The sequence below is a fragment of the Ranitomeya imitator genome, chromosome 2, assembly GCF_032444005.1.
Source record: "Ranitomeya imitator isolate aRanImi1 chromosome 2, aRanImi1.pri, whole genome shotgun sequence".
Lineage (NCBI taxonomy): Eukaryota > Metazoa > Chordata > Amphibia > Anura > Dendrobatidae > Ranitomeya > Ranitomeya imitator.
The window spans coordinates 100,624,969-100,769,147 of record NC_091283.1 but is presented as its reverse complement, the minus strand read 5'-3'; the positions used below and the strand labels follow the sequence as shown (position 1 = coordinate 100,769,147).

Sequence of the window (144,179 nt, the reverse complement as noted above, 5' to 3'; positions counted from 1 at the left end):
AGGAGACAGGCCAGTAGACCAGGAGACGTGGAGGGGGCCGTAGGAGGGCAACAACCCAGCAGCAGGACCGCTCTCTTCACCTCTGTGCAAGGAGGAACAGGAGGAGCACTGCCAGAGCCCTGCAAAATGACCTCCAGCAGGCCACAAATGTACTTGTCAAAATAAAACAGGGGAGAAGCCAGCGCTGCTTATGGTCAGAACGCAATACATAAAGTGCACATGCACATATTGATTTCTAACTATATTTCAAAATGAGACATTTAGCAAACAATTGATCAATTCTTTGAGCCACCCCGCCAAGGCATTCTCATAATGGGGCAGTCCTACTCTACGTTTTTTATATTTGCTGTGCCATTACGGCCTTCTAAATGTATTAAAAGCAAGACCACATTAAATGCAAACTATACCTGAAGCGTTTCTGAATCGCTCCCATGGCGCCAGAAAGGACAAGTGCAGATAAAGGTTGACCAGGTCTGGACATAGACATTTCAGGTCCAACCTCCACACTGCCTAACAAGCACCACAGATGAAGTGTGAGACAGGCTTAGACACAGGTGCACAATCAAACAGAGCCTAGGCAGAGAATGGCTGCTGTATGTGTGTACAGCAGCCTAGATAAATGTACATGTGTCTGCACGAATGGTTAGAAACCTACTCAATGAGGATGGTCTGAGTGCCCAACATCCACAGATGGGGGTTGTGCTCACAGTCCAACATTGTGCAGGACACTTGGCATTTGCCACAGAACACCAGGATTGGCAAATTCGCCACTGGCGCCCTGTGCTCTTCACAGATGAAAGCAGGTTCACACTGAGCACATGTGACAGACGTGACAGAGTCTGGAGATGCTGTGGAGAGCGATCTGCTGCCTGCAACATCCTTCAGCATGACCGGTTTGGCAGTGGGGCAGTAATGGTGTGGGGTGGCATTTCTTTGGAGGGCTGCACTTCCCTCCATGTGCTCACCAGAGGTAGCCTGACTACCATTAGGTACCGAGATGAGAACCTCAGACCCCTTGTGAGACCATAAGCTGGTGCGGTTGGCCCTGGGTTCCTCCTAATGCAGGACAATGCCAGACCTCATGTGGCTGGAGTGTGTCAGTAGTTCCTGCAAGATGAAGGCATTGAAGCTATGGACTGGCCCGCCCGTTCCCCAGACATGAATCCGATTGAGCACATCTGGGACATCATGTCTCGCTCCATCCACCAACGTCACGTTGCACCACAGACTGTCCAGGAGTTGCCTCATAAGGAGTATGCCCAGACGTTGTACAGTAGGGAGGTCTTACAGGCACGTGGAGGCCACACACAATACTGGGCATGTTTTCCTTGTCATGAGGCATTTCCACTGAAGCTGGAGCAGCCTGTAATTTGATTTTCCACTTTGATTTTGAGTATCATTCCAAATCCACACCTCCATGGGATATTCATTTTGAGTTACATTGATAATTGCCATGTTTTATTGTTCTGAACACATTCCACTATGCAATGAATACAAACTTGCAACTGGAATATTTCATTCAGAGATATCTAGGATGTGGTATTTTAGTGTTCCCTTTATTTTTTTGAGCAGTGTATTAAAATTAGTATTATGAAATTTTGAGAGTATCATATTTTGCTGCACTGGTCTACTGTGAGTATTGCTTTACTGCTATTTATGTTTGACATTTGAGACTAATTACTAGCCAGCAAACAAATTCAATTAAGACATGTGATTAAACTGTTTTGTAGGTTTCCATTTTTGCTACACATAGATGAACAGCTTCATTGTTTCAATGCTAACTTTGTAATATCCGTCATTCAACTGTTCTCTCATGTTTGGTTTGAGGCACCTTTTTAGACTTGTTTATGTATATGTTTTTAGGCTGAAATAATGAAGTATTGATTTTAACCCCTTTCTGACATATGACGTACTATCCCGTCGAGATGGGGTGGGCCCGTATGACCACTGACGGGATAGTACGTCATACGCGATTGGCCGCGCTCACGGGGGGAGCACGGCCGATCGCGGCCGGGTGTCAGCTGCCTATCGTAGCTGACATCCGGCACTATGTGCCAGGAGCGGTCACTGAACGCCCCCGACACATTAACCCCCGGCACACCACGATCAAACATGATCGCGGTGTGCCGGCGGTACAGGGAAGCATCGCACAGGGAGGGGGCTCCCTGCGGGCTTCCCTGAGACTCCCGCAGCAACGCGATGTGATCGCTTTGCTGAGAGGGTCTTTTACCTCTCCTCCCTGCAGCAGGCCCGGATCCAAAATGGCCGTGGCATCCAGGTCCTGCAGGGAGGGAGGTGGCTTACCAAGTGCCTGCTCAGAGCAGGCGCTTGGTAAGCCTGCAGTGCTGTAAGTCAGATTGCTGATCTGACAGAGTGCTGTGCAAACTCTCAGATCAGCGATCTGTGATGTCCCCCCCCCTTCCCCCCGGGACAAAGTAAAAAAGTAAAAAAAAAAAATTTCCACATGTGTAGAAAAAAAAAAATCCTAAATAAAGAAAAAAAAAATATTATTCCCATAAATACATTTCTTTATCTAAATATGAAAACAAAACAATAAAAGTACACATATTTAGTATCCCACTAGTTAACCCCTTCAGTAAACACCGTAAGAAAGAAAAAAAGAGGCAAAAAACAACGCTTTATTATCATACCGCCGAACAAAAAGTGGAATAACACGCGATCAAAAAGACAGATATAAATAACCATGGTATCGCTGAAAACGTCATCTTGTCCCGCAAAAACGAGCAACCATACAGCATCATCAGCAAAAAAATAAAAAAGTTATAGTCCTGAGAATAAAGCAAAGCAAAAGTAATTATTTTTTCTATAAAATAGTTTTTATCGTATAAAAGCGCCAAAACATAAAAAAATGATATAAATGAGATATCGCTGTAATCGTACTGACCTGAAGAATAAAACTGCTTTATCAATTTTACCAAACGCGGAACGGTATAAACTCCTCCCCCAAAAGAAATTCATGAATAGCTGGTTTTTGATCATTCTGCCTCACAAAAATCGTAATAAAAAGCAATCAAAAAATGTCACGTGCCCGAAAATGTTACCAATAAAAACGTTAACTCGTCCCGCAAAAAACAAGACCTCACTTGACTCTGTGGACTCAAATATGGAAAAATTATAGCTCTCAAAATGTGATAACGCAAAAAATATTTTTTGCAATAAAAAGCGTCTTTCAGTATGTGACGGCTGCCAATCATAAAAATCCACTAAAAAACCTGCTATAAAAGTAAATCAACCCCCCTTCATCACCCCCTTAGTTAGGGAAAAATTAAAAAAATGTATTTATTTCCATTTTCCCATTAGGGTTTTGGGTTAGGGCTAGGGTTAGGGCTAGGGTTAGGGTTGGGGCTAGGGTTAAGGCTACAGTTAGGGTTGGGGCTAAAGTTAGGGTTTGGATTACATTTACGGTTGGGATTAGGGTTAGGGGTGTGTCTGGGTCAGAGGTGTGGTTAGGGTTACCGTTGGGATTAGGATTAGGGGTGTGTTTGGATTAGGGTTTCAGGTAAAATTGGGGGGTTTCCACTATTTAGGCACATCAGGGGCTCTCCAAACGCGACATGGCGTCCGATCTCAATTCCAGCCAATTCTGCGTTGATAAAGTAAAACAGTGCTCCTTCCCTTCCGAGCTCTGCCGTGTGCCCAAACAGGGGTATACCCCAACATATGGGGTATCAGTGTACTCAGGACAAATGACAACAACTTTTGGGGTCCAATTTCTCCTGTTACCCTTAGGAAAATACAAAACTTGGGGCTAAAAAATAATTTTTGTGGGAAAAAAAAGAGATTTTTTTATTTTCACGGCTCTGCGTTATAAACTGTAGTGAAACACTTGGAGGTTCAAAGTTCTCACAACACATCTAGATAATTTCCTTGGGGGTCTAGTTTCCAATATGGGGTCACTTGTGGGGGGTTTCTACTGTTTAGGTACATCAGTGGCTCTGCAAATGCAACGTGATGCCTGCAGACCAATCCATCTAAGTCTGCATTCCAAACGGCGCTCCTTCCCTTCCGAGGTCTGCCATGCACCCAAACGGTTGTTCCTCCCCACATATGGGGTATCAGCGTACTCAGGACAAATTGGACAACAACATTTGGGGTCCAATTTCTCCTGTTACCCTTGGGAAAATACAACACTGTGGGCTAAAATATATTTTTGGGGGGAAAAATTTTTTTTTTATTTTCACGGCTCTGCGTTATAAACTTCTGTGAAGCACTTGGTGGGTAAAAGTGCTCACCACACCTCTAGATAAGTTCCTTAGGGGGTCTACTTTCCAAAAAGGTGTCAATTGTTGGGGGTTTCAATGTTTAGGCACATCAGTGGCTCTCCAAACGCAACATGGCGTCCCATCTCAATTCCTGTCAATTTTGCATTGAAAAGTCAAACGGCGCTCCTTCCCTTCCAAGCTCTCCCATGCGCCCAAACAGTGGTTAACCCCCACATATGGGGTATCAGCGTACTCAGGACAAATTGTACAACAACTTTTGGGTCCAATTTCTTCTCTTACCCTTGGGAAAATAAAAAATTGGGGGCAAAAAGATAATTTTTGTGAAAAAATATGATTTTTTATATTTACGGTTCTGCATTATAAACTTCTGTGAAGCACTTGGTGGGTCAAAGTGCTCACCACACCTCTAGATAAGTTCCTTAGGGGGTCTACTTTCCAAAATGGTGTCACTTGTGGGGGGTTTCAATGTTTAGGCACATCAGTGGCTCTCCAAACGCAACATGGCGTCCCATCTCAATTCCTGTCAATTTTGCATTGAATAGTCAAATGGCGCTCCTTTGCTTCCGAGCTCTGTCATGCGCCCAAATAGTGGTTTACCCCCACATATGGGGTATCAGCGTACTCAGGACAAATTGTTCAACAACTTTTGGGGTCTATTTTTTCCTGTTACCCTTGGTAAAATAAAACAAATTGGAGCTGAAATAAATTTTTTGTGAAAAAAAGATAAATGTTCACTTTTATTTAAACATTCCAATAATTCCTGTGAAACACCTGAAGGGTTAATAAACGTCTTGAATGTGGTTTTGAGCACCTTGAGGGGTGCAGTTTTTAGAATGGTGTCACACTTGGGTATTTTCTATCATATAGACCCCTCAAAATGACTTCAAATGAGATGTGGTCCCTAAAAAAAAAATGGTGTTGGAAAAATGAGAAATTGCTGGTCAACATTTAACCCTTATACCTCCCTAACAAAAATAAATTTTGGTTCCAAAATTGTGCTGATGTAAAGTAGACTTATGGGAAATGTTATTTATTAAGTATTTTGTGTGACATATCTCTGTGGTTTAATTGCATAAAAATTCATATTTGGAAAATTGCGAAATTTTCTAAATTTTCACCAAATTTCCGTTTTTTTCACAAATAAACGCAGATAATATCAAATAAATTTTACCACTATCATGAAGTACAATGTCACAATCACTGGGATCCGTTGAAGCGTTCCAGAGTTATAACCTCATAAAGGGACAGTGGTCAGAATTGTAAACATTTTCCTGGTCATTAACGTGTAAACCACCCTTGGGGGTGAAGGGATTAACAATATTATCGGTAAATCGCACGTCTTAATCTATGTACGACATTAATGTCATGTGATCTGTGTGGTTTCTACTATAATGGAGTGTAGCCCTCTCCAGAGGAGACAGAGGTTTGTTGAGAAGTATGTTTATCAAATAAAAATATACTGTAGTAATTTGCTTCTACTACAGTATTTTTTACCAAAATATAATCTGAATTATTGCAATATACAGTTAGGGCCAGAAATATTTGGATAGTGACACAATTTTCGCGAGTTGGGCTCTGCATGCCACCACATTGGATTTGAAATGAAACCTCTACAACAGAATTCAAGTGCAGATTGTAACGTTTAATTTGAAGGGTTGAACAAAAATATCTGATAGAAAATGTAGGAATTGTACACATTTCTTTACAAACACTCCACATTTTAGGAGGTCAAAAGTAATTGGACAAATAAACATAACCCAAACAAAATATTTTTATTTTCAATATTTTGTTGCAAATCCTTTGGAGGCAATCACTGCCTTAAGTCTGGAACCCATGGACATCACCAAACGCTGGGTTTCCTCCTTCTTAATGCTTTGCCAGGCCTTTACAGCCGCAGCCTTCAGGTCTTGCTTGTTTGTGGGTCTTTCCGTCTTAAGTCTGGATTTGAGCAAGTGAAATGCATGCTCAATTGGGTTTAGATCTGGAGATTGACTTGGCCATTGCAGAATGTTCCACTTTTTGGCACTCATGAACTCCTGGGTAGCTTTGGCTGTATGCTTGGGGTCATTGTCCATCTGTACTATGAAGCGCCGTCCAATCAACTTTGCAGCATTTGGCTGAATCTGGGCTGAAAGTATATCCCGGTACACTTCAGAATTCATCCGGCTACTCTTGTCTGCTCTTATGTCATCAATAAACACAAGTGACCCAGTGCCATTGAAAGCCATGCATGCCCATGCCATCACGTTGCCTCCACCATGTTTTACAGAGGATGTGGTGTGCCTTGGATCATGTGCCGTTCCCTTTCTTCTCCAAACTTTTTTCTTCCCATCATTCTGGTACAGGTTTATCTTTGTCTCATCTGTCCATAGAATACTTTTCCAGAACTGAGCTGGCTTCTTGAGGTGTTTTTCTGCAAATTTAACTCTGGCCTGTCTATTTTTGTTATTGATGAATGGTTTGCATCTAGATGTGAACCCTTTGTATTTACTGTCATGGAGTCTTCTCTTTACTGTTGACTTAGAGACAGATACACCTACTTCACTGAGAGTGTTCTGGACTTCAGTTGATGTTGTGAACGGGTTCTTCTTCACCAAATTAAGTATGCGGCGATCATCCACCACTGTTGTCATCCGTGGACGCCCAGGCCTTTTTGAGTTCCCAAGCTCACCAGTCAATTCCTTTTTTCTCAGAATGTACCCAACTGTTGATTTTGCTACTCCAAGCATGTCTGCTATCTCTCTGATGGATTTTTTCTTTTTTTTTCAGCCTCAGGATGTTCTGCTTCACCTCAATTGAGAGTTCCTTTGACCGCATGTTGTCTGCTCACAGCAACAGCTTCCAAATGCAAAACCACACACCTGGAATCCACCCCTGACCTTTTAACTACTTCATTGATTACAGGTTAACGAGGGAGACGCCTTCAGAGTTAATTGCAGCCCTTAGAGTCCATTGTCCAATTACTTTACAGAGCTATGATTCCTAAACCCTTTCTCCGATTTGGATGTGGAAACTATCATATTGCAGCTGGGAGTGTGCACTTTCAGCCCATATTATATATATATAATTGTATTTCTGAACATGTTTTTGTAAACAGCTAAAATAACAAAACTTGTGTCACTGTCCAAATATTTCTGGCCCTAACTGTAGTTGCGGGTGCTCAGTAATATTTTTTTTACTGACGTCTGTATAGTAATTGTAGTTTCAGAGTTCTAGTGGAAAAATTTTGTAGTACTTGTAATACTACAGTTTTTTTCTACTGGATAGTATTACGGTTAGCGTATTTTAGTTGTAGTTGCTAATTGTTTTTACTGTTGTCCGTTTAATAAGTTTATTTTCTACTAGCTGAAGAGCCCGACGTTGCCTGGGCATAGTAAATATCTGTGGTTAGATATAGCACCTCACTTCTCTTATTTTCTAATCACGCCTCTCATTTTCCCCATCACATCTCTCGTTTTCCCCCTCATGCCTCTTATTTTCCCCCTCACTTCTCTCATTCCCCCCTCACTCCTCTCATTCCCCCCTAACACTTGTCATTTCGACCTCACATCTGTCATTTTACGATCACTCCACTATTTTCCCTCACTCCTTGTCACGCTCACGCCCTGACTGGTGGGCGTGAGCTCGGGGGGTTAGTGGCCCCACTGTGCCACTAACCAGACTAGCCTGGAAGGGGCTTGACTATGACAGCTGCCTGGGTTTTCACTGGAGCCTCTGATGGTGAGGTCAGGCTTATGCAGCATGCAGCTGCCAGGTGCTACTCCAGGGTGGTGTCTGGCTGTGGCTGCTGATCCCACTTGGAGAACAGGAACACTAGGACAGGTGCGGGCATCAGGCAGGACTGGCAGAAGAGCACGGCTGAAAATCAGACAAGTAGGCTGGCACGGCTAAGACACAGGGCTGGCAGAGACACGGCAGAGAACACAAGGCTGGCAGGTACAGCAGAGAACACAGGGCTGGCAGGCACGGCAGAGAACACAGGGCTGGCAGGCACGGCAGAGAACACAGGGCTGGCAGGCACAGAAGAGGACACAGGGCTGGCAGGCATGGCAGAGGACACAGGGCTGGCAGGCACGGCAGAGGACACAGGGCTGGCAGGCACGGCAGAGGACACAGGGCTGGCAGGCACGGCAGAGGACACAGGGCTGGCAGGCATGGCAGAGGACACAGGGCTGGTTGGTGTGGTGTATGAAGGAACAGGTAGGGACCTGTTCACACTGGAGGTGCAGGTAAGGAAACAAGCAGAAAGGAAAGAAGTATGAAGGAACAGGTTGGGACCTGTTCACACAGGAAGAGAAGTGCAAGGCTGCAGATAGGAGCGGAAGAGCAGCAAGAGATAGCATAGCAACAAATGCAAAGCAGAGCAGAACTGCAAGGAATGCGGAGAAGAGCTGCTGCAAGAGATTTCTGCAGAAGCTAAGTAGAGCGGAGCCACAAAGAATGTGGAGAGGAGCTGCAGCAAGAGATTACGGCAGCAGCAGAAGCTAAGCAGTGCGAAGCCACAAGGAATGTGGAGAGGAGCTGCAAGAGCTTTCTGCAGCAGCAAAGCAGAGCAGAACTGCAAGGAATGCGGAGAGGAGCTGCAGCAAGAGATTACTGCAGCAGCAGAAGCTAAGCAGAGTAGGATGGAGCAGAACCGCAGGAGTGCGGAGCAGAGGTAAAGCCACAAAGGTACAGAGCAGGCAGAGCCGCAAGAGTGCGGAGCATAAGCAGACTGAGAACACAAGGAAAGACACAGCAGGGAAGGAAGCCACAGACAAGGAGACCGAGATAATACTAAGTTCAGACAAGGAACAAGAACAAAGACACAAGAACAAAGACACAGGGACCAGGATATTCTGCCTCCTGGAGGGCGGACAACAAGATCAAGGGAAGAACACAGCGAAAGACCACTAGAGAGGGAGTAACACAGAGCAAGGCCTGGCAAACTCAGAAGCTAAACACAAACTGAGCTAACACATTGCACAGGCCCAGTCCACTGGGTGCAGCTGCACTAAATACTGGAGGCCTCTTGGTAATTGATCAGGAACAGATTAGACAGGTGCACCTGATTCCTATAGGAACCAGAGAGTTCAGGCACCACCCCCCTATACACACAGCCAGGAAGCATGCAGAGGGCAGAGGCACAGAATATGGAGCTGGCAAGAAATAGAAACCGCATCATGACCTGGAGCAGTGGGTAAGATAGTGTGAGAGATGAGAGGACATGCCGTGATGCCAGCAGAGTTGTTACACTCCTCTCAATTTGCACTCGCACCTTTTCATTTTCACCTCACACCTCTCATTTTCCCCTCAGTATGTACATGTTTGTCAGCTCCCTCATATATAGTATACACCTGTATGTCATCTCCTGTATATAGTATATACCTGTATGTCATCTCCCCTGTATATAGTATATATTTGTATGTCATATCCCCTGTAAATAGTATATACCTGCTGTATGTCATCTCCTCCTGTATATTGTATATACCTATGTGTCATCTCCTCCTGTATATAGTATATACATGTATGTCATCTCTTCTGTATATAGTATATACCTGTATGTCATCTCCTCCTATATATAGTATATACCTGTAAGTCATCTCCTCCTGTATATAGTATATACCTGTGTGTCATCTCCCCTGTATATAGTATGTACCTGTATGTCATCTCCTGTATTAGACCTCGTTCACACGTTATTTGGTCAGTATTTTTACCTCAGTATTTGTAAGCTAAATTGGCAGCCTGATAAATCCCCAGCCAACAGGAATCCCTCCCCCCCCGGCAGTATATATATAAGCTCACACCTACACATAATAGACAGGTCATGTGACTGACAGCTGCCATATTTCCTATATGGTATGTGTCATCTCCTCCTGTATATAGTATATACATGTATGTCATCTCCTCCTGTATATAGTATATACATGTGATATCTCCTCCTGTATATAGTATATACCTGTAAGTCATCTCCTCCTATATATAGTATATACATGTATGCCATCTCCTCCTGTATATAGTATATATGTGTGTGTCATCTCCTCCTGTATATAGTATATACCTGTATGTCATCTCCTTCTATATATAGTATATAGCTGTGTCATCTCCTCCTGTATATAGTATATACATGTGTCATCTCCTCCTGTATATAGTATATACATGTGATATCTCCTCCTGTATATAGTATATACCTGTAAGTCATCTCCTATATACAGTATATACCTGTATGTCATCTCCTCCTATATATAGTATATAGCTGTGTCATCTCCTCCTGTATATAGTATATACATGTGTCATCTCCTCCTGTATATAGTATATACATGTGATATCTCCTCCTGTATATAGTATATACCTGTAAGTCATCTCCTCCTATATATACTATACACATGTATGTCATCTCCTCCTGTATATAGTATATATGTGTGTGTCATCTCCTCCTGTATATAGTATATACCTGTATGTCATCTCCTTCTATATATAGTATATACCTGTATGTCATCTCCTCCTGTATATAGTATATACCTGCAAGTCATCTCCTCCTGAATATAGTATATACCTGTGTGTGATCTCCCCTGTATATGGTATGTACCTGTATGTCTTCTCCTCCTGTATTAGACCTCGTTCACACGTTATTTGTTCAGTATTTTTACCTCAGTATTTGTAAGCTAAATGGGCAGCCTGATAAATCCCCAGCCAACAGGAAGCCCTCCCCCATGGCAGTATATATTAGCTCACACATACACATAATAGACAGGTCATGTGACTGACAGCTGCCATATTTCCATGTGACTGACAGCTGCCATATATGGTATATTTGTTGCTTTTGTAGTTTGTCTGCTTATTAATCAGATTTTTATTTTTGAAGGATAACACCAGACGTGTGTGTGTTTTAAGGCGAGTTTCGTGTGTCAAGTTGTGTGTGTTGAGTTGCGTGTGGCAACATGCATGTAGCGACTTTTGTGAGATGAGTTTTGTGTGGCGACATGCGTGTAGCAACTTTTTGTGCGTCGAGTTGCAAGTGACAGGTTAGTGTAGCAAGTTGTGTGCAGCAAGTTTTGCGCATGGTGAGTTTTATGTGTGGTGCGTTTTGAATATGTGCACGTTTTGTGTGAAGCAACTTTTGCATGTGTTGCAACTTTTGTGCATGTGGCAATTTTTCCACGTGTGCAAGTTTTGCATGTGGCGAGGTTTCCATGAGATGAGTTTTGCACATGTGCCTAGTTTTGCATGTGGCGAATTTTGCGCATGGCGAGTTTTGAGTGGCGACTTTTGTGTTTTGACTTTTATGTGGCGAGGTTGGTGTATGTGTGGTGAAATGTGTGCTGAGGGTGGTATATGTGTTCAAGCACGTGTTAGTGTGTGGCGCATTTTGTGTGTGTGTTCATATCCCCGTGTGTGGTGAGTATCCCATGTCGGGGCCCCACCTTAGCAACTGTATGGTATATACTCTTTGGCGCCATTGCTCTCATTCTTTAAGTCCCCCTTGTTCACATCTGGCAGCTGTCAATTTGCCTCCAACACTTTTCCTTTCCCTTTTCCCCATTATGTAGATATGGGCAAAATTGGTAAATTGGAAAGCGCGGGGTTAAAATTTTGCCTCACAACATAGCCTATGACGTTCTCAGGGTCCAAATGTGTGACTGTGCAAAATTTTGTGGCTGTAGCTGCGACGGTGCAGATGCTAATCCCGGACATATACACACGCGCACACACACACAACTTATGGACACACGCTACAACAAAAAATTGGAGTTGGATCCTACACAGGATTATTACAAGGAACTAAACAAGTTGGTATCTTGTCTGCCCGACGAATCCATAAGAGCCAATGACCTGATACCAGAAAGTCAAAGAACAGGGACATTCTACATGCTTCCCAAAATCCACAAATCTGGAAACCCAGGAAGACCAATTATTTCATGTGTGGGCACCGTTACTGAGCAGATATCTGGATGGGTAGAGGGTATTCTTAAACCCCTGGTAAAGGACACACCCAACTTCATTCAGGACACAACTGACCTACTGAATAAACTATTAGCAATAGGTCCTCTACCAGAAGGAACCATCCTGGCCTCCATGGATGTGGAATCTTTGTACTTCAATATTTCACACCAGGATGGATTACATGCCTGCAAATTCTTCCTGGAAAACACAGGGACTGATGCAAATTCTGTGGTGAAACTTACAAAAAATTCATCCTCGCCCACAATTACTTTGAGTTTGACAAGAAGATCTATCTACAGGAGACTGGCACAGGAATGGGAAGTAAAATGGCCCCACAGTATGCAAATCTTTTCATGGTTAAGCTTGAAAGCGACTTTTTGTCCTCATGTCCCATCAGGCCTCTGGCGTACTACCGCTACATTGATGACATTTTAATCATCTGGACGGAGTCTGAGCCCCAGCTGCAGACATTCAATGAACAGTTTAATCAATTTCATCCAACCATCAACTTGACACTCAACTACTCCTGCACTGAAATTAACTTTTTGGACACCATCATTAAGCTGCAGAACAATAAAATAGAGACATCCCTGTATCAGAAGCCAATCGACCGCCCAACATACCTTAAATGGGACAGTTTCCATCCAAAACAATCACAGGACAATAAAACAATCCTTATCTAAGAATTGGCCCAATATTTATGGACGTAACTGTTTATTACCCATGGTAATTCCGCTTCATGTCACCTGTCTTATCCATGGTTTTTCCCTTTTTTTTCTGTGCTATGTTGTGCATAAATATGTGATTCTTCAGAATTTGTTTTAGTCTTTGCCTGATGAAGAGACCTGTGTAGTCTTGAAAGCTTTGCAATTTGTTACCATCTTTTCAGTTAGCCATTAAAAGGTATCAACCACTGAGGACTCTCAATTCTAAATATTTTTCACACACACACAGTCAGCTGTTATGATGCGGTGGTTTAGGAGCAACATGGAACGAGCTCTGAAGGATGTGGTATCTATACTGACTGCAGTCCCTAAGCTCAACACAACACTAGAAGTAGCCGTGGGATGCTCCTAACTCTCCCTAGGCACCTCGTCACATCCTAAGAGCTAACTACCCCTAAAGAGAGAAGCAGGAAAACTATCTTGCCTCAGAGAAAATACCCAAACGATAGATTAGCCCCCCACAAATAATGACTGTGAGTGGAGAGGAAAAAGACATACACAGAATGAAACCAGGATGAGCACTGTGCGGTCAGTATAAAACCCTACAAAAATCCACGCAGAGTTTACAAAAAATCTCCACACCTGACTAAAGGTGTGGAGGGTAAATCTGCTTCCCAGAGCTTCCAGCAAGACAGAATTAATTCATACTGATAAGCTGGACAAACATAGAAAGCACAGAACGGATAAGTCCACAATCTGTGGACAGAAAAGAGCAAGCAAGAACTTAGCTTTGCTGAACTGGTCAGGATAACAGGGAAATCCAAAGAGATGTGAATCCAACCAGGAACCATTTACAAGTGGCACTGACTGAAGAAAGAGCCAGGCATAAATAGCCGAGCAGAAAAGACGATCAGTGGAAGCAGCTGCTGACAGCTAAATCCAAGGAGCAGCCATACCACTTGAAACCACAAGAGGGAGCCCAGAGCAGAACTCACAAAAGTGCCACTTACAACCACCGGAGGGAGCCCAAGAGCGGAATTCACAACAGTCAGCTTTATATATTAGATTTTACTTTTTAATTTTATCTTTTTCCTTCAAGATTCTTTTCATTTTTTTCTCTTTCTTCTATTCTAATAAATTAATATACATTTTTTTTACACCACACATACACACAAATTTGGTTATTTTATACACACACACACACACACGTGAAAAATAAAATGTCCCGCTCGGCCCAAAGACGGTATTCAGTTTTACTTGCTTCTGATGTTGCTAGTGAGGGAGAAGATTCGTCATTGTTTATTCTTCATTCTCCTGTTATCTCGCCAATGATAATGAACCCCATGCAGACGCCACAGGACAGCAAATGAGCCTGCTTCCTTCCATTAGTGACACCCTATGGACTTCACTTCCCAAAAATAAGCCTCAGATACCTGAACATAGTAACATAGTAACATAGTTAGTAAGGCCGAAAAAAGACATTTGTCCATCCAGTTCAGTCTATATTCCATCATAATAAATACCCAGATCTACGTCCTTCTACAGAACCTAATAATTGTATGATACAATATTGTTCTGCTCCAGGAAGACATCCAGGCCTCTCTTGAACCCCTCGACTGAGTTCGCCATCACCACCTCCTCAGGCAAGCAATTCCAGATTCTCACTGCCCTACCTGATTTTGCAGCCCAACCAAGAATCCAATTTGACGCTGCCGACCTCACAGAAATTGACCTTTTCAAACTTTTTCTGTTTGCAAACCTCATGGTAGCCCTGAAAATTTTACATGTCCAACTATTTTTTGCTTAAAACCTCATTTCCTTGTATGCTAATTGGACCTCTCTAGACACAGTAGAAATGATAACGTTTTGGGGCTGTGTCCTTCACATGAGGATAGTGTAGAAGCCAGAAGTTCGGCAATATTGGAGTGCTGATATTTTATATAACACTCTGGGGTACAATAAGAACATGGGGGGAATTGATCTCTCTGCTCAAGTCTTCCAGCCCTTCAGTGTCATGCGAAAAACCTAAGGTGTGGTACAAGAAGCTGGCCGTGCATGTTGTACAGATGACACTTAGCTTATATGCTATCATGATTTGCAGGTAATATGGGGACCTTCCGTTTAGGAGGTAGTGATCAAGGCCCTAATATTTGGAAATCAGGAAGTGGGAGTCCTTAGTTCCTCTGGAACTGAAGCTGCCAGTATAGTACCAAGACAACATTTCCCTGGTGAGGTCCCACAATCTGGAAAGAAAAGAAGGTTACAAAAAAGGTGCAAAGTGTGTTACCCTAAAAAAATCCCCATTCTGGAACACCTTGTTCAACAAACCTGGCCTGTATATAAAAGACCGTTTCAAAGTCTACTAGTATTACTAAATTTATTTCTGACGTACTGTAATTTATTGCATGACTGGATGTACTCTGTTGTGAATTCTGTGGCTGAGTTCACTTCTGTGGTCACAAGTGGTATTGCAGTCTCTGGGCTTCCTCCCTCAGGTGTTTTGGTGAGCTCGTTGGCTGCCTTGCTATTTAGCTCCACCTGAGTCTGTCTTCCTTGCTCCTTGTCAATGTTCCAGTGTTGGATCTGAGCTACTGCATCTTTCCTTGGGCCTGCTGCTCTGCTAGATAAGTGCTTCTAGTTTGTTTTCTGTTTTTTCTGTCCAGCTTGTTATTATCTTTTGCTGGAAGCTCTGAGAAGCAAAGGGGTGCACCGCCGTGCTGTTAGTTCGGCACGGTGGGTCTTTTTGCCCCTTTGCGTGGTTTTCGTTTTAGGGTTTTTTGTAGACTGCATAGTTCTCTTTGCTATCCTCGCTCTGTCTAGAATATCGGGCCTCACTTTGCTGAATCTATTTCATTCCTACGTTTGTCTTTTCATCTTGCTAACAGTCATTATATGTGGGGGCTGCCTATTCCTTTGGGGTATTTCTCTGAGGTAAGTCAGGCTTGTATTTCTATCTTCAGGCTAGTCAGCTCCTCAGGCAGTGCCGAGTTGCATAGGTAGTTGATAGGCGCAATCCACTGCTGCTTCCAGTTGTGTGAGGATAGATCAGGTACTGCAGTCTACAGAGATTCCACGTCTCAGAGCTCGTCCTATTGTTTTGGGTTATTGCCAGATCTCTGTATGTGCGCTGATTACTGCATGCTGTGTTGCCTGATTGCCAGCCATAACAGTACAAGGAGCCAATCAATGATTTCCAATAGAGGGAAAAAAGAAATCCTGACATCATTTTTTTTTTCTTAGCTCTGTCTTCAGTCTTTTTTTTCCCCTAGACATTAGAGTGCTTCAGGACACAGCTGTGGACATGGATATTCAGGCTCTGTGCTCCTCAATGGATAATCTCGTTGTAAATGTACAAAAGATTCAAGATACTATTGATCAGAAATCGATGCTAGAACCAAGAATTCCGATTCCTGATTTGTTTTTTGGTGACAGAACTAAGTTCCTGAGCTTCAGAAATAATTGTAAGCTATTTTTGGCCTTGAAACCTCATTCTTCTGGTAATCCTATTCAACAGGTTTTGATTATTATTTCTTTTTTGCGCGGCGACCCACAGGACTGGGCGTTTTCTCTTGCACCAGGAGATTCTGCATTGAGTAATGTTGATGCATTTTTCCAGGCGCTGGGATTGCTTTACGATGAGCCTAATTCAGTGGATCAGGCTGAGAAAAATCTGCTGGCTTTATGCCAGGGTCAGGATGATGTAGAAGTATATTGTCAGAAATTTAGGAAATGGTCAGTACTCACTCTGTGGAATGAATCTGCACTAGCGGCTTTGTTCAGAAAGGGTCTCTCTGAAGCTCTTAAGGATGTAATGGTGGGATTTCCTATGCCTGCTGGTTTGAATGAGTCTATGTCCTTGGCCATTCAGATCGGTCGTCGCTTGCGCGAGCGTAAATCTGTGCACCATCTGGCGGTATTGTCTGAGAGTAAGCCTGAGCCTATGCAGTGCGACAGGACTATGACTAAAGTAGAACGGCACGAACACAGACGTCTGAACAGACTGTGTTTCTATTGTGGTGATTCTACTCATGCTATTTCTAATTGTCCTAAACGCACTAGGCGGTTCGATAGCTCTGCCGTTATTGGTACTGTACAGTCCAAATTCCTTTTGTCCATTACCTTAATGTGCTCTTTGTCATCATATTCTGTCATGGCGTTTGTGGATTCAGGCGCTGCCCTGAATCTGATGGATTTGGATTATGCTAAACGTTGTGGATTTTTCTTGGAGCCTTTGCGGTGTCCTATTCCGTTGAGAGGAATTGATGCTACACCTCTGGCCAAGAATAAGCCTCAGTACTGGGCCCAGCTGACCATGTGCATGGCTCCTGCACATCAGGAAGTTATTCGCTTTTTGGTACTGCATAATTTGCATGATGTGGTCGTGTTGGGGTTGCCATGGCTACAAACCCATAATCCAGTATTGGATTGGAACTCTATGTCGGTAACCAGCTGGGGTTGTCAGGGAGTACATGGTGATGTTCCATTTTTGTCTATTTCGTCATCCATTCCTTCTGACATCCCAGAGTTCTTGTCGGACTTTCAGGATGTATTTGAAGAGTCCAAGTCTGATGCCCTTCCTCCGCATAGGAATTGTGATTGTGCTATCGATTTGATTCCTGGTAGTAAATTCCCTAAGGGCCGTTTATTTAATTTGTCCGTACCTGAACACACCGCTATGCGCAGTTATGTGAAGGAGTCCCTGGAGAAGGGACATATTCGCCCATCGTCGTCACCATTGGGAGCAGGGTTCTTTTTTGTAGCCAAGAAGGATGGTTCGCTAAGACCGTGTATTGATTACCGCCTTCTTAATAAGATCACTGTTAAGTTTCAGTATCCCTTGCCATTGATTTCTGACTTGTTTGCTCGGATTAAGGGGGCTAGTTGGTTTACTAAGATTGATCTTCGTGGTGCGTATAATCTGGTGAGAATCAGGCAGGGAGATGAATGGAAAACGGCATTTAATACGCCCGAGGGTCATTTTGAGTATCTGGTGATGCCGTTCGGACTTGCCAATGCTCCATCTGTTTTTCAGTCTTTTATGCATGACATTTTCCGTGAGTATCTGGATAAATTCTTGATTGTTTACTTGGATGACATTTTGATCTTCTCAGATGATTGGGAGTCTCATGTGAAGCAAGTCAGAATGGTTTTCCAGGTACTGCGTGCTAATTCCTTGTTCGTGAAGGGATCAAAGTGTCTCTTCGGTGTGCAGAAAGTTTCATTTTTGGGGTTCATCTTTTCCCCTTCTACTATCGAGATGGATCCGGTTAAGGTTCAGGCCATCCAGGATTGGACTCAGCCGACATCTCTAAAAAGTCTGCAGAAATTCCTGGGCTTTGCTAATTTTTATCGTCGCTTCATCTGTAATTTTTCTAGCATTGCCAGACCATTGACCGATTTGACCAAGAAGGGTGCTGATTTGGTTAATTGGTCTTCTGCTGCCGTGGAAGCTTTTCAGGAGTTGAAGCGTCGTTTTTGCTGTGCCCCTGTGTTGTGTCAACCTGATGTTTCTCTTCCGTTCCAGGTCGAGGTTGATGCTTCTGAGATTGGTGCAGGGGCGGTTTTGTCACAGAGAGGTTCTGGTTGCTCAGTGTTCAAACCATGTGCTTTCTTTTCCAGGAAATTTTCTGCTGCTGAGCGTAATTATGATGTGGGCAACCGAGAGTTGCTGGCCATGAAGTGGGCATTCGAGGAGTGGCGTCATTGGCTTGAGGGTGCTAAGCATCGCGTGGTGGTTTTGACTGATCATAAGAACCTTACTTATCTTGAGTCTGCCAAGCGCTTGAATCCTAGACAGGCCCGTTGGTCGTTATTTTTTGCTCGTTTTGATTTTGTGATTTCATACCTTCCGGGCTCTAAAAATGTGAAGGCGGATGCTCTGTCTAGGAGTTTTGTGCCCGACTCTCCGGGGTTATCTGAGCCGGCGAGTATCCTCAAGGAAGGAGTCATTGTGTCTGCCATCTCCCCTGATTTGCGGAGAGTGTTGCAGAAATTTCAGGCTAATAAACCTGATCGTTGTCCGGCCGAGAAACTGTTCGTCCCTGATAGGTGGACTAGTAAAGTTATCTCTGAACTTCATTGTTCGGTGCTGGCCGGTCATCCAGGAATCTTTGGTACCAGGGAGTTGGTTGCTAGATCCTTCTGGTGGCCATCTCTGTCACGGGATGTGCGTGCTTTTGTGCAGTCCTGTGGAATTTGTGCTAGGGCTAAGCCCTGCTGTTCACGTGCCAGTGGGTTGCTTTTGCCCTTGCCGGTCCCGAAGAGGCCTTGGACACATATTTCGATGGATTTCATTTCTGACCTTCCCGTTTCTCAAAAGATGTCTGTCATTTGGGTGGTCTGTGATCGCTTTTCTAAAATGGTCCATCTGGTGCCCTTGGTTAAATTGCCTTCCTCCTCTGATTTGGTGCCTTTGTTCTTCCAGCATGTGGTTCGTTTACATGGCATTCCTGAGAATATTGTTTCTGACAGAGGTTCCCAGTTTGTCTCGAGGTTCTGGCGAGCCTTTTGTGGTAGGATGGGCATTGACCTATCTTTTTCCTCGGCCTTCCATCCTCAGACTAATGGCCAGACCGAACGAACCAATCAGACCTTGGAAACATATCTGAGATGTTTTGTTTCCGCTGACCAGGATGATTGGGTGTCATTTTTGCCGTTGGCTGAGTTCGCCCTTAATAATCGGGCCAGCTCGGCTACCTTGGTCTCTCCATTTTTCTGCAATTCTGGGTTCCATCCTCGTTTCTCTTCAGGACAGGTTGAGTCTTCGGACTGTCCTGGTGTGGATTATGTGGTGGACAGGTTGCAGCAGATCTGGACTCAGGTAGTGGACAATTTGACCTTGTCCCAGGAGAAGGCTCAGCTTTTCGCTAATCGCAGACGCCGTGTGGGACCCCGACTTCGTGTTGGGGATCTGGTTTGGTTATCTTCTCGTCATATACCTATGAAGGTTTCCTCTCCTAAATTTAAACCTCGTTTTATTGGTCCGTATAGGATTTCTGAGATTCTCAATCCGGTGTCTTTTCGTCTGACCCTCCCAGACTCCTTTTCCATACATAATGTATTCCATAGGTCGTTGTTGAGGAGATACGTGGCACCTATGGTTCCATCTGTGGAGCCTCCTGCCCCTGTTTTGGTGGAGGGGGAATTGGAGTATATTGTGGAGAAGATTTTGGATTCTCGTGTCTCTAGACGGAAACTCCAGTATCTGGTCAAATGGAAGGGTTATGCTCAGGAAGATAATTCCTGGGTTTTTGCCTCTGATGTCCATGCCCCAGATCTTGTTCGTGCCTTTCATGTGGCTCATCCTGGTCGGCCTGGGGGTTCTGGTGAGGGTTCGGTGACCCCTCCTCAAGGGGGGGGTACTGTTGTGAATTCTGTGGCTGAGTTCACTTCTGTGGTCACAAGTGGTATTGCAGTCTCTGGGCTTCCTCCCTCAGGTGTTTTGGTGAGCTCGTTGGCTGCCTTGCTATTTAGCTCCACCTGAGTCTGTCTTCCTTGCTCCTTGTCAATGTTCCAGTGTTGGATCTGAGCTACTGCATCTTTCCTTGGGCCTGCTGCTCTGCTAGATAAGTGCTTCTAGTTTGTTTTCTGTTTTTTCTGTCCAGCTTGTTATTATCTTTTGCTGGAAGCTCTGAGAAGCAAAGGGGTGCACCGCCGTGCTGTTAGTTCGGCACGGTGGGTCTTTTTGCCCCTTTGCGTGGTTTTCGTTTTAGGGTTTTTTGTAGACTGCATAGTTCTCTTTGCTATCCTCGCTCTGTCTAGAATATCGGGCCTCACTTTGCTGAATCTATTTCATTCCTACGTTTGTCTTTTCATCTTGCTAACAGTCATTATATGTGGGGGCTGCCTATTCCTTTGGGGTATTTCTCTGAGGTAAGTCAGGCTTGTATTTCTATCTTCAGGCTAGTCAGCTCCTCAGGCAGTGCCGAGTTGCATAGGTAGTTGATAGGCGCAATCCACTGCTGCTTCCAGTTGTGTGAGGATAGATCAGGTACTGCAGTCTACAGAGATTCCACGTCTCAGAGCTCGTCCTATTGTTTTGGGTTATTGCCAGATCTCTGTATGTGCGCTGATTACTGCATGCTGTGTTGCCTGATTGCCAGCCATAACAGTACTCTACACAACTTACATATGCCAACCTGATATACTCTACACTACTTACGAATGCCACGACTTTATAAAATTTACATGCCAGGAAAACACAAGATCAATTCCAATATAGGACCACTTGTGGGGGTTTCTACTATTTTGTCACCTTGAGGGCTCTGCAAATGCATCATGGCGGCCGCAAACAATTTCATCAAAGTCTGTGCTTCAAAACATAATTTCTTCCATTTGGAGCTTGGAAGTGCGCCCATACAGTAGTTTTTCACCATATATGGGGAATCATTGTACTCAGGAGAAATTGCACAACAAATTTTGGGGTTCATTTTCTCCTGTTACCCATGCGAAAATGAAAAAAATGAGAGTTAAGCAACATTTTTGTGGGAAAAATAAATGTAAATTATATTATAGATATTTTTATGGTTCAACATTTTAAAATACTGTTTGCAAAATGGGATTACTTGTGGGGGGGTTTCTACTGTTTAGGCAGATCAGGGGCTCAGCAAATGCGACAAGCCGTTCGCTATCGATTCCAGCCAATTTTGCGTTCCAAAAATGGTGCTCCTTCCCTTCTGAGTCCCGCCGTGTGCCCAAACAGTAGTTTTTCAGCACACATGGTGTATTGGCATACTCAGGGGAAATTACCCAACAAATATTGGGGTCTCCTGTTACCCTTGTGAAAATAAAAAAAATTGGGTCCAAAACAATATTTCTGTGGGAAACACTAAATTACTTACCGGTAATGTGATTTTCCTGAGCTCATGACAGCACCACATGAGTTGGCCTGAGAGAGGGGATCTGCCCTTCAAGGACAGGAAATCTACAGAATAAAAGGGCAGCACTTCTTCACCACCTCAGTTGTTTACAGAGTATGAGAAGACACCACTTAATAGTTACAGTGTATACACCATTAAAAGATGTTTTTCAAACATCATGAAGGAAGCAAAGTGACCACCTTTTATCAGTGACGAGAGGGAATATAAGGGTGCTGTCATGGGCTCAGGCAAATCACATTACCGGTAAGTAATTTAGTGTTTTCCTATCACTCATGACAGCACCGCCTAAGAGATTTACAGAGAAACTTTCAACATAGGGCTGAACCATAGTCTATAGTACCCTTCTCCTAAAGGGAAGGTCAGCAGAAGATCAAGCCTATAGCATCTATAGAAGGTGTAAGGTGAAGAAGAGGATCGCAACTTTACATATTGCTTGATGGAGACATCCGCTTTCTTATGGTTCTTCCATGGATTCCCCAGATTAGCACAGAAAGAAGGGTGAAAGCCCGGAAGCTCCTGCAGATCCATTGCTGCCAAGATCTGAATCTGAGCATGCGCCACCCCAGCGGCCATTTTCCCGAAGGCCACCGCATCACAGCAGATTGAGATCTCAGCAACGAGATCTCGTTGCCGAGATCTCAATCTGAGCTTGCGCCACCCCCTGCAGTCATTTTCCCAGAGGCCACCGCTTTGCAGCAATGGATTTGCGGAGACCTCCGGGCTTTCACAAAATGTCGGCGGAGCCCCACCGCACCACAGAGCATCACCGCCCCACCTGTCACAAAATGCAGTGGGAGCCCCGCTGCACCACTGCCGAATCTGTCGCAAAATACAGGCGGAACCACCCGGAACCCCAGAGCACCACCACCGCACCAGCCTGGGATGGGATTTACCGGAAGCCACCACACCAGCCTGGACCACTGAACAATCCCTGAGACCACTCCTCCACCTGTGCCGATTCCCTCCCCCGGTAAGCTGGATTCGGACTGTAAGATGGACCCCCATTTGACACATTATTTCTTTTCCCCTATTTTCCTTCTGAAAATTTTGGGTGCCCCTTATGGTCCGGAGCGTCTTATAGTCCGAAAAATACGGTAACTATGTTATGTGACATAATTCTCTAGTTTAAGGGTAAAAGAATTAAAATGTAAAAATTGAGAAATTTTTGCAAAAATTCCAATATTTTCACAAATAAATGTAAAAAATGTATACTTAAATTCACCTCTATCATGAATTAGAAAATATCATGCAAAAATCTCAGAATTATCAGGGTCTGATGAAGCGTTCCAGAGTTATTGTCCCATAAAGCAACACTAGTCAGAACTGTAAAATTTGGCCCAGTCAGGAATAGTGAAATCAGGATCGGGGAAGCGGTTAATGTAGATGGGGAGACAGATGGATCCTTGTTTATGCTATGTTCATACACCCATCATTTAGGTGTGGTTCTTTACACTTTTCCATCCCATCTCTTAATGTGTGTTTTGCAAGCCAAAGCTTTCTGGAAGATGAAAAAGCTTTTTTTGCTTTTAGGTATCTGCAGGCCAGGGCACATCTACCAACAGATGTATCTTTCTTGACACCACCCAAGAGTAGAAGCATCAACATGTAGTCAGGATCAGATTATAAGGATACAGAACACTTTGGTAACTTAAAGAGAACCTGTCATCACGATACTGTATGTTAAAGTAAAGGCATGGGCCATAATTGCGCTGTTACAGAGATTTTATGCATGGAGCCAAACACTGCTATAATTGGGCCTTTAAAAGTTTGCTAAGGTACCAAGAAACCCCTCGTAGTATGTGTCCTACGTTAAATGTATTATTCTTACAGTATACTTGCATGTGCACATGATAACGTTTTGCTGTAAAAGTTGGTTGGACTAGGATTAGAACTGTTAGCCACTTGGTGGCATGAGACATAGGCCGGGGTCACACTAGACCGTAATACGGCCGAGTGCAATGCGATAAAAAATCGCATTGCACTCGGACCAATGTTACTATATGGGGCCGCTCCCACCAGCCGACTTTTTGTCGGCCGTTTTCCTCGGTCCGAGACAATCGTAGCATGCTGCGATTGTCTCGGGCCGAGGAAAACTCTCGGCTCACTCGCACCCATATAATCCTATGGGTGCGAGTGAGACAGCGCACACCACTCGGATATCATCCGAGTGATGTGCGCTATAAGCGGACCCCAGCAATGGAGGAGATGGAGAAATTAATTTCTCCGCCTCCTCCGCAGCTGTGCTCCAATCCTCCCTGTGCGAGAGAATCGGAGCACAGATGCATGACACTCGGCTCCTGCTCTGCTGCGAGGAGCCGAGTGTCATTAGCATATCGCATCCGATAATCTCGCATCGGATGCAATACGCTAGTGTGACCCTGGCCATACTCTTGTGCTACACATATTGTACAGTTTTGCATGTTGAACACTTGGAGTCAAGGGTAGTTGGGCACCTACAAAAGGTAGAAGAATATTGGCCATGAGGTGACTACCTCAAAAGTGGCATGTAGGTGTGGTGGTCGGTTATAGAGGGGTCCTTCAGGAGCCCTTTGTGACACAGTAGGATACTGATGAGTCAACTTTGATGTGCTGCTATAATTTCTGCATTGGACTCTGTGACAAACTAAGCTCTGCCATCTTACTTTCTTAACATTGCTACCCCACTGGATCAGCCACGGTTTAGAACCTAGTGTGTAACTTGGCTGAAACACTATTTTTTTTTTATTTTTATGGCTCTGTTAACTCTGCCTCCTTGGGGCTTACAACAGTCACACTTACTACTGATTCCTAACTCTGCCTTATCTCATCCTTTGATTCCTGTTTGGTGCTCCTAATACCATTCTGCCAACATGACTTCTGAGGTATCATCTGGACTCTCTGATGCACCAAGGTCAATAGTCTGTGTTACATAACAACTGGATTTCGTGAATCCACCTCAGCAGGTGAGACATAAAACATAGTAACATAGTAACATAGTTAGTAAGGCCGAAAAAAGACATTTGTCCATCCAGTTCAGCCTATATTCCATCATAATAAATCCCCAGATTTACGTCCTTCTACAGAACCTAATAATTGTATGATACAATATTGTTCTGCTCCAGGAAGACATCCAGGCCTCTCTTGAACCCCTCGACTGAGTTCGCCATCACCACCTCCTCAGGCAAGCAATTCCAGATTCTCACTGCCCTAACAGTAAAGAATCCTCTTCTGTGTTGGTGGAAAAACCTTTTCTCCTCCAGACGCAAAGAATGCCCCCTTGTGCCCGTCACCTTCCTTGGTATAAACAAATCCTCAGTGAGATATTTGTATTGTCCCCTTATATACTTATACATGGTTATTAGATCGCCCCTCAGTCGTCTTTTTTCTAGACTAAATAATCCTAATTTCGCTAATCTATCTAGGTATTGTAGTTCTCCTATCCCCTTTATTAATTTTGTTGCCCTCCTTTGTACTCTCTCTAGTTCCATTATATCCTTCCTGAGCACCGGTGCCCAAAACTGGACACAGTACTCCATGTGCGGTCTAACTAGGGATTTGCACAGAGGCAGTATAATGCTCTCATCATGTGTATCCAGACCTCTTTTAATGCACCCCATGATCCTGTTTGCCTTGGCAGCTGCTGCCTGGCACTGGCTGCTCCAGGTAAGTTTATCATTAACTAGGATCCCCAAGTCCTTCTCCCTGTCAGATTTACCCAGTGGTTTCCCATTCAGTGTGTAATGGTGATATTGATTCCTTCTTCTCATGTGTATAACCTTACATTTATCATTGTTAAACCTCATCTGCCACCTTTCAGCCCAAGTTTCCAACCTATCCAGATCCATCTGTAGCAGAATACTATCTTCTCTTGTATTAACTGCTTTACATAGTTTTGTATCATCTGCAAATATCAATATTTTACTGTGTAAACCTTCTACCAGATCATTAATGAATATGTTGAAGAGAACAGGTCCCAATACCGACCCCTGCGGTACCCCACTGGTCACAGCGACCCAGTTAGAGACTATACCATTTATAACCACCCTCTGCTTTCTATCACTAAGCCAGTTACTAACCCATTTACACACATTTTCCCCCAGGCCAAGCATTCTCATTTTGTGTACCAACTGTTATGAACAGGTAATTCAGAACCACAATGGACCTTGAAGTTCAGAGCACACAAGGTGACCTGACATTTACCAAAAACATAGGACAAGCTCTGAGACGTGGAAACTCTGCTGACCGCAATCCCTAATCCTAACACACCACACTAAAGGTAGCCGTGGATTGCGCCTAACGCTCCCTATGCAACTCGGCACAGCCTGAGAAACTAACTAGCCCTGAAGATAGAAAAATAAGCCTACCTTGCCTCAGAGAAATTCCCCAAAGGAAAAGGCAGCCCCCCACATATAATGACTGTGAGTAAAGATGAAATACAAACACAGAGATGAAATAGATTTAGCAAAGTGAGGCCCGACTTACTGAATAGACCGAGGATAGGAAAGATAGCTTTGCGGTCAACACAAAAACCTACAAACAACCACGCAGAGGGGCAAAAAGACCCTCCGCACCGACTAACGGTACGGAGGTGCTCCCTCTGCGTCTCAGAGCTTCCAGCAAGCAAGAAAAAACCAATATAGCAAGCTGGACAGAAAATATAGCAAACAAAAATAACACAAGCAGGACTTAGCTTATGCAGGATAGGGAGGCCACAGGAACGATCCAGGAGGAAGCAAGACCAATACTAGAACATTGACTGGAGGCCAGGATCAAAGCACCAGGTGGAGTTAAATAGAGCAGCACCTAACGACTTAACCTCATAACCTGAGGAAGGAAACTCAGAAGCCGCAGTACCACTCTCATCCACCAAAGGAAGCTTATAGACAGAACAAGCCGCAGTACCACTCACGACCACAGGAGGGAGCTTGGCCACAGAATTCACAACAGTACCCCCCCCTTGAGGAGGGGTCACCGAACCCTCACCAGAGCCCCCAGGCCGACCAGGATGAGCCACATGAATGGCACGAACCAGATCGGCAGCATGGACATCAGAGGCAAAGACCCAGGAATTATCTTCCTGACCATAACCTTTCCACTTAACCAGATACTGGAGTTTCCGTCTCGAAACACGAGAATCCAAAATCTTCTCCACAATATACTCCAATTCCCCTTCAACCAAAACCGGAGCAGGAGGATCAATAGATCGAACCACAGGTGCCACGTATCTCCGCAACAATGACCTATGGAACACGTTATGGATGGAAAACGAAGCCGGAAGAGTCAAACGAAAAGACACAGGATTAAGAACCTCAGAAATCCTATATGGACCAATGAAACGAGGCTTAAATTTAGGAGAGGAAACCTTCATAGGAATATAACGAGATGACAACCAAACCAAATCCCCAACACGAAGTCGGGGACCCACACAGCGCCTGCGGTTAGCGAAACGTTGAGCCTTCTCCTGGGACAAAGTCAAATTGTCCACTACATGAGTCCAAATCTGCTGCAACCTATCCACCACAGTATCCACACCAGGACAGTCCGAAGACTCAACCTGCCCTGAAGAGAAACGAGGATGGAAACCAGAATTGCAGAAAAACGGCGAAACCAAAGTAGCCGAGCTAGCCCGATTATTAAGGGCGAACTCAGCCAAAGGCAAAAAGGACACCCAATCATCCTGATCAGCAGAAACAAAACATCTCAGATATGTTTCCAAGGTCTGATTGGTTCGTTCAGTCTGGCCATTTGTCTGAGGATGGAAAGCCGAGGAAAAAGACAAATCAATGCCCATCCTAGCACAAAAGGCTCGCCAAAACCTCGAAACAAACTGGGAACCTCTGTCAGAAACGATGTTCTCTGGAATGCCATGTAAACGAACCACATGCTGAAAAAACAATGGCATCAAATCAGAGGAGGAAGGCAATTTAGACAAGGGCACCAAATGGACCATCTTAGAGAAGCGATCACAAACCACCCAAATGACCGACATTCTTTGAGAGACGGGGAGATCCGAAATAAAATCCATAGATATGTGTCCAAGGCCTCTTCGGGACCGGCAAGGGCAAAAGCAACCCACTGGCACGAGAACAGCAGGGCTTAGCCCAAGCACAAATCCCACAGGACTGCACAAAAGAACGCACATCCCGCGACAGAGACGGCCACCAAAAGGATCTAGCCACCAAATCTCTGGTACCAAAGATTCCAGGATGACCAGCCAACACCGAACAATGAACCTCAGAGATAACTTTATTCGTCCACCTATCAGGGACAAACAGTTTCTCCGCTGGGCAACGGTCAGGTCTATTAGCCTGAAATTTTTGCAGCACCCGCCGCAAGTCAGGGGAGATGGCAGACAAAATTACCCCCTCTTTGAGAATACCCGCCGGCTCAGACAAACCCGGAGAATCGGGCACAAAACTCCTAGACAGGGCATCCACCTTCACATTTTTATAGCCCGGAAGGTACGAAACCACAAAGTCAAAACGGGAGAAAAACAGCGACCAACGAGCCTGTCTAGGATTCAACCGTTTGGCAGACTCGAGATAAGTCAAGTTTTTGTGATCAGTCAAGACCACCACGCGATGCTTAGCTCCTTCAAGCCAATGACGCCACTCCTCGAATGCCCACTTCATGGCTAGCAACTCTCGATTGCCAACATCATAATTTCGCTCAGCAGGCGAAAATTTCCTGGAAAAGAAGGCGCATGGTTTCATCACCGAGCAATCAGAACTTCTCTGCGACAAAACAGCCCCTGCTCCAATTTCGGAAGCATCAACCTCGACCTGGAACGGAAGCGAAACATCTGGTTGGCACAACACAGGGGCAGAAGAAAAACGACGTTTCAACTCCTGAAAAGCTTCCACAGCAGCAGAAGACCAATTGACCACATCAGCACCCTTCTTGGTCAAATCAGTCAATGGTTTAGCAATGCTAGAAAAATTAGCGATGAAGCGACGATAAAAATTAGCAAAGCCCAGGAACTTCTGCAGACTCTTCAGAGATGTTGGCTGAGTCCAATCATAAATGGCCTGAACTTTAACAGGGTCCATCTCGATAGTAGAAGGAGAAAAAATGAACCCCAAAAATGAAATCTTCTGAACACCAAAGAGACACTTTGACCCCTTCACAAAAAAAGAATTAGCACGCAGGACCTGGAACACCATTCTGACCTGCTTCACATGAGACTCCCAATCATCCGAGAAGACCAAAATATCATCCAAGTATACAATCAGGAATTTATCCAGGTACTCTCGGAAGATGTCATGCATAAAGGACTGAAACACTGATGGAGCATTAGAAAGTCCGAATGGCATAACCAGGTACTCAAAATGGCCTTCGGGCGTATTAAATGCTGTTTTCCATTCATCGCCCCGTTTGATACGCACAAGATTATACGCACCACGAAGATCTATCTTGGTGAACCAACTAGCCCCCTTAATCCGAGCAAACAAATCAGACAGCAGCGGCAAGGGGTACTGAAATTTGACCGTAATTTTATTTAGAAGGCGGTAATCAATACAAGGTCTCAGCGAACCATCCTTCTTGGCCACAAAAAAGAAACCCGCTCCCAATGGCGACGATGACGGGCGAATATGACCCTTCTCCAAAGACTCCTTCACGTAACTCCGCATAGCGGCGTGCTCAGGTACAGATAAATTAAACAGTCGACCCTTAGGAAACTTACTACCAGGAATCAAATCGATAGCACAATCACAATCCCTATGCGGAGGTAGGGCATTGGACTTGGGCTCATCGAATACATCCCGGTAATCAGACAAGAACTCTGGGACCTCAGAAGGGGTGGATGATGAGATAGACAGAAATGGAACATCACCATGTACCCCCTGACAACCCCAGCTGGACACAGACATTGATTTCCAATCTAATACTGGGTTATGGACTTGTAGCCATGGCAACCCCAACACGACCACATCATGCAGATTATGCAACACCAGAAAGCGAATATCCTCCTGGTGCGCAGGAGCCATGCACATGGTCAGCTGGGTCCAATACTGAGGCTTATTCTTGGCCAAAGGCGTAGCATCAATTCCTCTCAATGGAATAGGACACTGCAAGGGCTCCAAGACAAACCCACAGCGCCTAGCATACTTCAAGTCCATCAAATTCAGGGCAGCGCCTGAATCCACAAATGCCATGACAGAATAGGAAGACAAAGAGCAGATCAAAGTAACGGACAAAAGAAATTTCGACTGTACCGTACCAATGGTGGCAGACCTAGCGAACCGCTTAGTGCGCTTAGGACAATCGGAGATAGCATGAGTGGAATCACCACAGTAGAAACCCAGCCCATTCTGATGTCTGTGTTCTTGCCTTTCAGCTCTGGTCAAAGTCCTATCGCACTGCATAGGCTCAGGTTTATGCTCAGATAATACCGCCAAATGGTGCACAGATTTACGCTCGCGCAAGCGTCGACCGATCTGAATGGCCAAAGACATAGACTCATTCAGACCAGCAGGCATAGGAAATCCCACCATGACATCCTTAAGGGCTTCAGAGAGACCCTTTCTGAAAATAGCTGCCAGCGCACATTCATTCCATTGAGTGAGCACGGACCACTTTCTAAACTTCTGACAATAAATCTCTATCTCATCCTGACCCTGACACAGAGCCAGCAAATTTTTCTCTGCCTGATCCACTGAATTAGGTTCGTCGTACAGCAATCCGAGCGCCAGAAAAAACGCATCAATATTACATAATGCAGGATCTCCTGGCGCAAGGGAAAATGCCCAGTCTTGAGGGTCGCCACGTAATAAAGAAATAATGATTTTAACTTGTTGAACTGGGTCACCAGAGGAGCGGGGTTTCAAAGCCAGAAACAGTTTACAATTATTTTTAAAATTCAAAAACTTAGCTCTATCTCCAGAAAATAACTCAGGAATAGGAATTTTAGGTTCTAACATAGGATTCTGAACCACTAAATCTTGAATGTTCTGTACTCTTATAGTGAGATTATCCAACAAAGAGGACAGACCCTGAATATCCATGTCCACACCTGTGTTCTGAACCACCCTGATGTAAAGGGGAAAAGAAAGACAGAACACAGTGCAAAGAAAAAAAAATGGTCTCAGAACTTCTCTTTTCCCTCTCTTGAGAAGCATTAGTACTTTGGGCCTCCAGTACTGTTATGAACAGGTAATTCAGAACCACAATGGACCTTGAAGTTCAGAGCACACAAGGGGACCTGACATTTACCAAAAACATAGGACAAGCTCTGAGACGTGGAAACTCTGCTGACCGCAATCCCTAATCCTAACACACCACACTAGAGGTAGCCGTGGATTGCGCCTAACGCTCCCTATGCAACTCGGCACAGCCTGAGAAACTAACTAGCCCTGAAGATAGAAAAATAAGCCTACCTTGCCTCAGAGAAATTCCCCAAAGGAAAAGGCAGCCCCCCACATATAATGACTGTGAGTAAAGATGAAATACAAACACAGAGATGAAATAGATTTAGCAAAGTGAGGCCCGACTTACTGAATAGACCGAGGATAGGAAAGATAGCTTTGCGGTCAACACAAAAACCTACAAACAACCACGCAGAGGGGCAAAAAGACCCTCCGCACCGACTAACGGTACGGAGGTGCTCCCTCTGCGTCTCAGAGCTTCCAGCAAGCAAGAAAAAAACAATATAGCAAGCTGGACAGAAAATATAGCAAACAAAAATAACACAAGCAGGACTTAGCTTATGCAGGATAGAGAGGCCACAGGAACGATCCAGGAGGAAGCTAGACCAATACTAGAACATTGACTGGAGGCCAGGATCAAAGCACCAGGTGGAGTTAACTAGAGCAGCACCTAACGACTTAACCTCATAACCTGAGGAAGGAAACTCAGAAGCCGCAGTACCACTCTCATCCACCAAAGGAAGCTTATAGACAGAACCAGCCGCAGTACCACTCACGACCACAGGAGGGAGCTTGGCCACAGAATTCACAACAACCAACCTCTTGTGCGGCACGGTATCAAACGCTTTGGAAAAATCGAGATATACCACGTCCAATGACTCACCGTTGTCCAGCCTATAGCTTACCTCTTCATAAAAACTGATTAGATTGGTTTGACTGGAGCGATTTCTCATAAACCCATGCTGATATGGAGTTAAACAGTTATTCTCATTGAGATAATCCAGAATAACATCCCTCAGAAACCCTTCAAATATTTTACCAACAATAGAGGTTAGACTTACTGGCCTATAATTTCCAGGTTCACTTTTAGAGCCCTTTTTGAATATTGGCACCACATTTGCTATGCGCCAGTCCTGCGGAACAGACCCTGTCGCTATAGAGTCACTAAAAATAAGAAATAATGGTTTATCTATTACATTACTTAGTTCTCTTAGTACTCGTGGGTGTATGCCATCCGGACCCGGAGATTTATCTATTTTGATCTTATTTAGCCGGTTTCGCACCTCTTCTTGGGTTAGATTGGTGACCCTTAATATAGGGTTTTCATTGTTTCTGGGGATTTCACCTAGCATTTCATTTTCCACCGTGAATACCGTGGAGAAGAAGGTGTTTAATATGTTAGCTTTTTCCTCGTCATCTACAACCATTCTTTCCTCACTATTTTTTAAGGGGCCTACATTTTCAGTTTTTATTCTTTTACTATTGATATAGTTGAAGAACAGTTTGGGATTAGTTTTACTCTCCTTAGCAATGTGCTTCTCTGTTTCCTTTTTGGCAGCTTTAATTAGTTTTTTAGATAAAGTATTTTTCTCCCTATAGTTTTTTAGAGCTTCAATGGTGCCATCCTGCTTTAGTAGTGCAAATGCTTTCTTTTTACTGTTAATTGCCTGTCTTACTTCTTTGTTTAGCCACATTGGGTTTTTCCTATTTCTAGTCCTTTTATTCCACACAAAAGATGCAAACTCGGCTTTGGGAAAATGGCCGCCGCGATCTCCATCTGCGCACGTGCGGCATCCCGCGGCCATTTTCCTGAAGCCCCGTGCAGCAGAGCACTCCATCTGCGCACGCACGGCCTCAGGAAGATGGCCGCCCCAACCGATGACATGGGTAATAGCGCAGATCGCACGCTTTTTCTTCACCTGCGCGCAGTGGATTCGGCACATGGACATGCGCACACCACTACGCCACCAACGGAAAGCTGGGGAAGAAACAGTGATGTCACCACGCCCACCTGACCTGACCAGCCTGATTGACAGGCGAAAACGGCGACTTTGGTAATGTATTTCGCAGCATAGGTGGGGAATCAGGGTACACTACATACACTATTGTAACGCACAGCGCAGGCCCTATTTAACAGTATTTTTATCTCAATCTGAAAAAACGGGGTGACAGGTTCCCTTTAATAATCACAATGAATGTGCCCAAATCTTTTTTTAAAAAAAGGGTAAAACCCATGATTAAGTAATATGTGAACAACACCGCAATAATCCGGCATATTATGTAAAGTACACCTAAAAAAAAAAAAAAAACAACTTCAGAGAGCCAACATGCACATGCCATGGGTAGCACAGGGGAACGCCTTATAGGCGCCAAGGCATGTTCTAAATCAGAACATTTTTTTCTGTAAACACAAAACTTTTATCAGAGGCCGGATAGCCGGCGGGATCTGACTCACATTTGCCTTTTATGAACTCAGAAAACACTAAGGAATAATCTGTAATTCCCCTAAACGGATGGATGCATCACGCTGCTGGGTGAGCTCACAAAATTCCCCTTTTCAGTATAAATAGAGTCAAATATTCTGTTCAATTCCCTCTGGATACCTGCACCTTTGTTCTGTGATTTTTTATTTTTTTTGCTTACTAGCAGATTAAATAATTATCTGTATTGGCATCATGATCAATTTACAGAACGCCAAGAATGTGTAGATTGTATAGAAAATTAAAATAATGTAAATGAAAAAGAAAATGAAAAATATCTCCAGATCAGCACTTACGAGTATATTCTGATGGAGACCTTCGCTCTGCTTGTGCCTACCAAATGGCATCTCCCATAACGACAAAACCCAATAATGCTGCAGACATACATGTACATATTACTAGTCTTGTACCCTCTTAGGGCAGGGCTGTGGAGTCGGAGTCGTGGAGCCAGAGTCCATTTTGGTGGAGTCAGTGTAATTTTGAGGAGTCGGAGGTTTGGCTTACCGAATTCACAGCCCTGGCAAGGCTGTGGAGTCGGAGTCGTGAAGTAGGAGCCCATTTTGGTGGAGTCGGAGTCGTTGTCATGGAAATTGAGGAGTCGGAGGTTTGGCTTACCGACTCCACAGCCCTGGTTTTCATAGGTGGTTGTTGTGCTTGAACCTTTCTCTGCTGGACTACTGGCCTTACATAAGAGGATACAAGAATGGCAAATTGTATGTAAAGAATGAGGGACCTCAAGGATTCTGCTTCGGAACCCATGAATTAAGCTTTGGTGACAATGAGCTTTTTTACGCTGTGTATTTTTGCTGCGCTTTTTTTTTCTCCGGCAGTGCAAACTGACCAGCGAGGCATGTTTCCAATCCGCAGCATGACAATATCTCATGAGCATACATTGAGTTTTCCCCATAAACTTTCATTAGGTGTGGAAATAAAGCAGTTAAAAAAAACTCACATCAAAAACGCATGTAATCCACGCCTAAGTATGTCAAATTTTTGTCAAAGCAAAAAGCCAGGAAGTATCAAGTATTTTAAGCATGACACACCAAACACAGACAAAAAAACACAGCGTCAAAAATGTGATAAAAACACGTTGAAAAAACGCAATGAAAAAACGCAAGTAATCTAATTTTAAAAAAATAGGAGAAGAAATGGGGCAGAAATTCTGCAACATCAAAAACCTCACCAAAAGCTCATCGTGGGAACATAGACTAAACGGTTTCAGAACCTGTTCGCTAGCTTAAAGTTTGAACATGGAAGTTCGCATATTTGTGGAGTAGAACATAATAGTCGAGGTGAACAATCTATACATTGTACAAGTAGCCAAGTATATTAATTATTGAGAACCGCAATTGATATACTGTTTAATTTTGTATTTATTTTTGGTCACATGATTCAAAAAATTGGGATAGATTAAATAAAGCCCGTCAGCACGATTTAGCAATGTAAAATATAAACATGGATGTAATGACCCTGTACTACAGATTACATCCATACCTTTGGTGAAGAAATCCTTGTTATGTTTCTTCTTTAATCACCATTTGAAATTTTCTGCTAATTAGACAACATGTATCATTGGAGGCAGCAGCAAAACATATGAGCCACAGTGTGCACTGATAAGTATAAGACCATTTTCTCTGCTTGACTCCGCAGCGTGTGATCCATAATTAAAAGACAACTGTACATGTACAGAGAGATACAGAGCCTTGAAAAAGTAGTCACATCCCTTGAACTTTTAAACATTTTTTCATGTTACACCCACAATCGTGTATTTTAGTGGGATTTTATGTGACATATCAACATGAAGTAGCAATCATTTGTGAAGTGTGAAAAATATATAGTTTTCTTAATTATTTTAAAAATATAAATTTGCAAATTGTGACGTGCACTTGAATTCAGCCCCTGTCAAAGTCTCAGCAGCAGTGCGATGAGACAGCAGAGTCATCATCACATCTGCTGTCTCACACACTGGTGGAAGATGGAGCGGACGGCCTTGTCCTCCACAAGAGTATTCTCCGCTGTCTGTGCCCTGAGGATGCAGGTAGCTGACATCTTCTCCTGCCAGGGTAGTAAAAGACTGTAAATTGGTGACTTTTATTAGACTGACTGTCATTTGCACCGACCATTTAGGAAAATCCGAGAAAAATGTCATTTGCATAATAATTTGGAACATGGTGTAGTTTGTCCCTCTTTCTGTTCTGTGAAAGCTGGCAGACATGGTACATCCTCCACAGACAGCTTTCGGCACAGTGAGGCTCTATACTGGCACAGAAATAAGCTTCTGTGCAGGATCTGCTTGTAATAAATAGCAGCTTCTCTTATCTGTAGCTTTTCCACATCCCCCTGACGAAGGCAGATGCCGAAACGCGCGTCGGGGCTATGCACATCCTAGGGACTTCCACCATCCTCAGCAGGTAAATACCAGGTGTTTTTTATTTTCTCTTTTTTCTGGGCCCATCTCATTATATATGGGTTATGTCACGCTGACATCACTTTGATCACCATTTACATTATGTTTTGAACATTTTCTTGTGCCATTTATTTTCTTGCCACCCCAGCAAATATGCACATGCACTTTATTCAGCCATAGACCTTTTGGTATTCTTGCTTATTTTATTATGTCTATTATGGTTATCATTACTTATTTCATTGATTCTATGGCATTTATACATAGATACGTATACACATGTTGAACTTTCACTTTAGTTATACCAATTAATTATCTATGTGGCCATTGTTTCTTTAATTTTGTATGTCCCTGGTGTAGTGCCTATCTTTGGTACCTGTTCCCACCCTATCACATTATTATATATTTTAATACATTTTGTTGTATATACCCTATTATTGGACTTTTCGTTTTCTGTGTTTTTGGTCTAATTTCCGATTTGTCCACCATAATATTCCATTGGTGCACATTGTTGGTGATGATACCGCTCTTCACACGATCTTTTATGTGTATCGTGCCTAGAGTTCTTTATATTTACCACACAATATAAGATTCTAATTGCAGAAAAGTTGTGGATTTTCGTTTAGAAATCTGTGCGTAAAATCTGCACTAAATACGCAACATGTGAACCTGGCCTAACGCAGCCTCATGTACAGGAAGCTTCGGGAGGCTTCAGCGTACACCCAGGAGATTTACCAGATGTGCTGAGCGCCCGAGAGGTGTCACTTTATTTTGGGAACCTCTTGGTCATTTTATATGATGCTACTTAAAGGGGTTGTCTGACTTTGGGGTGCAAATCTGCACTCTATGTCGTGTGACCGCTATGCGACTTCCATACTTCCGGACACATTCCGACTAGACGTACACAGCTGCACTGATAGAGGCATGTCTAGTCGACACATGACGCACAGAGGGTTCCTGCGGTCACGTGACTGCCCGATCCCGGCCCTGTGTGGATACACAAGTCTGCAGTCACATAGAATGACCGGAGACTTGTACCCCAAAGCCTGGACAACCCCTTTAAGAGTATTTACCAGGAAGGATAATTCTGGGCGCCATTGCATTTGTGCCTTTTTTGGTGTCTACTCTCCAGTCCCCACCATCCACCCCGGGGGGATTTTATATACGCACTTCTTCTTGTTGTTCTAAAAAAGTCACCAAAATGGTTGAAAACAAAAAATAAAGGGTTTTTTTTTTCATTTGCACAAAATTCTTCATGTAACGAGTGCTCCATAATGAATAATTTACAGCAAAAAAAGTCAAAAGATGAACACAAGAGAAAAAAAAAAGAAAAGTGACCTAAAGAATAAACTGTAAACAATGAATGGGGTCCTATGTGTCTTCCTATGGGGCCGTGATAAATGTTACGGCCTCCAACTCTTGGAATTGAGCAGACATTTTCTTAACTGTCCCCTCCCACCCACCGTATACCGGCACACCGTCCCTGGGCCCCGTGCTGCCCCGGGCACAGGACTGACGTGTAGCTCCATCACTGCACACGGCCGCTGTCTGCGCGGAGCAGGGTTACTGATGGTTGGCCCGGCCGCGCATCCCGCCTCCGTACAGCACAGACTGCAGGTATCCGTCACCCAGGGCTATGAGATGTTTGGCCCGGTCCCAAGTTTACGTGCTATTTTCAAATGTTCCTGTCTGTGCGTCACTTGTCGGCTGAGTGTCCGCGGCTCGTACTCACTCCGCTCTATGTGCGCACAGCGGGGCGGACATGGAGGAGCCGCTCTCCGAGTTTGATGGAGGAAGTCCCGGTCCCTCGGCCCGGCGGTCCCCCAGTCCTCCGGCAGGACAGGCCTCGGTCTCCTGGCTGCAGAGCACCCGGGAACAGTTGTGTCTGCGGCTGAGGGTAGCGGTGCGGGAGCCGGTGCCGCTGACAGTGCTGGCCGTGCAGCGATACCTGGCGGACAGGACCGGCTATGGCTACGATGTCACCCTGTGGGACGGAGCCGAGCAGGACACCTGGCTGCTGTCCCCGGAGCTCCGGCATCTGGTGCACGGGAACCGGCTGCGCTACGGCTGCTCCGTCATCGTCCGCCGCTGCTCCTACCGCTACCTGGAGAAGAAGGTGGCCCGCGGGCTGGTGTGGATAGAGGAGCTGGAGCCCGGCCGGGAGGAGGAGGCGGCCCCCGCGGGACTGGAGCTCCGGGCACCGGACCGGCCGCTGTGCGGGGAGCGCAGGCATTATCTGCCGCTGTGGAACAACGAGGACCCGTATGGGGAGGTGTGGAGGAGGCGTGCAGCCGGCCAGGGGGGCAGTGTGGACGGTGAGTCCGTGTGTGGACGGTGCTGGCAGTGCGCGTGGGTGTCACGCTTCGAGGGCTTGTGTCGTCGCGGCCGCACGCACGCCCTGGGGGTTTGTGTCATCGTTGCCGCCGTCACACGCTCTGGGGGTTTGTGTCGTCGTTGCCGCCGTCGAGCGCTTCGGTGGTTTGTGTCATCGTTCCCGCCGCCGCCGCGCGCTCTTGGGGTTTGTGTCGTTGTTGCCTCCGCCGCGCGCTCTGGGGGTTTGTGTCGTCGTTGCCGCCGTTGAGCGCTTCGGTGGTTTGTGTCGTCGTTGCCGCCGCGCGCTCTTGGGGTTTGTGTCGTCGTTGCCGCCGCCGCGCGCTCTTGGGGTTTGTGTCGTCGTTGCCTCCGCTGCGCGCTCTTGGGGTTTGTGTCGTCGTTGCCGCCGCGCGTTCTTGGGGTTTGTGTCGTCGTTGCCGCCGCCGCCGCGCGCTCTTGGGGTTTGTGTCGTCGTTGCCGCCGCCGCCGCGCGCTCTTGGGGTTTGTGTCGTCGTTGCCGCCGCTGCCGCGCGCTCTTGGGGTTTGTGTCGTCGTTGCCGCCGCCGCGCGCTCTTGGGGTTTGTGTCGTCGTTGCCGCCGCCGCCGCGCGCTCTTGGGGTTTGTGTCGTCGTTGCCGCCGCCGCCGCGCGCTCTTGGGGTTTGTGTCGTCGTTGCCTCCGCCGCGCGCTCTTGGGGTTTGTGTCGTCGTTGCCTCCGCCGCGCGCTCTTGGGGTTTGTGTCGTCGTTGCTTCCGCCGCGCGCTCTTGGGGTTTGTGTCGTCGTTGCCTCCGCCGCGCGCTCTTGGGGTTTGTGTTGCCGCCGCCGCGCGCTCTTGGGGTTTGTGTCGTCGTTGCCGCCGCGCGCTCTTGGGGTTTGTCAAAAAGTGCCCTATTTTTACGGATTGTCCTGGATAGTTGGCAACTCTGGTTGTGATGTCATCAGCCCCGCACCCTGCAATGTTACCTATTGTATTGGCGGGCACCTGTGATGTCATCGTCCCAGGATAGTGATGTCATCATCCTGTGTCCCGGCGATGTAACCCATTGATTACCAGTTACTTTAAGCTTCTGCTTCTCTTGTTTGTCAGATCGCGAAGTTGTCACCAGGGTTTTGTAGCCAGTCAGATAGAGCCTGCAGCTGTTTTCCTCTCCGGAGTCTTTTGCCGGCGCTGGATCTCCGTATCCTCTATGATTCCATTGCTTTATTCTTACGCTTTGTTTTACCACAAGCCCAATAATAACCTTTCTTACCGCCGGCTCTGATGGAGAGGTCGTATAGATCTTATGTGCCTCTGTAAAATGGAATATTTGATCTGTTCTCCTCTTGGCCGAGCTCTTTTGTTTGTCAATAAAATCCTGATAATTGGGAGGTGCGAGTTTTCTGCTCCTCGCTAGCAGCCGCTGACTGTCGACGTATTTTATGTATTTACAGAATTTGGAGAAACCACTTGTTTGGTATTTGGGTTGAACTAGTTGAATTCTTGTGTGACAGCCTATATGTAAAGCGCGTCGGCCGTGGTGTCTGCCTGCTTTATTTAGAGAACTTGTTAATGTACGAGTTATGATTTTTTTTCCACGAAAGTCTCTAATATTTCAGTCAGTGTATCATTTACTATTTTTATTGAAGCCACACTTGATCTGTGTAGTGTTCTGCCTCTAAACATGAACTTAATATGACATTTGCGCTACACTGTGACCAGGCCAACTCCTAATTTTTTTGCTCTCGGACTTGTGCATTTAAAAAAAAAAAAAAAAATAAAAATGTTTTGATTACTACATTTAAAAATAAAAATGATCTTGACATTTTACATATACCTTGTACTGCACTTTTTTTTTTTGTGTTAATTATGGTAGTTCATTCTGTGGCAGCCAAACTAATCAGGACACGTGAGCTTTTAGTTTGCAGTTTTATTTCAAACTGTTGTATATTTTGATAGTAAATCTAACTTGAAAAGAGAGTTAAATCATTTTGATTTCCAAACCACAATATTGTATTTATTTAAATTCTGCTTTATTAGTGCATGTGGCCGTGTTCACACAATCACTTTGTAATACATATTTTTTGCTGAAATTTTCTGAAAAAAAAGGGGGGTTTAGGAAAATTGCGGCTAAAAAAACCCCATTGTATGCACATGGCCTAATAAATATAAACCTTCTCTTTACATCCTAGTGCTGAAATCACTACACAAATGTGAACAAGATTGTAACAATTGTGTCCAATGCAGACAATGTTCTGTGGACTACAGTTTGTTACTTTTTGTAAACATTGTACATTGATACATTGAAGTACTCAGCACAGGAGATAGAAATGTGATGTTGATGGTTTTTTTAATGGATTTTCGCTGCTTCTTTGAAGTTAAATAAGGCCTCATTCAGACGTCACTTTTTTTTTTTTATCATATGCAAAATAAAAAACCCTCTAATTTTCAGCAGTGTTAGGTACATTGTCAGTTTTTACCATCAGTGATTGTCTCATAAAATAAATAATTTGCAAAGCTTCTCCTGCATTATTTTCATGCTTCATTCAAACAGCCGTATTTTCAGTCTGAGTTCTGTTCATGAAAAAACACAGCACGCAGACCAGTGTTATTAAATTATGCTGTTTTATTGCTGTACATGCTTGTCTCTTTCCTACTTTGCATCAGACTTTCCTATTAAAGTCTTTGGATGCACAAAAAGATTGGATCCCATACGGCATCCGATTTTTATAGCTATATTGCAAATCTTAATTTTTTTTTCTATCTTGTAAATGTTAAAAACTTCTGATGTATGAAAACTGATGCCGTATGGATTAAAAATCATCTTTTTTTTTTCTCTGGATGAATAGCAGACTTTTTTTTTGTTTTATACGCTCTTGTGAACTTTAGAGACCATATCTATTAGTTCGTCAGGCTATTTAACTGTATAATGCCCATTTTGCATTAGGGACAGTTGGTACTTTTTTAATAGTAATTTTTTAAGGTATCGTCATAAGTAAAATAGTAAAACTTTGCCAAAATGTGACACTTTTAAACAATGGCTTTTTTTTTATACATATATATACTTTTTTTTTATTTTCACAGAGCAATCAAGCCTGTTTGTTTCAAATGTTTTTGATCATACTTCTTAAAAGTGATTTTGGCGTCTCTCAAATATGGCAGAATGATAGTTCAGTCACTTCTGACCTACAATAGGCATATATTTATAGTACATGTGATGGTTATAGGGACACCAAACGTGGGTTATACTGGTGTAAAGATTTTGTAATAAACGAACTTAAGAAAAAAAAGAAAAAAAGAAAAAAAAAAAAAAAAAGTGATTTTGGCAGACTTTATTATTTTGTTACATTTATAATCTGCTTTTTTTAGCAGTTTTTGAGGCCTTCTAGGGAAGCCTGAGAGAAAAAGTATATAGGCATATCTTATTCCAAGCTCAAAATATTATTTTTTTCTTTTCAATAATAAAAATCTGGTGATGTAAGGTGGTTCCTCCCCCCCCCCCCCCCCAATAAAAAAACAAACAAACAGATTTCTGGCACAAATCTTTTAGAAACTCTGCATTTAAGTGCAATTCAAATATAATTGCTGTGTGAGATTTTACAAATAATTATAAAATCTTAGCTGATATAAAAATACATAAATATATACCTTTGCACACTCCAGATTCCCATCATTGCATATTAAAGTTGTAGAATACAATATACCGTACTTTTTCTGGCAAAACATGGTTTGGGACTTTAACCCTGTAAGAACCAGTGAATTAATTTTTTTAATTTTTTTGTCCTTGAGCTCTTCAAAGAGCCATAACGTTTATTTTTCCGTTGACAATATGCATATGGGCTTGTTTTTTGTAGAAAGAATTTTAGTTTTGAGTGTCGCAATTCATTTTACCATATAATGCACTGAAAGGCACATGAAATAAACTGGAAGTGGGTATTTCTAAGGCTATGTGCACACGATGCGGATTTAGTGCGGATCCGCAGCGGATTTTTCCACGCAGAAACGCTGCAGATCCGCACTGTGATTTACAGTACAATGTAAATCAATGGTAAAAATAAAAGCTCTGCGGAAAAGCTGCGGATTTAAAAGTGCATGTCACTTCTTTTGTGCGGATCTGCAGCGTTTCTGCACCCTTCCGTTATAGAAATCAGCAGTGGTGAAAACCGCAGAAAATTTCTGGCATTTTTTAAATATTTTTACTTTCTCTCTTTTATCAATCAGATTAAATTTACAGTTCAACAGACGGGACTTTTACGAATGTGGCATAAAATAGAGATATCTGTTTGTTATAATAACGCATCGATATGTCACATCTCACAGTTTGTAACTCCATGTGCGGACTTGCTTGTGACTCACCCGGTGGCAGGGCGGCATCAGATCCCAAAGTGGTGACTATGCAAGAGAGAGGATTTTGGCTATGTGCCCACGATCCGCAGGAATTTTTTGTGTGGATTTGCTGCGTTTTTACCCCTGCGGATTTCTATAATGGAATGGGTACAAAACGCTGCCGATTCGCACAAAAGAAGTGACATGCTACTTCTTTTAATCCGCAGCGTTTCCGCATGGAATTTTCCACACCATTAGCCCAGCTTTTTTTTTCCTATTTATTTACAGTACAGACCAAAAGTTTGGACACACCTTTTCATTTAAAGATTTTTCTGTATTTTCATGACTATGAAAATTGTACGTTCACACTGAAGGCATCAAAACTATGAATTAACACATGCGGAATTATATACTTAACAAAAAAGTGTGACACAAATTCTAATGGTATGTGTCCACGTTCAGGATTTGGTCAGGATTTTATGCAGGTAAAATCCTGACCAAATCTGCACCTGAGGTCACTGGCAGGTCACCTGCGCTGTCCTTGCGTTTTTTCTGCAATGTAAGGACATGCTGCGTTCTTAAAAGACGTGCTGCATGTGCGTTTCCACGGGTCTGCCGCATGCGTCTTTTAATGCATATTGGAGACGGGATTTCATGAAATCCCCTCCACTATGCTGTAACATCTGGACGCTGTGTTTTTGACGCTGCGGCTCAACGCAGCGTCAAAAACGCAGCGTTTCCTGAACGTGGAAACATACCTTAACAGTCTATTCAGTAGGATTATCAGCTGTGTATCCACCAGACTTCTGCTCAACACAACTGATGGTGACAACCCTATTTATAAGGCAAGAAATCCCACTTATTAAACCTGACAGGGCACACGTGTAAAGTGAAAACCATTTCCGGTGACTACCTCTTGAAGCTCATCAAGAGAATGCCAAGAGTGTGCAAAGCAGTCATCAAAGCAAAAGGTGGCTACTTTGAAGAACCTAGAATATAAAACATAATTTCAGTTGTTTCACACTTTTTTGTTAAGTATATAATTCCACATGTGTTAATTCATAGTTTTGATGCCTTCAGTTTGAATGTACAATTTTCATAGTCATGAAAATACAGAAAAATCTTTAAATGAGAAGGTGTCCAAACTTTTGGTCTGTACTGTACATTGTACTGTAAATCACTTGCGGATCTGCAGCATTTCTGCAAGGCAAAAAACGCAAAATCCGCAACGTGCGCACATACTCTTTGTGTTAGAGTATGAGCAGTGTAAATCGATTTGGTCCAAAGACAGTGTGAAAGTGACCCATTTGGTCACCAGAGCATTCTGCGGTGGTATCGACAATGTAAGGACACAGGATGCTTGTGGAAACCTAAGTCCTGGACCACCGAAGGTTCTAGAGACCTTTGCAAATAGCCCACAGAAATAAACACGTTGAGCAAGTCGTGAACTTGGCATTCCTCAGCCGACTGGAAGAAAAGAGACCATATCGTTTACAACTATTGCAACATTTGCGGCCAGCCTATCCGGGCATCTGATACAAACTCTGTGCACTTTTTCAGGCAGCTTTGAAAGATGACACATTCTTTTCTTGGCTAGTGTTCAGTGATGAGGCAACCTTCCACTTAAAGGGGTTGTGCCACGAAGAAAAGTATATTTTATTCAACTGATCTTGGAATAAAAATAAACTCCACAATTGGATGTGTTTAAACAAAAATAAGATGTTCCTGTGCGGAGATGATCTTATAAATGTGCCCCTGCTGTGTACTGTGTAATGGCCGTGTCTGACCATGCAGAGACGTGGTCTGATCATACCACTGCTCCTGGGCAGAGGAGGAAGATAAAGAGTATACAGACAGGACAGCAGGGGATCACAGCTGATTCTTTCAGTGAGGGTAAAACATTTCACTGCCTGTTTTTTAAAAAGGTATTTTACCTCAAAGAAAGAATCAACTGTGATTCCCTGCTGAAATGTCTGTATATTCTTTTGCTTCCCCCCTGCCCAGGAGCTGTGTATGTTCAAACCATGTTCCTGCAGGTCAGACACAGCCATTACACAGCAGCACATTTATAAAATTATTATTATTTTTTTTTTTTTTTTAACATATCCAATTGTGGAGTTCATTTTTATTCCAAGATCTGTTGATTAAAATATACTTTTGTTCGTGTTTAAGCAGAAAGATGAACAGTCGCAATGTTCGAATATGGGCACTGAACAATCCTAACGCCCCTGTGGAAATCAAGAGATTCTTTTATACAATCTTGAAACAAAGGTGTACGGGCCTTTTTTTTTTTTTTTTTTTTCTTTTTTTACATGCTGAAAACGGTGAAGGGTACATCGTACCTTGATATTTTAGTTATGGTTGTTTCCGGAATTGAGAATTGATTCCAGAAACATCATTTTCCAACAAGTTGAGCTCCACCCCATTGGCGTTTAGAGGTGCTTTGCCAGCTCAGCGAGGGGCTCCGAAACTGGTGGATTGGGTTCTGTACTAGCATTGACATGGTACTCTTCAGATGGCCCCCCATGTCTCCAGATCTGACAATGTGTGACTTTTTCCTTTGGGGGAAGACATTGTGTATGTGTCGCCTTTTCCATCAACACTGGATGAGCTCCCGGACCGCATTACCGCCACTCTAATGGCCATCGACGGGGGACTTGCTGCAGTGTGTTTGGGTCAAACTGGATCACCGCATAGATGTGTCGTGTGGTAAAAGGAGGACACGGAGAACAGTTGTAAACATTATGTGCCAAACTTGGAGCGTCTGTTAGTTATCCTGTACCATTCACTATGGAGCATGTGATGCACATTGAAATGTACTTCTTTGAAACCCAATGAACCTTTTATAATCGCCCTGTATATGACACCCATCAACTGATTACATTTCCTATGTATTTCTATAGTGAAAATCTTGGTCTGTTGATCTCCGCCTGCAGCTAAGCTTTACACGAGGACCCAAATAATAACATTGTGGATCTTCAGCAGATGCTCAACTGTTAAAATAACCTACCGACCCCTCGCCACACAAGTGTCATGTCGTCTTCAGGGAACACTGGTGACATTCCTGGAATGGTGCCGCTGTGGGAGGGGAGTATCCACTGGATTTCATTTTAATTGAGGTCCTGATTTGATTAAGCTGGGGATGCCCAGTGGTGGGAAAACCTCTTTAATGTTTCTTGTTTCAAAGGATCAAACTACTGATAATGTTAAGCTGTCGGGGATGCTTGCTAAGCACATACATGGTATGTGCATGAAAATGGTAGGAAATGCTGGTTTTGATGTGTGGTGGTAGAAGGGATATATGTGAATAGACCCCCATATCTATGTTGCAGCATAAAGTGGGATAAGCAAGTTTGTGTGCAACTCCCAGTAATTACATACTGAATACACCACCTGCATAGTATTGCATGAAGATGATTTGTAGTCCAGTAATAGAAGTGACCCTTTCATTACACCCCACAATTTCTATTAAATTAATATTATTATTCATTTTTATAGCACCGCTTATTCCATGAGCAATACAAGGCACACACCGCTCCAGAAGGAGAAGACCCTGCCCACAAGGGCTCACAGTCTGCAGGGGATGGGTGAAGATACACTAGGAGAGGGTAGGGCAGGTTGGGCGGCGGTTCAGTAGGTTCAGGATCACTGCAGGCTGTAGGCTTGTCGGAAGAGGTGAGTCTTCAAGTTCCTTTTGAAGGATTCCGTGGTAGGTGAGAGTCTGATGTGTTGGGGTAGAGAGTTACAGAATATGGGGGAAGCATGGGAGAAATCTTGTATGCAATTGTGGGAAGAAGAGATAAGAGGGGAGCAGAGATGGAGGTCTTGAGAGGATCGAAGGTTGCGTGTGGGTAAGTAATGGGAGACCATGTCACAGACAGGTTGTGGATGGCTTTGTATGTCATAGTTAGGGTTTTGAACTGGAGCCTCTGGACAATAGGAAGTCAGTGAAAGGCTTGGCAGAGAGGAAAGGCTGGGGAATAACGGGGGGACAGGTGGATTAGTCGGGCAGCAGTGTTTAGGATATATTGGAGCGATGCTAGAGGGGAGGCCTGAGAGTAGGAGGTTGCAGTAGTCAAGGCAGAAATGATGAGCACGTGGACTAGGGTTTTATAATAAATACAGTTGGTATTAAAGGGTTTGTCCATTACTTTAATATTGATTTATCCTTCATCAATATATGATCTGTGGGGGCTCACCACCCGACGCTCTCACCTGTCAGCTGTTATTCGCACTGGTGGCGTCCGGATATGAGCGGTGTACAGAGCGGAACACCACAGCTGTGCTCAATATCTAATGGCTATGGCTCGGCTCCTATTCGATTTGTTCCTGTTCATTGCCTAGTGATCAATCAATAAAATGCTTGTTTGTGGTGGTTGGCACAATTTTTATTTTTGGCACAAAATATCTTTTGGTGGCACCACATCCCCTTTTGTAAAGAAGGAAACCAGGAACAGTCATTCATACAAAACCCTCACATCTATAATGTATATGTGCAAAAGAGTAGCAATAATGCCCCGGGGATTTATGCAGGATGCATTGAAAGGGTGGTCCGGGACTTTTATTTGGATAACATCCATAGTGAGATCAATTATAGTACTCCGCATCAGCCACCAGTATAAGCTCTGTAGATTTTTTTTTTTTTTGTTCAGCTGCCAGAGCAGATATCGACTCGTCCATGGGGGTGTGGGACCACCACCAACGTAAGATCCTTAGATAGTTTCTATGCAGCTAGAGCGGATATCAAATGGTTAACGGGGAGGTCTGACCACCACCAAGGTTTGCTCTCCAGATTGTTTCAATACAGCTGCTGCCAGAGCAGATTTCGGGTGGTCACAGGGGGTGTCGGACCACCACCAACGTAAGCCCTGTAGATTGTTTCTATACAGCTGCTTTCAGAGAAAATATCAGCTGGTAGATGGAAATGTGGGACCACCACCAATATCATATTGATGACCCAAGTCCTTTAAGGTCATCTGAAAGCATATTATCAGAGGGGGAAGTTCGAATGTTTGGAGACCAGTGGTAAACATTACCTTCCCCAAATATGATGCTATAAAAAAAATAGGGGAAAGATCTCACTTCTCGATAGGCTAGATGATGTGTGACTATAAGGCTTTCCTCACGGTTTTGGTAGTTTTAGCTGTATCATTTGGCCAATATCTCTAGAAGTCTTACAGCTGTTGCAGTTTCCTTTTACTTCAGGCGTATATGTGTTTTGCTGCCTCATGCCTTTTATTGAATTTGTGTTGGTTATGACTAATGCCACATTGTTTGTTTCCTCACAGAGACCAAAGTTTGCTCATTGCAGAAGCTGGAATTGACAGGGCTCTCAAAAATAACCTTACCTCCTCTGCGTGTACGGGTCATGCACAAATCCAGACTTCGCTACTTCGGCAAACCTGAGCAGAGGACAGATTACCCTTACCAAGTAAGAAAAGGCCTTCAGTAGATAATGAGATACAGACTGTTGGCCTTTAATTTGTCAGACACAATACACAAGTATATGCCATCACTATGATCGGTGGAATTCCAACCTCTAGAGCCCACCAAGCTTTGCATCCTCTTCATTCCCTGGATCGGTGGCGGTCCCAGAGCTGGGTCCCTTATGAATAGTTAAGTATAGGTATATTCTAACAATATGCCATTACATTATTAGTTGGCTGTACCCCTTTAACTCTACAAAGCACAACCGACATATATCATTAACGCTGTATTTTTAGAGAAACACAATACCAATGCCTACACAGATCACCTGGTTAGTTTTTTTTTAAAGTCAAATTTACGCAAACTTTTTAAATGCCGCTATCAATCTCCAACAGAGTATTTAACCCTTCATGACACATGAAGTACATTTACGTCATATGATATGTCTCTGCTTTTGATACAGACTAGCACGCCGAGCCCGCTTCTTTCCCAGCAGATGATTGCTGATTTTAATCAGCCATCACGTGCCTTTAAAAGTCACCAGTGAAGCTGAGCTCTGCCCACTGCTGTTAACCTGTAAAATCGTCAAGGGACTAAGAGATGTGAATCCAGTGAGGCATCCATATGGATGTCCTTTAACTCCCCCCTACAATGCAGTTTGTGTGCTAATGGGTTCCCATAGCTGCCAACTTAAGTATTCCGATAGCTGGGCTTCGTCGACCATTATTTTCACTATATGCTACACATTCATGTGCCCTATAGGGGCTGGAAAAAAAAATTGACCAAAAAAATAAAATAATACAATTTTTTCAAAATGTAACATATATTCTACAGACACTAACGTAGGCTACCTGTTTTCAGTCAAGAACAAATTAGCATATTTGGTATGTGCCCTGTTTGCAAAACTTCGATGATAAATTATTTAACTGCAAGAATTTAAAAAAATAAAAATTGGTTTGTTGGTCACTGCATCTTCCCTAAAAAATGTACCCCTAAATGGTGCTAATTAATAAAAATGCAGCTCGCTTCCCAAAATAAACAGCCATCACACATCTATCATCAGGAAAATAAAAAAAGGCACGTCTCCGAAAATGAAAAAACAAACCATTTGTTTTATTTTTTTCCTTCCAAAGCTCAGGGTTTTGGTTTTTTTTTTTTTCTTTTAGTTTTTTCTTTTAAGAAGTATTAAAAAGAATGTTTATCGCTGTGATTGTACGGACTTGGAGATACCATTGCTTTTCTTTTTTTTACTGCAGTTTGCATGCTCTAAAAAAAAAACCCTAAAAACAATGATTCAATTACTTTTTTTTGTTTCCCCCCCCCTGTACAATATATGATAAAATGAACTGTCATTCAAAACTACAAATATTCCCGCAAAATATAAGCCCTCATGTGCCCATGTCGATGGAAATATAAAAAAGATAGTGCTCCTGTAAGAAGGGGAGGAAAAAAACAAAAATGCGAATTTGGTCATGAAGTGTTTAAAATGAATGCATAGGCAGATTTTTTTTTTTTTTGTTTTACTAATTACATGAGAGTAGATGTACTGTTTTTAATGACTATTTCCTTGTTTCCAGGCTTACTTTGAGGTTGCCGATCACTCTGGTATGATGTCTCTTGTACTTTGGAATTCCCTCTGTCCAGAATGGTACAACACTCTCCAGGTGAACAATGTAGTCTTGCTACAACAGTATGCTGTGAAGAAGAGTTACGTCTCTAGAACGCTCCCAACTCCAGGGAATTCGCAGGTGAAGAGACTGCCTTCCCTTGGTAAAGTATTTCTGCCGTGTTTTTGGTATGGCTCAGATGAATATGTCAATGTAAGGGGGAACCGAGACAATGAAGTTGCTTCCCAATGCGTAAAGTGAACTTGTTACCTCATCCGAGAGCGTCATAATTTAGGCAAAGAGACCCTGAATCCAATTATGTATCACTTAGATTACTTGGTGTAGCAGTTATGACACAGAAATTTTTTTAGATTTAGCAATACAGCAGAACTGAAAAGCTGCCCCTGCCTAGACCAGGCTCTGCCTTTACATTGTCTATAGACAGTGAGCTGCTTATAACATGGAGGGGCAGAGTCAGACTAGCATGCACGTGCTGATGTAGTCCAGCCAATGATAATCATTAGGTGATAAAACCTTCAACGTAAGTAAACGGCACACAGCCTGACATGCGAGACATTGTTTAATTCAGTGTCTTAATCCCTACCTCATGTTGTCCTCTGATTACTTCGTAAAAACCTGCTGACAGATTCCATTTAATGACATTTTCTATGACTCTTTATAGTTGCGTAAAGGTACCGTTACACTAAACGACTTACCAACGATCACGACCAGCGATACGACCTGGCCGTGATCGTTGGTAAGTCGTTGTGTGGTCGCTGGGGAGCTGTCACACAGACAGCTCTCTCCAGCGACCAACGATCAGGGGAACGACTTCGGCATCGTTGAAACTGTCTTCAGGGCCGCGCTTAGTAACCCGATATTTACCCTGGTTACCATTGTAAAAGTAAAAAAAAAAAAAAAAAAACAGTACATACTCACATTCCGATGTCTGTCACGTCCCCTGGCGTCAGCTTCCCGCACTGACTGTCAGCACCGGCCGTAAAGCAGAGCACAACGGTGACGTCACCGCTGTGCTCTGCTTTACGGCTGACAGTCAGTGCAGGGAAGCTGACGGCAGGGGACGTGACAGACATCGGAATGTGAGTATGTACTGTTTTTTTTTTTTTTTTTTTTTTTTTTTTTTTACTTTTACAATGGTAACCAGGGTAAATATCGGGTTACTAAGCGCGGCCCTGCGCTTAGCAACCCGATTTTTAACCTGGTTACCAGTGAACACATTGCTGGATCGGCGTCACACACGCCGATCCAGTGATGACAACGGGTGATCAGTGACCAACAATCTCCCAGCAGGGGCCTAATTGTTGGTCGCTGTCACACATAAGGAGATCGTTAGCAGGATCGTTGCTACGTCACAAAAAGCGTGACAGAAAAAGAAAGTCGAGCGGGCACCACCTAAATATTTCTCACCATATATGCCCGGTGCTACCAATGCGCTTATAAATACAGTACTATAAAGAAAGAAGAAAAGAGAAGCGCAAAGAGGTGCACACTGAGCCAATGTAATCAATATAAACAAATCTTTATTGAGACCAAAACTTCAGTGCTAAACTTTAAAAACATACATTAAAAACAGCATAAAACATATGCCTATACACACTACTTTCAATGTCCTCTGTATGGGGACATGATAGAAACCAGACCCCCTAGGAAAAATAATCCTGTGGCGTAGCTCCGTGAGTTGCAAAATAGTATAAAGTCAGAGCAATGCAGATAAGTGTCCTGTGGTGCCGTCCTGACGTGGTTTAATAATGTCCAAAATAGATATCCGGCTCTTGTTACATATAATAATACTATGATATCCCAAGGTTTAGATGACTAATTAAGAACATGCAGATATCCATTTAATATGTCCACTAAGTACTAAACAATGAGCCCTTCATATATTGTGGGCATGGAAATGCACATAAACAATATTATGATACATTTAGAGAAAAAAAAAAACAAAAGACAGAAATGGAACCACAGGCATCACCCACTACATGTGAAGATAAATAAGTAATATACTCACTAGGAGACAGGGTCTGGAAGCTCCCTACGCGTATCGCCACTCCTGGTGGCTTCGTCAGGGGAAATGATGATATACAAGTCGTGTCCAGCATATATAGCGTAAGTGCACTTACTTATTGGTCAGCTAATGCCGACACCTGTGTTCGGCAGTCTCTGACCAATAGGAAAAAAAAAGCGTGACGTTGCAACGATATCGTTAACGAAATCGTTGTGTGAAGGTACCTAAAGGATTACAGCTCACCCAGTCTTATTGTTTCACAAAGTCTCTTATCCCTGGTCCCAGTTGAGCTATAGGACCACAGAAGGCGACCTATAGACCTAAGTGCCCCTCAACTACACAGCCAAAAAATCTTTTCTTTTTTTTTCGCAGTCGCAAGTTCCTACTAAAGTTGTTTCAATAAAGTTGCGCATCTTCATTTTTGAGGTATCACTAATGTAACCCCTCCCTTGACGGAGGCCCTGTATGGACACTGTCTGGCCTCTATACTGGCAGTATTCATCGTTTTCAGATATGGTTTAGAAAAAAAAAATTGTGTCTTGATTTTGTAAGTCTCATAACGTTTTTCTTGAGGGATTTCATTTTTGTGTAGTTAAGAATTTTTTTTTTGTTTGATAACATTTTACTTTTTACTGTCTTTATTTCTTTTTTGTTTGGAGGTTTTTGTATTTAATTTTCTTTTCCGCGTTAAGATGTTGACCATACTGGCTAATTACTTTTATATTTTGATTAATTGGACTCTTGTAAATTTAAAAAAATGCTAATTATTTTAATTTGTTTTATTTCGAAAGGGGATCGATTCAAATTGTAAATATTGTATTTATTGTTTACTTTTTTTCTTATTTTACAAACTTTATTTTTTCACTTTTTTTTTCTTCAGCCCACTTAGGGGGCTAAATTTGCAATTCCTTGTTTTATATACTGCAATACAACTATATCACAGTATATACCGTATTTTTCGGACTATAAGACGCACCGGACCATAAGACGCACCCCAAATTTGGGGTGAAAATTGCAGAAAAAAAGATTTTTTTATAACATGGGGGTCCGTCTTATTGTCCGAATTTACAGTATCTTATGGCGGTGGCAGAGCAGGGTCACAGGAGGCAAGGTGGGGTGATGCTGGGATGAGGAGGTGCTGGGATGAGGAGGTGCTGGGATGAGGAGGTGCTGGGATGAGGAGGTGCTGGGATGAGGAGGTGCTGGGATGAGGAGGTGCTGGGATGAGGAGGTGCTGGGATGAGGAGGTGCTGGGATGAGGAGGTGCTGGGATGAGGAGGTGCTGGGATGAGGAGGTGCTGGGATGAGGAGGTGCTGGGATGAGGAGGTGCTGGGATGAGGAGGTGCTGGGATGAGGAGGTGCTGGGATGAGGAGGTGCAGTGAGAGGGGTCCCTGGCGTACCATGCAGGCTTACCTAGGTGGCAGAGGTGCGGTGGCGGGGGTGTGGCAGCAGAGGAGGCGCAGGAAGCGGGGTCCCTTTCCCCGGTATGGTGATGCAGCAGGCCCGGTATGCAGCAGAGCCGGGTGAATCCTCTTGTTATCGGTGGGCGCGGCCATCTTCCTGAGGCCGCGCGTGTGCAGATGAAGCGCTCTGCTCCCGGGGCTTCAGGAAAATGGCCGCGGGAGGCCGCGCGTGCGCAGATGGAGATCGCGGCGGCCGTTTTCCTGAAGCCCCGGGAAGCCGAGCGCTCCATCTGCGCACACGCGGCCTCTGGAAAATGGCCGCCACCACCGATAACAAGAGGATTCACCCGGCTCTGCTGCATACCGGGCCTGCTGCATCACCATACCGGGGAAAGGGACCCCGCTTACTGCGCCTCCTCTGCCGCCACACCCCCGCCACCGCACCTCTGCCACCGGACCTCTGCCACCGCACCTCTGCCACCTAGGTAAGCCTGCATTGCGACTATTAGACGCACCCCCCATTTTCCCCCCTTTTTTTGGGGGGAAAAAGTGCGTCTTTTAGTCCGAAAAATACGGTAATCAAAATAATATTCTCCTATGAAGTCCACCTGTGGCTGGACTTCATAAAAAGTCTACGAGTAATGTACAGGTACATCACTGGATGGGAAGGAGTTAAAATGTTCATTTTAATATTCGGCAGGAAAACTTTCAAACCTTCCTGCTAGTGTACATGTGTTATTTCCTGAAACAAAACTGGAAGTTATAGCCTACATTATATTTTACATCTCATCTGGCCAAGCAGCTGACATGATCTTCCACAGCCGGACCCTGCCCTAAATGTATAGACTTAAAAGGAATGCGTTGTCAATAAACAACCTATTGTTTACATCATGTTTTTGTGTAATATGTTTGGCTTTTGTTTTACTTTTTTTTTTTTTTCCATGTATTCCGTTTAAGCTGTAACTTGCGATTCTTGCATTTTTCAAAGTGGCCACTGCACTGGGACTTTTTTTTTTTTTTACTCCCGCTTCCATTCTTTTTAGGAAGTGTTTTCAGCAGGCTCCATATCAGCAGAGGCAGGATTGCAGTGACAGGTAACACCTCTATACACAGCTGATAAAGCAGGATCTACCAGTCGCCTTGTTCCGCCTTCCTGCACCGTGACCTTTGCACAGGCTCATTATATGCTCCAGTACAAAAGATGGGGTCTGAGTCAGTCTGTTGTTGCTAACGTACTTGTTACTTCCTGAAAAGGAAAATTAAATGGGTTGTCCACTACTAGGACAACACCTTCTTAATCTAAGTGTTAAATAATAAAGCCTATACTCGCCTCCCGTTTCGGCGTAGTTCCAGCAATGTCGGAACTCTCGTTCCAGGGGCACTAATGCGGTTATTATGGCATGGGAGCCTGGTGCCCAATCAGTGCCGGCGTCACGGGTCTCCTCCTTCGTATGAATTAAACATGAAGAGGAGGTCCGGGCTGCCGCTGATCTGACTTCCTCTTCATGTTAAGTATGTACGAAGGTGGAGACCGTGATCCCAGCGCTGATTGGGCTCATGTGTTCTAACTACCGCACGCGAGTGCTGACACCGCTGGAACAGCCCCGGCAAGGAAGGAGAGTATAACTTTTTTTTATTTTATCGGGGACAAGCATGGAGATGAGAAGGAGTTGTCCTAGTACTGGACAATTTCTTGAAAACCTGTAGAAAACATAGGCCAGTGTGAAAGCTGCAAGATTTTCAATTTGTTGGCACAGATTGTGATCTGAGACTGAAATAAATACACGGTATATAAAAAAATACATTTAACACTAAAACCTGACAATGGGTCATTTGCTGGAGACACCTTCCTTTTCAAAGGGGTTTTCTGGGCAGGCAAATCTAGTCATTACTTGATTACGTATATGTTCTCTTGACAGCTCCAGAAGCTGCGAGCTGAGCAGGATAATGCTTGTAAAGCGCTGTGGAATGAATGGCGCTATATAAGTGAGAAAAATAATAAATAAATGTAATATATTGTACACTGCATGCTACAGTGCTTGCAGAAAATTGGCCTTTTCAATTTGATTTTATGGGTCTCTATTTCTGGGATGTAAAATTTTTACCTCTTTATCGTACCCTAATATTCACGGTAAAAATATTGTATACCTGATCCCAAATACAAAATATAAATATATATTTTGTTTACAAAAAATGCAAAAAAAACCCTTTGCGATTCAAGAAGACTCATGCTTAGTTGTAAATCCATGAGCAGCATCTTGTTGCAATGATGGGTCCACACTGTGTTGCTATTTCATAGTGTTCAGACATGCTAATCCTGAGCTTCTCCCATCCGCTGCTCATGAACTATCGGCTGTTGACAAGTAGATAGGATTTGTTTCTGTTTCTCTGCATGAACTAAGCAAATTACTTGTCAAAGACTGATGGATGAGTCAAGGACCTTATTACAAGGAAGGGGCTGGCTGCAAACCGCCAGGGTGCGACGCCTCACTATGCGGCTCATATGATCTATCGCCTAAAACCGGCTGAAATCATATTTTCTGCTATTTAAACCGCATTTCTGAGCCTTCTTGCCTCATTGGATTATTTATTAATGAAAACCGAACATGTGCTTTCCAGACCTGCCTTAATAAGCGCTCCTATCTGTTACTTCTCTTTATTTTCTCTATATTTCATCTTTTCAGATGATACTGTGCGGTTGTCTGAGTCTGGCTCATTCTAATCTGCCTGTAATGGCGGATACTTCCTTATTCAATATTCCCTAATCCATCTGCAATGCCTTTCTGCTGTTACCTGAACACGCCACCCTCCATAATCTAATAAACCTGTCTAGAGAAACAAGGCCGTGACGGCGGCCCAACGCGTTCAGCTCCTATCTCTAGTATTTGTCTCCCCATACAATTATGATTTATAATGGGGAGAAGGAAGAAAATAACTTGGTGTACATATTCATTCATCTTTGCTCGTTGTCAATTAAATTCCTAGTAGACAGCACACATTTTAGAACTCTGTTTAGGATGAAACTGCAAATTAGGTGGTTACCTAACGAATAGTCAGATCGTTTCACAGTTAGCATATCGCCGTAAAAGAATGGCACATCAGTTACATCATATTACATGGGACAAGTTGGTGTGTAGTCCTCCATTTATGTGAAGTTTATACTTCGGATAATGAGCTAACGTCTATCCATTACGAAAGTGGTAATTAGTAGCTAGGTGGAGGTCCGTCCTCTAAGACCACCACTGGAAAACAGACCTGAGATCCCGTGTCTCCACTTTAGGCCGGGGTCACGCTTGCGAGTGCAATGCGAGAGACTCGCCTCAATACCAGACACTGCTTACGGCACTCGGGACCGGAGCGTTCAGCTGCATGGAAATACATGTAGCCGTTGCCGGCAGCAGTGTAGAGTACTGAGGCGAGAAACTTGCGCGAGTCTCTCGCATTGAACTCGCAAGTGTTACCCCGGCCTTCAGTCTCTTGTGTGCACCACCACAATTCAGGCATTATTGGAGTGATGGAGATGGCCAAATACACGCTGCTCTGTCCTCACCAGTAGATAGCTGGGGGTGTCGATGCTCCCACCAAAGATCAATTTGGCGGTTGTATCTGGAACACTCCTGTGAGTTGACTCGGTAGCTCGTTGAAACTCTACAGTTTAACACTAAGACTACCAGACTGGTGATTTCTCCGTCCCCCCCCCCCCCCCCCCCAGAACTACTGAATGGAGTCATTTTGACTCCAGGTTTTGTTTTCGTTTATTTTTAGAGTTCCTTGCTCCTGGTATTGTTGTAACTTTAAAGGGAACCTGTCACCCCCCCCTCCCCCCTCAGGCGTTTGTAACTAAAAGAGCCACCTCGTGCAGCACTAATGCTGCATTCTGACAAGGTGGCTTTTTAGTTACAAAGGCCTGCACATGCTGAAATAAACACTTATAAAATGTGCCCCCCCATACCCTGAAATCGTCCCGGGGCGGGACTTTCCTTCCTAATTAGACGCAGCACAGCTGTCACTCTGGGCCTGTGCGCACCGGGCGTCGCCTCCTCTTGCTGCATTATCGTCCGCGGCGCCTGAGCTGTAAGTTGTTTTTTTTTCCGGGCATGCGCAGTTGCGCTGCCCTTCATACTTACAGCGCAGGCGCCGGGGATGATAATGCTGCAAGAGGAGGCGACGCCCGGCGCGCACAGGCCCGGAGTGACGGCTGTGCTGCGTCTAATTAGGAAGGAAAGTCCCGATCCCGGCACGATTTCAGGGTATGGGGGGGCACATTTTATAAGTGTTTATTTCAGCGAGTGCAGGTGTTTGTAACTAAAAAGCCACCTTGTCAGAATGCAGCATTAGTGCTGCACAAGGTGGCTCTTTTAGTTACAAATGCCTGAGGGGGGGCGACAGGTTCCCTTTAATTTATAGAATGTATAATAGCAAGAATATCATCAGGCTTTAGCGCAGTTCTTCTAGTCATATGAGCAATGAAAAAAAAAACAAAACTGCAAGCCGTATTCTACAGACATTATGTAGTCCACTCGAGACTTCACTGATGGATGTCCTGTATATGTTAAGCGTATTTGAAAAAATGCTAATTATTCTAAGTCTAAGCCAACATTTATTGTAAACATACAGGTGAATGAAAATTAAAAGAAATAACATTCACCGACCAAGACTTGCATAATATAGTAGGGAGTCAAAATTACTCCCTTTGGTAATTAAATGTAAATTTTGAAGAAAAAAAAACAACATTTTTTTTAAATGTATTTTGTCACAATCTTTTTTTTTTTTTTTTTTCGCATCCTAAATGAGTAAAAGTCACAGAGACTCAAGCCAAAATTCAGAGAAATAAAAGTCGCTAGGAGCAGGGGCGGACACAGACAGCTTAGGGCCCCTGTGCAAGAAATGTATCTGGGCCCCCCCTCCTTTCATCGTGACCAAGCTACAGATATACATATTTTTTTTACAGTCTCCTCTCATATATATTGCGGCCCCTTATTACACAGTGCTCTCTCTTTATGTATAGCACCATCCCTTATCATATAGTTCCCTCTTGTTATGTACAGCACCATCCCTTACATATCAGATTCTCATTTTTTTTGTTATTTATATCTCCCTGTTCTTTATTACATATCATCCACTCCTGTTAGATATAAACTGAAATGATGGCTGATGGAGCATTGGAAAGCTTCTTTTGTGATGATGCGGCTGATGGACTGGTCTTCTGGTCAGATGCTGCTCCCTCAGCAGTCATTTTACAGGAGAGGACACCATGCAATAAAGAGAAGACGCTGTGAATAACAAAAATAATGATAATACTCAATGTAAGGGACGGTGCTGTAGATGACAAGAGATGATACTGTGTAATAATGGACGGCGCTCCACATAAAAGAACGCCATTAGTGATGAGCGAATATACTCATTACTCGAGATTTCTCGAGCACGCTCGGGTGTCCTCCAAGTATTTTTTAGTGCTTGGAGATTTAGTTTTTCTTGCCGCAGCTAAATGATTTACATCTGTTAGCCAGCATAAGTACATGTGGGGATTCCCTAGCAACCAGGCAACCCCCACATGTACTTATGCTGGCTAACAGATGTAAATCATTCAGCTGCGGCAAAGAATACTAAATCTCCGAGCTCTAAAAAATAATTGGCGGACCCCAGAGCATGCTCGAGAAATCTCGAGTAACGAGTATATTCGCTCATCACTAGACGCTATATAATGAAGGACGGCACCATACATAAATAGAGAGAATGTTACGTAATAAGGGACGGGAGGGTACCGGTACCGCAGATGCGATTTCAGGATACAGACACCGCCGAAGCAGTCACAGGAAGCGAGCACTAATATCAGTACACAGGGTATGGAATATGGGATACTATATCAGACTAGGGGTGCCCTATATACAGGATGTCTCCACGCTTTTGGCTGGGAGACACGTTGCAAGTGAACACACATTTAGCTATATGCCTCCCAGCTGAGCATTTACCATGTAAACGTGCTGCCCCTTTTAGAACAGGGGAGTGCGCACACATGCACCCTAGGCACGCCATCGGGACACAGTGCAGCGTGCATAGTGGAGGTAGAAGGCAGGAGCATGCTGGAGACAGTGCCATGGGCCGGGGAGTAAGCTGATGTCCCTGCATGGAGGGAGGAAAGGACACCATGTCAGGCATAGCGCTACATGCCCTTTTCTCTGATAATTTGTCTTGTTCTTCTGCAACACATGAAAAAAACCAGATTCTACTCAGTATATAACATAGCCCACATAGTATATAACACAGCCACGTAGTATATAACACAGCCACATAGTATATAACAGTGCACGTAGTATATAGCAATGTCTGCACCATATTCCTGTTAAAAAAAAAAAACAATTAAAATAAAAAATAGTTCTATACTCACCCTCCGGTGGCTCCCGGATCCAGCGCAGGGCTTTAGCGATGCTCCTCGCGACGCTCCGTTCCCAGTAATGCTTTGCGGCAATAACCTGTGATCATGTAGCGAGACCGCTACGTTGTGATCTCGGCTCATTGCCGCAATGCATTCTTAGCACCGGAGCGCAAGGAGCGGGAAGGCTGGTGCAGACGCCGGAAGGTGAGAACATAATGTTTTTTTTATTATTATTTTTAACATTATACGTTTTTACTATTAATGCTGCATAGGCAGCATCAATAGCAAAAAGTGAAGCAGTGTTTAACTCCCGCCCCAATATTGCTGATTGGTCGCAGCCGGCTGCAACCCGGGATTTCCGTTACGGAAGTTACAGACAGACAGACGGAAGTACCCCTCAGGCAATATTATATATATATGTGTGTATATATATATATATATATATATATATATATATATATATATATATATATATATATATATATATATATATATATATATATATATATATATATATATATATATATATATATATATACTTTTACAAACAGGTGCACAGAAGTATGGTAATACACATAGGTGATAGTAAGTCTGTACACATTTTGTTACTTACACGTGCCGTCCCTCTGTCAGGTGCATTCTTCCATCTCCAGCAGCTCCATCCTGGGGGTCTTCAGTCCTCCATCAGCACTTACTGGCCAGATCTCCAGCTCTCGCCAGTCCTCCTGCCTCTTCACTACCTCTGATCAGGGCTGCCACTAGAAATTTCGGGGCCCCGTACTGGCAAAATTTTCGGGGCCCCCTTGAGACTCCGCCCAGGCTCCACCCCAGCCCCGCCTCCACGCTCCACCCCTCGAACTGTCCACAGACCCACCGCTCTCTCTTGGAAAAACTCCACTTCTCACCTATCACACATCAACAGTTCCCATCACCAGATCATAAATATAGCCAGCAGCTTTTGTTTTGGCCAAAAGATTTTTTTAAGCCGCCACCATAACATGGTAGACACTTTTGGCCGGGCCCTACTCTACTGTAACCTATTAAATATTTGTTAAAATATGCAATACAATTTAGGTATATTTTTATTTATTTTTCAATTTTTAAAATGACCAATAATATCACATACAAGGAACAAATACCGCTACACCATGACCAGATGACATATTACCACCACAGTGATCGGATAATATCACATACAAGGAACAAATACCGCAACACCATGTCCAGACCACATATTACCACCACATAGTGACTGAATACTACAATTCTGATCAGTAATTAAAAAAAAGCACCATACTATCACCATAAGTGCCATTATACACAGGAGATCTGTACTTAGTATGCAGTGTCTGTGTACAGATAATACAGTGATCAATGATGAAATTATACACAGGAGCTCTGTATACAGTATACAGTGTATAGTGTCAGTGTATAGGTAACACACTGACTCACCAGTGACGTCTCTAGGTGAAGTCCTTCATCTTTCATCCAGCACAGACCGCCATCATTTAATCCAGCCAGGACTTCTCTCTGCAGGAAATAACACAGTTATCTCGAGCTCCGCTTGTAGAATACATTACTTAATTTTTCCCACCTTCTACATTACACCACATGAAGAAAAAGAGGCGACATAGTGTCACTCTACACAGTAACAGGACCGCCCCCCCATTTAAAACCGTGTCCTCAAAAAATAAAATACATCACTGCAGTAATAATATCCCTAAATTAGCCCCTATGGTAATAATATCCCCCAGCCTGGCCACCGTGTGTCTCATTCCTGGCGTCAGCCACATGTTCTCCCATCCTGCCCTCATGAGTATCCATTCTGCCCCATATGATCTCCCCATCCTGCCCCATATGATCGCCCCATGTGATCTCTCCATCCTGCCCCATCTTTCTGCATCATATCCATCCTGCCCCATGATCCTGCACGATCTGTCTCCAATCATGCCCCATGTCTGAAATCCAGCCACTTGTCTCCAATCATGCCCCCTGTGTCTCCATTCTGCCCCATCTGTCTCCAATCCTCCCCCATCTGTCTCCAGTCATGCCCCCATGTCTTTCATCCTGCCCCGTGTCTCCAATCATGCCCTGTATCTCCATTCTGCCCCGTGTCTCGCATTCTGCCCCAATTTCCAGCATTCTGCCCGAATGTCCAGCATTCTGCCCCCGGGTCTCACATTCTGCCCCTGTCACTGTGTCCAGCATTCTGCCCCTGTCACTGTGTCCAGCATTCTGCCCCTGTCACTGTGTCCAGCATTCTGCCCCTGTCACTGTGTCCAGCATTCTGCCCCTGTCACTGTGTCCAGCATTCTGCCCCTGTCACTGTGTCCAGCATTCTGCCCCTGTCACTGTGTCCAGCATTCTGCCCCTGTCACTGTGTCCAGCATTCTGCCCCTGTCACTGTGTCCAGCATTCTACCCCTGTCACTGTGTCCAGCATTCTGCCCCTGTCACTGTGTCCAGCATTCTGCCCCTGTCACTGTGTCCAGCATTCTGCCCCTGTCACTGTGTCCAGCATTCTGCCCCTGTCACTGTGTCCAGCATTCTGGCCCTGTCACTGTGTCCAGCATTCTACCCCTGTCACTGTGTCCAGCATTCTACCCCTGTCACTGTGTCCAGCATTCTGCCCCTGTCACTGTGTCCAGCATTCTGCCCCTGTCACTGTGTCCAGCATTCTGCCCCTGTCACTGTGTCCAGCATTCTGCCCCTGTCACTGTGTCCAGCATTCTGCCCCTGTCACTGTGTCCAGCATTCTGCCCCTGTCACTGTGTCCAGCATTCTGCCCCTGTCACTGTGTCCAGCATTCTGCCCCTGTCACTGTGTCCAGCATTCTGCCCCTGTCACTGTGTCCAGCATTCTGCCCCTGTCACTGTGTCCAGCATTCTGCCCCTGTCACTGTGTCCAGCATTTCTGCCCCACTGTGTCCAGCATTCTGCCCCTGTCACTGTGTCCAGCATTTCTGCCCCACTGTGTCCAGCATTTCTGCCCCACTGTGTCCAGCATTTCTGCCCCACTGTGTCCAGCATTTCTGCCCCACTGTGTCCAGCATTTCTGCCCCACTGTGTCCAGCATTTCTGCCCCACTGTGTCCAGCATTTCTGCCCCACTGTGTCCAGCATTTCTGCCCCACTGTGTCCAGCATTTCTGCCCCACTGTGTCCAGCATTTCTGCCCCACTGTGTCCAGCATTTCTGCCCCACTGTGTCCAGCATTTCTGCCCCACTGTGTCCAGCATTTCTGCCCCACTGTGTCCAGCATTTCTGCCCCACTGTGTCCAGCATTTCTGCCCCACTGTGTCCAGCATTTCTGCCCCACTGTGTCCAGCATTTCTGCCCCACTGTGTCCAGCATTTCTGCCCCACTGTGTCCAGCATTTCTGCCCCACTGTGTCCAGCATTTCTGCCCCACTGTGTCCAGCATTTCTGCCCCACTGTGTCCAGCATTTCTGCCCCACTGTGTCCAGCATTTCTGCCCCACTGTGTCCAGCATTTCTGCCCCACTGTGTCCAGCATTTCTGCCCCACTGTGTCCAGCATTTCTGCCCCACTGTGTCCAGCATTTCTGCCCCACTGTGTCCAGCATTTCTGCCCCACTGTGTCCAGCATTTCTGCCCCACTGTGTCCAGCATTTCTGCCCCACTGTGTCCAGCATTTCTGCCCCACTGTGTCCAGCATTTCTGCCCCACTGTGTCCAGCATTTCTGCCCCACTGTGTCCAGCATTTCTGCCCCACTGTGTCCAGCATTTCTGCCCCACTGTGTCCAGCATTTCTGCCCCACTGTGTCCAGCATTTCTGCCCCACTGTGTCCAGCATTTCTGCCCCACTGTGTCCAGCATTTCTGCCCCACTGTGTCCAGCATTTCTGCCCCACTGTGTCCAGCATTTCTGCCCCACTGTGTCCAGCATTTCTGCCCCACTGTGTCCAGCATTTCTGCCCCACTGAGTCCAGCATTTCTGCCCCGCTGCCGCCGGCGCTTGCCTCTGCCTCTTCTCCTCTGCCGGTGACCGGTCCCCCGCTGCCGCCTGCCTCTTCTCCTCCGCCGGGTCCCTCGTTGTCCGGCGGTCCCCCGCTGCCTCTTCTCTGCTCCCTCGGCCTCCGCCGTCCACGTGGTGTGCCGCCGCACGCTGCTCTGCTCTGGTCCCGGAATGAGGAAGTGGAGCAGGGCAGCGTGTGACGTCACTTACTTGCGGCGGGCGGGCCCATGAATCACCGCCGCCTTAAAGGTACAAGGCTCATTTAGAGACAGCAGGCACAGCACAGTGGCACTGCAGCCGCAGCCTGAATAAAAATGTCAGGGGGGGCCCGAGCAGAGCGCGGACCGGACCGGCTGCCAGCGTGCTCGCTCGGGCCCCCCTTTTTGCTCCTCATCACCGGGCCCCATACGGCAGTGATGCCTGTAATGCCCTGATGGCGGCCCTGCCTCTGATAGCTGCAGAGTGTTCTCCCCGCAGTCAGTGGATCTGAGACTTCTTCCTCCTGAGAAGTTCTGTCATGTGTCTGACCCATGTGAGCACCGGCCATCACATCAATCTCCCCTCCCCCCGTAGCCACTTACTACCCCTGTACTGAGGGGTCTTTACTGAGGAATGGCTGCACTGGCCACTCAGGCAGCATGCACACTGCAGCTCCTGCAACTGAATGGGCCAGTGCAGCGGTTTTTCAATAAAGCCCCCTCAGTACAGGAGGTGGAGGTAGCTACAGGGGGCAGGGGGGATTGATGTGATAGATCATGTGAACATTGTTCAGGCAGTTCAGTTGTCAGAACTGCTCAGGAGGCAGCAGAGGTGACAGATGTACTGACTGCTCAGAGGCTGGTCCCAGCAGCAGTCAGAGGCCATGAGGAGGAGGCAGGAGACAGGACTGGCTGAGATCAGCCATACTTACCAGGCCTGTTCCTGCCTGCCCTGCACGAACCAGGAAGAGAAGCTGCAGGCATGTCCAAGGATTCTAGGGGGGCGTGTCCAGGTATCCCGGGCTCCTTCATCATATCAAAGAGCCAGCGGCTGCATCAACTGTGAGGAGAGGAAGAGGCCCCTCTCTGACAGCAAAACAGTGCACTCAGGTGCGGCCCCTTCCTCTCCTCTTAGTGTAGATGCAGCCGCTGGCTCTATGAGAGAGTAAGATATTTGAGCAGCTGATCGGGCCCCCTGTCCTCCTGGGCCCCTGTGCAGCTGCACAGGCTGAACATGTGGTGTGTCCGCCCATGGCTAGGAGTCAAAATGACTGCATCGGAAGTTAGTGTTAGTTAGTGTTAGTGTGTTAGTGTGTTAGTGTGTTAGTGTTAGTGCCAATAAAAATGTCCTGTGTCATTGCAGTTTAGCTGGATTCACTCAAAGGAAATGAGCAGCAATACCAGATAAGGCCATTAAGGGGTGCATTCCACGTGTTGAATTTGGCGCCTCCCCTGTAAGTGTGCACTGCGCCAGGAATGCTACTCTAGTCAGAAACTGGAGCAGCATTTCTGGCTTACAAAGGGTGGCACCTAATTTGAGCATGCATGGCCATGACCCATCCCACCCCAGCTCCATTCATTTTAGCGGAGCTGATTGAAACTGGTGTTTTTAAGCTTTTTTGAATCGGCCCCCAAATATTTTACTTTTATTTATTTTTTCCATACTGGTCAGCCTTTTTAAAGGGGGCTCAAACAATGCAACACTTCCCTCAATGTATAACTTTTTTTGTCTTATGGTCCTTTTTTTTTCGTGAAGGAGAACCTGATTCCTGTTGCCCCAACCATGAGCGGTATAAATCTGTGACCGGCTTTGCATCTTTGTATTTCCAGCCCTTTCTTCAAAAATGCTGCAGCCTTTCAGATTTAGGCCATGTTCACACAGTGCGTTTTTTACTGCGGAACCGCAGCGGTATTGCCGCTGCGGTTCCGCAGCTGTTTTCCATGCAGGGTACATAACAATGTAACCCTATGGAAAACAGTCACTGCTGTGCACATGATCCGGAATTTCGTGTAAAAAGCCGCGCAGAATAGCTGCGGGAAAAAAGAAGGAGCATGTCAATTCTTTTTCCTGAACCGCAGCGGTTCTGCACCCATAGACCTCCATTGTGAGGTCAAAATCGCAGTAAAACCCGCAGATCAAAAATATATCTGCGGGTTTTACTGCGATTTGATGTGCAGAACCGCTGCAGCAGGAAGTGCGGGGGAGCGGGCGGAAGTGCGTGGGCAGAGTGTGGCTGCCCCCCCGTGCTCCGATCCCGCCCCCCCGTGCTCCGATGCCCCCCCCAGTGCTCCGATGCCCCCCCCCGTGCCCTAATCTCCCCCCCTTATACTTACCCGGCGTCCCGGTGTCCGTCCGGCCGTCTTCTCCCTGGGCGCCGCCATCTTGCAAAATGGCGGGCGCATGCGCAGTGCGCCCGCCGAATCTGCCGGCCGGCAGATTCGCTCCAAAGTGCATTTTGATCACTGAGATAGGTTATATCTCAGTGATCAAAATAAAAAAAATAGTAAATGACACCCTCCCACACTTTGTCACCCCCATTGGTAGGGACAATAAAAAAATTAAGAATTTTTTTTTTTTTTTTTCACTAAGGTTAGAATAGGGTTAGGGGTAGGGTTAGGGGTAGGGTTAGGGTATTTTCAGCCATTTTAGCCCTAAAAAGCTTCCCAGGAAACACACAGTCTCTGCATAGAAAACTGCATAAAAAAAGGATCAAAAAACGCCTCAAAAAACGCATCAAAAACGCATCAAAAAAGGACCAAAAAAAGGACCTGCGTTTTCTGCCAAGAGCTGCAATTTTTAAAAAAACTGTCCTGAAAAAAAAAGGATGGAAATCCTGAACGTGTGAACATACCCTAAACTTGGTTTTAAAAACCGGCCGGGGAGGATGCAGTTTGAATGGCCAGTCAGAGGCGGCTTTTCTGTGGCTACTCCTCACCCTGCTCCTCTAGACTGACAGGTCTCTCACTGTGTGTGTGTGTGTGTGTGTGTGTGTGTGTGTAAAGAAAGTCCTGTGAGGCTGGGGGAAAACGGAGGTCAGGAAGGAAGCCGCTTCTTGGACTACACATCTGAGAAGCATAGTCTTCACTCAGCTATGACATGTATGTTTTCCTGAAGTGCTACAGAGTTACATAAGGGCATTAAGAGGTGTCAGGTTATTCTGCCAGGTCTTCTCGGACTATATACATAATTACTGCAGTTTCCAGTCTTTGCACTGGAAAGTGTGTAATTGCGGGTTATGCTCTACACCAGCTCTCTAACATACTGGACATGCTGTGGGTCTGAAGATCTGCTGCACGCCCTGAAATCTGCTAGGATTTTCTTATTCTTCTTGGTTCGGGTTGTGAATACAGCATGTACATGTATTGTAAGCTGTCACAGATTTTCAATGTAGATTGTTATCAAATCCCTGATGACCTAGGGTAAACCTAGGAAAACCGTGTCAATAATAATAAAAATAATGATCATCATTTTAATTTTACCCTGTGGAACTCTAAACTGTTTCATCACAATGGCTTTCTTCAACTCTTGTTTTTAGAAATAGGTCTAAATGCCCGCGATCCACCACCTAAAATCACCATCATCCCAGAAAGTGAGGTGAAGCCGGAGTGGAATTTGCCAGCTGTGAAATACCAGTTTGTCACAAGGTAGTGAGTTGGTCACATGTGTTGTTGACGTGTGTCCTATTTTTTTTTTTTTTTTTTTTTTTTCTGGTACCCTGCAAAATAAACTATAAAGGCCAATAATAATGTTACAAATACATGACCCCATTACATTGCCTCCTGTGATGTGGATAATAAAATCTCCTAGTGAGACATTTATAATTCCTCCACTTGGTGCTAAGGGCCCTGATACACATTAATATAAAGCGGGCTGGATTCGCTGATATAGACTGGTGCGGTCTGTGTATGGAGCGCCGACCGATTGTTTGTTGAGGGAGATGTAGATCGTGCATTCCCGATTTAAGACTGCAGAACACATTTGTTTTTCCTGAGACAAGTCGCTTGCTGAATTGTCAGTCAGTGGCTTTCTCGAGAAAACCAGAAGCGTTCGGCCAAGCGAGTACTCGTGTGTTCTAGGAGTGTCCACAGACATGGCTGTCAGACAAGCGATCAGCCTATGCATCATTCCGCTGACAGCCATCTAGTGTGTGTGGCTGCCGTTAATGAGGTAGAGTTTGAATGGAACTGTAGTGCACATGTAGTCAATCATCTTCTGCCCTGTTCAGGTTTAATCGTATCAGATCCCTATGATATGCTGTGACATGACTGTGCACTACTGGTCACATCATGGAGTCTTAAAGGGAATCTGTCATCAGCAGTCTGGTTTCAGTCACCGCTCTGACTCGAGAGTCCCACCCCAAAGCACAAACAGTCTGTCTCTATGATGAGGAACATGTTTGAGCTTCGGGGTGACCTGTGGGCAGGTTTACAGCACAGGCATCGGCTGATGAATATTCCCATCAGCTGCTCCTGCTCTCGCCTCGCTGTTAGCGGAAGCAGGCATCGGCTGATGTGAGCAGTAGTCCCGTCAGCCGACAGCAGTGATTGAAGGTATAAAGTTTACCTCCAATCACAGCTGAGCGCTCACGATGTCATTTGACAGCGTGGGAACCGCGGCTGTCTGACTGGCGGTGATGAGTTTGCCGCGCTGTCATGCACATGACAGCATGGCAAGCACTGGATGTTCAGGCCCCCTATTCAAGTGAATGGGGTCAGGTTCAGGTCCAGGTACTCTTCTGGTAGCCGGACCCAAACAGCCAGGTGTCCACCCATCTCTAGTTGTGTGTTAAAGGGAAGGTGCCATCAAAAAAAAAAAATTTTCAGAAATTGTAAAAATGTAAAGAATTAATGATTACATTTTCTTAAAAAATATTATCATTTGTTTATAATTTAGTAAAATATGAAAAATAATTTGAAAAGTTTTGGAATTTCCACTTTTAAACACTAGGGGGAGCAGCTGCTGAAATTTCAGAAAAACCTAGTGTACAACTAGCTCACATTACTGCACTGCAGTAATTATGGGCGGAGTCTGCTGACGTGTGTGATGTCTCCTCTCCTCCCCTTCTGGGTGTTTGCTAAGGGATTAGAGAGGATGATATTCAGGAACCCAGGGAGCAGCCATTTTGTTGGTGACTGCAGAGTATGGTTAGTATTTTACATCAGTATTTGTAAGCCAAAACCAGGAGTGGAACAAATAGAGGAAAAGTATAATAGAAACATAGGCACCACTTCTGTATTTATCACCCACTCCTGGTTTTGGCTTACAAATACTGATGTAAAATACTGACCAAATACTGATAGTGTGAAGGCAGCCTTATACTGACAAGTAGACAGTCACCGAGGATGGCAGGCAGCAAGGATTCTGGGAGATATGTGGTGGAGGAAGCAGGGTGACAGCAGCACAGAGTATTTCAGGAGAGCAGTGTGCTGGTCTATGGGGGCCCCCTGTTCAGTGTGCGGAGCAGCCAGGGATTGTACATAGAGCGCTGTCTTTTATACACATGGATGGACCGTCTGCTCCACAGAAATCCAGGAAACATTTCTGCGGATTGATGGCCTGGTCTGATCCAGACTTTGCATACAGACCCCATTCCCCTCCTCAGATCCTGTCTTCTCCATCCTGTCCTGGCAATGTGTGAAAGCGAGGTGAGAGGCGCAGTCTGGGGTGACGCTGGGAAGGAAATGTAGCCATATAGTAACGATAAAAATGAGACCCCTCTCTTCAGCTACCTCGCCAGCCTTCCCCCGACTGCACCTAACTGGAGGTCATGCTGACCCCTCTATTACCCCAGAACCGCGTGCAGGTGCTCAGCCAGAGCCACCATAGAATGGGTCCGCTTTCTGAAGATAATACTGCCATAGTGTTCTCACATAATACCGCCATATAGATCACACACAATACTATCAAATAGATCACAAAATACTGTCATACAGTTCACACATAATACCGCCAGTGTTCTCACATACCGCCATATAGATCACACATAATACCGCCAGTGTTCTCACTTACCGCCATATAGATCACACATAATACCGCCAGTGTTCTCACTTACCACCATATAGATCACACATAATACCGCCAGTGTTCTCACATACCGCCATATAGATCACACAATACCGCCAGTGTTCTCACTTACCGCCATATAGATCACACATAATACCGCCAGTGTTCTCACTTACCGCCATATAGATCACACATAATACCGCCAGTGTTCTCACATACCGCCATGTAGATCACACATAATACCGCCAGTGTTCTAACTTACCGCCATATAGATCACACATAGTACCGCCAGTGTTCTCACATACCGCCATATAGATCACACATAATACCGTCAGTGTTCTCACTTACCGCCATATAGATCACACATAATACCGCCAGTGTTCTCACATACCGCCATATAAATCACACATAATACCGCCAGTGTTCTCACATACCGCCATATAGATCACACATAATACCGCCAGTGTTCTCACATACCGCCATATAGATCACACATAATACCGCCAGTGTTCTCACATACCGCCATATAGATCACACATAATACTGCCAGTGTTCTCACATACCGCCATATAGATCACACATAATACCGCCAGTGTTCTCACATACCACAATATACTTCTCACATAATACCGCCATATAGATCACCCATAATGCCGCCACATAGATCTCACATGTATTGTAAATACTCGGCCAGAATAAAGTCCTTTATTAATCTTTTTTAAACCATACCGAACGCATAATCCTCGATTCCCTCATCTCCCACAACAAAAATAATAAACCACAAAGGGGAAAGACACGCAAGGGGGAGAGGAGTGCATAGGAGAGGATTAGATACTGACTGCTGAGCCGTGTATCTAATCCTGTCCTGTGTGATACTGTGCTGTGCCGTGTATCTAATCCTATCTTGTGTGATACTGTACACAGGACAGGATTAGCTACACAGGACAGAGGTAGCAGTGGTAGATGGTATATAGAGGCAGGCAGCAGTGGTAGATGGTATATAGAGGCAGGCAGCAGTGGTAGATGGTATATAGAGACAGGCAGCAGTGGTAGATGGTATATAGAGGCAGGCAGCAGTGGTAGATGGTACATAGAGGCAGGCAGCAGTGGTAGATGGTATATAGAGACAGGCAGCAGTGGTAGATGGTATATAGAGGCAGGCAGCAGTGGTAGATGGTATATAGAGGCAGGCAGCAGTGGTAGATGGTATATAGAGACAGGCAGCAGTGGTAGATGGTATATAGAGGCAGGCAGCAGTGGTAGATGGTATATAGAGGCAGGCAGCAGTGGTAGATGGTATATAGAGGCAGGCAGCAGTGGTAGATGGTATATAGAGGCAGGCAGCAGTGGTAGATGGTATATAGAGGCAGGCAGCAGTGGTAGATGGTATATAGAGGCAGGCAGCAGTGGTAGATGGTATATAGAGGCAGGCAGCAGTGGTAGATGGTATATAGAGGCAGGCAGCAGTGGTATATAGGGGCAGGTAGCGGTGGTATATAGGGGCTGTTAGCAGTGGTATATAGGGGCAGGTAGCAGTGGTAGATGCATAAGAAAATAAAAACTCTGTACTTACCTTCAGTCCTCTCCCAGGAAGTGCTGAATCATGTTCAGGGCAGAGCAGTGTGACGATCTCCCTGCTCAGAACAGGTCGGCAGTGAGCAGTGATTGCAGCTTGTACTGTAATACTAAGTACAGGCTGCAATCACAGCTCCTGGCTGCAGATACTCACCCCGAACCTCTCTTCCCAGCAGCAGCTTCTCCCTGGCAGCTCCTGCTATGATCGCACACGATGACAGAGGAAAATAAAAAACAAAATGGCCGCGATCTCCTCTCACAGCTGTGACGTAGCAGCTCAGTGGGCGTGCCCAAGTCACAGCTGAGAGGCAGGAGAAGCAGCCTCAATGAAAGAGATGCGGTCGGGTCGACCGTTGGCTCCTATGCCCATGGCTGCCATAAGTGAGGAGTGCAAGTGTCGTGCCTAGTGTTGAGCGATACCGTCCGATACTTGAAAGTATCGGTATCGGATAGTATCGGCCGATACCCGAAAAATATCGGCCTCTCCTTCAGGCCCTGGGATCCATAGAAATGTGTAAAATAAAGAATTAAAATAAAAAATATTGATATGCTCACCTCTCCGGCGGCCCCTGGACATCACGCTGCTAACCGGGAGGCTTCTTTGTTTAAAATGCGCGCCTTTAGGACCTGCGAATGACGTCCCGGCTTCTGATTGGTTGCGTGCCGCCCATGTGACCGGCACGCGACCAATCAGAAGCCGCAACGTCATTCGCAGGTCCTCAATTCCTAGAATTAGGAGTTTTTGTGAATGAGAATGACGTCGCGGCTTCTGATTGGTCGCGTGCCGGTCACATGGGCGGCACGCGACCAATCAGAAGCCGGGACGTCATTCGCAGGTCCTAAAGGCGCGCATTTTAAACAAAGAAGCCTCCCGGTTAGCAGCGTGATGTCCAGGGGCCGCCGGAGAGGTGAGCTTATCAATATTTTTTATTTTAATTCTTTATTTTACACATTTCTATTGATCCGATACCCGATATCACAAAAATATCGGATCTCGGTATCGGAATTCCGATACCGCAAGTATCGGCCGATACCCGATACTTGCGGTATCGGAATGCTCAACACTAGTCGTGCCCAGACACACACACCCCCACTAATGAAAATGGCGGCCTCCAGTGGTAAAAGTAAAAAGGAATAAATAAAGTATGAAAGTAGTACATTTACTTTTGTATTAAAAATAATTGATTATATAATCAATAATTACTAATACAAAAACTAAAATCACGGCACCCTCCCTTTAAGCAAGTTGGTAAATATTTCTTTATTTGAACAACTGTGTTGGGGACATGAATTTGGCATTTTCTAATATATAGAATAGCTAACACTGGTTCAGCACTGATCTCCTCCTTCCTGGCTTCCCAACCTGTTGTCAGTGATAAAGAAGGTCTGATCATATGCCATTGGCCTCCTCCAAAGGAAAAACACTTGACATGGAAATGTTGTTTTTGATATCAGGAAGGCTGTGACAAGTGCAAGAGAGGCTGTAATACTCAGATATTCGTGTCACATATTGGTTTGAATATATGTCTAATGGCTAACCTTTTTAAGAGTTTCAGAAAAAGACCAACTTTATTAAAGTCCACCCATAACTTCGATTTTAACCCCTTCATGACCTTGGGGTTTTTCGTTTTTCCGTGTTCGTTTTTCGCTCCCCTCCTTCCCAGAGCCATAACTTTTTTTATTTTTCCATCAATTTGGCCATGTGAGGGCTTATTTTTTGCGGGACGAGTTGTACTTTTGAACGACATCATTGGTTTTAGCATGTCGTGTACTAGAAAACGGGAAAAAAATTCCAAGTGCGGTGAAATTGCAAAAAAAGTGCAATCCCACACTTGTTTTTTGTTTGGCTTTTTTGCTAGGTTCACTAAATGCTAAAACTGACCTGACATTATGATTCTCCAGGTCAGTACGAGTTCATAGACACCTAACATTACTAGGTTATTTTTTATCTAAGTGGTGAAAAAAAATTCCAAACTTTGCTAAAACAAAAAAAAATTGTGCCGTTTTCTGATACTCGTAGCGTCTCCATTTTTCGTGATCTGGGGTCGGTTGAGGGCTTATTTTTTGCGTGCCGAGCTGGCGTGCCGATACGTTCTTTTGATCGCCCGTTATTGCATTTTAATGCAATGTCGCAGCGACCTAAAAAACGTAATTCTGGCGTTTCGAATTTTTTTCTCGCTACGCAGTTTAGCGATCAGGTTAATGCTTTTTTTTAATTGATCGGGCGATTCTGAGCATGGCGATACCAAGTATGTGTAGATTTGATTTTTTTTTTTTTTATTTTGATTGGGGCGAAAGGGGGGTGATTTAAACTTTTTATATATTTTTTTTTATTATTTTTTTCACATTTTTTTTTTTTACTTTTTTTTTTTTTACTTTTGCCATGCTTCAATAGCCTCCATGGGAGGCTAAAAGCAGGCACAGCACGATCGCCTCTGCTACATAGCAGCGATCTGCTGATCGCTGCTATGTAGCAGAAATGCAGGTGTGCTGTGAGCGCCGACCACAGGGTGGCGCTCACAGCCACCGGTGATCAGTAACCATAGAGGTCTCTATGACCTCTATGGTTACCATCCTGACGCATCGCCGACCCCCAATCATGTGACAGGGGTCGGCGATGACGTCATTTCCAGCCGCCCGGCCGGAAGCGGTGGTTAAATTTAACTAGTTAAGATCGCGATTCTGCCCGCGCCTATTATGGGCACATGCCAGCTGTTCAAAACAGCTGACATGTCCCGGCTTTGATGCGGGCTCACCGCGGAGCCCTGCATCAAAGCAGGGGATCTGACCTCGGACGTACTATCCCGTCCGTGGTCAGATAGGGGTTAAAGCAAACCTGTTGGTAGGTCAGAAATGGCCACTTTTTTCTTCTTTTTTATTCCTGCTGCTCCCCTGATTATATCTTTACTTTCTCTTACTCCCATGACGGCACCACGGAGAGAGAGGGATCCGCCCTCAGGGACAGGAAACCCACAGGTTAAAAAGGCGGGACCTCTCCTCCACCTCAGTTCGGTTTCCTGTCCCTGACGGGGAACCCACAGTTACCTGACGTCGCGGGATACCGGGGACCATCTGGCCGAATTCAGGCAGCGGGGGGCCCTGCCGCGGTCGTAGGTGGAGGTTCTCCCTGAAGGCACAATCCGGGGTCGGCGGGCCTTGTACGAATGTGCAGGGAAGAGGCAGTGAAGAGGACACCAGTCTGCCTCTTTCCTTCAGCAGCAGCAGCTGGTAATAGGTAGCGGCGGCTACCTGGTATGTTACCGCCGGCTTAGGGCCCCGGGAGGAGGTGGCGGCGGTCACCAGCAGGAAGCGCCAACAGGAGACAGCAGCGGCGGCTGCTGCAAGGCTTCCGTCCCTCCTGGGAGCCGACAGGAGCACGCGCGCGCGTGGGGCTGGCGGCGCATGTGCGGTGGTCATTTCCGGGTCGGCGCAGGGCACCTCTGGGAATCTGGATGCCGCTTTGCGCCGTATGCTACAATATGAAAGAGGAAGAAAAAGAACGCTAGGGGCGAAGCCGCTGATCAACAAGTTTCAAAAAAAAAAAAAAAAAAAAAAACAGCTAGCAGAGGAAACTGCAATCCCCGCAGAGAGAAACGCCCGCAGCAGCGCCATCACCCGCAGCGGAGACCGCAACAGCAGGGCGGACCTGTGCAATGCCACAACTCGGGATCCCAATGCAGCAGAGGCTCCAGCGGATCCGGGAGAAAATCAACGGTTCAAATGGAGGAGGCTTCCCCAAACACCAGAACCGGTATCTCCCCCACATTAGGAGGGTAAGTGACCTCCGTGAATGTATATATTCCAAATAGGGATTCATTGTGGAAAGGCACATCGAAAATTAAACATAAAGTGTGCCCACTTTGCTCCACAAATTTACCCGCTACCTGGGTAAAGAAACTCTATGCGACATGCTTAGAGAACACCATAAGTGAAGAAACCCCAAGATTCACTTCTGATCTTAAGGACTTAATTAAGTCTCAAGTGAAAGATGCGCTGAAAAGCGTAAAAAACCGTAAAAGAAACGCAAGGCCAGACATAAATCCCAGGAGTCTAGCGTTAACTATAATTCAGATAGCTCTACGTCCTCCTCTGCATCCTCAGAGGGCGGAATCTTATGTTTGACGGACTAGAACAAAGGAATCGCAGGGCGTTCCTGTTAAATAAAAAATTCGGGCCCTAATAAAAAAGGAGTGGTAAAGACCAGATAAAAAAGTCTGTTAACACCTAAGAAAAAATACCCATTCTACCAAAATTAGATGTCGCAATTGCGAAGACCTCTAAAAAAAAAAAAAAAAAAAAAAAAAAATTTTTTTGCATTGCCCTTTGAAAGCATAGGAACTCTCAAAGACCCTATGAATAAAAGGGCCGACATCTTCTTAGAAAAGGCTCCTGGGAAGCAGCTAGCGGGGGTTTAAATCCCGGGATAGCTGCTACATGTACTGCCAGAGCATGACTAGATCACCTGGAGACCCAATTAAAAGATAAGACTTCAAGAGAATCTATACTAGTCTCGGTGTCAGTAATGAGGGGGCCGCAGCATGTATAGCGAACTCCTCCATAAATTCAGTGAGACTGACAGCAAGATCAGCCTCATTCTCAAACGCAGCAAAAAGAGCGCTATGACTGAAGTGCTGGCCAGATGATCTACAAACTAAGGCCAAGCTTTGCTCCATACCATGTCAGGGCGAATTTTTATTCAGGCCTCCCTGGATGATATTCTTGGGAAAGCTGTGGACAAAGTAAAAAAAAAAAAAAAAAGCAGAGGCTTCATGTTTAACAAACAGGATAATAAGCGGCCCCAATGAAGGTGCGCCTCAGGTAGGAGGGAGACTGACATACTTTCTCCAATTGGGAAAAAAATAAAAAAAAAAAAAAAATTAAAAAAATCAGTAAACATAATCAAGACGGGTCTGAAGTTGAATTTCCATACGATGCCACATCATCAATTTGTCGCAACACCACAGAGGGACTCAGAGATCAAATAGCTGGCCATTCAAAAGTAAGTCTACAGTCTCCTTTTTGAAGAACGTCCTACAGGAGGTCCTACAGCAGGAGGGGACAACAGGTTTCTACTCCCCTCTTTTTCTATGGACAAAGCCAGATGGAATTTTCAGGACAATAATAAACCTGAAGAACTTAAACAAATACCTTGTGATAGACAGCTTCAAGATGGAAACAATAAAATCATGTGTCAGAACCCTTCATCCGTCTTGCTTTATGACTGTAATAGACCTAAAGGACGCATACTACCATGTGCCGATCCATCCGGATCACCGAAAATATCTGAGTGGCGGTAGTGATGCAAGGGGAATTGAGGCATTATCAGTTCAAAGCTCTCCCCTTTGGTCTTGCCATAGCCCCGAGGGTGTTTAAAAAATTAATGGCAGAAGTGATGACTCACATAAGGGAACAAGAGGGGTTGATTGCTCCTTATCTGGACGACCTCCCAGTGATGGGCAGATTCTCTCTCCATTGCAGTTAGCAGTCGGACAAAGTGACGACAGCCCTATCAAATCTGGGTTGGGTTTTGAACCTAGAGATATCCAAAATTATCCCAACACAAGTACAGCAGTACTGGGGGACAATAATAGACTAAAAAAAAAAAAAAAAAAGTCGTCTAACAGAGTTAAAAATTTCCAACATTACACAATTGGTGGAGCACTTATAACATTCTCCAGTCTTTTCTTTAAGGAAAGTAATGTCTATATTAGGATCGATGACAGCCTGCATCCCGACGATCCGGGGGGCTCAGTATCATTCCAGAGATCTCCAGTGGGAAATCCCACCTAGAGGGAGATTTAGGAAAGCGCTTGGAAAACTCCTCGCAGACAATGACTTCCCTAGCCTGGTGGATAGACTCGACCAATCTCGCCAGGGGGGTTCCATGGATATGGCCGGTCTCAGTAACCCTCACCACGGATGCAATTCCATGGGGTTGGGGAGCTCACTTAAAAGATCAAATTGCCCAGGGGCCATGGTCAGAGGGGGAAAGCTCTTCACTTCAAACATGAAAGAGTTTTTTGGCAGTAAATACGCGCTAGACCATTTCTCAGTTCCCCTCCGTTCCCATCACGTAAGGGTACTGACAGACAACAGGACGGTAGGGGCGTATTTGAATCACCAGGGGGGTACGAGGTCCCAATCCCTGATGGAAGTAACAAAATCCATTCTTTTTCAAGCAGAATCCAACCTATCCCCCCTAACAGCCCTACTTATCAAAGGGTCAGAAAATCAGACAGCAGATTTCTTAGCAGAACACAGCTAAAACAGGGAATGAAACCAGCAAATATTCAATCACATAGTGGACCGTTGGGGGACCCCGGATATAGATCTATTCGAGAGCAGTCAACACCAGAAAACAGAGAAATTCTGTCCAATAAATCCACGGGGGAATCCAGAGACCGTAGACGCCTTTCTAATTCCCTGTAATTTCCAAATAACATACGCCTTTCCCCCGATAGCATTGATTCCATTAGTCCTGGGGAAATTCCAGGACGACAGAGCAAAGATGATCATGATAGCCCCTTTTTTGGCCAAAAAGAACGCGGTTCCCAAGGCTACGCCTAATGTCGGTAACAGACCCTTGGGTCCTCCCTGAATCTTCTGCGCCAGGGGCCAATAAACCATCCACAAGTAAAAAAAAAAAAAAAAAAAAAAAAAAAACTTGCATATGGCAGCCTGGAATTTGAGAGGGAACTTTTGACCAGGAAGGGTTTTCTCCAAATTTAGTCTGAACTCTGTTAACCAGTAGGAACCGAGTAACTAACAGTGCGTATGGCAAAGTCTGGAAAAGATTCCTCTCTAATTCAGGTATCAGCTTATCGGGAGAGACCCCAGTTCAGGAAATACTAGAATTCCTCCAAAAAGGATTAGAGAAAGGCTTGGCAACGAGAACTCTAAAAGTTCAAGTCGCAGCATTGGGCGCCCTTTATAACTGTGACTGGGAAGGGAACACTAGATTAAAAGGTTCGATAAAGCTTTAACTAGATCTAGGCCAGTGGTACATCATACTACGCTTCCTGGGATCTGAACGTAGTACCTTCTGCACTAACCAAAGCGCCTTTTGAACCCTTATCAGGCTTCCTTAAAAATAGTTTCCCTGAAAACCTTCCTTCTGGTAGCACTAACCTCGGCTTGCAGGATCAGTGACTTACAGGCTCTATCAGCTTATCTGCCTCTAAACCAGATATAAAAGGACCGTGTAGTCTTTAAAACTGATCCATCCTCCCTTCCTAAAGTGGCATCACGCTTCCATAGATCCCAGGAGATATCCTTACCATGGTTTTGTCCAAACCCCAAAAAATAAAAAGGGGAAAAACCTTGCGCACACTGGATGTGAAGAGATGTCTCACCCAATATATATATCAGCCATGAGGGAGTGTAGGAAAGGGAGGTCTCTGTTTGTCTATTTTCAGGGGCCAAACAAAGGACACAAAGCATCAACAGCCACGTTGGCAAGATGGATATGGGACGCCATTGCCCTGTCATACGCCTCATCCAAGGAAGCCACTCCAGAAGGAATTAAGGCTCATTCAACAAGATTGGTGGCGACCTCTTGGGCAGAGCGAGCTGGAGCATCACTTGACCAGATATGTAGAGCAGCCACTTGGTCCTCTTCCTCTACTTTCTTTAAGCACTACCAGCTTGACCTATCTTCCTCTTCAGACTTAACCTTCGGGGGAAGGGTTCTGGAGGCAGTAATCCCACCCTAAAACTCACATCCTATGAAATTCTCTCCGTGGTGCCGTCATGGGAGTAAGAGAATATCGTAGTTACTCACCGATAACGGTATTTCTCTGATCCCATGACGGCACCCGTATATTCCCTCCCTTCACATATGGGTGTGCACACTTCTAGTTAGCCATTAATGCTTAGCCACGCGGTGGGGAAAAGAAAAAAAAATAAAAAAAAAAATTTTAATAACAATATAATGATGATAAACGATGACTTGAAAGACTTTCTGTGTGTGTAAATAACTACTTAAGTTACAGATGAAGTCCTGTCAAGGATCTATAAAACAAACTGAGGTGGAGGAGAGGTCCCGCCTTTTTAACCTGTGGGTTTCCTGTCCCTGAGGGCGGATCCCTCTCTCTCCGTGGTGCCGTCATGGGATCAGAGAAATACCGTTATCGGTGAGTAACTACGATATTTGTTTTCCCCCCCAGTGACAGTTCTAATTTTTATAGTCTTTACAAGGGGGTGTGGCTCACAGGGTAATTATGCAGAGCTGCCTAAAGACACGCCTCCAGATAATCCTGTGAGCCACGCCCCTTACAAATTCATAAAGATCAGCACTAAATAAAAAAGCTCATATCTCTGAAACTGTATGACGGATTTCAAAAAAAGGCACTCAGAAGAGCAGCGGGAATTAAAGAGCAAAAGCTGGATATTTTTGCAAAGCACCTCTTAGGTCTTGTATGAGAGGGGATTGTCGTGTTCTTGAAAGTTGTAAAGTAATGACAGATTCTAAGAATTATTGAGCCTAAACCCTTTTATGTAAAGAATAACAAAAAGATGCTTCTTGGAATACAAAGCTAGCCACATCCTGCGACTTACAGAAAAAGCCCAATATTCATGGTAGTGGTGGCTATCTGGTTCTGGCCGTGTGCCCAAGCATGATGTGGATGGTTTACAGCTGTCCTGTAGGGACAAACTAAAACATGCTTTTGTTTGAGGACTGCAGCACGTATGTAAGCCACCTGTGAAGTCATGAACAGTGTCTGTGAGTGAAGGACCACAGTATGACTGTTTTACAAAAGTAGAACCACAATTATGTAACATAAATTTCCATTTCTCTTAAGTAAAGAGAAAAAAGTGCCCTACCTTTTTTGAAAGAAAGGTGAACACCCAAAATTTCAATGTGAGTTAATCAAATACGGTATCTTTAGGAAACTAAGAAATTATTTTGAAATACTCAAAATGTAAATGAGTGATTCTAAACAATTTGTCATTTTATGACTTTTTAGATCTGAATTTAACGGTCTACCTCACAACAAGGTCTGCGATGTAATAGGACTTGTAACCTATGTTGGAAGATGTGAAAGATTACGAAGAAAAGGTAAGTCCAGGATATATGTACATGGAAGACTATGTTCATAACGTCTGGGAGAACGGGTGAAGATGTTATCAGAAGTGAGGCCTGAGGTTAAGTGAGTAGCCCGTTACCGGCTTTCCCTAGGTAGAACCATTCTTCTAGCGTTATAGCAATAAGGGTTCATGTGTTTTGTGTGAAACCAATATTGAAGGTCCCACATTGGGGTTTGAGTCCTAATATCGCTATCGACCTTCAGTGCTAAATACGATTTTTGTTGTTGTCATTCCATCAGATGATTCAGAAGACTTCTGGATATTTCGGTGGGTTCACGTGATGGATGGCACTTCAGATCAGCCTTTTCTACTTGAAATTTTTGCCACTTCACAGCCAGATATATTTGAAAATATACGTCCAAGTAAGTACTGTGACTACCAGGGTGTAATGCGTAGTGTCCTTGTAATAATTAGGGTCTTTTACTTGAAGAGAGACACCAAGAGGCGCATTGAAGGGGAATTCTGGGACCAGAATATTCATGGCCCCTGTGTGTGTCTTACATGTTTCCTTTTAATTTTGAGTGGGTACAATAAATTATAAAACGTTTCATGGAGACTGCCCTTTCCTTGTCTTTTTAGGGTATATAGGTGAGATGAGCAAATTAATTTGAGTGGAATTGAGTTCTCAAATTTAACTAAAATCTACAATTGTATTCAGGAAAATGATGACTGCTCGCCACCATTTTTCTGAACCATAAAGGACCATCAGAAAGCTCAAAAAAAAAAATCACGATCCACACCTTAATCGTACACCTCTCTGGCTCCTGTGCTACCCTCCACCACCCATCTGCTCCTCACTCCATCTCCTGATCCGTCCCCGTCTTGCTGGAATCCTTGTGCTTCTCATGTTAGGCCGGGAGTTTTGGCTTTTCGGGAGACCTGTCAGGGTTTTGCACATGCTCGCAGTAGGTGACGGCGTACTTTGTAACAGTATGACCTTGCGCAGAACGATCCCAGCACAAGCGACAGGGATTACTAGATGCAACTAGGACCAACCAAGTGGTGGTAAGCTTCTTTTCCAAGAAGAACTGTGCAAACTGGCAAATTTGAATTTTGCCTGTGTGCCCATTTCTAATATATAGATATTCTAGAGGGGGGCAACATTCTCTGCACTCCATCCTCCTATATATTAGGTAAATTGCTGCCAGGTAATGGTGTATTTCAGCTGAAGTATTTGAATAAAACCAATATTAATACACATTGCTTTCTTTTCGTGTTGTCTTTTGCTAGTGTCCTATTTGGTGTGCACTCAGATGCGCGTCATCCAAGAATATCCAGAGGATATCTCCTACAAAGGATATCTGACAACTACCAATGAAAGTCAGGTCTTCATAACTGGTATGTCATGGACTGCAAAGGGCTTATTTTCCAATGTACCTGGAATTCTTTCTTGCTTTTGTTTTTTTAAAAAGCTGCAACAAAATCCACATCACCAATGTGGAGGATAGACGTATCATTTCAAATTTACGACAATTTTTTAATATACAGATCTTTACCAAAATGAAAAAAATACATTGAATTTAATTCTTTCTTATATCTCAGATTCTCTACTTTTTTTTTTTTCAACACTTTTTCATGTTGGTTGCCATACTGGAAAAGCACAATTGCTGTTTGTATAGTGTATGGGTCAATGTAGACTACAACAGGGTGTGGTTTATGGCGGCTAGTATGAATGGGATTATTAACAAAGAAAAGTTTTTAATTTGCAATCAGTCCCAAGAAAGTGGAGTAAGGACTCTCATCCACAGACAAGCAGGTAGTAACACATCTGTGTGTACAGTATTGTGGTGCATCTAGGCAAGTAGATACTAGGCATTGGAAGGAACCACTGATGTACTCATGTTGGTGATCACCCGACAAGCAAGCAAAACACCAGTTCGTCCGGTAATAGAATGATTTATGCCAGCTAAAAAAAAATGATTATCAGCATTATCCGTGTAAATATATAATGTGCTGTTGATAATGTGATACTGTATGGGGACCTTATACTGACCTTATTCATAAGCATTCTATCTCTATATCAATGTTCCTTCACCCCTGTATACAGGCCGGTAGATGAGTGTCGAACCACTTGTATAAAGTCGATGGTGCTCGACTGGCTGAAATCTTAACATCTAAGTACATCATCACTATCCTGCCTTATCAGTCCCCCCCCAGTATTAATGTAAGCTTTCATGAAACCCCCCTTTTAGCTGCGGATCCTGCCCCCAGGCTTGCATAGCAAATTTGACAACTACGCTGCAGAAAGCACATAATGTCATATTGCGTGTTCTCCAGTGGAAGGGGTTAAACCTATATAAAGCAGATCTGTTTCTCTTAAAACCTGTAAAAAAGCATGGACTTGCCCTTAATTTCCACAACAAGTTATAACTGCTTTTTGTTGCACATCTCAAACTTTGGCTAGATTCACACAACTGAACGGAGTGACCTCATATACAGTATGTCTGTGAGACTGCAGGGTTTTGGTCAGGAGGTCCACAGCTAATTGCGTTGTGGTTTGTGTCCGTGTGAATCTAGCATAGTATTTCCACAAACTTTACAGAGTCTCATGCTGTGTAAAGATCGCATCTTCTTGAGTGGAGCGTTAACCCTTATCTGTATTTTGCCAGCACCATAGGTACTGAAATTTCATCCCCTGATTCCCAGCATGCATTTTCTTTGTTGGATGTAGGAAGTAGGATGTGTTCACTTTTCTCATTGCTTCAGTAATCTATATTGGCTCCAATTTATTGCAGCTGCTGTACAGGCCCCCTACCCAGAGATCAGGGAAAATTCACACAGAGACTTGTCTGTGTGTATACTGCTGTCAAGAGCTCACCCATGCTTTAATGCTTTCAGGATGATTTTAATTATCCTTTACCTACAGTGGGGCAAAAAAGTATTTAGTCAGTCAGCAATAGTGCAAGTTCCACCACTTAAAAAGATGAGAGGCGTCTGTAATTTACATTTCAAAAACCTGACCTGCACATCCAAACATAGACTAAGTGTGAACAGGTGCTGAACCTAGAGTCGCCAACTCATATATAGTTAAATAAATAAGGCAGCACACTGCAGCGCTAGAACATACAAACTTGAAATACGAAATTTGAACTGCATTACTGCACTAGAAATATGAAAAATGAGAGCGTTTAGCGCATAAAAATGGCCAATTTTATGTGTACCTGGTATGTTGTGAATTCTGTGGCAGAGTTCATTCCTGTGGTCACAAGTGGTACTTCGGCTGATTCTCTCTGGGATCTTCCGTTTGTGGAGGAAAGTGGTACTGCAGCTTCTGAGTTTCCTTCCTCAGGTGATCTTGTGAGCTCGTTAGCTTCTTCTCTACTTAACTCCACCTGATGCTTTGATCTATGCTTCCTGTCAATGTTTCAGTGTGGGACTTGTTTTTTCCCTGGATCATTCCTGTGGCCTGCTGCTCTGCAAAGCTAAGTTTTGTTTATGTTATTTTGTTGCTATTTTTCTGTCCAGCTTGCTTAATTGGTTTTTCTCGCCTGCTGGAAGCTCTGAGCCGCAGAGGGACCACCTCCGTACCGTTAGTCGGTGCGGAGGGTCTTTTTGTCCCCTCTGCGTGGTTTTTTATAGGTTTTTGTGCTGACCGCAAAGTTATCTTCCCTATCCTCGTTCTGTTCAGCTAGTCGGGCCTCACTTTGCTAAATCTGTTTCATCTCTATGTTTGTGTTTTCATCTTACTCACAGTCATTATATGTGGGGGGCTGCCTTTTCCTTTGGGGAATTTCTCTGAGGCAAGGTAGGCTTATTTTTCTATCTTCAGGATTAGCTAGTTTCTCAGGCTGTGACGAGGCGCCTAGGTTCTGGTCAGGAGCGCTCCACGGCTACCTTTAGTTGTGGTTTGATAGGCTTAGGAATTGCGGTCTGCAGAGTTCCCACGTCTCAGAGCTCGTTCTATTATTTTGGGTTATTGTCAGTTCACTGTATGTGCTCTGACCTCCATGTCCATTGTGATTCTGAATTGCCTTTCATAACACTGGTAGCCACTTTACGGCATCTCTCTTATACCAGGTCTTACGCTTGCCTTACCTCGCTGAGAATAAACGTCTCCATCTGAATGGGTACATGTGAAACCTCTTCCTAGACTAAAATTCTCTCTCTCTATGGAGGGGTATTGGGCCTGCTGTAATTAAAACAACTGTGGCTAGAAGGCGGAGTGCACGATCAGAAGGCTAGAGAATACATTTCAAAAACCTGACCTGCACATCCAAACATAGACTAAGTGTGAACAGGTGCTGAACCTAGAGTCGCCAACTCATATATAGTTAAATAAATAAGGCAGCACACTGCAGCGCTAGAACATACAAACTTGAAATACGAAATTTGAACTGCATTACTGCACTAGAAATATGAAAAATGAGAGCGTTTAGCGCATAAAAATGGCCAATTTTATGTGTACCTGGTAGCCATGTAATTTACATCATAGGTAGACCTCAACTATGGGAGACAAACTGAGAAAAAAAAATCCAGAAAATCAGTCTGTTTTTTTTAACATTTTATTTGCATATTATGGTGGAAAATAAGTATTTGGTCAGAAACAAAATTTAATCTCAGTACTTTGTAATATATCCTTTGTTGGCAATGACAGAGGTCAAACGTTTTCTGTAAGTCTTCACAAGGTTGCCACACACTGTTGTTGGTATGTTGGCCCATTCCTCCATGCAGATCTCCTCTAGAGCAGTGATGTTTTTGGCTTTTCGCTTGGCAACACGGACTTTCAACTCCCTCCAAAGGTTTTCTATAGGGTTGAGATCTGGAGACTGGCTAGGCCACTCCAGGACCTTGAAATGCTTCTTACGAAGCTACTCCTTCGTTGCCCTGGCGGTGTGCTTTGGATCATTGTCATGTTGAAAGACCCAGCCGCGTTTCATCTTCAATGCCCTTGCTGATGGAAGGAGGTTTGCACTCAAAATCTCACGATACATGGCCCCATTCATTCTTTCATGTACCCGGATCAGTCGTCCTGGCCCCTTTGCAGAGAAACAGCCCCAAAGCATGATGTTTCCAGTAGGTATGGTGTTTGATGGATGCAACTCAGTATTCTTTTTCCTCCAAACACGACAAGTTGTGTTTCTACCAAACAGTTCCAGTTTGGTTTCATCAGACCATAGGACATTCTCCTAAAACTCCTCTGGATCATCCAAATGCTCTCTAGCAAACTTCAGACGGGCCCGGACATGTACTGGCTTAAGCAGTGGGACACGTCTGGCACTGCAGGATCTGAGTCCATGGTGGCGTAGTGTGTTACTTATGGTAGGCCTTGTTACATTGGTCCCAGCTCTCTGCAGTTCATTCACTAGGTCCCCCCGCGTGGTTCTGGGATTTTTGCTCACCGTTCTTGTGATCATTCTGACCCCACGGGGTGGGATTTTGCATGGAGCCCCAGATCGAGGGAGATTATCAGTGGTCTTGTATGTCTTCCATTTTCTAATTATTGCTCCCACTGTTGATTTCTTCACTCCAAGCTGGTTGGCTATTGCAGATTCAGTCTTCCCAGCCTGGTGCAGGGCTACAATTTTGTTTCTGGTGTCCTTTGACAGCTCTTTGGTCTTCACCATAGTGGAGTTTGGAGTCAGACTGTTTGAGGGTGTGCACAGGTGTCTTTTTATACTGATAACAAGTTTAAACAGGTGCCATTACTACAGGTAATGAGTGGAGAAAAGAGGAGACTCTTAAAGAAGAAGTTACAGGTCTGTGAGAGCCAGAAATCTTGATTGTTTGTTTCTGACCAAATACTTATTTTCCACCATAATATGCAAATAAAATTTTAAAAAAACAGACAATGTGATTTTCTGGATTTTTTTTTCTCAGTTTGTCTCCCATAGTTGAGGTCTACCTATGATGTAAATTACAGACGCCTCTCATCTTTTTAAGTGGTGGAACTTGCACTATTGCTGACTGACTAAATACTTTTTTGCCCCACTGTATGTGTATAGTATATGCGTATATACAGCAGGTGAAACAAATATTGAACACGTCATCAATTTTCTAAGTAAATATATTTCTATAGGTGCTATTGACATGAAATTCTCACCAGTTGTTGGTAAAACCCCATTGAATTCACACATGCGTAGATGTCCATAAGTTAAGGTATGTGTAGTAATAAGAAATGACTCAGGGAAAAAGTATTAAACACATGAAGAAAGAGTTGCAAAAGCCATGGACAGCGATGACACTGGCTGAAATCTATCAGCTGGTTCTACCGATGGCCTATAAAAAGTTCTCATTACCAAGGTGCCACGTAAGAAACATCTCATTGATGGGTAAAACCATTGAACGATCTTAAGACCTTTTAGAGCCTTAATGTTGCAAAACATACTGATTGCATTGGTTACAGAAGAATTCCTAAACTAGTGAAGGTTCCAGTCAGCACTATTGGGGCCATAATTTGGAAATGGAAAGAACATCATTTCACCAAAAACCAGCCACGACCAGGTGCTCCACACAAGATTTCAGACAGAGGAGTGAATTGTCCAAGAGCCAAGGACCACCTGTGGAGAGCTACAAAAAGGTAAAATTTTTTCAAAGAATGCTATAAGTAATGTACTCAACCTCCATGGCCTGTATGCACGCTCATCACACAAGACTCCATTGCTGAACAAAAAGCATGTTCAACCGTGTTTAAAGTTTGCTCAACAAACCTTTTAACAAACCTGGGAAATGCTGAAAGAATATATTTGGATGCCATAATACACACCATTTTTGGTGGCCAAAAGGCACTGTATGTCACCCCCCCAAAAAAACATACCCACAGTGAAGTTTGGAAGTGGAAACATCGTGGTGTGTGTGACTGTTTTTCAGCATACGGCACTGGCAAAAACTTCATATGATTTTGAAGGAAGGATGAATGGACAAATGTACCGAGATATTATTGATAGAAAAAACCTGCCATCTACCAAGATGATGAAGATGAAACAAGGGTGGACATTTCAGCAAGACAATGATCCCAAGGAATCTCTCACTTTGTTTCAGAGAGAAAATAAAGCTGCTAGACTGGCCTAGCAAATCACCTGACCTGAATCCAATAGAAAATGTATGGAAGGAAATAAAGCTCAGAGTTCATAGATGTAGCCAACGGGACCTTCAGGATTTGAAGAGTGGGCCAAAATCACACGAGCAATGCATGCATCTAGTTTCTCCATACAGGAGGCATCTTGAAGCTGTCATCACCAACAAAGGCTTTTGTACGAAGTATTACATTTCAGTAAGTGTGTGCAATACTTTCCTGTGTCATTTCTCATTATTACACATAACTTCATTTATGGACATCTATGGTTTGATTTCTTTGTCTGTATGGATTGGATGGGGTGTTACCGACGTCTGGTAAGAATTTCATGTCGGTCGTCTTTAGAAATAGATTGGTGATGTGTTCAATATTAATTTATATACACTGCTCAAAAAAATAAAGGGAACACTTAAACAGAATTTAACTCCAAGTGAATTAAATTTCTGTGAAATCAAACTGTCCACTTAGGAAGCAGCACTGTTTGACAATCAATTTCACATGCTGTTGTGCAAATGGAATAGACAACAAATGGAAATTCTTGGCAATTATCAAGACACCCTCAATAAAGGAATGGTTTTGCAGGTGGGGACCACAGACCCCATCTCCGTACCAATGCTTTCTGGATGATGTTTTGGCCACTTTTGAATGTTGGTTGTGCTTTCACACTCGTGGTAGCATGAGACGGACTCTACAACCCACACAAGTGGCTCAGGTAGTGTAGCTCATCCGGGATGGCACATCATTGCGATCTGTGGCAAGAAGGTTTGCTGTGTCTGTCAGCGTAGTGTCCCGTGGCTGGAGGCACTACAAGGAGACAGGCCAGTACACTAGGAGACATGGAGGGGGCCGTAGGAGGACAACAACCCAGTAGCAGGACCGCTACCTCAGCCTTTGTTCAAGGAGGAAAAGGAGGGGCACTACCAGAGCCCTGCAAAATGACCTCCAGCAGGCCACAAATGTGCATGTCTGCACAAACGATTAGAAACCGACTCCATGAGGATGGTCTGAGTGCCCGACGTCCACAGATGGGGGTTGTGCTCACAGCCCAACACTGTGCAGGATGATTGGCATTTGCCACAGAACACCAGGATTGGCAAATTCGCCACTGGTGCCCTGTGCTCTTCACAGATGAAAGCAGGTTCACACTGAGCACATGTGACAGTCTGGAGATGCCGTGGAGAGCGATCTGCTGCCTGCAACATCCTTCAGCATGACCGGTTTGGCAGTGGGGCAGTAATGGTGTGGGAGGGCAATTCTTTGGAGGGCTGCACTTCCCTCCATGTGCTCACCAGAGGTAGCCTGACTGCCATTGGGTACCGAGATGAGATCCTCAGACCCCTTGTGAGACCATAAGCTGGTGCGGTTGGCCCTGGGTTCCTCCTAATGCATGACAATGCCAGACCTCATGTGGCTGGAGTGTGTTAGCAGTTCCTGCAAGATGAAGGCATTGAAGCTATGGACTGGCCCGCCCGTTCCCCTGACATGAATCCGATTGAGCACATCTGGGACATCATGTCTCGCTCCATCCACCAACGTCACATTGCACCACACACTGTCCAGGAGTTGGCGGATGCTTTAGTCCAGATCTGGGAGGAGATCCCTCAGGAGACCTTCCGCCGCCTCATCAGTAGCATGCCCAGGTATTGTAGGGAGATCATACAGGCATGTGGAGGCCACACACACTACTGAGCATCATTTCCTTGTCTTGATGCATTTCCACTGAAGTTGGATCAACATGTAATTTGATTTTCCACTTTGATTTTTAGCATCATTCTAAATCCAGACCTCCATGGGCTATTCATTTTGGTTTACGTTGATCATTTTTATGTTTTATTGTTCTCAATACATTCCACTATATAATGAATAAAGATTTGCAACTGAAATATTTCATTCAGTCATATCAATGATGTGGTATTTTAGTGTTCCCTTTATTTTTTTGAGCAGTGTATTTATTTTTGTGTGCCTGCGTGCTCTGGTGAAAAGCAAATAGCTTTATTGTTACTTTTGTAGTGGCCAGTGTAGAAACTGATATATTTCAAGTGTTTCCTTTTTATGAATAGTCCTATGAAAATAAAAACTAAACTTATTAAAACGTTTTGTTTTTTTTTTTTGTTTGTTTTTTTATGTTCTAAAGTAACAATACATTCTGTGTAGGAGCTGCAGAGGTAGTAGCTAGTTCTTGTCATTTTGTCTTTTAAAGGAGATGCTAATACAACTTACCCTGGTTTTGTTGTGTGATGTGAATCATGAATATGACTTTTGTTTCAGGTCATCATGAGGGGCAGCCTTATAGAAGCGATATGAAAGTTAAGAACTATATAAAATGGATAAAGACTAAAAAAGAAGGAGAATTTAATAAGAAAACCACAATTGGTGGCTACAACCCCTATCCACCAACCCCACCAACTTTTGCCAAGTTCTGTAATGATAGAAAAAGTTAGTATTTTATTTACTATGTTATACAGATTACATTACTTGATATATATACTCCGCTGAAGTGTCTACATAAAAAAAATATACTTTACTATGTTTCTGAAGGATGACATAATTCAAAAAATGTATAAACTTCATCTAGCCCCTCTGACTGATGAGTTATAGGCATTTTTCACATGGTCGTTAGAGGGGTTTTCTGGAACTTTGCATTGATGGACTGAAATGGGTTACTTTAGTTTAGCCTTTACACGTACATGGATGCCATTGTGTCTTACTGCAGTGAAGGGACAGTGTCTGAAGAACTCTTCCTTCTGTTAGTCAGTGTGGTGTCCCAAGGGTGCGACCTTTACCCGGGTTGCCCATTGAGCCTGATTCATGTGAAGTCCTATAAAATTGTGAGTGGTAGGTTGAGATTACAAAACCCTGAGCAAAAAGAAGCATCTTAGTTTGAGGATACTTTCATATGACTATACCCTACTTTCCCATAAAGGGAACCTGTCACCCCCAAAATCTAAGGTGAGCTAAGCCCAACGGCATCAGGGGCTTATCTACAGCATTCTGGAATGCTGTAGATAAGCCCCCGATGTATCCTGAAAGATGAGAAAAAGAGGTTAGATTATACTCACATAGGGCCTTTCCCGCTGCGGTCCGATCCGATGGGCATTGCGGTCCGGTCCGGGACCTCCCATCTTCTTACAATGACGTCCTCTTCTTGTCTTCACGCTCCGGCGCAGGCGTACTTTGTCTGTCCTGTTGAGGGCAGAGCAAAGTACTGCAGTGCACAGGCGCCGGGCCTCTCTGACCTTTCCCGGTGCCTGCGCACTGCAGTACTTTGCTCTGCCCTCAACAGGGCAAAGTACGCCTGCACTGGAGCTGCATCGTGAAGACAAGAAGAGGACGTCATCGTAAGAAGATGGGAGGCCCTGGACCGGACCGCGACGCCCACCGGACCGGACCAAAGCTGGAATGCCCCTGGGTGAGTATAATCTAACCTCTATATCTCATCTTTCCGGATACATCGGGGGCTTATCTACAGCATTCCAGAATGCTGTAGATAAGCCCCTGATGCTGGTGGGCTTAGCTCACCTTCGATATTGGGGGTGACAGGTTCCTTTTAATTTCTCCTGAATTCAGAAGTGTCGTCACTTTTTAAAGGAATCTGTCACCTGGTCTTGGCTAACCATTCTAAGAGCAGCATGGTGTAGGGGCTAACAGCTTGATTCCATTTATGTGTCTCTTATTAGGCTGTTTGCTGTAGTTTTGATAAAATCAGGGTTTTCTCTGCTGCAGATCTAGCAGTTCTCTGAATGCTCAGCTGTATAAAACCCGGCCCATGTCACTGATGGGCAGCTGTGTATAGGCAGAAATTTGCCAATAAGTGGTATGGGTGAGGTTTTGTAGTACTCATGTATATGCTTGTCTATCTGGCAGGTTTGCTAGTCCTCTATTGATAATCTCCAGTTTATAAAACTCAGATTTTTATCAAAACCTACTCAAGTAGCCCAGTAAGTGACACATCCATGGAATCAGGGTCTCTGTCTCCTACATTATGCTGCTCTCAGATTAGGTGGCAAAAACATGGTGATGGGTTCCCTTTAAGGTTCAGTCCAACATTGAACTTTTGACACTACGTATTCTTGCTGAGCAAAAAAAAATGCAGCATATTACAGTTTCAGCAAAGTGATGGGGATTTCTGTAAAACTGATGGCCACTCTGTTTGTTTGTTTTTTTTTGTTTTTTGTTTGCTTTTTTTTTTTGGGGGGGGGGGGGGGAGGGGTTGTTTTTTTTGGGGGTTTTTTCTTACACCGCATACACTGTACCTGCGGTGAATGTTTCAATTCTACAACCTGTTAAATTCTCTTGCGGTGCGCTGATTTATTTACCGTATTTATAATTTTTCTTCGAGGGGATTTTTTCCATATACTTGCATCAGATGCAGAAAATCTGCACCTGTTACATTTTTTTTTTTTCTCGCATCTTTTAAATCAGTTTAGTCCACACTCAAAAATTTGTTAAATACCAAAAGGTATAAAAACTGAGACAACTTTAAATGTGACCTACCAAAGAGACAAAATACACTGTCTCAATAGCACAATGGAAAAGACAGAAGTAACCGAATTTACTTAATAGGTGCAGAGATGCTGCAACCCCATCTTGGGCACATAGTTGAAGACATATTAATGGCATAATGTTACTGTAACTATCGATCATTTTTTGTTTTTTCTCTTTGCAGCAGAACAAATACTAATCACAATCAGGGAGCTGAAGGCAATGGTTGAGCAGCTCCATTACAGGGAGCACAAGCGAGTTGCTGTTCAGGGCATTATTGCTGCTTGCACATTTGTTAATGCCTCAGAGTCGGACATGGTAGGTGTATCATAACCTCTGCGTGACTCGTTTTTTGTTATTTAGATTGCTAATCGTGATTATTTAAGGTACATGCCATTTCGATATCAAATAAATAGAAAAATAATCACTGTTGGGTTAACCTCTTCTCTTTTACTGTTGGCTGAATATTGGTGGTCCCTCTGGTTCCCCAGACACTTTTATGACAAGTCTTTAGTTATGCAGTGTTAAAGGGGTATTCAGCAATGTTACAGAAGATAGAACTCCAAGAGTTAACTCGCTATATTTTTCACATCAGGAGGAAGCAAATACCCCGATGAAGAGAAGGAAAATGACAGCCTCTGGAGTGGACCAGTAAGTGCGGCTCTTCCTCTTGGCATTGTGTGTGCTACCTTCCTAAGAGGCGCTTATTTGTACATTTAGTCTTTGGTTTGTCTTTGAATATTATCCCATGCGGCTCCTGATTTCAGCAATCTTCACCATTCACAGGAAACAGCTGCACACTTTATGTGGCATGAATGCATTGCAATTACAGAGGACAGGGTGCTGCTGAATTTCTCATTGATTTACCTCTGTAATCTCTCATGATAACTTTAATGAATTAAAGGAACTGTGTCGTCAGAAAAAGACCTACTTAAAGGGGTTTTCCAGGCTTCAGATATTAATGATCTTAGTATAGAATATCATCATCGGATTGGTGGGCATCCAGCACGCGGTATCCACAACAATGGGCTCTGGTCATCTTTGATAGTGCCTGGTTATATACAGTGAATGTAGCGGAGCAGCACATCTCTGCTGGCCGTGTAGTGTGCATTCCCGGGTCCTGGACCCCAGCTCTTATTCTCTTTCACAGGAGCTGAGCTGCAGTACCCAGAACCTCTGCTACCGGATAAACAGCCGTGCTATTCTGCCTGTGTACAACCTGTGTAAATATTATTGTTATCCGATTTGTGTGAGATGTATCAGCACTAAATAGTCTGTTAGTGAAGTGAGAAAAATATGGGCAGAAATTAAATTTATGGGCTCAAATAACTAACCATCCGTTTTGCGATCAAGCTCCAAAAAAAAAAAATTTATGGTGCTTGCAATTGCCTTCATAAGTCCCATGTTTTGTGAAAGGAAGTCCATCTGTGTGCTAAGTGTCTGTCAGTATATACACTTTCTTTTTTTTTTTTTTTTTACTGAAATATTTTTTACGTATAAAATTGAAATAAAACATTTAACATTAAGTAATAAAATTTCATTTTCTCCACTCTTGACCCCTCCTTAAAGAACCCCTCCCCCCTCCCTTCCCTTTTTTAGACAGCTCACACTTTTCTCTTAACATGTCTTGTAGTATTATATATATTATCTGTATCACTGACTTTTATTTTGAACATATAAACCATTGGTATATAGGCGACCCCTCTTCAGGCTTTGCTTTCCGTAACTTCCCCTAACCTAGTTCCAGCCAAGGCAACCATAATTTATCGTACAGGCCCATCTTCCCTTTTTTTCTGATATACACCCTTCTCCAGGGTAATGACCTGCTTCACATATTTAATATATTCTCCCCTCGAGGGAGGCTCCTCTTTGATCCAATTTCTGGCTGTGACCTTCCGAGCCATGTATAATAGTCTAGCGATTGCTATTTTCAGCTTGTTATCCACAACTATCTCATCCACATACCCCAACACGCACACCAAAGGTTCTCTTGGGATCACACATCTGTATGCCCCTTCTATCCGACTTATAACCACCAGCCAAAAAGCAGTCAATCTTGGACACGTCCACAACATATGAAACATTCCAGCACTATCATTCCTACATCTAGGGCATTCCGAGTCAGATCTCAGCCCAGCTCTATACAGGACATCCGGGGATCTATACACTCTGTGTACAATATAAAGCTGGGAAAGTCTATATGGCTCATTCAGTGATAGTTTCAGTATCCATTCTAGTACAGACTCCCACGTTTCATCCTCCAAATGACCCTGCTCTCTTTCCCATTTAGCCCTCGTGCCAATCGGATATCCCAATAAGTGAGTATGGAGTAAATCCTTATACAGAGATGAGATAACACCCCTCGTTGTCCCCACTCCACAGATGTAGTCCAATACTAAAGGTACCGTCACACTAAACGACGCTGCAGCGATACCGACAACGATCCGGATCGCTGCAGCGTCGCTGTTTGGTCGCTGGAGAGCTGTCACACAGACAGCTCTCCAGCGACCAACGATGCCGGTAACCAGGGTAAACATCGGGTTACTAGGCGCAGGGCCGCGCTTAGTAACCCGATGTTTACCCTGGTTACCATCGTTAAAGTAAAAAAAAAACAACCACTACATACTTACCTACCGCTGTCTGTCCCCGGCGCTCTGCTTCTCTGCACTCCTCCTGTACTGGCTGTGAGCGCCGGTCAGCCGGAAAGCAGAGCGGTGACGTCACCGCTCTGCTTTCCGGCCGCTGTGCTCACAGCCAGTACAGGAGGAGTGCAGAGAAGCAGAGCGCCGGGGACAGACGGCGGTAGGTAAGTATGTAGTGGTTGTTTTTTTTACTTTAACGATGGTAACCAGGGTAAACATCGGGTTACTAAGCGCGGCCCTGCGCTTAGTAACCCGATGTTTACCCTGGTTACCAGCGAAGACATCGCTGAATCGGCGTTACACACGCCAATTCAGCGATGTCAGCGGGAGATCCAGCGACGAAACAAAGTTCTGGACTTTCTTCCCCGACCAGCGACATCACAGCAGGGGCCTGATCGCTGCTGCCTGTCACACTGGACGATATCGCTAGCCAGGACGCTGCAACGTCACGGATCGCTAGCGATATCGTCTAGTGTGACGGTACCTTTAGTCGCTTTGAATTCGGAAACAATCCCCTTTATTTTGAGCCACAAACGCATGCCGTACTTGTGCACAGTATATACACTTTACCTTTACCCACAGAGGCCGCAACACCATTAAACAAGAGGCACCGCTAACCAAACACCATGAACACCAAGGAGATCTTCAAGGACAAAGTTGTTGAGAAGTACAAGTCAATACTTTTGCAATCCACTGTAGGTCATCAATATATAAAGCGTGACACTCGTGTGGGCTCACAGTGCCGCCACAATTAAATGCGGGTGTCAGCTCTATATGATAGCTGACACCCTGCAGCAACTCCCACGATTGGTGCTATTGCTGAACGCGAGTGTGTAAACCCCTCTGATGCCGCTATCAGTAGTGACAGTGACATCGATGGGTGTAACAGCGGGAGGGAAGAACTTCTGTGCTCCTATCAGCACGCGATTGCAGCTGCGTTGTACCGATGGTCAGCATGGTGACCCTGGGCCGAAAGATGGCTGTGGAGGTCACCAAGGGATGGTGGCCTGTAAGCTCCTGCTCAGAGCCCTGCAATGCAAAAGCTTTGCACAGTATTAGATCAGCGATCAGGGCAGGAAAAGTTTATGTCCCAGAGTAAAAAAAAGTTAAAAAAAAAAAGTTAAATTGTAAAAATATTTCAAAGATAAAAGAAAATATCAAAATAAAGAACAAAAAAACACCAAAGTGCACATATTTGGTATCGCTGCAACCAGAACGACCGTCAGTCACACCAGGAAAAAAAATTAAGACTACAGAAAAACTGTTGCTGCATCATTACCATCACCGCCGGACATAGTGTAATAAAACGCAGTCAAAAAGACGAATGTAAATAAAATTAGTATCACTGAAAACCTCATCTTGTCCTGCAAAAAAAACAAGCCGCCGTACAGCTCCAACAGCTGAAAAATAAGTTACAGAGATCAGAATAAAGCTTTGCAAAAATAATTTTTTTTCGATTAGTTTTAGTGTAAGGGTATGTGCACACGTCAGGATTTCTGGCAGAAATTTTCCTGACAAAAACCGGACATTTCTGCCAGAAATCCGTATGCGTTTTTTTTTTTTGTTTTTTTCCAAATGCATAGAATAGCGCGAAAAAAACGCAAAATTAATGAACATGCTGCTTTTTCCTATCGCCACGACAGCACCCCTACGAGAGAGGGGATCCGCCCACCTTCCGGACAGGAACCTACAGAATTTAAAGGGGCGGTCCCCCTCACCACTCCAGTTTGGGTTCCTGTCCGGACGGCGGGAGCCTGCAGCAGCAGTCTTACCCGGGCCTCCATGCCTCCGCGCGGTGTCTGTTAGGAACGGCGGAATCGGGGGCTCGGAAGCAGCGTCGGGGGTGTCCTGCGTGCAGACCCCCCCTCGTCTGGCCGTGAGGAGCGCATCCCAGGAGTCGGGCAGTGCCGTCCTGGTCCGCGGTGAAGCGCGGTGTGCAGCGTCCACACCGGCGCTGGTGAACCCGGAAGTAGTTGATACGCTTCCGGGGTAAGCCGGGGGAGGAGCGCTGCAGCGCTGTAAAAGAGCGACGCTGATGGTAGGAGGCGCGCAACCATGTCCTCAGTAGGGGACGCCGAGCACCCTCATGGAGAGGGAACGGAACAGCGCAGTAAGAATGGTAGTCGCTCAGGGAGAAGCAGCAGCAGCGTGGTACGGGGGCAGCAGCGTGCAAGCGCCTCAGCGTCACATTTGGATCCTACTCCTCCAGAACCGGTATTCACAGGATCAGCCTTATGGTGAGTGTTAAATCAGACACCTGGTGCTGATATGGTCTGTTATTTGTGCTTTGTTTTAGGGGAAAAAGACCACTAAATCTAAACACAAGCAATGTGCTCTATGCATGACTCCAATGCCTGACAGTTACACCAAAAGGCTGTGTCAGGCTTGCATATCTCAGACCTTAGAAGAGGAAGCTCCCCTTCGGTCATCAAACCTTAGAGCGGTCATCAGGGAGGAAATAAGCTATTCCCTTAGAGGCAGCCGCCAGGAAAGGTCGGGCAGGGACATATCGCCAGGATCTAGTCTGTCCCTGCAAGAAGGGGAATGTTCCAGATCTTCATCCCCATCCTCCTCAGATGAAGAGGGAAGGCCTTGTTTCTCGGTAGACAACATGGACATGTTAGTTAAAGGAGTCCGAGCTACCATGGGTGTTGCAGAGAGCAAAGAACCAAGGTCCGCACAGGACATAATGTTTGCGGGCTTGTGCCAGAGGAGTCGTAAGGCTTTTCCAGTGGTGGATACGGTCAAGACTCTTATAAAGAGAGAATGGGATAAGCAAGACAAAGGTTTCCTTCCGTCATCAGCCAAAAGAAGGTATCCCTTTGATGACAATGAGCTGGCGGAGTGGATGAAAGTCCCGAAAGTGGATGCAGCGGTGGCGTCAACATCTAAAGCCGGTACTTTGCCGCTGGAGGACGTGGGCCTTTTGAAAGACCCGTCAGATAGGAAGGCGGACATGTTTTTGAGAAAAACATGGGAGTCAACTGCCGGGGCGTTCAAACCTGCTATCTCTAGCACATGTACAGCTAGATCCGTCATGGTGTGGATATCCCAACTGGAAGAACAGCTGAAGTCCAAGGTGCCCAGAGACAAGATGCTGAATTCCCTTTCGCAAATACGTGAAGGGGTGGCGTATTTAGCGGACGCATCAGTGGATTCATTAAAATTGGCGGCAAGATCAGCAGGTCTCTCAAATGCTGCTCGCCGAGCCTTATGGCTTAAGACCTGGAAAGGGGATGCCCAGGCGAAAGCTAAACTGTGTACAATACCGTGTAGGGGTGAATACCTGTTTGGCCCGGTATTGGATGATATCCTGGCTAAGGCTGAGGATGGGAAGAAAGGTTTTCCTAAAGCTTTCAATCCTACCTTTAGGAATACCTTCAGGAGACGCTTCCAATACAGAAGACCCTACCACAACCGAGACTGGGAACCATCAGACCCGAAAAAGAAAGGTTCGGACTTAAATACTTCAACATCTTCCTCAAGAAGAAGAAGGAATTATCGTTGATAATGATCTTCCAGTAGGGGGCAGATTAAATTACTTCTATGCTCAGTGGGCCAAAATAACTTCGAGCAATTGGGTTCTGGGTATAATTAATTCAGGGTTAAAATTAGAGTTCCGGGAAAGACCTTCTGAATTTTATATCTTGACTGCCCCTGATTCCTTAGACCAACAAAAGGCCCTTGAAAAAGAGGTCCAAATGTTAAGACGGAAGAAAGTCCTAGTGGAGGTTCCAAAACCTCAGCAGGGGAAAGGGTTCTATTCCCCTTTATTTTTAATCTCCAAGCCAGATGGATCCTTTCGAACCATCATAAACTTACGGAGATTGAACAAACATCTAGAGTATCATGCCTTTAAGATGGAGTCTATTAAAACGGCAACTAAACTTCTCTTTCCCAGATGTTATATGACAGTCCTGGATTTAAAAGATGCGTATTACCATCTGCCCATTCACCAGGATCATCAACAATTCCTCAGAATGGCGGTGCGCTTAAACGACCAGGTCAGACACTTTCAGTTTGCTGCAATGCCCTTTGGTCTATCTATGGCACCGAGGGTGTTTACTAAAGTCATGGCAGAAGTAATGGCCTATGTCAGAGAACAGGATACGTTAATTATACCCTACTTGGATGACTTCCTGGTAGTGGGAAATTCCTTTTGCCAGTGTAGTACTCGCCTAAATCATGTAATATCTTCCTTACAGGACTTGGGTTGGATAGTCAATATGGAAAAGTCAAGACTCGAACCATCAACGACTCAGACTTTCCTAGGTATTCTCCTGGATTCGGAAGTGCAACAGTGTTTCCTTCCGGAAGAGAAAAAGCAGAGGATTGGGCACAAAGTCAGTACGGTAACAAAGAAGCCAGATCTGACTTTAAGAGACGCTATGTCCCTTCTGGGATCCCTAACGTCCTGCATACCAGCCGTCCAGTGGGCTCAATTCCATACTCGAGTGTTGCAGGCCCAAGTCTTGGATGCAGAGAGGAGTCTTCAAGGGCAATTAGGCAGAAGACTCAGGCTGTCCACCGCCACTCTACACAGTCTGAGATGGTGGTTGAACAGAAGACATTTAGGAAAAGGAGTACGCTGGAGTATAGTACCAGACAACACGGTCACAACCGATGCCAGTCCTATAGGTTGGGGAGCTTACATAGGAGATGTCTGGACTCAAGGGCAATGATCTCTCTTAGAGGCTCAAGAGTCCTCAAACTGGAAGGAGCTCACGGCAGTAAAGAAAGCCTTACTCAGGTTGCTTCCATCTCTGCAGGATTCACATGTAAGAATCCAGACAGACAACACAACAGTAGTGGCGTATCTCAACCATCAAGGGGGTACAAGGTAAAGATCCCTAATGAACACCGCCACAGACATACTAGAAATAGCCGAAGCCCACTTTCGCTCTCTATCAGCTGTGCACATTCGGGGAGAGCTCAACACAGAGGCAGATTACCTCAGCCGTCATTCTCTACGTCAGGGAGAATGGGTTCTAGATCGACGGGTGTTCAGACAAATAGTGGACCTCTGGGGATTGCCAGTAATCGATCTATTCGCAACGAGAGAGAACAGGCAGACCAGGAAGTTCGCTTCTCTTCGGGTGGCGGACAAGCCCTGTATAATAGACTCCCTTCAAATACACTGGAATTTTCCTCTAGCTTACGCGTTCCCTCCAATGTGTCTGATCCTGTTAGTCCTCAGGAAGATCAGGGAGGACAGGGCGAGAGTGATCCTGATTGCCCCCTTTTGGCCCAGGAGGGCATGGTTCTCGTTACTCAGGGCAATGTCTGTGTCCGACCCCTGGGTACTGCCGACCAGCCCGGAGCTTCTTTCTCAGGGTCCATTCAGTTACCCCAATGTGGAATCCCTGCATCTGACGGCGTGGAATTTGAGAGGGAGTTATTGAGGAGAAGAGGGTTTTCAGAGGCTCTCATATCTACCCTTTTAAATAGTCGGAAAGAAGTCACCACTAAGATCTATGCTAAAACTTGGAAAAAGTTCCTTGCCTTCTACCAAAATCCCTTTTCTGGCAAGGTTCCAATTCCGGCTATTCTGGAGTTTTTACAGAAAGGCCGAGAATTGGGCTTGGCGGTAAATACCCTTAGAGTCCAAGTATCAGCTTTGGGGGCATTATATAACAGTGATGTGGCGGGAAATAGATGGGTTTCCCGATTTATCAGGGCCACTGAACGTAGTAAACCAGTGTATATTCCTAGATTACCACCATGGGATCTAAATTTGGTTTTAGACGCCTTAACAGAACCCCCCTTTGAGCCAATAGATTCTGTCTCCATTAAAAATTTAACTTTAAAAACAGCCTTCCTAGTAGCCCTGACCTCTGCTAGGAGAGTGAGTGACTTACAAGCTTTGTCGATAGACCCTCCTTATTTAATGGTATTTCAGGATAGGGTAGTGTTAAAACCTGATCCAGCATACCTACCAAAAGTAGCTTCCAAATTTCATAGAAGTCAGGAAATAATTTTACCATCTTTCTGTGACAGTCCGAATTCAGCTGACGAGCAGAAATATCACATGTTAGATGTCAGAAGAACTCTATTAGAGTACCTACATAGAACAGAACCATGGAGGCAGAGTAGGGCTCTGTTTGTTTCCTTTCAGAATCCAAGGAAAGGGGCGAGTGTAACTAAAGCGTCTATCGCCAGATGGATAAGAGATGCCATATATCTTGCTTATACTGCTAAAGGCCAGACACCACCAGATGGCATCAGGGCCCACTCCACTCGAGCCATGGCCTCATCCTGGGCGGAAAGAGCGGACGTCTCCATAGACGTAATATGTAAGGCTGCAACTTGGTCATCTCCTTCCACCTTTTATAGACATTATCGCCTTGATTTATCTTCAGAGGCCAATTTAGTTTTTGGCCGTACAGTACTTAGTGCTGTAGTCCCTCCCAGGTGATTGATCTTTGAAAATCTCTCGTAGGGGTGCTGTCGTGGCGATAGGAAAACCGGTTTTTACATACCGGTAATAGGATTTTACGGAGCCACGACAGCACCCGCACATTCCCCCCCGTAGTTATTCACTGGTTTCTGCACCCTTTGGGGAAAGTGTGCTTGTTAAAAAATCACTCTTTAGTAGGTGATGGTATTTAGTAATGTTTAAGTATATATGTTTATGTACTAACTCAATGGCGGTGTCCCTTATACTCTGAAACACAAACTGGAGTGGTGAGGGGGACCGCCCCTTTAAATTCTGTAGGTTCCTGTCCGGAAGGTGGGCGGATCCCCTCTCTCGTAGGGGTGCTGTCGTGGCTCCGTAAAATCCTATTACCGGTACGTAAAAACCGGTTTTTTGCCACGATGCGTTTTTTTCACGGAAAAAAACGCATCGTGCACAAAAATTGCAGAATGCTTTCTAAATGATAGGATGCATAATGCATGCGTTTTTAAATGAGTTTCTATAGCGTTTATCGTGAAAAAAACGCAAAAAAACCTGAACGTGTGCACATACCTTAAAAGCGCCAAAACATAAAAAAATATAAATGTAGTATCGCTGTAATCGTACTGACCTGAAGAATTAAGTTCTCAATTTTCCCATGTGCAGGATGACATTAAAAAAAATTTAAAAAAAAATCCTGAATTACTGTTTTTTTTTAATTTTGCCTCTCAAAAAATGGAATAGAAAGCCCAAGAAAACCAATATGGTACTTACCTGCTAATGATTTTTTTCATTCTTCCTCCCAAAGATCATCGTAAGGCTCTGCTCACATTTATCCTCCTCTGAACGCTTACACCAGGGTTTCCCTGTAAATCTCAAAAATACGTGATTTGGACAGAACCCCCGGCAGAAGGAGGCACTGTGGACGCCATCTGGTCTATGATCCGGTGGTGTCCGTCTTTTTAAATGTGCATAAATGCATGGTCTGCCACAGTTTGTGCACTTCTGAAGAGGACACTGCTGAACAGAGGCCAGACGGAGTCCAGAGTAGCTCCAATGTAACCCCAATGTAAGTGGTCAGCGGATAAATGTGATCATAAATGTTATGTAAAATGTCCCCAATAAAAGCTTCAAATCAATCCACAAGAAAGCAAGTCCTCACTCAGGTCTCTCATCTGTTAGCGGAAATATAGGAGGCTTTCACGTTACCAGTAGTAGAAAGATTCTAGAAAAGTTGATAGGTTCCTTTACTATGTCCCCTCCCTTCTGAGCCTCAGTGTGCATAGACCACGTTTAGCTCCACATGTTTGCCATTTCTGTGGAGATGAGAGTCCACCTAATTTACAGGTGCGTGTCTCCAGATCCATGACCTGGGCACTACAATGTACTGGGCAATACATCAGTTTGCAGTTTTCACTCGTCAACATGCAATTCTGCTTGTCTCAAGAAAAGACTCATGGAGTCAAAATTGTCAAAACACCTGTAGATAAATTCCCAGAGGGTGTAATTTCCAAAATGGGGTCACTTGAGGGGGATTTTGCTCTTCTAGCAAATAGGGACTCTGTATGTGGACTCTGCAAACTATTCTAGGAAAATCTGTGCTCCAGGAGGCAAATAGCGCTGCGTCCATCTCAGGTTTCACCAGATGTCTGAGTGTTACTCTACAGCCATCCTTGGCATAGACCATTGATATTAGATCAGCTGTGGTCCTTATGTTATTGTGCTTTCCGATATAGCGCCGCTAACATATATTCTATAGTGCTTTACATTTATTATCACTCACTGTTGCCATTAGGGTCACAATTTATGTCCTGTATGAGTATATCTGTGGAGTGTGGAAGGAAACCCAAGCAAAGCCGGGGAGAGCATACAAGCCAAACTTCTTGAAGCAGTTGGTTGGGTGTGAACCCCAGATCACAGCATAGCAAAGCAACAGTGCTAAAGACTGCAGTCCTCCTCCCAGTGCTCCAGTCGATCAGATGGAGCACTTCAGAGACCCCTGTCCTAAGACACAGAAGAAGAAGATCCTTAGGCTTCTTTTACACTTACCGGGTTACTTGCGGCCCGTTATTGCGGGCCTTTTTGGTGGCTGTAATGCTGCAATTTTCACAGTCTGGGGCAATAACAGACCGCAAAAAAAACGGAAGTCACGGCGCAACGCAAAAACCTTCCGTTGTTTTTGCGGCCCCATTGATTTACAATGGGGGGCCGTGTCCGTAAGCCGTGAAAATGATCGAGCAGGCTCGATCTTTTTTCACTGCCGTAAATACGGCCATACGGCGTGCCGTGGAATTATTGCGGCTCGTTTCGGCTGCCTCATAGAAATCTATTGGGGCCGCAAGATCACGGCAAGTGTAAAAGAAGCCTTAGCAGGGGTGATCTGTATTTGCCCCCTGATCCCTATATCATTTTTTTTTTCCTCCTTCAGTACTGATGCTGGACCAGAAAATGCCCCAGTAATGCCGCGCTTGGACCAAGACATTGTCACCAGGTCTCCGGAATTGCCACATTTTGAAGGTGATTTTCTCAGTACTTTATTTTTTGTTGGATTTCCGTGTATCTCCTATCTTCTTTGTGCATTTTGAGCTCTGACCACATTCACGATGAGGCTTTTTGTCTTGAAAGAATCTTTTTTTTGTTTTTTTAAATTTAAAAGGCAATGGTTACATAGTGTATGAAAGAAAATACAAAACATGCACTATGTACCCATTAAAGTCACTACCACGCTGCTGTAATCCTGAGTTCTTTGACTGTGACCTCCTCTTTATAACACACATTAGCCACTCACTGATCTTATGCTTATGCTCAGTCACAGAGCAGCGGGTGTAACTGCGCTCCTGGCATTGGGGCTGACCCCAGAGGGGGTGTCAGTCAGGGCCGGGGACCTGGTTACAGCGGCTTCTCTGTATTCTCAGAGGCTTTACTGAAACCCTGCCCCAGCCCTGACTGACACTCATTCTGTGTTGGGTTCGGCTGTCAGTCAGGGCCACGGACAAGGCTAGAGCCGCCGCTCTATATACTCAGAGCAGTGACTGAATCGGCACCGCCTCTGTGACTGAAACTGTGCCCCTGACCCTAACTGACAGCCGACCTCAATGCAGGGCGTGCACGCCGAAGACACTTGGCACCCGAGCATGCTCAGATAACACCTTATCCCAGCACGTTCGCTCATCACAACAATTTAACCTTTTGTCTTGTGTTTTTTTTCCTACATGTGCTGATGAAGTAGCTGGAATCCATGGTGCAGACAGTGAAACAAGTGATGAGACTTCCTGTCCTACATTATCCTGGGAGAATCCCTTGTGGTCTGAGGTTAAGCACAGCGTAACAGAACATCTATTCTATGGCAACTTATTTCCAGAAAGTTTGACGCAGATATTTGACTACAATCACAAGGAGATTCTGAAACGGTACAACCTTCATCCAGCAAAAGTTACAGATCTAAGCCCATGGCCCAGCTTTTCTGGGGCCAACAGGCCTGACCACTATGAACTGACCATACTGGGTGAGAAATAAAATCCATGCTGCTGTAAATACTTTGTGCTTTCCTATTACTGAAATTATTGGAGTGTAATTCAACCAAATGTAACACATTTTGCTTTTACTTTTTCTCCTTCGCCTCATTGGGGGACACAGGACTGTGGGGTGTATGCTTCTGCCGCCAGGAGGCTGACACTAAGTAAACTTCAAAAAAAAAAGTTAGCTCCTCCTCCATCGTATACACCCTGACACTGGCTACCAGAGACTCCAGTTTATGCTTAGTGTCTCAAGGAGGCACATCTCTGGGTCCTGGATCGTTGGACCCGATTTTTCAACATCTTTGGATTGAAGGGGCGACGGACCTTTTTGAGGGTCCGATCTCCCCAAACCATCAACGGGCAAGTACGTGCGATGTTTCTCCACGTATCCTTCCCCGCGACGTGGGATTCTTCACCAGACTAGCCCTGACCACCCTGAGGTAGCTAGACTCCAGGCTGTACAGGTGCTCATAAGATGTCCGTGTGTTCCCCCCTGAATTCTACACCCCTGCGGTGTTAGCTGGGGTGGTGGACGGTCCCTCTCCTTATCCTGGGGATAATGGAGATGGGGTTCCTGCACCGTCATTGGTTCTACCCCTCGATAGTGCGGTATGATTGGGGGGCTCCTGGCATTACCTGTGGCTGTGTCTTCCGGGAGTGCGGTGCCTTTTTTTCTGCTGAGGCCGGGGCGGCGCTGCGGCGTGGTCCGGCGCTCTGGTGTTGGGACGCCGGCGCTGCGGGGTGATCCGGCGCTGCTGCATTGGGACTGCTGCGCTGCGGCGTGGTCCGGCGCTGGGGCTGTGGCGTTATGTCGGGCGACGCTGTGGCGCAGCTTTGCTGCAGCATGGTCCTGCGGCGTTAGGCTCAGCGCCGCTGTCCCCCCAGAGGCTTCGGCTCTGCCTGGCCGCTTCGGGCGTGGAGCGGCTTCCTGGAGCCGGGACTTCCGGCCATCGGACCGCGCTGGGAGGCTCCGCCCCTTCCGGCGCGTCACTTCCGGTTCCGGCTCTCCTCGCTCTAAGGGGGGAAAAATTGAGGCCCCGGCTTCGGGCCTGCTCCAGGCCGCAGCATCGTTTGGCGGTCCCTCCCCCCTAAGGCCGGCTATGCATATAAAACAGCGTTTTTGGGCTCAGCATCATGCTTTCAGATCCATCTCGGTACTCGTGGGGACACAGGACTGGGGTAAGTGCTTCTCCCTTCATCTGGCTGAAGCATTCCTTTTTTCCCAGTCTCTGGCCCTGGGTATAGCATTACGGATCATTATGTCTAGAAGGGTTAAGACTCACACGGTTCTTTTTACCAGTTGTGTATCTTGTAGTGCCCTTTTTCCACACGCCCAAAGTAATCGCCTCTGCGAGGCCTGTGACTCTGAACGCGTCCAGGAGCCCCCCCCTGCCAGTTCTCCAGTAGTCTCTCCGGCTCCGGTCCCTCAAGCAGATGCTGGGGTAGCTCCACCGGAATGGGTCACGTCTTTGTCACAATCCATGGCGTCCCTTACTGAAGCGATCAAATCTCTGCAGACCCTGGCGGTCGGGACCAGTAGTCCGCCTGTCTTAGAGAGGGCCTCGGGGTCTCAGGAGTCTTCGGCCTGCAGGGGGCGTGCTCTCACTCGACAGACGCATGGAAAGCGGATTCGCAAAGCGTCTCCCAGGCACTCAGGTGCTTCCGCATCCTGGAGTTCCGTATCTCGCTCTCCTTCCCCTGCAGAAAGCGGTGAAGTTGAGACTGACTACGAGTCAGAAGGGTCTCTTAATTTTGATAAACCTGGGTTTCAGGAGTCAGTAGACAGCCTAATTGAAGCTGTCAATCAGTCTTTGGGGATAGAAGACGAGCTCGTCTCTTCCTCTGATCATAAGGTCTCATTTAAGCGGTCTAAACGGGCCCATAGGGTTTTTTCCTCTCATCCTGAGTTCGAGGACCTGATTCGACGCAATAGGGAGCACCCGGACAAACTCTTTTCAGGGCAAAGAGCTCTGAAGGCTAGGTATCCCTTTGCTTCGGAACTTTGTAGTGATTGGGCAGAAAATCCTTCTGTAGATCCTCCAGTGTCCCGTTTAGCCTCTAACACGTTACTATCTCTCCCTAATGGCTCATCGATTAAGGATCCTACGGATCGTCTTATAGAGAGCTTGGCTCGTTCCGTCTTTGAGGCCTCAAGCTCAGCACTTTTTCCTTCTTTTGCGGCAACCTGGGTTGCCAGGGCTATGATATCTTGGTCTGACTCGTTATCTAAGGCTCTCCAGGATGGTAATGTGTCAGCAGAATTGGCTGAAATGTCATATCTCAGGTAGCTATGGCCGGTAGCTATCTGATTAACGCATCTCTGGATGCGGCAGATTGTGCTTCCTCGGCTGCATCTAATGCTATTGCCATCAGAAGGGCCCTTTGGTTAAGGTCCTGGCGGGCTGATTCTACTTCTAAGAAATCTCTTACATCCCTGCCGTATCAGAGTGGTCGTTTGTTCGGAGAAAAGCTGGATCAGCTCATTTCTGACTCTACAGGAGGGAAAAGTAAGTTCCTTCCTCAGCAGAGGGCCAGACAGCCTTTTCGGCGCCATTTTCAGGCTCGCTTTAGAACCTTTCGCTATGTCAGATGGGCCCCAGCATCAGGTTCTCCTGCGCAGGGTCGGCCCAATCAGGACCGAGACGGTCGGACCCCTTATACGGCCAGCCAGGGGGGAAGAATGCGTCCCCAGTCTTCTAGATCTAGAGGATCTAGGACGCAAAGATTTTCGGCCAAGTGACTGGAGGCCTCTTCCGGGCATCTCCAGAAAGGTAGGCGGACGTCTACTTTTATTTCGCCAGGTCTGGCTTCAGGTAATCCACGACCAGTGGGTGGCAGAGCTCATATCTTCAGGTTACAAAATAGAGCTGGTCTGTCTCCCTCCCCCCCGGTTCTTCCCATCCCGTTTTCCCAAGTGCAAATCTCTTCGTCAAAGCTTGTTCAATTCCATAGAGTCTCTCCGTATCACCGGTGTCATTTCTCCTGTTCCAAAGGAAGAAAGATTCCAGGGCTTTTATTCCAATCTTTTTGTAGTGCCCAAAAAGGATGGAGCAGTGAGGCCTATCCTAGATCTCAAACTCTTAAACAAGTTTGTCCGCGTTCGACACTTTCGTATGGAGTCTCTGCGGTCGGTCATGGCCTCTCTGGAAAAGGGAGAATTTTTGGCCTCAATAGACATTCAGGATGCTTATCTTCATATTCCCATCTTTCCGCTCCATCAAAGATTTCTCCGGTTTGCCATAAACAATCTACATTTCCAGTTCACGGCATTACCTTTCGGACTGGCCTCCGCTCCCAGGGTGTTCAAAAGTCATGTCGACTGTGGTGTCCATTCTACACTCCCGAGGTATTGTCGTCTTGCCATACCTAGACGATCTGCTGATCAAGGGACCGACATTTCAGTCTTGCAAGGAAAATGTCGACATCACTCTGGACACCCTTTCCCGTCTAGGTTGGTTGGTAAATTTAAGGAAGTCGTCTCTACGGCCGTCTCGAAAAATCTCTTTTTTAGGCATGATCTTCGACACCTCTCAAGCCTTAACTATCCTTCCCCAGGACAAGGTCCTAGCCCTTCGGCGGGAAGTGAGGAACCTGCTACAACCATACCCTCATACGATTCGGTCCGGGATGAGGGTGTTAGGAAAGATGGTTGCAACCATAGAAGCGGTTCTGTTTGCACAGTTTCATCTTCGACCCCTACAACGTGCAATACTATCAGCATGGAACAGAAATCTTCTCTCTCTCAACCGCAAATTTCGGTTGTCTTTCCAGACCAAACAGGCTCTCGCTTGGTGGCTAAACAGCTCATCTCTACTCAGGGGGAAGCCCTTTCCCCCAACCAATTGGTTAGTGGTCACAACAGATGCCAGTCTCCTGGGTTGGGGAGCAGTGTTCTTCCATCACACAGCTCAGGGACGCTGGTCTCCTCAGGAATCAGAACTCCCCATCAATATCTTAGAGATTCGAGCGGTCCGGCTAGCCTTGTTACGTTTTCACCATCTTCTGGCGGGTCGCCCTGTCCGGATTCAATCGGACAACGCCACAGGGGTAGCTTACCTAAATCACCAGGGGGGCACCCGCAGCAAGGCAGCCATGCAGGAGGTAAAACTGATTCTACTCTGGGCGGAGAGAAATCACTCTGTGATCTCAGCGGTCCACATTCCGGGCGAAGAAAACTGGGCGGCAGATTTCCTAAGCCGTCAGGGTCTAGCCTCCGGGGAATGGTCTCTCCACCCCGAGGTTTTTTTGCAGATATGCCATCTTTGGGGAACTCCAGACGTGGATCTAATGGCGTCCAAGGTGAATGCCAAGGTGCCCAGTTTTGTCTCTCGGTACCGAGATCCCCAGGCTATCGCCGTGGATGCGCTGGTACTGTCTTGGAACCAATTTCATCTCTCTTATCTGTTCCCTCCTCTGGCACTGCTCCCGAGAGTAATCAAGAAGATCAAATCAGAGAGAGTGCCGGCCATCCTGATCGCTCCGGATTGGCCACGACGGACCTGGTATGCAGACCTGGTACAACTTCTAGCCGGGGTTCCTTGGCGGCTCCCCGATCGGCCAGATCTTCTATCTCAAGGGCCGATCTACCACCAGAACTCAGAGGTCCTACGTTTGACGGCCTGGCCGTTGAATCTTGGGTTTTAACTCAGGCTGGTTTTTCTCAAGAAGTGGCTGATACTATGATCAGTGCACGTAAGTCCGTTTCGGCCAGGATTTATTATCACACTTGGAAGGTGTTTCTTTCCTGGTGTAGAGAACGCGGGCTGCCCCCTCTGCGTTTCTCCGTTCCAAACATTCTAGCCTTCCTTCAAGCAGGCCTGGATTCTGGGCTTGCTCCGAGTACCCTTAAAAGGCAGGTTTCGGCTTTATCAGTACTTTTTCAGCGCAGGATTGCTCCTAATCGTCAAGTCAGGACTTTTTTCCAGGGAGTCGCTCATAAGGTCCCTCCTTATAAGACTCCTTTGGAAGCTTGGGACCTTAATCTGGTCTTAAGGGCTTTACAGGACGCTCCTTTTGAGCCTCTTCAAGAGGTTTCTTTGATGTTTCTCTCTTGGAAAGTCGTATTTTTAGTGGCCATAACGTCCATAAGACGGGTATCGGAGTTGGCAGCTCTTTCTTGTCGTCCTCCTTTTTTGCGATTTCATCAGGACAAGGTGGTGCTCAGACCAGCACCGTCCTTTTTGCCGAAGGTTCTTTCATCATTTCACATTAATGAAGATATTGTTCTGCCCTCTTTTTGTCTGGCACCTACGCACCGTGTTGAAAAAGCTCTCCATACGTTGGATCTGGTGAGGGCTCTGAGGAGGTACGTTTCCCGTACGGCCCCCTTTCGCCAGACGGATGCTCTGTTTGTCCTTCCGCAGGGTCGCAGGAAGGGATGCGCGGCTTCAAAATCTACCCTGGCCAGATGGATAAGGGCGACCATTCAGGAGGCTGATCGCTCCATGGGCATGACGGTTCCGGCCGGAATCAAGGCTCATTCGACTAGAGCAGTGGGGGCTTCTTGGGCCGTTCGGCACCAGGCCTCAGCAGAACAGGTTTGCAAGGCTGCGACCTGGTCTAGTCTGCATACGTTTGTCAAACATTATAATGTCCATTCCCAGACCTCTGCAGACGCAAGTCTGGGCAGAAGAATTCTTCAAGCGGCAGTGGCGCATTTATAGACAAACATTATCTGGCTGTCTTTTTCTGGTGAGTGATTTTTCCCACCCAGGGACTGCTTTAGGACATCCCACAGTCCTGTGTCCCCCAATGAGGCGAAGGAGAAATAGGGATTTTTGGTTACTCACCGTAAAATCCTTTTCTCCAAGACGCTCATTGGGGGACACAGCTCCCTCCCTGGTAGCCTTATGGCTGCTTTGGTTATATCTGATTACATTAGTCAGTAGGATCTTTTCTAGACATAAAGTTTCTGTACTTATGCTGTTATATTATTTTTTGTGTTTTTTGTTCTCCTACTGCTTTTTGCACCAAACTGGAGTCTCTGGTAGCCAGTGTCAGGGTGTATACGATGGAGTAGGAGCCAACTTTTTTTTTTTTTCAAGTTTACTTAGTGTCAGCCTCCTGGCGGCAGAAGCATACACCCCACAGTCCTGTGTCCCCCAATGAGCGTCTTGGAGAAAAGGATTTTACGGTGAGTAACCAAAAATCCCTATTTTACATCCTGTTCTCACAGAAGCCAATACTTTTTTTCTTTTTTTCTATCGAAGTAGCCGTGACTGCTGTTTTTTTTGTGGATCAAGTTGTAGTTTTGTATCTTACCATTCCTTTTGCTATATAATGTACTGAAAAGCCAGGGAAAAAAATCCAAGTGAGATGCAATGGTAAAAAAAAGAAAATACAATTCCACCATTGTTTTTTGGGGTTTTGCATTTAATGGCACTGTGGAATCGGCAGGGAAAGAAGACAGACAATGTGAAGAGACATAAGAGGCGTAAATTGTGTGGTACAATTGACCTGGCATCCTGAGGGTATTACAGTGATGACAGCCTATTTATTTTGTTCTAGATATATTTTAGTGGCTAAAAAAATGTAAAAAAAAGTTTCCCCATTTTCTGAGATTTGTATGTTTTTATGGAGCTTGTATTTTTTGATCTATTGGTATCCAAAAAATATCTTTTCTCCTTGCAGAGATCGACATGGTAAGCATGCCGAGATGAGGAGACTTAAAGTTGCAATGCTCCTCTGGGTAATATGCTAATTATGCAAATTATCTCTTCAGAGAGGACTAGAGCTAGAACTCTAGCGCCACCTATTGGAAGGTAGCAATCCTACAATGTTGACCCTTAACGAGTCTTGTCACATGACTTAGGATAATAGCCAAAGTCAATATCCTAAGTCATGTGACAAGGCTCGTTAGGATTGCTACCTTCCAATAGGTGGCACTAGAGTCCTAGCTCTCTTCCTCTCTGAAGAGACAATTTGCATAATTAGCATATTACCCAGAGGAGCATTCGGGCTTTGTCTCCTCATCTCGGCATTCTTAGCATGTTGATCTCTGCAAGGAGAAACGATACTTCTTGGATAACGGTCTGACGCCTCTCACACAGCCAAACCAGATCTCCGGTTTGCACTGACGAGTGGCAGTACCCCGAAACAGTGTCTGCAAATTGAGAGTCTGGTTTGGCTATTATCCTAAGTCATGTGACAAGGCTCGTTAACCCCTTTCTGACCTCGGATGGGATAGTACGTTTGAGGTCAGAACCCCCTGTTTTGATGTGGGCTCCGGCGGTGAGCCCACACCAAAACCGCGACATGTCAGCTGTTTTGAACAGCTGACCTGTGCGTGCAAGTGGAATCACGACAGCAGCATTTAACTGCAGCATCTGGCCCGAAATGCGCTCATCGCCGACCCCCGTCACATGATCGGGGGTCAGTGATTCGTCACCATAAGAACCAGAGGTCTCCTTGAAACCTCTATGGTTGTTGATGCCGGCTTGCTGTGAGCGCCACCCTGTGGTCGGTGTTCATAGCAAGCCTGTAATTCTACTACATAGAGGCGATCTATGCTTCGCCTCTATGTAGCAGATCCGATTGAGTTGCGCCAGCTTCTAGCCTCCCATGGAGACTATTGAAGCATGGCAAAAGTGAAAAAAAAAAAGTTTAAAAAAATATGAAATAAAAAAAAAATAAAAGTTTAAATCGCCCCCCTTTCGTCCCATTCAAAATTAAAACAATAAAAATAAAATCAAATCTGCACACCTTTATCGCCACGTTCAGAATCGCCCAATCTATCAATAAAAAAAAGGATTAACTTGATCGCTAAACGGCGTAGCGAGAAACCAATTTGAAACGCCAAAATTACGTTTTTGCAATAATGGGCGATCAAAAGAACGTATCTGCACCAAAATGGTATAACTAAAAACGTCAGCTCGGCATGCAAAAAATAAGCCCTCACCCGACCCCAGATCATGAAAAATGGAGACGCTACGGGTATCGGAAAACAACGCAATTTATTTATTTTTTTTAGCAAAGTTTGGAATTTTTTTTCACCACTTAGATAAAAAAGAATCTAGACATGTTTGGTGTCTATGAACTCGTAATGACCTGGAGAACCATAAAGGCAGGTCATTTTTAGCATTTAGTGGACCTAGCAAAAAAGCCAAACAAAAAACACGCATGGGATTGCACTTTTTTTGTAATTTCACTGCACTTGGAATTTTTTTCCCATTTTCTAGTACACCACATGGTAAAACCAATGATGTCGTTCAAAATACAACTCGTCCTGCAAAAAATAAGCCCTCACATGGCCATATTGACTGAAAAACAAAAAAAGTTATGGCTCTGGGAAGGAGGGGAGCGAAAAAAAACCCCGGAAAAAACTGAAAATCCTAAGGTCAAGAAGGGGTTAAAGGGTCAACATTGACTTGCAGGATTGCTACCTTCCAATAGGTGGCACTAGAGTTCTAGCTCTCCTCTCTGAAGAGACAATTTGCACAACTGATCTATTGGCACATGGTGTTGACATGGAGGAGCTGATGGGTACCCAAACTTGTAACGGAACCACTTAAATACCACCGATTTAAACAGCAGCAATACAACGTAGCTCTGATTACTGTGGTTAGAGGGCATCCATCAGTTCCAGATCCCGCTTCATACACCCATACCTGATGTAGGACATATATACTGTGCTGTATATGTCAGGAAGGGGTTCATACAGTTTTCACAATAAAAAGTAGGATTTTGTTTTTATTTTTTTATTTATTACTTAGATAAAATGTTCTGCTCAATCATAGAAATGGAAAATTAAAGGTTGTATTCTCATCTCGGACATTTATGGCATATCCTCAGAACTTGAATACTACAAAAAGCTCACGGAGTGAAAAGTCCAAAAAAGTTTTTTAAATAAAATTAATTGTATTTTATTAACAAAATGTAGACATGTAATCGATAGACTAAAACGACAAGGCACAAACAGAGCTCATGTACAAGGGACAATCTACACTGTAGTAGCAGCAAAGGGTTAATTGGCCTACCTATACAAATAATTGCACTCTGCAAGTGCAGCGCCCCAGGGTCCTAGTTGTTGCAGTAATATCATTCTCCTCTAGGGGGGAGTGATGTTACGGTTGAAGGCAATAAAGGAGATCTCTTTACCAGGTATCACAAACCATGCAACACACTTCACACTCCAGTCCACAAGGGGGAGCTATGCTCCTATTTATTAGGGCACTCTTCACAATTCGGTAAAACTGGTGGCCTAGATAGGAAGTAAGTCAGTTCCTGTCAGGAAGACAGAAAGGAAGGAGGAACATCGAGCAGTTGCTGACAGAGATGGTCCCTGACAGGGGTGGGATCCTGTCAGAGGCCTAGACAAAAGGCCACGGAGCTGCGCCTGCCCCACGTGCGGCAGCATCCTAAAAAATAGACACAAACAGCGAATTGTATTGTAGAGGGTGAGAAACGAAGTCCTACCAAAAGGAGAGGAAACCAGAAGGAGTTCTGCCCTGTACAGGCTGCCTCCTTCTGAGGCGCAGGATCCGGTAGCTGGAACACCAAGGGAGCAACAGTCTCAATGCCTTGCTCCAGAGACCGGCAGGACAGCTAATTTCAGGCTCAGCAGTAAGGTACTACAACACCCAGGCACTAGAGAAAGGCTACTGATTTCCACCTGGATAGGGGGACTCTGGATTTGCCTTCAGACCGGCCAGACTCTGCCTGCCCTGTGATCTGGTGCTCTGGACTGTGGACGCTGAAGCCTTCAGTAAGGACTGCAACCTTGTGTCCTCGTTCTTCACTGCGCCTCACACCATCCACCATCTACACACTGTGAAGCCCTGGGGACATACTTCACCTGTGGGAAGGTGTGCCATCTAGCTGCCATAACATCACCCCAGTGGACCCCTAAGCAGCGTCGGTCACCCTGACCGAATACCACTGGTGGCGTCACAAACATATCCCTTTAAAGACCTTTCCCCCATTTTCAATGGACGTCCCTAGGGCCATGGATCGGGTCAGCCACCGTGACATCCCCCTTGAGAACCGAAGGACCCGGTACAGAGTTACACACTGCCCTAAGGGGGCGCTCCAAAACTTTGGCGTCACGAACAGGATCTACTTAAGCCTAAAAATCGGGTCATGTGCGCCTAAGAACTGTGCCAGAATTGTACTTGAACTGTGATTTACTATCAAACTGTGTATTGCAAAAGACGGCTAAATATTCCCGCCAAAACCGCTGCCATTATAGCGCCATGTGGCGTCCAGGAGGAGTGGGGCGTGTCATCGTGGGCGTAGCCTGGAAGAACGGCGCGAAAGTGGAGCCAGCCCCTCACAGATACTACTATGTCCGAGAGATATGCCCATCAACAAGGAAGGTCCGCCTCCTGGTCTGGGATGGTGGAGGGAGAAGGAGGAATCGCCCTCCAGAAGAGGAGGAGCTGCAACAACAGGAAGACATTGGGCAGAACCTGGTTGGCAACATGGCGAGCGGAGGTCGGCCGGAAGAGGGGGAGAAAACCCGCAGCTGTCCTGGCCAATGGGAACAGAGCAGGACCTTGCCACACTGTATGAACCAGGAGGTTCTTGGAGTGGAGGTGGAAGAGCTGTGTCGTCAGCTCCGGAGCTTGTGGCATCTTGCGACCGCCGGCAACGAGGAGCAGCCAGCCATCGGAGCCACAGCCTGAAGAGGAGGAGACCGGCACCGGAGACGCCGCGGCGGCAGGAAATGACATCAACCCTGCCCCAGTAGCCGAGGAACCCCAGCTAGTGGCCGTAGACTCGCCCCCGCCACCACCTCCCGGATAGGTGTGTAGCCGCCTGGAATGGGAGAGGCCCTGGGAGACTTTGAAGACCGCCGACATTCCCCTGCAGCCCATTAAACGGACTGTGAACGTCCAAGGGGAGTGGGTAACCTTTAAATGGACCCACGCCACTACCAACTTGATCGGGTTCCCTGGGGAGGCCCAGCCAGAGGGAGAGAAGATTGAGGTGGTCGGACTAGCGGAATACCAACGCCAAAAAATCCTCCGGAAAGAGCAGAGGGAGAGGGAGGCAGAGCGCCGACGCCAGGCTGACTGTGAAAAAGATCTTCAGGCCAATGCCCGGACTAGGCAGATGAGCCAGGAGGACTGGGGCCCACAGTGTTATGGGACTGTCGTGACATTCCGCCTTCAAGGAGGCTGGGGTTTCATTCAAGAGCCAGCTCTCGATCCTGAGGTCTTTGTGAACCGGCGCGATGTGGAGGCGCACCTAATGGAGGGATACCCAGACCGGGATCTATACCCTGGTGACCGTGTCACATACACGTGACATTGGGGGGACAAAGGATGGTATGCCCTCCATGTCTATAAGTATAAGCCTGAAACCGCAGCATCGCCACTCCACCGCCCTTATTCAGTACCATCAGGAACACCACGATCTCCACCCGAACAGGAGACCCCTGCAGCGGTCGCCATGTGCTCCAAGTGCACCCAAACTACTGTGGCGTGGATGCACTCTACGTAGTACCAGGTAGTCGCCAGTACCCAAAAGGACTACCTCTGCCAGTACTACCTCCGGAGCGATTCAAATAGGAAAAGACTGTAAATAATTACCAAACTTTCCTTTTTCTACTTTAAACCCGTCTAGGGTACTTTCTTAAAGGGGTCCTCCGTTCCAGAAGGATCCCAGGAGTTTGCACAAGTTCCATATGAAGAACACTTGAATCATGGACAGTGAATGATTCACAAACTGTCCATTGTATATAGTTTGCACCTTCTTAAAGGCGCTTCCTACTGGTTTTACAACAGAGGCTTTAACAGAGACTGCCTCCAATGGAGACTGCTATTAATCTTGTTGTAAGAGCTGCTTTGTTTTTCAGACCTGAAGAAAAACCCGTTGGTGTGGCAGAATTCCGGGTCAGGATACACGTCTTGTAGCCCACCCAAGACCAATGTTGGGGGCTCGTCATGGGTCCCACGCATCACGTCACTGATATTGCTAAACTGACTTGCATCTTGATGTGATTGTTTGCACTACCTCATTGAAAGACTTGAGTTTGCCCTTAAAGGGATGTTAAACTGTTGTATTTGAAAGGGTTAATATGATAGAAAGAATTAAGTTTACATAGTCGATAGTATGTAGCCAATATTATTGAGTTAAAGTTAGATAGTCTAATATCTAATAAATTGAAGAAAAGGCAGTTGGTCCGTGGGGGTTGATAGACGGTTCTGCATTTAAATAAAGTAAGCTCGTGGGGGTTGGTTGATCATTTTGCACTTAGAAGAGAATAATTGTTTTGCACTTGAAGAAGAATAACAGTAACAAAATGTTGATTTGCACTTTAAGGGTCTACGTTAGTATACCCTTAAAGGGTACTTGTACTTTCAAGTTTTAAGAGATAGTATACCTGTATGGGTAATTGTGTTTCATAGCTAGTTAATAACCGTTTCCTACTTGACTTAAAGTCCCGCACACAATGTAAATATGTTTTTCTTTGTAACGTTCGTGTCCTCACCTCCCATAAAGGGAAGCACAGTTAAATTAACTTGTTTTATAGCATTTAAAAAAAAATGCATGTCTTTTTGCTAATGTATTGTTGTTTTCTTTTCCCAGTCCCGGAGTACTGGATTTAACGGGGGAGGAGTGCAGCGCCCCAGGGTCCTGGTCGTTGCAGTAATATCATTCTCCTCTAGTGGGGAGTGATGCTACGTTTGAAGGCAATAAAGGAGATCTCTTTACCAGGTATCACAAACCATGCAACACACTTCACACTCCAGTCCACAAGGGGGAGCTATGCTCCTATTTATTAGGGCACTCTTCACAATTAGGTAAAACTGGTGGCCTGGATAGGAAGTTAAGCCAGTTCCTGTCAGGAAGACAGAGAGGAAGGGGGAACATCGAGTAGTTGCTGACAGAGATGGTCCCTGAAAGGGGTGGGTGTTGCGAATTCCGCTCTTGGGCTCCCTCCGGTGGTTGTAAGTGGCACTTTTGTGAGTTCTGCTCTTGGGCTCCCTCTTGTGGTTTCTAGTGGTATGGCTGCTCCTTGGAGTTAGCTGTCATCAGCTGCCTCCACTTATCGTCTCTTCTGCTCGGCTATTTAAGTCTGGCTCTATCTTCAGCCAGTGCCACTTGTAAATGGTTCCTGGTTGGATTCATCTCTGCTTGGATTCTCCTGGTTTCCTGACCAGTTCTGCAAAGATAAGTTCTGGCTTTGCTCATTTCAGTCCACATGTTGTGGACTAATTGTTCTGTGCATTCTATATTTGTCCAGCTTGTCAGTATGGATTTTTTCTGTTAGCTGGAAGCTCTGGGAAGCAGATTTACCCTCCACACCTTTAGTCAGGTGTGGAGATTTTGTAAACTCTGTGTGGATTGTTTTGTACTTTTTATACTGACCGCACAGTATCCTTTCCTGTCCTATCTATCAAGCTAGACTGGCCTCCTATGCTAAAATCTGATTTCATTTCTGCGTATGTTATTTTCCCCTCCTCTCACCGTCAATATTTGTGGGGGGCTATCTTTCCTTTGGGGATTTTCTCTGAGGCAAGATAGGTTTCCTGTTTCCATCTTTAGGGGAAGTTAGATCTTAGGCTGTGCCGAGGGGTCTAGGGAGCGTCAGGTACCCCCCACGGCTATTTTTAGTTGTGCTGCTAGGTTCAGGGTTTGCGGTCAGTACAGATACCACCTCCTTCAGAGCTTGTCTTATGTTCCTAAACCACCAGATCATAACAGTACAAGTGGCCCAAAATGAATTAAATGTATCTCAAAAGAAGGAAAAGAAAGTTCTGAACCATTTTTTTTTCTGTGCTTTGGTTTGTCTTTTTTTTTTTTCCTCTTCATATCTGGGTGGTTCAGGATATATGTTTTGGCATGGATGTTCAGGGTTTGTTTTCTCGTGTGGATCAACTTGCTGCAAGAGTACAGAGTATCCAGGACTATGTTGTCCATACTCCGGCTTTAGAGCCCAGAATTCCTACTCCTGATTTGTTTTTTGGGGACAGATCCAAGTTTTTGAACTTTAAAAATAACTGCAAATTGTTTTTTGCTTTGAAACCCCATTCTTCTGGTGATCCCATTCAGCAGGTGAAAATCATCATAGCCTTGCTGCGTGGTGACCCTCAAGACTGGGCTTTTTCTCTTGAAACAGGGGATCCGGCATTATTGAATGTAGATGCATTTTTTCAAGCGCTCGGATTATTGTATGACGAACCTAATTCTGTGGATCATGCAGAAAAAACCCTGTTGGCCTTGTGTCAAGGTCAGGAAGCGGCAGAGTTATACTGCCAGAAATTTAGAAAATTGTCTGTGCTCACTAAATGGAATGAAGAGGCTCTGGCTGCTATTTTCAGAAAAGGTCTTTCTGAAACCCTTAAAGATGTTATGGTGGGCTTTCCTACGCCTGCCGGTTTGAGCGAATCTATGTCTCTAGCCATTCAGATTGATCGGCGTCTGCGCGAGCGCAAAGCTGTGCACCATATGGCAGTATCCTCTGAGCAAAGTCCTGAACCTATGCAATGTGATAGGATTTTGACTAGAATAGAACGGCAGGAATTCAGACGTCAGAATAGGCTGTGTTTTTACTGTGGTGATTCGGCTCATGTTATCTCTGATTGCCCTAAGCGTACTAAGAGAGTCGCTAGGTCTGTTACCATTAGTACTATACAGCCTAAATTTCTCTTATCTGTGACCCTGATTTGCTCATTGTCGTCCTTTTCTGTCATGGCATTTGTGGATTCAGGCGCTGCCCTGAACTTAATGGACTTAGAATTCGCCAGGCGCTGTGGTTTTTCCTTGCAGCCTTTGCAGAGCCCTATTCCTTTGAGGGGCATTGATGCTACACCCTTGGCCAAGGATAAACCTCAGTACTGGACACAGATGACTATGTACATGGCTCCTGCACATCAGGAAGATTGCCGTTTTCTGGTGTTGCATAACCTGCATGATGTTGTTGTGCTGGGATTTCCATGGTTACAGGAACAGTCCGGTGCTGGATTGGAAAACTATGTCGGTGACTAGTTGGGGTTGTCAAGGGGTACATAGTGACGTTCCTTTGATGTCAATTTCCTCTTCCCCTTCTTCTGAGGTCCCTGAGTTTTTGTCGGATTTCCAGGATGTATTTGATGAGCCCAAGTCCAGTTCCCTTCCTCCACATAGGGACTGTGATTGTGCTATTAACCTGATTCCTGGTTGTAAGTTCCCTAAGGGCCGACTTTTCAATCTGTCTGTGCCAGAGTATGCCGCCATGCGGAGCTATGTTAAGGAATCTTTGGAGAAAGGGCATATTCGGCCCTCTTCGTCACCATTGGGAGCGGGTTTCTTTTTTGTTGCTAAGAAGGATGGCTCCTTGAGACCATGTATTGATTATCGTCTTCTTAATAAGATCACGGTTAAATTCCAATACCCCTTGCCTCTGCTTACTGATTTGTTTGCTCAGATTAAGGGGGCTAGTTGGTTTACGAAGATTGACCTCCGAGGGGCATATAATCTTGTTCGTATTAAACAGGGTGACGAATGGAAAACTGCATTTAATACGCCCGAAGGCCATTTTGAATACCTTGTGATGCCATTTGGGCTCTCTGATGCTCCATCTGTGTTCCAGTCTTTCATGCATGATATTTTCCGCAATTATCTTGATAAATTCATGGTCGTATATTTGGATGTTATTTTGATTTTTTTCTAATGATTGGGAGTCTCATGTGAAGCAGGTCAGGATGGTGTTTCAGATCTTTCGTGATAATGCTTTATTTGTGAAGGGGTCTAAGTACCTATTCGGAGTTCAGAAGGTCTCTTTTTTAGGTTTTATTTTTTCTCCCTCGTCTATAGAAATGGATCCTGTTAAGGTCCAAGCTATTCATGACTGGATCCAACCCACATCTGTGAAGGGACTTCAAAAATTTTTGGGCTTTGCTAATTTCTATCGCCGTTTCATTGCCAACTTTTCCAGTGTGGTTAAGCCCCTTACTGATTTGACGAAGAAAGGCGCTGATGTGACGAATTGGTCCTCTGAGGCTGTTGAGGCCTTTCAGGAGCTTAAACGCCGATTTACTTCTGCCCCTGTGTTGCGTCAACCGGATGTTTCTTTTCCTTTTCAGGTTGAGGTCGACGCTTCTGAGATTGGGGCAGGGGCCGTTTTGTCTCAGAGGGAGTCTGATGGTTCTTTGATGAAACCGTGTGCTTTTTTTTCCAGAAAGTTTTCACCTGCGGAACGCAATTATGATTTCGGCAATCGGGAGTTGTTGGCTATGAAGTGGGCGTTTGAGGAGTGGCGACATTGGCTTGAGGGGGAACTAAACACCGTGTTGTGGTCCTGACCGATCATAAGAATCTGATTTACCTCGAGTCGGCCAAGCGGCTGAATCCTAGACAGGCTCGATGGTCCCTGTTTTTCTCCCGTTTTGATTTTGTGGTCTCGTATCTTCCGGGATCTAAGAATGTTAAGGCTGATGCCCTCTCTAGGAGTTTTTCACCTGATTCTCCTGGAGTCCTTGAGCCGGTTGGCATTCTTAAGGAGGGGGTGATTCTTTCTGCCATCTCCCCTGATTTGCGGCGGGTGCTTCAGGAATTTCAGGCTGATAGGCCTGACCGCTGTCCAGTGGGGAAGCTGTTTGTTCCTGATAGATGGACAAGTAAGGTAATTTCTGAGGTTCATTGTTCAGTGTTGGCTGGTCATCCTGGGATTTTTGGTACCAGAGATTTGGTTGCTAGGTCCTTTTGGTGGCCTTCCTTGTCTCGCGATGTGCGTGCTTTTGTGCAGTCCTGTGGGACTTGCGCCCGGGTCAAGCCTTGCTGTTCCCGCGCTAGTGGGTTGCTTTTGCCTTTGCCGGTCCCTGAGAGGCCCTGGACGCATATTTCCATGGATTTTATTTTGGGTCTTCCTGTTTCCCAGAAGATGTCTGTTATCTGGGTTGTTTGTGACCGGTTCTCTAAAATGGTCCATCTGGTACCTTTGCCTAAGTTGCCTTCCTCCTCAGATCTGGTTCCATTGTTTTTTCAGCATGTGGTTCGTTTGCATGGCATTCCGGAGAATATTGTGTCTGACAGAGGTTCTCAGTTTGTCTCTAGATTTTGGCGGGCCTTTTGTGCTAGGATGGGCATTGATTTGTCTTGTTCTTCGGCGTTTCATCCTCAGACTAATGGCCAAACTGAGTGAACTAATCAGACCTTGGAGACCTATTTGAGATGCTTTGTGTCTGCTGATCAGGATGATTGGGTGTCTTTCTTGCCGTTGGCCGAGTTTGCCCTTAATAATCAGGCTAGTTCGGCTACTTTGGTTTCACCTTTCTTTTGTAATTTTGGTTTTCATCCTCGTTTTTCTTCTGGGCAGGTTGAGCCTTCTGATTGTCCTGGTGTTAATTCTGTGGTGGACAGGCTGCAGCAGATTTGGACTCGTGGTGGACAATTTGACGTTGTCTCAGGAAAGGGCTCAACGTTTTGCTAACCGCCGTCGGCGTGTTGGTCCCCGGCTTCGTGTGGGGGATTTGGTTTGGTTGTCTTCTCGTCATGTTCCTATGAAGGTTTCTTCTCCTAATTTTAAGCCTCGGTTTATTGGTCCTTATAAAATTTCTGAAATTATTAATCCGGTGTCTTTTCGTTTGGCTCTTCCTGCCTCTTTTGCCATTCATGATGTTTTCCATAGATCTTTGTTGCGGAGATATGTGGTGCCCGTTGTTCCCTCGGTTGACCCTCCTGCCCCGGTGTTGGTTGAGAGAGAGTTGGAATATGAGGTTGAGAAGATTGTGGATTCTCGTTTTTTGAGGCAGAGGCTTCAGTATCTTGTCAAGTGGAAGGGTTATGGCCGGGTGGGTAATTCTTGGGTTGTTGCCTCCGATGTCCATGTTACCGATTTGGTTCGTGCTTTTCACTTGGCTCGTCCTGATCGGCCTGGGGGCTCTGGTGAGGGTTCGGTGACCCCTCCTCAAGGGGGGGTACTGTTGTGAATTCCGCTCTTGGGCTCCCTCCGGTGGTTGTAAGTGGCACTTTTGTGAGTTCTGCTCTTGGGCTCCCTCTTGTGGTTTCTAGGGGTATGGCTGCTCCTTGGAGTTAGCTGTCATCAGCTGCCTCCACTTATCGTGTGCTATTTAAGTCTGGCTCTTTTTTCAGCCTGTGCCACTTGTCAATGTTTCCTGGCTGGATTCATGTCTGCTTGGATTCTCCTGGTTTCCTGACCAGTTCTGCAAAGATAAGTTCTGGCTTTGCTCATTTCAGTTCACGTGTTGTGGACTTATTGTTCTGTGCATTCTATATTTGTCCAGCTTGTCAGTATGGATTTTTTCTGTTAGCTGGAAGCTCTGGGAAGCAGATTTACCCTCCACACCTTTAGTCAGGTGTGGAGATTTTGTAAACTCTGTGTGGATTGTTTTGTAGTTTTTATACTGACCGCACAGTATCCTTTCCTGTCCTATCTATCAAGCTAGACTGGCCTCCTATGCTAAAATCTGATTTCATTTCTGCGTATGTTATTTTCCCCTCCTCTCACCGTCAATATTTGTGGGGGGCTATCTTTCCTTTGGGGATTTTCTCTGAGGCAAGATAGGTTTCCTGTTTCCATCTTTAGGGGAAGTTAGATCTTAGGCTGTGCCGAGGGGTCTAGGGAGCGTCAGGTACCCCCCACGGCTATTTTTAGTTGCGCTGCTAGGTTCAGGGTTTGCGGTCAGTACAGATACCACCTCCTTCAGAGCCTGTCTCATGTTGTTCCTAAACCACCAGATCATAACAGGTGGGATCCTGTCAGAGGCCTAGACAGAAGGCCACGGAGCTGCGCCTGCCCCACGTGCGGTAGCATCCTAAAAAAGACACAAACAGCGAATTGTATTGTAGAGGGTGAGAAACTAAGTCATAGCAAAAGGAGAGGAAACCAGAAGGAGTTCTGCCCTATACAGGCTGCCTCCTTCTGAGGCGCAGGATCCGGTAGCCTGAACACCGAGGGAGCAACAGTTCTCTATGCCTTGCTCCAGAGACCGGCAGGACAGCTAATTCCAAGTTACTGATCTGCCCTATACCCAGGAGGCACGGTGGCAACTTGTGGGGACCAGGGCGTGCTAGAGTCCTTGTAAAAAGGCCATCAGTTATACGGGTTTGTTCCTATCCATCTGGGGGACAGAGAGAAACACAACCTCTCGAACATCTACAACAGTTGTGAGGACCTTTATGAGAAGCTCAGCAGTAAGGTACTACAACACCCAGGCGCTAGAGGAAGGCTACTGATTTTCCACCTGGATAAGGGGTCTCTGGATTTTCCTTCAGACTGGCCGGACTCTGCCTGCCCTGTGATCTGGTGCTCTGGACTGTAGATGCTGAAGCCTTCAATAAAGGTAAAGAGACAGCACCCTTGTGTCCTCGTTCTTCACTGCGCCTCACACCATCCACCATCTACACACTGGGAAGCCCTGGGGACATACTTCACCTGTGGGAAGGTATACCATCTAGCTGCCATAACATCACCCCAGCGAACCCCTAAGCAGTGTCTGTCACCCTGACCGAATACCACAGGTAGCGTCGCGAACATATCCCTTTAAAGACCTTTCCCCATTTTTAATGGACGTCCCTAGGGCCACGGAGCGGGTCAGCCACCGTGACATCCCCATTGAGAACCGAAGGACCCGGTGCCGAGTACCCCACTGCCCTATGGGGGCGCGCCACAAGTCTAACCATATAATGTCTGTTCAAAAGGTTCATAATGCAAGGGCTTAACTATTGGGTCCTCCAAGCAATAGTACATATGTGACTCAAATACATTCAAATTCAAAGGAGATCACACTAAGCTTACCCAAAAATGTCTGCCATTGTATGTCTGGTTGCAGTCCTGACGCGCATTTCGCGTTGGCTTCCTCAGGGGGCCCACACGAAATGTGCATCGGGGCTGCAACCAGACATACAATGGCAGACCGTTTTGGGTAATAGTATCCTTTTGTGGGTGATCTCCTTTGACTTGCACTTTACCTTGCATTATGAACCTTTTTGAACAGATATTATATGGTTAGACTTGCATTATGAACCTTTTTGAACAGATATTATATGGTTAGACTTGCAGAGTGCAATTATTTGTATAGGTATGCTAATGAACCCTTTGCTGCTACTACAGTGCAGATTGTCCCTTGTACATGAGCTCTGTTTGTGCCTTGTCGTTTTAGTCTGTATCGATTACATGTCTACTTTTTTGTAGAGATGATTATTTTTTTGGACTTTTCTCTCCTTGAGCTATTTGTTGGATTCATGTTTGTGGGAGTGTCCATGGTGTTAATTGTGCTGTCCTTTAGATGGATGTATTGCCCTCTATTTTGATTGATATGTGTCAGTGGAATCAGTTCATATCCACAGAACTTGTGGGACCTGCACCTATTTTGAAAATCATAACAAAAGTCATGATGGTATTGCATACCTAAATTACCTATTGCCGGTCAGTCGAAATCTGTCCAGTCAGTGTTTGTGTTTATCTTTAAAAAAAAAAAAAAAAGCAGCCTATGATCTTGAGTATTGTGACCTTTTTATATAGACCTTTCATATTGATGGGTTTTGTTTCAAAATGATTGCAGAAGAGGATTCCTAATGTCGTGCCTCCCTCTGTTTGAGCTGTACTGCACTTGCTCAGATTTATTTATTTTTTTTTTTTTGAAAATCTGTTTATTAGAGTTTTATAAAACAGTACAAACCATACATTTCCAATGGTGATAATACAGTAATGTGACAATATTAAATGATATTGTATCCCAAATCCCTCCCCCCCCTACATAAACCAAAACATAAACCCCCCAATCTCTGTGTACGCTTGGCCAAAGAAGTATCTCATGGAATTGGTGAGTTACCACCTATCCGCTGTAGTAAATACCATTGGGTATTTTCAAACTGTGCTCTCAATTTCTCCCTAGTCTCTAAAGGGAGCGATGGAATAAATGTAGCCCATGTGGAAAAGAATTTGCCCACTTGCTTTTCTCTGTTGGTCAGTGCGTCCAACCACTCCATTCTGAATATGAACTGGATTTTGGTGCGGATGAAAGGGAGCGAAGGGACTAAAGGACTCAACCACTGGTGCAAAATACTTTTCCTGCTCAAATTTATTAAAAAAATTTTTTTTTGTTTTTCAACAGGTATAAATCAGGACATAGCGATAGATGTCTCTTTACCAATGTTTGATAACTTTCGTTTATTTGGTATAAACTATCTGCCCAATTCTGTATCTGCTGGAGCAAGTGATAATGAAGAGATTCAAGAGCGCCTCTGGCTTTCTGTTCAAGGTAAGAAATCTAATTGGATCTTATGCAATGCCCAGTGACTAAATGAGTGGCAGATTACAATGCATCCAGACCAGGGCCATGCAAGCTCCTCAGCCCACACTGAGATGTGCGTCATTGCTCCATTTGTTCTCTTTGGGATCATAAATGAAATAACTTCCACTTATAGTTCAACCCCTTAGCATATATTTTTTTAATGTATATTGCCTGGGTTTTATGTAGCACTTCTTTACTTAAAAACCTCATTAATATGCATTAAAAATATTTACTGTAATTTCCAGGTACAAATTCATCAACACTTTCATAATTGGTAAATTACTATATTTAACCCCATAGTGACCACCCATATGTCTTTGTACTGACCTTCGATAAGAGACTAGCATCCCCCGATGGGTAACAATCCTGTAGCTGTCAGCTGTACAATAGTGCTGACAACTTGCTGCATCATCCATGATTAGTGTTGTTACTGACTATAGTTTAACCCCTTAAATGCTGCTGCCAATAAAGACTACTGAATCTTGATCAGGGTGGGGGAACAGTTTTTCTGCCGAGGGCCATTTGGATGTTCATACCTTCCTTCGGTTGCTCACAGAGCAAGAAGAAATTAAAGGGTCGGCGGCTGTCAAAATACAGCTGAGGGCCCAAGTACTGCAGGGTATCCCGGAAATCTGCCTGGGGGCCGGATAAAAGGTCATCGAGGGCCATAAACGGCCTGCAGGCACCTGGATAGGTGCCTAAAAAATAGGTTTTGTAAATTTTCTTGGGAAAAATTGCTGCTACTTTTTTAAACCCTCTAAAATACTCACAAAATAAAACAACATTTTAAAAATGGTGCTGATATAAAGCCGACATGAGGGAAATCTTATTTATTAATGTTTTTCTGTGTTCTGGATTACAGGGATAATCATTCAAAGTTCGAAAATTGCCAATTTTTGTAAAATTTCAGATTTTTATAAATACAGAAAATATTGACATAAATTTAACACTATCATAAAGTATTGTGTCACGAGTAAACAGTCTTAAAATCAATGGGATATGTTAAAGCGGTCCAGAGTTACCACATAATGTGATACTGGTCAGATTTCAAACATTTGACTCTGTCACTAAAGGGTTAAGCAAAATGTCCTTTAATCTTTTTTCCAGGAATATAGGAGTTTTTCTTGGCAGATATGCCTCCAGTCCTTTTCCAAAATGCAAAAAGCATAGCAGACATAGGAGCAACACAATTGGTATGTTACCGTGTGTAGGCGGAATGTCCTTAAGGGTGTGTTTCCACGGTCAGGAAACGCTGCATATTTGACGCTGCGTAGAGCCGCAGCGTCCAGATGTTACAGCAAAGTGGAGGGATTTCATGAAATCCCACCTCCACTATGCGTTAAAGCATGCAGGTGGCAGACCCGCGTAAACGGACATGCGACGCGCGTCTTTTCAGAACGCAGCATATCTGTTAACAATGCGGCGACGGAGCCGTAAATTTACCATAGACATCACTAGATGCGGTAAAACCACATCTAATGATTAGTCACATGCGTAGTAACTGTGTTAACGCAGCTTACTACGCATGTCTACTAATTCACATGCCGGCTTACCTGTCCCGCCGCCGGAAGCCCCACGTCCACTGCAGTTCTCGTGGTAAGCTAAGTTCTCACGATAGCTTAGCTTACCGTGAGAACTGGCGTGCACGTGACCGGGGGTTATCTCCGGTCACACTAGGCTGGTTCTCATGGTCAGCTGACTGTGAGTGCTAGAATGTAGGTGATCGCTGGAAAGTTATCTCCGGTGGTCATCTACAAGCTCTGCTATGTCTGGATGTCAGGCATCTAGATGAAGCAGACTTGGACTCGTCGTGGGACACTCGTTATTAAGGACTACATCGGACTCAGGGAGTATACTGTTGGTTTATTATTTTTCTTTTTTTCCAGGAGACGAGGGCATCGCATGGATTGAGCGTGTAATAAAAATATGGTCAAACTGTGTGGTGTTTTATTTCATATAATTACTTTATTCTGTATGTGTGTGTGTTTTATTAACCCTTTAACATCTATAGGATTAGTAATGGTAGCTATCTTATTGACGCCTCCCCATTACTAAGCCGGCTTAATGTCACCTTGCAAAGGTAACATAGTAACATAGTTAGTAAGGCCGAAAAAAGACATTTGTCCATCCAGTTCAGCCTATATTCCATCATAATAAATCCCCAGATCTACGTCCTTCTACAGAACCTAATTGTATGATACAATATTGTTCTGCTCCAGGAAGACATCCAGGCCTCTCTTGAACCCCTCGACTGAGTTCGCCATCACCACCTCCTCAGGCAAGCAATTCCAGATTCTCACTGCCCTAACAGTAAAGAATCCTCTTCTATGTTGGTGGAAAAACCTTCTCTCCTCCAGACGCAAAGAATGCCCCCTTGTGCCCGTCACCTTCCTTGGTATAAACAGATCCTCAGCGAGATATTTGTATTGTCCCCTTATATACTTATACATGGTTATTAGATCGCCCCTCAGTCGTCTTTTTTCTAGACTAAATAATCCTAATTTCGCTAATCTATCTGGGTATTGTAGTTCTCCCATCCCCTTTATTAATTTTGTTGCCCTCCTTTGTACTCTCTCTAGTTCCATTATATCCTTCCTGAGCACCGGTGCCCAAAACTGGACACAGTACTCCATGTGCGGTCTAACTAGGGATTTGTACAGAGGCAGTATAATGCTCTCATCATGTGTATCCAGACCTCTTTTAATGCACCCCATGATCCTGTTTGCCTTGGCAGCTGCTGCCTGGCACTGGCTGCTCCAGGTAAGTTTATCATTAACTAGGATCCCCAAGTCCTTCTCCCTGTCAGATTTACCCAGTGGTTTCCCATTCAGTGTGTAATGGTGACATTGATTCCTTCTTCCCATGTGTATAACCTTACATTTATCATTGTTAAACCTCATCTGCCACCTTTCAGCCCAAGTTTCCAACTTATCCAGATCCATCTGTAGCAGAATACTATCTTCTCTTGTATTAACTGCTTTACATAGTTTTGTATCATCTGCAAATATCGATATTTTACTGTGTAAACCTTCTACCAGATCATTAATGAATATGTTGAAGAGAACAGGTCCCAATACTGACCCCTGCAGTACCCCACTGGTCACAGCGACCCAGTTAGAGACTATACCATTTATAACCACCCTCTGCTTTCTATCACTAAGCCAGTTACTAACCCATTTACACACATTTTCCCCCAGACCAAGCATTCTCATTTTGTGTACCAACCTCTTGTGCGGCACGGTATCAAACGCTTTGGAAAAATCGAGATATACCACGTCCAATGACTCACCGTGGTCCAGCCTATAGCTTACCTCTTCATAAAAACTGATTAGATTGGTTTGACAGGAGCGATTTCTCATAAACCCATGCTGATATGGAGTTAAACAGTTATTCTCATTGAGATAATCCAGAATAACATCCCTCAGAAACCCTTCAAATATTTTACCAACAATAGAGGTTAGACTTACTGGCCTATAATTTCCAGGTTCACTTTTAGAGCCCTTTTTGATTATTGGCACCACATTTGCTATGCGCCAATCCTGCGGAACAGACCCTGTCGCTATAGAGTCCCTAAAAATAAGAAATAATGGTTTATCTATTACATTACTTAGTTCTCTTAGTACTCGTGGGTGTATGCCATCCGGACCCGGAGATTTATCTATTTTAATCTTATTTAGCCGGTTTCGCACCTCTTCTTGGGTTAGATTGGTGACCCTTAATATAGGGTTTTCATTGTTTCTTGGGATTTCACCTAGCATTTCATTTTCCACCGTGAATACCGTGGAGAAGAAGGTGTTTAATATGTTAGCTTTTTCCTCTTCATCTACAACCATTCTTTCCTCACTATTTTTTAAGGGGCCTACATTTTCAGTTTTTATTCTTTTACTATTGATCTAGTTGAAGAACCGTTTGGGATTAGTTTTACTCTCCTTAGCAATGTGCTTCTCTGTTTCCTTTTTGGCAGCTTTAATTAGTTTTTTAGATAAAGTATTTTTCTCCCTATAGTTTTTTAGAGCTTCAATGCTGCCATCCTGCTTTAGTAGTGCAAATGCTTTCTTTTTACTGTTAATTGCCTGTCTTACTTCTTTGTTTAGCCACATTGGGTTTTTCCTATTTCTAGTCCTTTTATTCCCACAAGGTATAAACCGCTTACACTGCCTATTTAGGATGTTCTTAAACATTTCCCATTTATTATCTGTATTCTCATTTCTGAGGATATTGTCCCAGTCTACCAGATTAAGGGCATCTCTAAGCTGGTCAAACTTTGCCTTCCTAAAGTTCAGTGTTTTTGTGACTCCCTGACAAGTCCCCCTAGTGAAAGACAGGTGAAACTGTACAATATTGTGGTCGCTATTTCCTAGATGCCCGACCACCTGCAGATTTGTTATTCTGTCAGGTCTATTAGATAGTATTAGGTCTAAAAGTGCTGCTCCTCTGGTTGGATTCTGCACCAATTGTGAAAGATAATTTTTCTTGGTTATTAGCAGAAACCTGTTGCCTTTATGGGTTTCACAGGTTTCTGTTTCCCAGTTAATATCCAGGTAGTTAAAGTCCCCCATAACCAGGACCTCATTATGGGTTGCAGCTTCATCTATCTGCTTTAGAAGTAGACTTTCCATGGTTTCTGTTATATTTGGGGGTTTGTAACAGACCCCAATGAGAATTTTGTTACCATTTTTCCCTCCATGAATTTCGACCCATATGGACTCGACATCCTCATTTCCTTCGCTAATATCCTCCCTTAAAGTGGACTTTAGACAAGACTTTACATAGAGACAAACCCCTCCTCCTCTCCGATTTTTACGATCCTTTCTAAACAGACTGTAACCCTGTAAGTTAACTGCCCAGTCATAGCTTTCATCTAACCATGTCTCGGTTATTCCCACTATGTCAAAGTTACCTGTAGATATTTCTGCTTCTAGTTCTTCCATCTTGTTTGTCAGGCTTCTGGCGTTTGCGAGCATGCAGTTTAGAGGATTTTGTTTTGTTCCAATCTCCTCGCTGTGGATTGTTTTAGAAATGTTCTTACCTCCCTTCTGAGTATGTTTTCCTGGATCTTCTTTGTTCAAGTCTAATGTTTTTCTTCCCGTCCCCTCTTCTTCTAGTTTAACGCCCTCCTGATGAGTGTAGCGAGTCTTCTGGCGAATGTGTGTTTCCCAGGTTTGTTGAGGTGTAGTCCGTCTCTGGCGAGGAGTCCATCGTACAAGTAATTCACACCGTGGTCCAGGAATCCGGTGACGCTAACCCTTTAATACCCCATATCCCACCGCTACTCGGGAGTGGGAAGAGAGGGGCAAAGCTCTGGAATTGGCGCATCCTACAGATGCATCATCTCTGGGGCGGCTGGGGGTTGGTATTTGTAGCCGGGTGGAAGGGGGGGCAATATCCATGGCCCCTCTCTAGGCTATGAATATCAGCCCGCAGCTGTCTGCGTAGCCTTTCTGGCTATAAATTATAGGGGGACCCCACATCATCCCAGTAAAGGCTGATATTCATAGCCTGGGAAGATCCATGGGTATTACCGCCTTCCCAGGCTACAAACATCTGTCCCCCAGTTGCTGGCTTGCCCTCTCTGGCGCAGAAAATTGCACGGGAACCCACGCCATTTTTTTTTTTTTCTTTTTCTTTTTTAAATTAAACATTGCTGGCTGGGGTCACACTTGCGAGAAACTCACATGAGTCTCTCGCCTCAATACCCGTCACTGCCGCCGTCACTCGGGACCGGAGCGTTCAGCTACATAGAAATACATGCAGCCGCACACTCTGGTCCCGCGTGCCAGCGGCAGCAGTGTCGGGTATTGAGGTGCGAGTTTCTTGCAAATGTGACTCCGGCCTAACACAGATTTCGTGTGTGTGTGTGTGTTTTTATTTAAGGCTGTAAACACAGTAAATTACAGTAAATATTTTAATGAATATTAATGCTGTTTTCAGTGCATCATTTTTCTTTTAGATTACCTTTAATGGATTAGGATTCCATGCATGTACATATGTTCCCAACTCCAAATTATACCTTTCTATTTTTTCTATATTGAGGCACTTATCTTCCAGGTGACTTGAGCAGTTACTAGTTCAGCATCTAGTTAAGATCTTGTGTATACAGGTTCTATGATTTTTGTGAAAGTATACCATATGAAAAAACACAGCACTCTGTATTAATTAGTTGTAGGTGCTCAAGTAGGGAATCCAGCCCATCGTATCAAATGTTCAGAAAAACTTGGCACTCAAAATTGAAAAAAAAAAATGTGTTAATTTATTATGCATCCAGACAATAAATTTGTTGAATGTTTTCGGTCCACCACTGGACCTTCATCAGAACAGTCTGGTTCAGTAGTGGAGGATCGGCGCAGTTCTGGAAACTGCAGAAGACAATGACCTTTAGGCCATGTTCACGCAGTGCGTTTTTTACCGCGGAACCGCGGCGGTTTTGCCGCTGCGGTTCCGCAGCTGTTTTCCATGCAGGGTACAGTACACTGTACCCTATGGAAAACAGGACACACTGTGCACATGGTCCGGAAATTGTAAAAAAAAAGCCGCGCTGAATAGCTCCCGGAAAAAAGAAGGAGCATGTCAATTCTTCTTCCTGAACCGCAGCGGTTCTGCACCCATAGACCTCCATTGTGAGGTCAAAATCGCAGTAAAACCCGCAGATCAAAAATATATCTGCGGGTTTTACTGCGATTTGATGTGCAGAACCGCTGCAGCAGGAAGTGCGGGGGAGTGGGCGGAAGTGCGTGGGCGGAGTGTGGCTGCCCCCCCGTGCTCCGATCCCGCCCCCCGTGCTCCGATGCCCCCCCCCCGTGCTCCGATGCCCCCCCCCAGTGCTCCGATGCCCCCCCCGTGCCCTAATCTCCCCCCCTTATACTTACCCGGCGTCCCGGTGTCCGTCCGGCCGTCTTCTCCCTGGGCGCCGCCATCTTGCAAAATGGCGGGCGCATGCGCAGTGCGCCCGCCGAATCTGCCGGCCGGCAGATTCGCTCCAAAGTGCATTTTGATCACTGAGATAGGTTATATCTCAGTGATCAAAATAAAAAAATAGTAAATGACACCCCCCCCCCACTTTGTCACCCCCATAGGTAGGGACAATAAAAAAATTAAGAATTTTTTTTTTTTTTTTTTTTCACTAAGGTTAGAATAGGGGTAGGGTTAGGGGTAGGGTTAGGGTATTTTCAGCCATTTTAGCCCTAAAAAGCTTCCTAGGAAACACACAGTAAAAAAAGGATAAAAAAACGCATCAAAAAACGCATCAAAAACGCATCAAAAAAGGACAAAAAAAGGACCTGCGTTTTCTGCCAAGAGCTGCAGTTTTTAAAAAAAACTGTCCTGAAAAAAAAAGGATGGAAATCCTGAACGTGTGAACATACCCTTAATCATTTAAGAGCATGCACTGGGGATTCGTTACTGACACCTAATGAATAGGGAATAATAAATTTTAAAAAGTGCTGAAGTTGTCTTTTGAAACTGATGCCCTATCTTTATGGTGAGGTATTAATATTAGAATTGCGTATGCTGTTTAACCCTAGAATGCGTGACGTCACAAATCTACACTTTTACGTAACGGGGAGCCTTTTAGGTCACCGTGCAAATCATATGGAGAAACTCACAAATAACTTACAAGTTTATTTCAAAATTGCATATTAAGATAGGAATAATGCACAACATTTTAATAATTTTTTTGCAGAAAACACCAAAAAAAACAACTTTTTTTTTCCAAATTTCAAAGATGAAAGCACATAAAATGTATATAGATCTAGAGTAAACTAGCTGCAGCTACATTTCTACTCATACGTATTCTAAGGTTAAAGTAATTATATTTTTGTAAATGCATATTTGCAATAAGGTACCGTATATACTCTAGTATAAGCCGAGATTTTCAGCCCATTTTTTGGGGCTGAAAGTCCCCCTCTCGGCTCATACTCGAGTCATACCCAGGGGTCGGCAGGAGAGGGAAGTCTAATAATACTCACCTACTCCCGGCGCAGTCCCTGTAGGTCCTTGGTTCTCCGGCACCAGCAGCTTGTTCCTGTAGTGAGCAGTCACATGGTACCACTCATTACAGTAATGAATATGGACCCGACTCCACTCCCACAGGGGTGGAGCCGCATATTCATTACTGAGAGGTAACTGTGACCGCTCAGTACAGGAAGAAGTTGCGGCGCCAGAGAACTAGGGACCGTGCCAGGAGCAGATGAGTATAATGGGGAGGGGGGAGCGCTGCGCGATATTCTCCTCTCCTCGTACCGGGCGCCTCTCCGTCTTTAGCGTCTTCTGCAGTGACGCTCAGGTGTCAAAGGGCACAATGGCGTGGTTAGTGCGCGCCCTCTGCCTGAACGTCAGTGCTGAAGACGGAGCGGCGCCCGGAATGAAGAGAGGTGAATATAGTAAGTGCTGGGGGCCTGAGCAACGAGAGGTGAGTATATATATATTTTTTTTTACCACAGCCACAGCATATGGGGTATAATAGTCTATGGAGCATCTTATGGGGCCATAATCAACATTTGTGCAGCACTATAAGGGGCAAATGTGTCTGTATGGAGCATCTTAATGAGCCATAATTAATGTTTGTGCAGCACTATATGGGGTAAATATCTCTATGGAGCATCATGTGGGGCCATTATTTACCTTTATGCAGGATTATATGGGGCGTATTTTGTATGGAGCATCTTATGGGACCCATCATGAACTGTATGGAGCATTATATGGGGCTCCTGATTCAATATGGATATTCAAAAACACTTAGCCTACTGATGTCTCAATTAATTTTACTTTTATTGGTATCTGTTTTTACTTTTGAAATTTACCAGTAGCTGCTGCATTTCCCACCCTAGGCTTATACTCGAGTCATTAAGTTTTCCAAGTTTTTTTTGTGGCAAAATTAGGGGTTTCGGCTTAAACTCGGGTGGGCTTATATTTGAGTATATACGGTATTCTCAAGTTGTATCTTGAGCAGCTCAGATCTATGCAGCTTCTTTGCTTCCAGTTTTCTGGCAGGGCAGGCTCTCCTCCTTGAGTGACAGTTCTGGTGAATAGTAGAACTACAACCCCTGGCAAAAATTATGGAATCACCGGCCTTGGAGGATGTTCACAGTTGTTTGATTTTGTAGAAAAAAAAGCAGATCACAGACATGGCACAAAACTACACATAGCCTTAAAAGAGGGCAAATCATCACACAATGTTGCAAAAGATGTTGGTTGTTCAGTCAGCTGTGTCTAAAATCTGGACCAAATACAACAACATGGGAAGGTTGTTAAAGGCAAACATACTGGTAGACCAAGGAAGATATCAAAGCGTCAAGACCGGAAACTTAAAGTAATATGTCTCCAAAACAGGAAATCCACAACAAAACGAATGGGTGGAAACTGGAGTCAATGTCTGTGACCGAACTGTAAGAAACCACCTAAAGGAAATGGGATTTACATACAAAAAAGCTAAATGTAAGCCATCATTAACACCTAAACAGAAAAAAACAAGGTTACAATGGGCTTAGGAAAAGCAATTGTGGACTGTGGATGACTGGATGAAAGTCATATTCAGTGATGAATCGCGAATCTGCATTGGGCAAGGTGATGATGCTGGAACTTTTGTTTGCCGTTCCAATGAGATTTATAAAGATGACTGCCTGAAGAGAACATGCACATTTCCACAGTCATTGATGATATGGAACTGCATGTCAGGTAAAGGCACTGGGGAGATGGCTGTCATTACATCTTCAATAAATGCACAAGTTTATGTTGATATTTTGGACACTTTTCTTATCCCATCAATTGAAAGGATGTTTGGGGATGATGAAATCATTTTTCAAGTTGATAATGCATCCTGGCATAGAGCAAAAACTGTGAAAACATTCCTTGAAAAAACACATAAGGTCAATGTCATGGCCTGCAAGTAGTCCGGATCTCAATCCAATTGAAAATCTTTGGTGGAAGTTGAAGAAAATGTTCCATGACAAGGCTCCAACCTGAAAAGCTGGTCTGGCAACAGAAATCAGAGAAAGTTGGAGTCAGACTGATGAAGAGTACTGTGTGACACTCATTAAGTCCATGCCTCAGAGACTGCAAGCTGTTCTAAAAGCCAGAGGTGGTGCAACAAAATACTAGTGATGTGTTGGAGTGTGTGTTTGTTTTTCATGATTCCATAATTTTTTCCTTCTTAATTGAGTGATTCCATAATTTTTCCCCTATGCTTGGTTAAAAAAAGTAACCATTACGGACTACCACATTTTTTGTTCTTGATTTCTTTTAGTGTTTCTTAAAGCTAGAAAGTTGTGATTTGAAATTACTTTAGTTTTGTGCCATGTCTGTGATCTGCTTTTTTTCTACAAAATCAAACAACTGAATGAACATCCTCCAAGGCTGGTGATTCCATAATTTTTGCCAGGGGTTGTATAAAGCTCTGCACAAGTTCTGCTGTAACACATTCAGCTCTCTGGTTGGTTCTTGAGTCTACACTTCTATAACTATATTTGCATATAGAAATAACTGCGATTTTAAACAAACGCGCAGCCAGAGCAGAAAGTGTGAAAGCTGCCAATCGGAGGCAGATGATTTTGCGAGATTTATTAAAAAACCAGCTTGTCAGAACCTGAGAGGGAGCTTGAGGAAGGTTAGGCTAGGTTCACATTGCGTTAGGGCAATCCATTTAGCGCATACGCTAGCGGATTGCGCTAACGCAGTGTCCCTAAAGGGATCGCATTTGGCGATCCCGCTAGCGCAGATACTTGATCTGCGCTAGCGAGGAACGGACCTGGGACGCTGCAAGCAGCGTCCGAGGTCCGTCCGAAACTAACGGGACATCGCTAGCGCATGCCAAAAATGGCATGCGCTAGAGATCCGTTATCACATTGCAGTCAATGTGTGTGCTAACGGATCCGTTACATAGCGTTAATTGCGACAATTGCGCCATGTAACTGAGTCCGCTAGCGGACTCCCATTAACGCAATGTGAACCTAGCCTAAGTAGCTATCTTCTCCTTAACCCCTTTCTGATATTAGACGTACTATCCCGTCGAGGTGGGGTGGGCCCCTATGACCACCGACGGGATAGTACGTCATATGCGATCGGCAGCGCTCACGGGGGGAGCGCCGCCGATCGCGGCCGGGTGTCAGCTGCCTATCACAGCTGACATCCGGCACTATGTGCCAGGAGCAGTCACGGACCGCCCCGGCACATAAACCCCCGGCACACCGCGATCAAAGATGATCGCGATGTGCCGGCGGTACAGGGAAGTATCGCGCAGGGAGGGGGCTCCCTGAGCCCCCCGCAGCAACGCGATGTGATCGTGTTGCTGCGAGGGTCTCTTACCTCCCTCCCTGCTCCAGCCCCGGATCCAAGATGGCTGTGGCATCCGGGTCCTGCAGGGAGGGAGGTGGCTTCACAGAGCCTGCTCAGAGCAGGCACTGTGAAGCCTACAGTGCTGTAAGTCAGATCGGTGATCTGACAGAGTGCTGTGCAAACTGTCAGATCATCGATCTGTGATGTCCCCCCCTAGGACAAAATAAAAAAGTAAAAAAAAATTTTTCCAAATGTGTAAAAAAAAAAAAAAAAATCCTAAATAATGAAAAAAAAAATATTATTCCCATAAATACATTTCTTCATCTAAATAAAAAAAAAACAAACAATAAAAGTACACATATTTAGTATCGCCGCGTCCGTAACGACCCCACCTTTAAAACTGGCCCACTAGTTAACCCCTTCAGTAAACACCATAAGAAAAAGAAAAAAAAACGAGGCAAAAAACAACACTTTATTATCATACCGCCGAACCAAAAGTGGAATAACACGCGATCAAAAAGACAGATAAATAACCATGGTACCGCTGAAAACGACATCTTGTCCCGCAAAAAACGAGCCGCCATACAGCAAAAAAATAAAAGTTATAGTCCTCAGAATAAAACGATGCAAAAATAATTTTTTCTGTAAAATAGTTTTTATCGTATAAAAGCGCCAAAACATAAAAAAATTATATAAATGAGGTGTCGCTGTAATCGTACTGACCCGAAGAATAAAACTGCTTTATCAATTTTACCAAACGCGGAGCGGTATAAACGCCTCCCCCGAAAGAAATTCATGAATAGCTGGTTTTTGGTCATTCTTCCTCACAAAAATAGGAATAAAAAGCGATCAAAAAATGTCCGAAAATGTTACCAATAAAAACGTCAACTCGTCCCGCAAAAAACAAGACCTCACATGACTAAAATATGGAAAAAATAATAGCTCTCAAAATGTGGTAATGCAAAAAATATTTTTTGCAATAAAAAGCGTCTTTGTGTGTGACGGCTGCCAATCATAAAAATCAGCTAAAAAACCCGCTATAAAAGTAAATCAAACCCCCCTTCATCACCCCCTTTGTTAGGGAAAAATTTAAAAAAATGTATTTATTTCCATTTTCCCATTAGGGCTAGGGCTAGGGTTAGGGTTGGGGCTACAGTTAGGGTTGGGGCTAAAGTTAGGGTTAGGGTTTAGATTACATTTACAGTTGGGATTAGGGTTAGGGGTGTGTCAGGGTTAGAGGTGTGGTTAGGGTTACCGTTGGAATTAGGGTTAGGGGTGTGTTTGGATTAGGGTTTCAGTTATAATTGGGGGGGTTTCCACTGTTTAGGCACATCAGGGGCTCTCCAAACACGACATGGCGTCCGATCTCAATTCCAGCCAATTCTGCGTTGAAAACGTAAAACAGTGCTCCTTCCCTTCCGAGCTCTCCCGTGTGCCCAAACAGGGGTTTACCCCAACATATGGGGTATCAGCGTACTCAGGACAAATAGGACAACAAATTTTGGGGTCCAATTTCTCCTGTTACCTTCGGGAAAATACAAAACTGGGGGCTAAAAAATAATTTTTGTGGGAAAAAAGTTTTGTTTTATTTTTACGGCTCTGCATTATAAACTTCTGTGAAGCCCTTGGTGGGTCAAAGTGCTCACCACACATCTAGATAAGTTCCTTTCGGGGTCTACTTTCCAAAATGGTGTCACTTGTGGGGGGTTTCTACTGTTGAGGTACATTAGGGGCTCTGCAAACGCAATGTGACACCTGCAGACCATTCCATCTAAGTCTGCATTCCAAATGGCGCTCCTTCCTTTCCGAGCCTTCCCATGCGCCCAAACAGTGGTTCCCCCCACATATTGTGTATAATCGCACTCAGGACAAATTGGGCAACAAATTTTGAGGTCCAATTTCTCCTGTTACCCTCGGGAAAATACAAAACTGGGGGCTAAAAAAATAATTTTTGTGGGAAAAAATTTTTGTTTTATTTTTACGGCTCTGCATTATAAACTTCTGTGAAGCCCTTTGTGGGTCAAAGCGCTCAAAACACATCTAGATAAGTTCCTTAGGGGGTCTACTTTCCAAAATGGTGTCACTTGTGGGGGGTTTCAATGTTTAGGCACATCAGTGGCTCTCCAAACGCAACATGGCGTCCCATCTCAATTCCTGTCAATTTTGCATTGAAAAGTCAAACTGCGCTCCTTCCCTTCCGAGCTCTCCCATGCGCCCAAACCCCCACATATGGGGTATCGGTGTATTCTGGACAAATTGTACAACAAATTTTGGGGTCCATTTTCTCCTGTTACCCTTGGTAAAATAAAACAAATTGGAGCTGAAGTAAATTTTTTGTGAAAAAAGTTAAATGTTTATTTTTATTTAAACATTCCAAAAATTCCTGTGAAGCACCAGAAGGGTTAATAAACTTATTGAATATGGTTTTCAGCACCATGAGGGGTGCAGTTTTTAGAATGGTGTCACACTTGGGTATTTTCTATCATATAGACCCCTCAAAATGACTTCAAATGAGATGTGGTCCCTAAAAAAAAAAATGGTGTTGTAAAAATGAGAAATTGCTGGTCAACTTTTAACCCTTATAACTCCCTAACAAAAAAAAATTTTGGTTCCAAAATTGTGCTGATGTAAAGTAGACATGTGGGAAATGTTACTTATTAAGTATTTCGTGTGACATATCTCTGTGATTTAATTGCATAAAAATTCAAATTTGGAAAATTGCGAAATTTTCATAATTTTCGCCAAATTTCCATTTTTTCACAAATAAACGCAGGTACTATCAAAGAATTTTTACCACTATCATGAAGTAGAATAAGTCACGAGAAAACAATGTCAGAATCACTGGGATCCGTTGAAGCGTTCCAGAGTTATAACCTCATAAAGGGACAGTGGTCAGAATTGTAAAAATTGGCCCGGTCATTAACGTGCAAACCACCCTTGGGGGTAAAGGGGTTAAAAATAAATGGGCTGGAGAGAGGTTGCTGATATGTTAGGAGTTAACCCATCTCCTTGGCACTAGTTGGCTGAGCTCCATAGAAACTATATACTATGAAAGGTAAAAGCTCTCCTTGCAGGAGAATAGTTGCAGATAGAAATAGCAAGTCATTTGCAAATGTCCTAATTTCCATACTGTTTATTTAAAGCAATTTAAGAACTTGAGATTTATTCTTTTAACTGCTTTTTTTATCCTTAACAGTTTTATTATACTACATGTTTGTTCAATTTCAGGTGAGCTTGTGGAATATGCAAGGACACAGAACAGACTGCATGTCATCTGCATCTTGGACGTATGTCACCTTGGAGAAAGCAGAGTGGAAATTTGCTTAAACAGACTATACTATCCATCCATCGACAGTACTGATTAAAACTGTACAACTCAATAATCAGTCTGTTTTCTGATGCACTTTGTCATTTATCATATATTTTGAAGTCCTGATAAATGATATTTTTACTGTAATTTATTTTTAAACTATTTAATATTATGATTTAATGTGACAATATTGTATTTTTATTTACATTTTCTGTTTCTTGCTTAGATTTTAATATTTTTAGGCTGTGTTCCTTGTTAGTACACAGAACCATTCTTTGTGATGTCAGGATAGGACCAAACACCCACTAACCATTCTTTCAGGTGCTTCTGACAATTCACTGTGCTGTTCATAAAACTTCCCATTTTCTAATGATGTAGTTCCCTTTTGCCTAATGAGGAAATAGTCAGTACTACTCATAGTAATATAAGCACATACTAACAAAACTACAAAAAAGAAAACTTTCACTCTGTGCTTCCCAGCAGATATATTAGATACCGTGTTTTTCAGACTATAAGAGGCACTGGACCATAAGACACACCTAGGTTTTAGAGGAGGAAAATGGCAAAGCGTGGTTATGATGCACAGTAATGAGGGTAGAGGTGAGTATCTGCCCCTGACAGCATTATAGGGGTAATGTCCCCAAATTCTGTACGAATATCCTCCATCCTGGCATACATGGCTCCCCATTCCTAACTGGTATATATGGCCCCTCATCCAGGTATACCTGGCCCTCCCATCCTGACTGGTATACCTGGCCCCCCTTCCTCCTCTTGGTATACATGCCCCCCATCCATAGTATTCGTGGTCCCTTCATCCCCATCCTGGTATACATGGCCCCCCCATTCCTGACTGGTACACCTGACCCCCCTTCCTCCTCTTGGTATAAATGGCCCCCCATCCTGGTATACGTGGCCCCCTCATCCTCATCCTGGTATTCGTGGTCCCTTCATCCCTATCCTGGTATACATGGGCCCCCCATTCCTGACTGGTATATATGGCCCCCCATCCAGATATACCTGGCCCCCCTCCTTCCTCCTCTTGGTATACATGTCCCCCTCATCCTGGTAGTCGTGGTCCCTTCATCCCCATCCTGGTATACATGGGGCCCCCCATTCCTGACTGGTATAGATGGCCCCCCTTCCTCCTCTTGGTATACGTGGTCCCCTCATCCTCATTCTGGTATACATGGCCCCTCCATTATGCCACACACACAAAAATAAACCATTCTACTTACCTTATCTCTTCTCTCTTGCAGCGCTGCATCCTGTGCTGATGCCAGCAGCTGATTTCAGAGTGCAACAGCACATTACGTTACTGTCATGCACCTGATATCAGCTGCCGGAATATTCACCTCTCGCCAGGCCCAGGACTATGGGTATGTGGAGCAGCGAATATTTTTATTTTTTTAATAGCAGGCACACTGTTAGCTGCAGCTCCTGGCTTCCTGCAGCACCTGGGTAATCATGTGTGCCCACTATTAGAGGATGATCATTCACTGCTTTCCACTCCTATGGACGTGGGGAGCTGTGAATTTTCATTCTCTTAATAGCAGGCTAACGTGATCACCCAGTTGCTGCAGGAAGCTGGTGGCTGTGGCTAAGTGTGCCCGCTATTAAAGAAGAAGAATATTCACTGCTCCCCCGCCCATAGTTCCTCCCACCTCTTGGCGCTGGCTTCAGTACATAGAGGTGGGCAGGACTATGTGCATGGGGAGCAGCATGCATTCATTTTCTTTAACAACGGACACAGTGTTGGCTGCAGTGCAGCCGCCGTCTCCTGCCTCCTGTGACTTGCTCCTGTGCTGCTGGCCCTCCACAGCCGGACTATAAGACAATGTACATTCGAACTAGAAGACGCACCCCCTACTTTCCTCCAAAATTTTGGAGGAAAAAAGTGCATCTTATAGTCTGAAAAATATCATATATTGGACAGATATTAAGCAAAAAGTACATGGCAGCCATGCTTTCATGGGGCCATCTCAGCACTCTAAGGCTGCCGTCACACTAGCAGTATTTGGTCAGTATTTTACATCAGTATTTGTAAGCCAAAACCAGGAGTGGCTGATAAATGCAGAAGTGGTGCATATGTTTCTATTATACTTTTCCTCTATTTGTTCCACTCCTGGTTTTGGCTTACAAATACTGATGTAAAATACTGACCACATACTGCTAGTGTGACGGCAGCCTATATATATATATACTGTGTGCAGAATTATTAGGCAAGTTGTATTTTAGAGGATTATTTTTATTATTGATCAACAACTATGTTCTCAATCAACCCAAAAGACTCAGAAATATCAAAGCTTAATATTTTTGGAAGTTGGAGTGGGTTTTTTTTTTAGATTTGGCTATCTTAGGAGGATATCTGTTTGTGCAGGTAACTATTGTTGTGCAGAATTATTAGGCAACTTAATTAAAACCAAATATATTCCAATCTCGCTTGCTTATATTCACCAGGTAAACCAATATACCGGTAACTGCGCAAAATTTAGAAATAATCATTTCCCACATGCAAAAACAAAACCCCCCAAAATTTGTGACCAATATAACCCCCTTTCTTTATGATGACACAACAGCCTTCCATCCATAGATTCTGTCAGTTGCTTCATCTGTTTACGACCAACATTGCGTGCAGCAGCCACCACAGCCTCCAGACACTGTTCCGAGAGGTGGACTGTTCTCCCTCCCTGTAAATCTCACATTTTATGAGGGACCACAGGTTCTCTATGGCAGGGGTCCCCAACTCCAGTCCTCAAGGCCCACCAACAGGTCATGTTTTCAGGATTTCTTTTGTCTTGCCCAGGTAATAATTGCATCACCTGTGCAATGCAAAGGAAATCCTGAAAACATGACCTGTTGGTGGGCCTTGAGGACTGGAGTTGGGCACCCCTGCTCTATGGGGTTCAGATCAGGTGAACAAGGGGGCCATGTCATTATTTTTTCTTCTTTGAGACCTTTACTGGCCAGCCACGCTGTGGAGTAGTTGGGGGCATGTGATGTAGCATTGTCCTGCATGAAAATCATGTTTTTCTTGAACGATACCGACTTCTTCCTGTACCACTGCTTGAAGTTGTCTTCCAAAAACTAGCAGTAGGTCTGGGAGTTGAGCTTCACTCTATCCTCAACCCAAAAAGGTCCCACAAGTTCATCTTTGATGATACCAGCCCATACCAGTACCCCACCTCCACCTTGATGGCGTCTGAGTCGGAGTGGAGCTCTCGGCCCTTTACTGATCCATCCTCTGGCCCATCCATCTGGCCCATCAAGAGTCGCCCTCATTTCATCAGTCCATAAAACCTTTGAAAAGTCAGTCTTAAGATATTTCTTGGCCCAGTCTTGACATTTTATCTTATGTTTCTTGTTCAAAGGTGGTTGTTTTTCAGCCTTCCTTACCTTGGCCATGTCCCTGAGTATCGCACACCTTGTGCTTTTTGTTACTCCAGTAATGTTGCAGCTCTGAAATATGGCAAAACTGGTGGCAAATGGCATCTTGGCAGCTTCACGCATGATTTTCCTCAATTCACAGGCCGTTATTTTGCGCCTTTTTTGCCCAACGCGCTTCTTGCAACCCTGTTGGCTATTTGCCATGAAACCCTTGACTGTTCGATCACGCTTCAAACGTTTGGCAATTTCAAGACTGCGGCATCCCTCTGCAAGACATCTCACAATTTTGGACTTTTCAGAGCCCGTCCAATCTCTCTTCTGACCCATTTTGCCAAAGGAAAGGAAGTTGCCTAATAATTACGCACACCTTATATAGGGTTTCGATGTCGTTAGACAACACCCCTCCTCATTACAGAGATGCACATCACCTGATTTACTTAATTGGTAGTTGGCTCTCAGGCCTGAACAGCTTGGAGTAGGATAACATGTATAAAAAGTATCATGTGATCTAGATACAACTTGCCTAACAAGTCTGCACACAGTGTGTGTGTATATGTATATATGTGTATGTATGTGTATGTATATATATATATATATATATATATATATATATATATATATATATATATATATATATATATATTCTACATAATCTGAGAGCAGCATAATGGAGAGGCTGATTCCAGCGATGTCACTAAGCTGTGTTTTGCTGCTTCAATAAAATCATTGTTTTATCAGCAGGAGATAATCACTACAGGATCAGATGTGGCGTGCCTCTTGGCCAACCTGATCTGTGTAACCTAACCCCCACCACTGATGAGCAGTTTGTGACAATACAGTGTACACAGAAAGCTGCCAATCAGTGGTGTGAGTGGGGTTATGGACAACCCTGTATTCAGCGCACTGCTAGATCTGCAGCATAGAAAACTTGTATCAAAATGACAACATGCAGACCAGTAAGTGGCGCATCGCTAGAATCAGGGTCTCAGCCCCTACATAGTAATTCTGCTTTCAGATTACATAGCAAAACCCTGCTGAAAGATTCCCTTTAACACTAAAGGCTTCACACCCACATAACCACGTTTCCCTATAACCACCAGGGCTATATCCATTAACTGCTTCATGCCTGCTTACATAGAAGTGGCACTGTTATTGCATCTATCATCTAGTGCGCTCTGGCTTTTGTTAAATGGGT

At 44.7% G+C, this 144,179-nt stretch overlaps 1 protein-coding gene across 3 annotated transcripts; it reads left to right on the top strand.

Moving 5' to 3' along the window:
• Nucleotides 1–34,703: 34,703 nt before the first annotated feature.
• On the top strand, nucleotides 34,704–141,083 carry RADX (RPA1 related single stranded DNA binding protein, X-linked). Of its 3 annotated transcripts, none has more exons than XM_069747073.1 (14): nucleotides 34,704–38,035; nucleotides 47,625–47,767; nucleotides 49,341–49,533; nucleotides 66,663–66,771; nucleotides 79,672–79,763; nucleotides 80,032–80,154; nucleotides 81,023–81,130; nucleotides 89,073–89,240; nucleotides 91,471–91,604; nucleotides 91,882–91,937; nucleotides 102,751–102,839; nucleotides 103,552–103,827; nucleotides 124,843–124,989; nucleotides 139,519–141,083. In XM_069747073.1, exons 1-14 carry the CDS (start codon nucleotides 37,483–37,485, stop codon nucleotides 139,653–139,655), a joined length of 2,328 nt encoding a protein of 775 aa, XP_069603174.1. In that variant the 5' UTR covers nucleotides 34,704–37,482; the 3' UTR covers nucleotides 139,656–141,083. The 3 variants fall into 3 exon arrangements, with proteins under 3 accessions (XP_069603174.1, XP_069603173.1, XP_069603175.1); XM_069747072.1 differs by having other exon boundaries at nucleotides 103,549–103,827; XM_069747074.1 differs by lacking the exons at nucleotides 124,843–124,989; nucleotides 139,519–141,083 and adding an exon at nucleotides 116,372–116,491 and having other exon boundaries at nucleotides 103,549–103,827.
• The last annotated feature ends 3,096 nt before the right edge of the window (nucleotides 141,084–144,179 follow it).

Coding starts and splice junctions, on each gene's coding strand:
- RADX (XM_069747072.1), top strand. CDS start 37,483: ATGGAGGAGCCGCTCTCCGAGTTTGATGGAGGAAGTCCCGGTCCCTCG. Junction 79,764..80,031: donor TGAAAGATTACGAAGAAAAG/GTAAGTCCAGGA, acceptor TCATTCCATCAG/ATGATTCAGAAGACTTCTGG. Junction 91,938..102,750: donor ACAGCCTCTGGAGTGGACCA/GTAAGTGCGGCT, acceptor TTCCTCCTTCAG/TACTGATGCTGGACCAGAAA.